The 127975-nt window shown below is 33.9% G+C and overlaps 8 protein-coding genes and 1 pseudogene across 11 annotated transcripts; 6 read left to right on the top strand and 3 right to left on the bottom strand.

Moving 5' to 3' along the window:
* Positions 1–5278: 5278 nt before the first annotated feature.
* On the top strand, positions 5279–17930 carry LOC145325910 (uncharacterized). The gene is made up of 5 exons (XM_080168911.1): positions 5279–5813; positions 6243–6297; positions 15766–15834; positions 16130–16228; positions 16833–17930. The coding sequence occupies exons 1-5, from the start codon at positions 5771–5773 to the stop codon at positions 16900–16902; spliced, it is 336 nt and encodes a 111-aa protein (XP_080025037.1). The 5' UTR covers positions 5279–5770; the 3' UTR covers positions 16903–17930.
* A 2301-nt stretch (positions 17931–20231) lies between these two features.
* LOC145325909 (uncharacterized) lies at positions 20232–39240 on the bottom strand. Its single transcript, XM_080168910.1, has 8 exons — positions 39131–39240; positions 32446–32509; positions 30437–30578; positions 29300–29451; positions 26561–26778; positions 24626–24717; positions 24055–24093; positions 20232–20538 (listed from the first exon to the last, which is right to left on the bottom strand). Exons 1-8 carry the CDS (start codon positions 39172–39174, stop codon positions 20450–20452), a joined length of 840 nt encoding a protein of 279 aa, XP_080025036.1. The 5' UTR covers positions 39175–39240; the 3' UTR covers positions 20232–20449.
* Positions 39241–42952: 3712 nt separating this feature from the next.
* Positions 42953–49583, top strand: LOC145325642 (uncharacterized). The gene is made up of 3 exons (XM_080168601.1): positions 42953–43244; positions 43633–47976; positions 48181–49583. Exons 2-3 carry the CDS (start codon positions 43884–43886, stop codon positions 49581–49583), a joined length of 5496 nt encoding a protein of 1831 aa, XP_080024727.1. The 5' UTR covers positions 42953–43244; positions 43633–43883.
* An 11163-nt stretch (positions 49584–60746) lies between these two features.
* LOC145325641 (SWI/SNF complex subunit SMARCC2 pseudogene) lies at positions 60747–61639 on the bottom strand (annotated as a pseudogene). The gene has a single exon (XR_013881536.1). The product of XR_013881536.1 is annotated as an SWI/SNF complex subunit SMARCC2 pseudogene (transcript).
* An 886-nt stretch (positions 61640–62525) lies between these two features.
* Positions 62526–78940, bottom strand: LOC145325907 (SWI/SNF complex subunit SMARCC2-like). The gene is made up of 20 exons (XM_080168908.1): positions 78834–78940; positions 78387–78497; positions 77770–77962; positions 77201–77281; positions 76697–76810; positions 76363–76465; positions 75870–75983; positions 75408–75524; positions 72564–72635; positions 71906–72013; positions 71256–71316; positions 70235–70379; positions 69577–69694; positions 67450–67794; positions 66790–66946; positions 66278–66381; positions 64710–64809; positions 64446–64543; positions 63976–64086; positions 62526–63370 (listed from the first exon to the last, which is right to left on the bottom strand). The coding sequence occupies exons 1-20, from the start codon at positions 78913–78915 to the stop codon at positions 62999–63001; spliced, it is 2706 nt and encodes a 901-aa protein (XP_080025034.1). The 5' UTR covers positions 78916–78940; the 3' UTR covers positions 62526–62998.
* A 2544-nt stretch (positions 78941–81484) lies between these two features.
* LOC145325903 (H(+)/Cl(-) exchange transporter 7-like) lies at positions 81485–97353 on the top strand. Its single transcript, XM_080168903.1, has 16 exons — positions 81485–81664; positions 82179–82258; positions 82679–82921; positions 83217–83324; positions 83542–83747; positions 83941–84178; positions 84502–84640; positions 85261–85376; positions 87671–87785; positions 88128–88315; positions 88656–88841; positions 89435–89539; positions 90209–90319; positions 91360–91486; positions 94753–94954; positions 95441–97353. Exons 1-16 carry the CDS (start codon positions 81597–81599, stop codon positions 95543–95545), a joined length of 2337 nt encoding a protein of 778 aa, XP_080025029.1. The 5' UTR covers positions 81485–81596; the 3' UTR covers positions 95546–97353.
* mRpL43 (mitochondrial ribosomal protein L43) lies at positions 97350–102482 on the top strand. Of its 3 annotated transcripts, none has more exons than XR_013881657.1 (7): positions 97350–97469; positions 97780–97895; positions 98532–98607; positions 99274–99366; positions 100286–100407; positions 101183–101509; positions 102369–102482. XR_013881657.1 is itself a non-coding variant. In XM_080168906.1 (6 exons), exons 1-6 carry the CDS (start codon positions 97362–97364, stop codon positions 101253–101255), a joined length of 588 nt encoding a protein of 195 aa, XP_080025032.1. In that variant the 5' UTR covers positions 97350–97361; the 3' UTR covers positions 101256–101620. The 3 variants fall into 3 exon arrangements, 1 of the variants encoding a protein (XP_080025032.1); XR_013881656.1 differs by lacking the exon at positions 102369–102482 and adding an exon at positions 102044–102152; XM_080168906.1 differs by lacking the exon at positions 102369–102482 and having other exon boundaries at positions 101183–101620.
* LOC145325906 (ATP synthase F(0) complex subunit g, mitochondrial-like) lies at positions 102465–105015 on the top strand. Its single transcript, XM_080168907.1, has 4 exons — positions 102465–102573; positions 103000–103091; positions 103842–103950; positions 104659–105015. Exons 1-4 carry the CDS (start codon positions 102493–102495, stop codon positions 104662–104664), a joined length of 288 nt encoding a protein of 95 aa, XP_080025033.1. The 5' UTR covers positions 102465–102492; the 3' UTR covers positions 104665–105015.
* A 255-nt stretch (positions 105016–105270) lies between these two features.
* On the top strand, positions 105271–120851 carry Vps36 (vacuolar protein sorting 36). Its single transcript, XM_080168904.1, has 13 exons — positions 105271–105483; positions 108031–108120; positions 108828–108884; positions 110457–110564; positions 112713–112772; positions 115204–115301; positions 116222–116306; positions 117152–117248; positions 117778–117871; positions 119102–119162; positions 119454–119528; positions 120046–120117; positions 120660–120851. The coding sequence occupies exons 1-13, from the start codon at positions 105421–105423 to the stop codon at positions 120792–120794; spliced, it is 1095 nt and encodes a 364-aa protein (XP_080025030.1). The 5' UTR covers positions 105271–105420; the 3' UTR covers positions 120795–120851.
* The last annotated feature ends 7124 nt before the right edge of the window (positions 120852–127975 follow it).

The raw sequence follows: 127975 nt of genomic DNA, 5'->3' as shown, positions 1-127975 counted from the left end.
AAAAGACTAGAGGCTACGCCCCCTAGAGGCCTCTAGTGGCACTTTAAATGTTTTTGAGAAAAATTTCGATTTTGTTGTGATTTCTCTTGGGAGGGTGGTGGTATCCTCCCCCAAAATAGTTATAAACCTTCCCGGGATCTATGAGAAGCTACCCTGTTAAGGAGAACCCGATCGGTTCAGTGGTTAGTGAGATCCTTCGGTACATACACAGAGAGATCCTGTTACTTTATTAAAAAGACTAGAGGCTACGCCCCCTAGAGGCCTCTAGTGGCACTTTAAATGTTTTTGAGAAAAATTTCGATTTTGTTGTGATTTCTCTTAGGAGGGTGGTGGTATCCGCCCCCAAAATAGTTATAAACCTTCCCAGGACCTATGAGTAGCCACCCTGTAAAGAAGAACCATATCAGTTTAAAGATTAGCGAGATCTTTCGGTACACTCACACAGAGATCCTGTTACTTTGTTAAAAAGACTATCGGCTTCGCCCCTAGCCTCTAGGGGCTTTGCCTCAAGAGCTAATTAAAAAAAATTAAGCACTACTGTTTTATGTGAACTTCCCCATAAACAAAAAAATGAGGCAAAAATAGGTACCTAGGCTAAAAAAAAATTTGGGAGGGGGATCTTTTATTTTTTGGGGGGGGGAGGGTTGGGGGTCTCCCACCACCCAAGAAAATAGCCTAAAACCACCACAGGACCAGTAGGTATATTCTCTGAAGAGTAGATTCCGATCGGTTCAGTGGTTACCGAGATCTTAAGGGACAGACGGACGGACAGACAGTCAAACAGACATCGTTCTACTTTGTATTATAGATATTAAAAAATTACAATCAAGTTACTTTAAAAACTAGAAAAAAAATGTAGTATTTTGTTTTAAAAGATATATTATCCTAACTGCGGGATATTGAGTAGTAAAAACTGAAAGAAAAATAGTAAAAACTAAAGAAAAAGAAAAGAATCTATTTCATTTGAAGACTTTTTTTTAGTTTATAGTATTTTTGGAGCGAAGCTACTCTTTTTGTACAGGGGTCTTTTAGTATTTAATAATAAAATGGTTACAGGACATCCAATCTTTTGTTACTTAATGTCTAACCATTGTGGGGCCTATGCCTGCGATGACCTAGCCCTATTGGGCTACCTTGAACCTAATATAACCTAACTTAACCCCTAGTCTAAAGTGAAACATTAATACTCCAAAAACTAACCTGCCTCTTCCCTCGCCTTTTTTTCAATTTTTTCTAAATATTTTGGGTTTTTTCTTGCTTGACGCTTTAAGGGAAACAGCCAAAACGCACATTTTGTTATATATATTGAAAATTCTAAAGATTAAGTGTTTTTTAGAAAAAAATATAAATAATCTTAGTTCTGAATGCTATCATCCTTGTTTTTCTCACTAACAAGGTTATGCTTTAAAAAGTTGTTTATAAAAATAAACAAGTTGCCCACCTAATTTACATATATCAACCAGGGAGTCAGGGAGGGGACAATGGATCGAATATTCAATTTTTAGGAGTCTCAGACTTTGGGTTCTGGCTTAAAGGGAATGTGTAAGAATTTCGCAGGTTCTGACTGACTTTGGGTACTAGCGCATCAAATGTTGCTAACTCGCTGAGTTAGTTTTAAATATAGTAGACAGAAAAATTTGTAACTACCTGTATATCAACACATAGCATACTAGATCATGGTAAATTAGGATAGCAGGAGATATTTATCTTTAACAAGAACGATTATATTCGTTATTAGGAAAGTTCTTAATAGCATTAAATAATACCATAGTGTTTTAGTCCAATTGTATTTAGCATAGAAAGTGTATGGTAAATTTTCTGCAAACAACATTACATGCCTATTAAAAGCAGACAAATTGTGCTATTGGGTATAATAGAATCTTATAAACAATAATCTTCTCACAATTGTTGAGAAAATTCCCCTGACTAATAACATTCTACTATGTATATAATTAATTTGTTGCACTGTTTATATTCTTATGGATGTTATCATAGTTTTGTATTTTATAAAGTACAAAGGCTTTTAATAACACATCACAAACACATTTTATATTTTTCAATTTTATATGGAATAGACATACATTTATGTAAATTCTGTATAAACAAGGATGACAATATCAATAAAGCATAAAAGTTATATATGTTTAAATTTAAATTGAATAATACAAATTAAAGTTAAAGTATAATTTTGATTATAGAAAAGTTTATATCTGGCCAGCTATTTTTTTGGTTTATATCCATTGTTAACCAATCTATTTGATGTAACAAGCCTACAGACGAACAGAAAAACAATAAATAAAGAGTAGATTCGTTCAAAATTAAACAGTACATAGATACAAAATTTAGTGTATATACTTGAAAAATGTTTAAAACATGTTTTTTTTTAAATTGAGAAAAAGTTTGGCCGTTGAAAGTAATTCAAAGTAAACAAGAACAAGGACTACAAATTCCAAAGTAGCGTAGCAAAGAAATAGTAAAAATATCAGAGACGTCTTAGAGAGGCGAGGAGGGGTAATGGAGTGTTTTCCCCTCCCCCTGACGAATCTGGAAATAGATTTTACACCTTCCCTCCCAAAAATAAAAAGCATGGTCGCCCTTGTAACAAATCTGAGACAGCGAAAAATGAAACCAAAAAAATGACGTTGTCCAATGAGAGGCCAGTATACATTCTAATTGCCTCTCATTGGTTTCTTTTATTGTATGACGTCATAGTGTTGGTACCATTTTGTGCTGTCTCAATAAATTCAGACAAAAGCCAGACGGAAAAAATAGTTTTAGAGAAGATTCTCATTGGACAGAGGTATCTTTGCATGAAATTTCATAATTCTGTCTCTAATGACAGCTGAGTAAATAAAAATTCTATATTTAAAATCACATTCCCTGATAGCATTGCCGATGGAATGACAGAAAAAGTAAATTAAGTAATCCAAATAAACATAGACGTCCAAGGGGGGGGGGGGTAATGGGGCGATTACCCCTCCCGAACGATTTTGGGGGTGCCGTAGCCACCCCCAAAATTTTTTTCATTTTACTCCCCCCATTTAAAATTTACCCCTACCCTGGGGGTAAATACCCCCCCCCCAAAAAAATAAAAAATCTCTAATAAAAAAAATTTTTGGGGGAGGTAAACTAAATTTACCCCTGCCAAAAGATTTCAGGGGGGGTAATTACCCCCCCCCCCCCCAAGCAAATTTTACCCCCGGGGTAAAAATTTTGGGGGGGGTAAAAAAAATTTGCGGCGCCATTTTACCCCCCAAAAAAACGAATTACCCCCCCCTTCAAAAATTTTTACCCCCCCCCCAAAAAATAAAAAGCTTGGACGCCCCTGCAAATAAATGATAAAACCAAGGGCGTTTGGGGAGGGGGGTTAAAAATTCGAAATTCAAAATTTTAGAGTTGCCTATGGCACCGCCAAATTCAATATGGGGGGTAATCACTCCTTTACCCCCCACCCCTCTCTCCTCCACTCAAATTGGACGTCCTTGGATAAAGCACATCTCTAGTGAAGACAGATGGAAAGTCATACGGAGTTTAAGAGTAGCTTTGCTACTAAAATAAATATTCATAAAAATGCGCAACTTCAAAAAAATTTATATTCAAAATTTATTAAGCTACTGTACAAGCCTTACATGTTGGTCTGTCTGTAGGTCTACAATGTGTGACAATTTTATTAAATTCAAGATTGCAAATAATTATATAAATATTTTTGTGAATGGCAGAAAAAAAAGTCAAAGGCTACTTTTAGTTACATATAATTCTCTTTCATAATTGGTTAAATGCAATTTTCATACTATGAACTTTCTCTGTGTTTGGAACAGAGGCGTGTAAAAGGGTGGTGAATCAAACCCTTTTCCAAATCAAAGAGGTTTGAATACACCCTCTAATGTGTCTACCCCCCCCCCCCCCTACTCCCCGTTACATCTCCTATTACAAGTGTTCACCCCAAATACAGCAAAGGTGGTGTTAAAATAAGAAAAAATCCCACCACCACCATTAAATTAATAGGGATTTTTATAAAAATTGTTCGCGCTGCGCGCATCAATTCAACAATTTGGAGACACCAAGGGGGATGTCTTTACCCCCCCCCCCTGACACTACAATTACACTTTTCTTGTTATCTGTAATACACCTTTTGGCAAAACCCTGTACACGCCACTGCACTGGTTTGGATAATTTGATAATAAGAATAAATGATTAATCTTTTTTAGGGACAAAGCTAGATATTCAATAGTTTTACATAAATTTTGTAGAGTTAAACTTTCAAATATGTTTCTTCAAATAAAAATTACTATAAGGTTGCAGACTGTTGAATTTGTAATAATTCTTACATAAAAGTAACATGATCTATGTGTGTATGGGTTTGTATGCACCGAAGGGTCTCGCTAACTGCTGGTTCTTCTTTATAATGGAGCTCCTCATAGGTCCTGGGAAGGTATTTTTTTAAATTCTTCTTTTAAATTAGTAAATAAGTAGTAAATACACCAATTCTAAATTTTTAACCAAGAGAATACGTTATTGCAGGATGGGAAAGACAGCTTTATAATTTTCAGAGATGCATTGTTACTAAGAATAGAAGATACAACCCAATCTTTCCCGATTTTGTATAATTTTTACGGAACACGATTCCAGTGACGTCATATTTTTCTTTCCCGAAAAAGGGAAAGGGGGAAGAAAAAAAGATATGGGAGAAAAGGGGGTTTTCCCCATCTCTTTTGAAGAGATTTTCTTCCCCCCTTCCCTTTTTCGGCAAAGAAAAATATGACTTCACTGGAATCGTGTTCCGTAAAATTATACAAAATCGGGAAAGATTGGGTTGTGTCAGAATAGAATCTTCGAAAATCTCTCCCTGACACTTATAATCCATCACTGACATAAATACATCTCACAAGCATAAATCAACTTCAAGATTATTTCACCAAAATTTTCCTCATATTTTATTGTCTTACTAGCGGATTTGCCCCTAGCCTCTAGGGGCTTTGCCCCAAGAATCAATTTAAAAAAAAATTAAATAAAAAATTGGAGTTGCCCCCACTAATTTCAAACTTTTCAACAACAACAAAAATGGGGGGGATTCTTTTACAGTTTTGGGGGGGTTGGGGGTGACTCAACCCCCAAGAAAATAGCCTAAAACCACCACAGGACCAGTAGGTATATTCCCTGAATCAGAGAAATCCTATCGATTCAGTGTTTACCGAGATCTTAAGGGACAGATGGACGGACGGACAGATATACATCAAGCTACTTTGTATTATAGATAGATCTACACTGTTTCTTCTTTGCTTAATTGTAATACCATTCAGTTAATATACAAACAAAAATTCTATTCAGCTTAATCATATTGTTTTTTCCTTGTACAAATTTGAAAAATCAAAAGTTGATTAACCAAAATCAAAGTGCAGACATTGACAACAAAATAACAACAAAACAAAATTCAAATCAAGAAAATCCACCAAATCATTTCTCTTCACTCCCGCCAAAACCATCAGCTGATCCAACACTAAACTTGATCCCGCCAAAAAAGCAAACAGCTGTTGGCGTGCCAAACCAAACAGTAATCAAAAATCAATTTCCCAATATTCCTACAATACAAATAACCGTGCCTAATGAAAATAACACAGAACAAAGTGATAATAATAAGCCTAATATAAAGACTGGTGAAGCTAACAGTGAAAAGCAACAGAATAAAGAGATAGTGATCGGCAAACTTAAAGCGGCCATTTTTGCTGCGGCCGCTCTCGAAAGTGAGAAAAATCGAGTTAATATAAATGGAATGAACTACAATCCACCAAAGTTTGGAGTAAACACAGCGAAAGGTAAAGTTTATTTCTATTTTCTTTCTAAGTATCTATCTACCTATCATCTTATCTTATTTGGCTATTTTTATCTTTATCGTTTTGTTCTACAAGAATCAATGCATAATTATATATCTGACTATCCATCTACACACCTATCTATCCATATATGTATCTATATATGTGATCAACTGAAAATTGGTTGCCTATTTCTTCTCTAATTTCCGAAGTTGTACAGCAAATAGCTCAAATATTGCAAAACCTATTTTCAGCTACTCCGGTCAAAGGGAAAAGCGATATAATGTATAAACGATTTATACATTAAACATTTTAATTTTTCAAATTTAGATTTTTTTAAGTTTGAAGCTTTTTTAGCTAGTAGTAAATATTGAGATAGGATGTATGTACACAATCGGAAACTCAAATTCAGCTGACCATGTATGTATCTAGATAATACAACATCTCCTGGAGGTAAAACAACAAATAAGAATCAGTTACCACCCAGGAAAGCATATCCATATGTCTATATAAATTCCTTTTAAAACAAATTGTTCTGAAAATACCAAATTGATGCAAAATTGTGTCAAAAATCATCCATGTGACGTCAAAAAAATGATGGATTATCCAATTATATCCATCTCTTTTTTATGGGTTTTCCTTCCTTCTTCTCCTCTCATCTCCCTCATTTTTATGACGTCAATTTTGCAACAGTTTGTATTAGTATAGTATAGTATAGTATTAGACCTGCTTTATAATGCAACATTTCATTAGATATAAATGTAATTATGTGCGTTAATAAGAAATAATTAATTTATCCAGCGTTACTCCTCAAAGTGTCTTGTTGAGCAAAAATAACCCTGTAGTAACCTTATTTTTAAATAAGTAATTGGTAGCCCTGCATGGTTGAAGTACCTCAGCTACAAGCCTATGGGGAAAGGCATAATATAAATATCCCCCTCTCTCCTCTCTTAGATTTAAGTTTTTTTTGCATTAATGAATTTAAGAATTGACTACTTTTGTTTCTCAAGAGACTAAACGATGCAAGAATTGTCTTATTCATTTAAAAATCAAATTTATTTTTCTAATTCAAGTTTTTTAAAAACTATTGAACTCTTTTTATTTTTTGTCTTTAGTAGGTCGAAGGTCTACAACGTTTAGCTTTCTTTTATTAATTTGGGTTTGTTAAAATAGTCCTATCCATTTCAAACTTTACATGATGATTCCTATAACAGTTAGGTACGATTTAGAAAGTGTTGCAACTCTATAATCGTTACCAGAATGTCCCTACATTAATTTAAAATATGTTGATTTTTTTTACTTTTTTTGGCAATAACTTTTTATATATATAAATGATTTTTGAAATACTGATTACTAAAACAATAAAGTACAATATTATAAGCGAAGCACCTCTTTATATTTAACAGTCTTGCAACAAATTTACTTATAGTTATGTTAAAACTTATTTATTCATATTCTGCTAATTTAGTTCTAACATTCTATAAGAGGTAATGTTCGTGTGTCCTATTGTTTCAGGTCTTTTATGGATGTTGTAATCCTTGTTTTGTAAATTTCAAGTAGAAAAAAACACACCGAAAACTCAAACGAAAAAAATACCTAGAAAAATGTAGATAAAAACTGAACTTGAATATCACCTGAATCTCACAGAGAGAAAGAAAAAGATTTTCTGTCGTTAGGGGAAATTACACCAATTTTGTATTCGGACATTTTCCCGTAAGATTTATTTGAGCTTACAATCAATATCAGGACAATATATTAAATGAGTTATTTAAGCAAACAAAATTTAGCATAAATGGATATTTAAATCCCAAGGTATTAAACGATCGAGCGACAGCACTGTAGAATAAAAAAAGCAAAATACAAATTTGTAGGTTTAAAAATCTTATTTCTAACTATTATTTCTTTTGCTAACAAAAAATAAAAAGTACAGAAACAAATAAACGCTGTTACATTAATGGGATTAAAAATGGTACATATCATATATAAAAGATTTCTACTTTTTTTTTCTTTAAATTTTGCAGTTAAGTGTGTTGACATCACATGACTTTAAGCAGTGCTTGGCAGCCGCGCTTCAGTCGCGCATAAGCCTCAAATTTAAACCCGCTTGTGTGCATGAAAAAAAAATTCTGAAAAGATGGATTGTCTGTTTAGGAACAGGTTTTGACATCCAACTGATTTTTAAAGTTATAAAATAAGGCTTACACGCTGCTGCCACGCCCTGACTTTAAATTTAAATATTTCACAGGTATTCTCACTTTTACTCAATCAATTAAAAAATTTATCAAAATGTTTGATATTTGATAAATAATTTGTCAGTATTTATATCTGTCTTTCAGTCTCAGTCATATATCTTTAGCTTAAGCAAAATGATAATGAAGACTTTGTTTACAAAGTACATGACTCTCAATGCATTCTATTATTAGCCCGCCCTCTTATATTTATTTTAAAAAATAATTTACCTTCCAGTGATATAATCCAGTATATTTTTAAAAGCAAAGCTTTTCTAGAATTAGGGTCGGTCCGTTCTTCCGTCCGTACGTCTGGAACGGATAGCTTTTTACGTTAATTTGGGCATGTTAAATTATTATATAAATTTCAAACTTTGCTTGGTGATTCCTGTAATAGTTAGGTACGATTTAGAAAGCATAGCAACTCTATAATCGTAACCAGAATGTCCGTACGTCCATTTTAAACATATTGATTTTTAACTTTTTTGACAACAAATTTTTATGTGATACTGATTTCTAGGACAACAAGGTATAATGTTATAAGCGAAGCATCTCTACAGTCAAGTACTAAACAAATTTACTGATAATTTTACTTCGACTGTAAGTGTTAATAATCGTTTGTCCTACCGTTTCAGAGCTTCGCTTTTATGGATGTTGTCATCCTTGTTAATCAAACTTGAATTCAAATTTAACTTATTAATAAATCTTAAGCAAAAGTATCATTAACGGCCAGACCGATTAAATTATTGTTTTAAAGTAAGCTTCTTACCAGTCTTGAGAAAACTATGGGGGGGGGGGGGGGGTTGAGGTGTATAGTCTATTTATTTCCTAATTGATGATTTGTTGGGGGTTAAGCTAGGAATTATATAGACAAAGTCATTCTTAAATTAACATTGATATGTTTTGATAATAGATATGTGCATTTTATCATGTACTTAAAAGCATCGGCGTTCATATTGGGTTTAGAGTGTCTTACCACACCCCCCCCCCCCAAAAAAAAAAAAATCCGCCCCTCCAAAAACATAATTTTGGGGGGTTAGGTTTACATCCCTTAAAGGAAGTTATGCAAGGAAAAATCAGAACCTCTTTGATGACAGGTTTTAAAAATGTATCACATGATATAGTTAAAATTGAGTAATCCTATTATAGAAAGTAGTAAGGATTTTTGTCGGGAGCTTAAGATCTCAAAAACTACTGAACCAATTGAATTCTAAATTTTAAATAAGCTGTGCTGGATTTTATGCTGTTTTATGAGGGCGATTTTAAGCTATTTTTATAGTATTTATTCCTACTGTCCCTTCGAATATAAAGCCTCTAGATGTTAGGGGCGTATCAACTAGTTTTTTTTATATGGGGATAACACCCCACCCAAGTCAAGATCTTATGCACGTCCCTGTGTTAAAGCATTGTTAAATTGTATACATTATAGTTTGTAACCTATTTTAAAATCTAGGTTACCTAGACAGCTAGTTTCTTTCAAGCAGCAAATCTACACTATACTATTTACCCGCGATCGCGGCTCAACAAGCAGCGCACTTGCTCGTCGTGGGGGAGGTGATAGGTTCGAATCTCGGCTTAACACCGCGTCATAACTAAAGACGTTAAAAATGGTTCCTACTGCTACTATGTAAGGTGCGCGACATTAATAGTTAGAGTAGGGGGAATGCCTTGGCCCAAAACAGGCGCAACTCATTACCATGCTCAGTTAGGACTTCTTAGACAAAGGTCTAGCAATCAAAGGGTTGGTTGTCTGATGGGGGAATGGACGCTTTACACTGCAATCATAAGCAAAGTATGTTTCAAGGTGCGTGGAGGGGTCTTGAACCCGAAGCGACACCAAGCCCCCTGAAGTCATCATACTATACTATACATGTCCACACGACTTGAGTATGACTGCCTCATAACAAATTGATTAATGTATGGGAAAGTGTCTTAAATGAAAAATTCTCAACGGCAGAAGAATGAAAGGTTCAATTAGTTCAAATAAGATTTAAAGAGCTTAAATTGTTTATTCATTTCTTTTACAAAACTAAATTATTCAGTAAAATAACTTTTATGTAACGTCATAAAAAATGAGGGAGGTGAGAGGAGAAGTGGGTAAGAAAAACCCTAAAAGAGAGTTGGATAATCTCTCATTTATGACATCACATAGCTTATTTTTGGCACACTTTAGTCTTTTTCTTTAAGGCTAGTAGACTAGATATAACCTACCCTCCCTTTTCATTTACATTAAATTTTCTACAGTTTGTGATGTTGGAGCGGGAGGGGCTTCGAACCCTATAATTCTATATAGTAAATGAAGATAGTTATGAAGCTTTAAAAAATCAGCAGTGTGACGTCATTAAAAAAAGGGATTATCCATCTCTTTTTTAGTAGTTTCTTTTTCCACTTTTCATTTCAGTCCTCATCTTTTTACGTCACACAGCGAAAACAGTAAAAGTGTCTGACTATGACGTCAGAAAAAAAATAACAATTAACCAATGAGAAGCCAGTATTCACAATGGTAAAATATATAGCGGCCTCTCATTGGTTAAAGCTTCACACTTTGTAAAGCTTCATAGTCCAAAGGCACTATGATTAAATTTTTTTGTTATTAAAAAATGCTTCGCTACAATGGCGACTGAATTCCTTGTTTGTAATTGATTGTGTTGTTTTTCTGCTTACAAGGTCTAACCTGTATTTTTAGTAGCGAGGCTACTCTATAATTTAAATGACCGTCCGTCTGTTGGAGACAAAGTGGGGTAAACGTGATTTTATCGCCTCCTATGCCAGATAGAAGGCTGAAACTTTTGGACAACATTCCCATCACTAAGGAGCATAGTTTACTTTAACACATCCTTGGCGGTCAGACTGCTTTTTAGCAGGTTTTAGGCTATTTTGTATTTTTCACATTTTGTCATTTTGTGCATCCTTGTTAAAGTAATATATGATCAATAGTCACGGCTACGAAACAAAAACATGTATTTTTTTCATAAAAAAAATATATATAAATTTAAGGTTTTAGACATATCTCGAAAAATGCTAGAACTTTAATATTGGTCTAGGGAAGGTTTTAGTCTATTTTGCTTGAAGCAACTAGTGAATCAAAAAGTCATAAAATAATAAGTTTGACAAAGCCCATATCGTCCTGTCATAAATTTTGGGATATGAGAAGGGAAGGGGGGAAGAAAATCTCTTCAAAGGAGATGTGAGAAATGGGGTTCTCCTTTCCCTTTTCCTTTTCCTTTCCCGATATTTATGACGTCAAAAGAGGACATTATGGGCTTTGTCATAAGTTTCAGGATTAGAAATATATGTTATTAATACTTTGTTAAGTTCAAACTGCATAAAATACATTATTGATTTAATGAGTATCCCATTTAAAATCTTTTAATAACCACTCTATACAAGTAATGGGATGGCAGTCTGTCTGTATTTCTTTAGCTTAAGATATTTCTAACCACTGCACTGGACAAATGAAGCTTTTACAATGAAGCTTCTTATAGGTCAAGGATAGTTTTACAATTTTTGTGGGAGGATAATTCCACTTTTGCCCCTAAAATTGTAGATTTGGAATGGGGAGGGTCGACTTAACTCCTTCAATAAATTGCCCGTAAGGCCTCTAGAGGCGTAGCCGCTAGTCCTTAATAATTTAATAAGATATTGTTTATATTGCTCCTATCAGGGCAAGTAAAAAAGCTTTCTTTGTATTTAAAGTTTTATTTTATCTTTCAACAGTTTCGTTAATTTAAAATACTTATTTAAAAATTTTTAAAACAAAATTCATAGTAGAGATTCTTTACTATAATTAGGTGTCTATTTACAAAATTACTTTGAAATTGGTGATATTTTATCAAGGATGACAACATCCATAAAATCGAAGCTCTGAAACGATATGACAGACGAACATTAGCTTTTGTTGAGTGTCAGAACTGACTGAATATACAAAATATGAAAATATAAGGTTTGACAAAATTATACGTAAATTTGTTGCAAAACTTCTTAAGTACAGAATTCTTTTTAAGGACATACTGACATTTTTAATACTTGATTATAGAGATGCTTCGCTCATAATATTGTACCTTATTGTAATAGGAATCAGTAATAAAAAAAATCAGATCGATCGGATGATTTTATATAAAAATTTGTTATTAAAAAAGTAAAAAAGTCAACATGTTTAAAATGGACGTACGGACATTCTGGTAACGATTATAGAGTTGCTACGATTTCTAAGTCGTATCTAACTACTACAGGAATCACCATGCAAAGTTTGAAATCGATAGGACAATTCTAACATGTCTAAATTAACGAATAAAAGCTAACTATCTTGGACGGACGGACGGACGTACGGACCGACCCTAATTATAGAAAAGCTTCGCTTTTAAAAATTATTTGGTGTATTTTAATTTTGAATAAATTTTTAACAATTTTAAGTACTGTAGTTAGGGTAATTATGTTCCGTAATATTAAATTTCAAAATTGTTCATAGTTTACAAATATTTTAGGCATACTTTCTTACCTTTGAAAGGACACTATTGATTAGAACTTTTTAGTTTCTAAGCTTTACAGGGAGGGAGGGGACAGTAGACTGTAAATTATACTCACCCCAAAAAGTTTATAAACACGGACTGTCATTCGCTGACTTATAAACTAAAAGACTTGTATAGGTTATTTTATAATTGGTTTCTACAAAGTTAAAGTTTCAAACTTTTCTAAAAATAATTTTAATCTTTAATAGGGTTAGTTTTGTTTATTATAATTAAGGGGTACATTTAGTTATTGTCCATTGTATTGGTCCGGTTGGTCCGGATATCCGACCATTTCAATATACGGATACTTAACTATCTGGATATCGGATATCCGGCTGATTTCTAATGCCAGATATCCGGTTTTCCAGTAATTTACCGGACATCGAACGTTGGCCAGATATCCGGCCGGATACTGGATATCCGGCCGGATACTGGATATCCGGCATAGAAATCAGCTGGATATCCGGTATCCGGCCAAAAAAAGTATCCGGTCCAACCCTAATTTTTACTCAAAATTTCTTTTATAAGTCGATTATGTTCAAATCATTTAATGAAACGTTTAGTATATGTGAACTTACCTTAAATATAATGTTTCTAAAGTACAGAAAAATAAGAGTATCTTTTGGAATAGATTCATTAAAGAAAGTTATAAGCCAAGTTTGTTAAAAATAATTACTCATCTCTCCATTATGTACATTGTGCGTACATTAGAGCGTTTCAAAAAATATTTTATAACCTTTTTAAGAAGGTTAAGATTGCTTAGATTTCATCGAGCCAATTCGCCTGAAAATATGAGTTTTTAATAGCTTGTAAAAATCTTGACTCCTAAAAAATATGCAAATCTAAATGAACATTATATTTTTTTATTGATTTTATGTTTTTTTATTAGATTGTGTATTTTTTTCAATTTTATATCAAGTAAACTTTAATGATAAAAAAGTATGAATATATTGAAATTTCAATTTGAAAATAAATCCGCAATTTTAGATTGCCAAGAAATCCTCTAATATATGTACATAATATATTCATTTAAAAAGATGAATGAAGTTTGCTTTGAATAATATATAGTGTACAAGCGGCTACGCCCCTAGAGGCCACTAAAAAAATTGAGGTGGGTGGGATGGCACGTCAACCCCAAACTATAACAATTTCAATTTTAGTTTTAAAGGAAAGGAAAAAAATTGGGAGGGGGGGGGAGGATTTTTTTTATCTCTTGGTAGGGAGTTAAACAATCAACTAAAATAGTTATAAACCTTCCCCTGTCCTACTGTATAGGAGAACCAAATCGGTTAAGCAGTTATCGAGATCCTTTGATACAGACAGACACAGATATCTTGTTACTTTTATATAAGGATTATTAGAAATTCTCTAATACTAGAAAAAAAAATTAACTCTAATAGCACAAGTATTCTCTGCTTCAAACTTACTTAATACAGGGTGTTTTTTTTTAATGAGTTAAAATTATTGCCTAATTTAACCCACTTGCCATTGACAGAAATTAATAATCTATATCTTAATTTCTTCATTGATGTTGGGCATTTTGTATGAGAAAAAAATATTTGGCAATTTTCAATAATTCTCCCTTAAAAACCAGTTTTTCCAAAGTACCTATTCTTGAAAGATTTTTGGATCATGACTAATTTAAAGAGTATGCAAAAATGCGTACATTTTTAAAAATCAAATAGCGCGGCATGTGTTAATAGTAGAGAAATGTTATGCATATCTTTAGAATCGTCATAAACTCTAGTTTTTAGGTGTTTAAGAATTATTCTTGTGCTACGTATAGTTCAGGAGCTATGTGGTAAAATGTTCCAACTTACTTAAAATTTTCAACATTTCTCATATTTTCCAATGTAGCTTCTATACTACAAATAGCCTGTATGTGTTACATATATTTCCAAAAACTAGAGTTTATGACAATTCTATCGGTGTGCGTAACATTTTTCTACTATTAACACGAGCCGCGCAATTTGATTTTTAAAAAAGTACGCATTTTTGCACACTCTTTAAATTAGTCATGATCCAAAAATCTTCCAAGAATAGGTACTTTGGAAAAACCGGTTTTTAAGGCAGAATTTGTTGAAAATCGCCAAATATTTTTTTCTCATACAAAATGTCCCACATCAATGAAGAAATTAAGATATAGATTATTAATTTCTGTCGAAGGCAAGTGGGTTAAATTAAGCAATACTTTTAACTTATTAAAAAAAAACACCCTGTATTACTATCGGGCAAACAAATCTATAGTATATACAGACAACTGCCTCCCTTTCTTTTCAAAGACCTCTTTCGTCTGCTTTTAAATTATTTTCTTCTATACTTGGCTATGTTAATATAAGCGACACCATTGGTTGATTTTCAATGACCCAATAGAAAGGTTGCACAAGGCGGTTGCGATGGGAAGATACAGTTATTTAACCCTTTCTCCCTCTAGTGTTTTACTATAATATTGGGAACAATAGGTATAGTATAATGAGAGTTGCTACGCTTGTATATCATACCCTATTGTCACATGAATCCCTTTAAAAATTGTTAAAATCGAATAGAGAATTAAAGCTCGAAATAATGAAAGTCAAAAGGTACAAAATAAATTAATTCATGGATTTTTAAAAAAGAATACTGTATATACTCAGAAATGTGTTAGTTTTCAAGGAAAATTATGTTTATGTTTGATGATGTTTACCAGATATATACTTGTCATGTAAGATTGAAAGCTAGATTATTAAATATCCATATATCATACACTAACAAGTTTTTTTTAAATAGAAATTACTTAATTTACTGTATTTCATTAAAGTCAAATCTTTAAATAATTCGTTACTTTTATATGCTTTATTAGAAACAGCTTGACATTAAAAGCGCATTTGATAATTAAGAATATAATTCACATAATGAAGCTTAAGAAACTTGCACTTAAATTTTAAAATTAAAATAAAAAGTGAAAAAATGTTGAAGAGTGAATTTTTCATGGATCATTCAACTTGGGATCTCTTGCAGAGTTAGGCAACCCTCCCTAAAATATGACCAACTCAAAACTTTTTGTGTGAATGTATAAATTTCTGTATGGTCTCCTTGTTTAATAAGGAGATCCGACAATACAACAATAAGAATCTTTTTATTCTAGCTTCACCCCTTCATTTAAAAACCTTTGCTAGGAGGTTCTTTTTTTATAAATCTTAAAACTATTATCATTTTTAATTGATATGCTTTGCCTACCAGTAAACCAGTGGAGAAAAAGCCTGTAATATTTGACTTCTTTGAGGAGAAAGGAAAGAAACGATATTGCAGGTATTGTCTTTAAATCATGTTATTGATTTGGGGGGAGGTGGAGGGTGTGGGTTTTTTCGATCCCCTCTTTTTTATTTTAGTTTCAAAAAGAATTTTTTTCGGGGTAAGGGGTATTTTTCTTTTTTGAGTGGGGGTTGGGGTGAAAATAAATTAGCTTAAAACCATCACAGGACCAGTAGGTAAATTCCCTGAAGAGTAAAGCCCAATCGGTTCAGTGGTTACTTAGATCTTAAGCTTCAGACAGACAGACAGACATCGTTCTACTTAGATGATTAAAATGCTCTTGTTTCTTTAGGACGTGTGGCTATTGTGAGACCAAGAAGACCCACACTGGAAACTTAGTTAGACATCTCTCTCTTGTTCATCAAAGAGAATATAAAATTTATAATATGAGGTAAAAAATATTTATACACGGTTAATCAAATATATTAGTAGCAAAGTCTACGAACAGAAACTACTTGTAATCAGGGCTCGGCATCCGTCTATAAGCCTCAAGTAAGTCAACCTTTTCCAATTTTGAACATCAGTTGAGAGTCTATACCTGATCCAAGTATGTTAATCCTTCCATTCAAAAATATTTTAAGCATGCAAAAGAGTTTAGATTTCATGCTTAGTCTTGGCTGACACACTGCCGCCGAGCACTAGTTTAAATCATTGCAATTTTTTAGTTCCGAAACTCTAGATTTAGATATTTACCTTCAGACTTTCTTTAAGAAATCGTATTTTTTTGTGTTTAGAAGAATTTTTAAAGAAAAAGTATTAAGATGTGTGTGTATGTTTGAAATGATTAAATAACTGGTTATTAATTGATATGCCTTGTCGTTTTATCATTAGGAAATTTTTTTCTTCAATTTTTTTTCCTTTTGCCTTCTCTAATGGGCTACCCTGTACTAAACCTAACTTATAGTAAACAAAAACACACGAAAAGACACAACCCACCCACAAGCAACTTCTAAAATATTTTTGTGCATTTTTTAATAATCCATTTATATTTTTAGGATCAAGAGCAACTGGACTGACTCAATGTTGGAGAAGAACCTGAACATGAGATTACCATCAAACTTCTAAATAATAAAAATAGCCACAAAATTATCAATGATTAGTTAAAACAATTATAATATAGGTATTTCCGGAACCTAGTGATAGTGTCTAACTTTTTATCATTGTGACGTAACAAAAATCGAAGGATGATAGGGGAGGTGGGAAAGGAAACTCCTAAAAAAGAGATGGATTTTTGTTACGTCACAAAGATAAAATGTTGGACACTATTACTAGGTTCTATTTCCGTCCTAAGTTTTATCTATAACAAAGATAAAACTAACCTTCAACCCCTTACTTAAATCTTAATTTTAAATATTAATTTCAAAAATACGAAATAAAAAAAATGATCAACATTAATGAAAATAAGTTAGAATGTCCTGGCAGCCGCGACTAAGCCTCGAATTCAAATCCGTTTGGATGCTTTGACAGGTATTTTGAAAATTTGGATAGTCATAATGGGCCAGTTTTAGACATCCAGCTGATTTTTATAACTGTAATAGGTTGATTTCCTGGAGGCTTAAAAGCATCTGCTAGGCTCTGCTTATTAAGAAGAACATTGTTATATTGGCATAATCCGTAATTTATAAAGAATTTTTAAAAATTTCTTTGTTTAGACCTTTAGTTTAATGCACCAATGTAACTGATTTTAGAAGCGCAACTACTCTATCATGTATCCCTAATATTTTCGTACATCCTGCAGACAATTTAAGCCAGTTATGCAGTTCTGGATCTTTAAATCGTTAAGAGGTGCGCTGAATCGGCTTAAGTAATAAAGTTGTCCCGGCTCGTACGGATATTTTATTGAGTGTCGCCAGCGATCTAGCAACACCGCGCCGAAAACCTTTTAAAGATCCATGTTTTATGGCAGTGGCTGTGGCGCACAATCAGCGCGCCTCCAGTTCACCTCTGAATCACCCCGATTCAGCGCACCCCTAAAACGATTTAAAGATCCAGCTCAGTACACATTTCTTGCAGCTTACAAATACAACAACTGACTAAAATATTCAAAAAACGACAATTTGTTCATTTTTATCAAAAACTTATTCTTATTGTTGCGCTTTTTCAAAAGATTTAGAGAGTTTTATCTATAAATGATTTTAGTTTGTTTTTAGTTATACTAATTGCAAAATAATAGAACTTTCGTTTTAATTAAAAAAAGGGGTATAGTCCCTTTAGTAGCAACGCTCCTTTAGGGGCGATTCTTCGTTTTTTTCACAGTAGCTTTTCTCCTATTTCTAGCTCCTGCGTGGGGCTCTAACCCTTCGGGGCCAATTGCCTTACCCAAAATAACCTATCCTAACCTAACATAACCTATCAAAAGCCATTTTAAAAATACAACGAATCGCCCCTGAAGGGGCGTTGCCACAAAAGGGAATATTCCCAAAAAAGTATTTTTTCTGGGGGATCTCAAGCTGAATATAATGAATAAAAAAAATTTATACATCCCCAATGATGGTAATCAAAATTCACCCTGTAGATTTTGGAAACTTCTAGTTTGGAACCGAATAATCAAAATTCAATCAAAGTACCCAAAGTTTTTAAGCCATTAAATAAGATATTGTTGCTATGGACTTTGGGTTCTAGTGTAATTTACAGTCCAATGTCCCCTCCCTCCCTGTTTATTTTAAAAGCGAAGCTTTTCTATAATTAGGGTCGGTCCGTCCGTCCGTAACGGATAGCTTTTTTCGTTAATTTAGGCATGTTATAATTGTCCTATCGTTTTCAAGTTTTGCATGGTAATTCCTTTAGTAGTTAGGTACGATTTTGAAAGCGTAGCAACTCTATAATCATTAACAAAATGTCCTTACGTCCATTTTTATCATGTTGATTTTTTTACTTTTTAAAAAACAAAATTTTATGTGATCTAATCACCCGATTGATCTAATTTTTGGTATATTGATTCCTGGGACAATACAGTATAATGTTATAAGCGACGCAACTCTATAATCAAGTCCTAAAAATGTAAGTATGTCCATAAACATTATCCTGTTTTTAAACAAATTTACTTACAATTTTGCTACGACTCTTATACATTTCTATTCTTATTATTAGGTTCTGACACTAGATAAGTGTTAATGTCCGTTTGTCCTACCGTTTCAGGGCTTCGTTTTTTTGGATGTTGTCATCTTTGTTCTGTAACAAATGTTGTAATTATTGTTAAAAATTTACGTCAATCATAAAAACACATCTGTGTAATCTGTATTTCTCGTATTCATTCGAATCCGGTGGATAGGAACCGGTTCTCATCCATACGAAAAAACTATGTCTAGCATCGTATTATATCCAGCTTTATATAAAAATATATAATCATGAGATTAAAACTAGATTTTTTAACCGGTGCCTTTGGCACCTCGGGGCTAAAAAAACTAGTTTTAATCTCATAATTGTACATTCTATATACGCGGAAAGCCGTTTATAATACGATGCGAGAAAAAACTATTCTGTCATTCCATTCAAATAAAAATATATGTATTTTGATATAAGTGTGTATTTTAGTAGCAAAGCTGTTCTATAATTCAAAATGTCCGTCCGTCTGTCCGTAAGACAACATATCTATAGTATAGATGTATAAACAGACAACTACCTTTCTTTTTTTTTCAATGAACTTTTTCGTGTTAATTTAAGCGAAACCATTGGTTGATTTTCAATGACCCAATAGAAGGGTTGTACATGGTAAATGCGATGGGGAGATACAGTTATTTAACACTTTGGAGGAATCGTAATTTTCTGGGCTCCTATCCAAGATAGACAGCTGAAACTTCTTGTCAACATTTCCATTATTTTAAAGCATAATTTGCTATAAAACATCCACGGCGGTCGGACAGCTTGTGATGGATGTTATTTTTATTGCATATTGCATTTCGCTGCTACACTACTACAAGGTCTGTCTGCGTACGTCAAGTTTACAGAAATATTATACTAAATAATCAATTTTAAGAGTATTTAAATATTCAATGATTTATTTACAGAACCTCTAAAAATTGGAAAATCTTGAACTTATTTAAAAGAAATAATTGACTGCAAATAAAGGAATATTTTTCATCATAACCCCGCCCCTTCCTTCCCTTTTCAAAAATTAATCTAGTATCGCTTTTTTAAGCAATCCACTTTGTTTCTTCCTTTCTGATGTTTAAAAGTGAACGCTGGAAAATTTCATATGTGACGTCATAAAAATATGTCTATTATCCATCACTTTTTTAGGAGTTTCCTTTAACACTTCTCCTCTCATCTCTCCTTGTTAGACGTGTTTTTATGACGTCACATATGACACTTTCCAGCGCTTCTTTTTAAAAGTTTAAAACAACTATTATCATATTGTAAGTAACATTGTAAATGATTAGTAATTACTAATAAAACATAGTATAAAACAATTTATTTATAAATTACAAAAACAAAATTATGATTTTATTTAATTTTTGTAGATTTTTTATGCGATTTTGGAGGATTTTTCGATTTTAGCAAGCCTCACTAACTTTAGTAAGGCAGCGAGCCAAAAAGTTTTTTTTAAGAATCCACTTCAGTTTAATAATATTTGCCCTTCTAAATTTTAATTACATAACAATTATTGCAAAGTTTAAAATTTAAATTTAAGAAGCCTCTGGAAAAACATGTTTTTCAAGTTTGATGAAGTCTTTGGTTCACGGCTTTCTTGTTCTGATACTTCTGAAATAAAAATATTACATGAAACAGTGGACTTCAGCTGTATATTGATTAAAAGCGTCCGTAAAAATTTTAGCTTGTTGATGAATCTGGATTTTAAATTATTGGTTTTAGGCTGCTGCCTAGCCCATATACCTGAGCAATACCTCCTGGGACATCACAACTATTGCAGACAACCAACCCTTTGATTACACGATCTTTGTCTAGAAGTCCTAACTGCATTTTATTGAGTTCTTTTTCTTATAAACCAATTAATGTAGTGCATCTGACATAGCAGCAGTAAGTACAACTTTTAACGTATTAAGTTATGACGTAGTTTGGGCTGAGATTCGATCCCATCACCCCCACAAACGACAAGTAGTTGCGCTTGTATTCGCGGATAAGTGCCGGGCTTATAGAAAATCGTCATTATGCAAAATTCATTTTAACCTAATTACTAAAGTTTAAATATTTGTTTATATTTGCTCCCACCTGAAGTTATTACGTCAATATCAAACACTGGAAAATATTAAATCTGTTTAAATACTGACATTTTATTATTTTTTAAAGCAATTATTTGCGTTTTATTTGTGTCTGTTTTTTAATTGAAAGAATCGGTCTGTTTGTCTTTCTACCCCTTTGTTTTCTGATTTTAGGCTGTATTTGTCAATGAATTAAATAAAAATCACAGACATATTTAATTATAGTAGCTTTCAAAGTTAGGAAAACCGATCATGTATAAAACACCTCTTGTATGGGTATATAACTGTTTGTCAAATAATATAATCAAGGTCAGAAAATTGTGAATGACAAACATTTTACAATTTATTTAAAACTGATATTGTTAAAATAACAGTTATACAAAAATACAACTTTTTATATTCTATAATTTTTTTTCAGTATTTTCAACTATTGATACCGTTGCATTCAATTTGATATCTATAATACAAAGTAGCTTGATGTCTGTCTGTCCGTCCCTCTGAAGCTTAAGATCTCGGTAACCACTGAACCGATCGGATTCTACTCTTCAGGGAATATACCTACTGGTCCTGTGGTGGTTTTAGGCTATTTTCTTGAGGGGTGGGACACCCCCAACCCCCAAAAAACAAAAAATTCCCCCCCCCCCCATTATTTTTTTGCAGAACATTTCCTTGGTCCTTTTACGAATTTCGCCTTAATTTATTTTATCACCTCTTGTGGCAAAGCCCCCAGAGGCTAAGGGCAAAGTAATAATATAATGTCTCACTGTTTTTGGTACGTAAATGTTTCAATGTTCCAATATCTATACTTCCAGCTGCGCCCCTAGCATCTTAGAGCTCTGTAGAGGAGGAAGCGGAAGAACGAAACCCAACCATTTATAAATAGAATAGCCTAAAACCCAGGAAGTGAGAGGACATTAGGCTAATAATTACACTAGTCCCCCAAGTTTTACAATAACGTTTCATTATTCGTTGGATTAACAACTTTGGGAGCTTTTAATGAATTTTCATTGGTTGGTTCATTAGGTTGATTGTCCAAACGTTTCAACTACTAATTGTAATCTACAGAAGGGGAAATTTTGTGTTTCATCATTTTGGGATGTACATAAATTTTTAAATTGGCTCTATCTTAAAATTATAGATTCTTTTAAAGCTATAGATGATGACACTTGTACAACTCAAAAGTGTCAACACATTTGCACTTTTCCGAGATAAATATTTCTGAATGAAAATTCTTGAAAATTATTTTATCATTGTCATTCCCTTTGTTAGTTCAGAGAAAACACTTGCAAAAATAACAAGAACAACAGCTTTGCTTGTAGCATAGCCAATAGATCTATAGTATAGATGTATATACAGACAACTACCCCACTTTTTTTTTCAAAGACCTCTTTCGTCTGCTTCTAAATTATTTTCTCCTACTTGGCTGTGTTAATATAAGCGACACCATTGGTTGATTTTCAATGACCCAATACAAAGGTTGCAATGGGGAATTACAATTATTTAACCCTTTCTCCCTCTAGTGTTGTACTCTAATGCATAGCCCCATGTGGCATAAAATAATGATTTAGACGCCTATGAGCACAACATCACTTATGATTAGAATTATTATAAGATGATTAAAGTCCTTCCACAGATTATGACGTCATACGATAGAATAACCAATGAGAGGCCAGCATAAATTTTACCATTGGTCAATTACAGTGTATACTGGCCTCTCATTGGCTATTCTATCGTATGACGTCATAAACTCTAACCAACCCCATCAATTAATAGTATTATACTCCTGATTTTCTTTATGTTTAAGAAAGAAATGATTTTTATAGAGTAGTAAATCTACAAACAAAATAAACTAGAAAATTAATAACATGTGAGATTGTATAAGATTTTTCAGCTAGTTATGTAAATGTACTTTTACTTCAAGAAAATTGCAAAAATTAAACACTTGTTTTAAATCTTTTGTTTTAAAATGTAAAAGCAAGAAATTGTTAAATTAAAGTTACAATTCAAAGTATAACGATGTCTGTCTGTCCGTCTAAAGCTTAAGACCAATGAACCGATTGGGGTCTACTCTTCAGAGAATAAACCTACTGGTCCTGTGTTGGTTTTAAGCTACACTCCCAACCCCCCTCCCAAAAAGAAAATGTAAATTTCCCCCCTCCCCAACAAAAAAAAATTGTTTTTAGGCAGTTACTTCAAAAAATGGCAGCACCAGAAATACTTATTTTTTTTTAAAAAGGGGCGATGCCGCTAGTATATAATATAGTAATTAAAGATTTATATAATATTTACACATATATTGTATTATCTTTTTAAGCAACTAATTCTTTTCAATTAAACAACAATTTTGCATCATACAGCTCGACAATCAACACGACCAAAATTTAAATAAATTGCTTGACCTTTGTCTGGACGTCCTTACTGAAGATCATAGTGAGACTTTTGTATAGACAGAGAAGAGAAGATTTAAGTTTTACCACTTTGAGTTGGGATTTTAAATGATTTGCGCTATGAATGATTATCTATAATACAAGGTAGAATGATCTGTCCGTCCGTCCCTTAAGATCTCGGTAACCACTGAACTGGTTTTAGGGTATTTTCTTGGGGGGTGGGACAACCACAACCCCCCCCCCCAAAAAAAAAAATCCCCCCACCATTTTTTTTGAGGCAGTTATTTCAAAATAAATTGCAGTACCAGAACTAGTTAATTTTTTTTAATTACCTCTTGGGACAAAGCCCCTAGAGGCTAGGGGAAAAGCCGCTAGTTAGTTATAAAGTAGTAAGCTTTTTTTGTCTGTAGCGAAGGATATCGCTAACCGCTAAATCAATATGGTTCTCTTTTACAATGAACTTTCTAATATATATTTCAGGGTAGGTTTTTAACTATTTTGCGGAATGGTATCTCCTCCCTCTAAATAAAAAATGACCCCTCCAATTTTTTTTACTTTTAAACTCAAATTGAACATAGGGGTGGGTCGACTTTTCCCCCTGACACCTTAAATGACCCTAGAGGCTTCTAGGGGCGTAACCGCTAGTATTGTAATAATGTAACACAATTCACCTGAAAAGACGCCAGAATCCAAAGTACTGTTTATGTCATCTGCAAAAAAATAGGATGTTGTTATTAATATTTATTCAATAGAAAAATATGTTTATCTCATTCGTTCATTTTTTTGCTGATTGCATTAGTTTTAAAAAAATAATATTAAAGAAAAGCAAATGCTTAGTAGGATATTATAACTAAAGCGAAAAAAAAGTAAAAGCGTAGCTTCTCTGAAACTAGAATATATTTGTAACATTTACTGAATAAATCTTTTTATGATTAATTTTTGCCTAACAAATGTAGAATTTTTGTTGCTGTTCACTTAAGGACATAATTATGAAAGATAACAGTGGTGTTTTTGGAGGGTGGTGTTTGTCCATTTGTCCATAATGGTTAGCTCTTATTATTAAGGCATGACCTATTGATTTCAAACTTGAAATAGGGATTCCTTTAGTATTAAGGTACGATTTAGAAAGCTTAACAACTCTGTAATCGTTACCAGAGTGTCAGTACATCCCTCTAAAACAAGTCGATTTTTTATTAATATAATTGAGCTTCTTCGATTTAAGAAAGGCGTCTGATAGTGTACCTTCTTTAACTTCTTCTTGAATAACAACTTCTTGTGACATTCCAAACTTTCTGCTCCTGCTCTCAATCATAGAGGATCTTCTGTAATCCATCCTGATAAAACAAAATAATTGATTACATTTGTTAACATTCATATGAATCTAATTCTTTTCTATCAGATACTAATCAGCCCTAAGCACCATGTCTCATAATAATGGAAATTTCCAACAAAACTAGAATAAAAGTGTAATTCTTTTTTGTTTGTTCATTAATATTGTGTTCTAACTCAATCCTATTATGGGGGGACTATTTAAGAATCTTATTCTGGGGGGGAAGGCTATTATTCCCTCTCAGAAACTATATGAGAAATCAAGAAAAACTGAAAAGCAAAGTTGTTCAGAGATGGATCTTTAAATGTGTAGCCGTTGGCGTGGCTGTAGCCGTGGCCGTAGTCATGGCAGTAGTTGTAGTTGTAGTCGTAGTCGTATTCGTAGCTGTAGCTGTAGCCGTAGTCGTCGCCACAGTGCTGCTAATAAAACATGGATTTTTAAATGATTTTACAGAAGTGCAATGCCGGCTATCCTAGAATTATGGATATCTAAAATCTTTTATGGCCCACCTAAAAATAAATATTTTTCAACAAAGAAATGAAATTATATTTTATACAAAATTACTATTTTAATAACACATTTTAAATGTTTGTAATATTTACATATTATTAAGGGCATGATCCAATGTAGTTGGTACTACGGCTGGTATGGCCTATATCGTGCCGGGGCACGGCACAGCACGACATTGCACGCCCGGCCAATTGCCCAGCACGGCTGGACAGACAGCCACTACACACAAGACAAAGGGAGAGTCCAATAAATTCAATATAAATAAAAAAATACATTCAATTACTTAAATTTAAAAAATGTAATCATATTCCAACCTTATCAATAATATTGCAGTAATAAATCCCCAAAAGAATTTAATTTAATTTAAGTATATTTATAGTTTTATCATATTAATTTCCTAAAAACTGTCTCTTTATGTAACACAGGCAACATACTTTATTAGTATTACCCAATACCCATACGTGACGGTTCAATATTAACTAATCATTCCATGCCCGTACGTTATTTCATACATCATATAAATAAACTACATCCTAACTTTTATAATTTACTTTTATTTTATTATTTATATAAACCACAATTAAAATATTTTTATGATAGTTTTAAAATAAAATATTCCATGCACGTACAATTATTTATACATTCATTTAACAATTATAATTTACGTTTTCAATGGTTTTACGTTAAAATTATCAAAAGCAGCTGTCTTCGTGGCTTTAGCAACGCTTTAGCCACACTAACGGACTGTGGCTACTTTTAGCGTGACTAACCACGCTATGACTACGACTACGCGTTGCCAATATGATTTAAAGATCGCATTGTTTTTTTGTGGCCACGGCAACGCGTGGTTAAATGATTTAAAGATCGCTATTAGGTTGTTGGCTGTAACTCTGATCACGACTACGGCAACAGCTAAGCTTTTAAAGATCCAGCTCAGAATTAATATCAGCCTATGTCAAAATGAATTGTGATTTCAGTCGAAAATTGGCAAAAAATATATAAAAAAGGTGGATAATTTGATAAAGCTGCTATTGGCATTGATGTACTGTTTGATATAGAATGTCAGTTTGTCTCTTTGTCACATTCAATAGCCACAAATTTTAGGAAGGTTAGCAGGATGCTCCAGGTACCTGATACTACTGATTATTAGTATACCTGTCAATTACCATTGTGTTAAGAATATAGACTTTGTAAGCTTATGGTCAATGATAAATTATGTTGGATTATTAAAGAATATATAAATTATGTTCTATCTTTTTGAACATTCAAATTGTATTTAGATCTTCTTTTGATTATTTATTTTCTTTAAGTATTGTGGAGTAAGAAAATAAACTTACATTGGTCGATCAAATGACCGTTCTCCCTGACACAATGACCGTTCTACATTTCGGTCATTATTTTCCTCCAGACAGAGTGGTGACTGGTACCCAAATTTTCTGTGGACACTTGGCTGATTCTCCACGTTAATTTGTCTGTGTGGATTACTCGTGGACGTCTCGGGAAGAGTAATCCGGCGTTTCACTTGATTATCAAGTATTCTTGATGCATCTTTCTGATAGCAATTTTTATGTCAATATCTCAATGTGATTGTTAGTAATGCAAATAACAACTTATCTAAATAGTTGATTTATATTTCAATCTTACACGTAAGATTAAGTCATAAACTAAAATATTCTTTGTTGTATATAAATAGTTATAAACAGAAGTACGTAAGTTGTCAAAAATGTCCAAATTATGTAATATTTACAAGTCTATCAAACTTTTCTATGCCTTTCATACACAGGGTGTGGAAACAAAATTGTCCCTTTATTAAACTTTATAGGTTATAATATGGAAATGGTTTTATACAGGAGGCTCCAAGGCCTTGAACAATCATTTTAGCCGCATCATTTTATTCATAAATGGAACATAGAAATGTTTGACAGATTTTATTCAAAAACAACTACAATTACACAATCATACAGGTTGAGTCATTAACTTTTCAAAATATGTCAATTTAGATGCCGCTCCCGGTATATTAGATATTTATGATACGTCATCTATCAAATCTTTTGATAAGAAACAAAAATGGTGATTAAAGGATGTAGATTAAATATGTTGTTAAAAATATTATCCTTGTCATAAGAAGCGAAAAATACAGACGGACACGAACTTTAGCATTGCAATTTCAAGTTGTTAACTATTTTTTTGTTCCAGCAACCCTTAATTTTTATGTATCGTAGCTACTGAATGTCTATAAATGTCCGTATGTCTGTCATTATGTATATAAAACACTTTTAGATTAACTGTTATTAGACTCTACTGTTTCACTGTCACTTAATTCTTTTTCATCTCTACTCTTCTTAGTTACTTGGACACTCCAGCATATGACCCAGATATGACAAGTATTACTACTAAATCTCTTTATGTTACTTAATTTAGGTAAGTTATAATAAAACCTGCCCTAAAATTTTCCAAACGTAACCAAGAAGGCAGGCAAGTATACATTAAATTGATTAAAGTTAGGCGAGTATAGCGTCATTTTTCATAGGCGCTATAAAAAGCTTCTATAATGTATAACCAAACATAATTTTGATTTTAGCAATATATCATGAAAAACAGCTTCATTAAAGTTTTTTGTTTATCTGCCGTGCTTTGCTTATGGGCAATTCTTGTTTAATTTGTGTTTATGCATAGTCTTGATGACGTCACAGACCCGGCTTAATAATGTACTCATTTTATCCCAAATTGTTTGGTAATTGCATTACCAACATGCAAACTGACCAAGACACAAAAATCCAAAAATTAAATTCATATTTAAAACACCTTATATTGATTTTGATAAAGTTATTGTACATAAAAGAAAATCAAACACTTGTGTGAAAAAAATGAGAGAAAAATAAAGAAAGATAGGGAGAGAGATAGGGAGAGAGAAAGAGAGAGAGAGAGAGAGAGAGAGAGAGAGAGAGAGAGAGAGAGAGAGAGAGAGAGGAGAGAGAGAGAGAGAGAGAGAGAGAGAGAGAAAGAGAGAATGAGTCACAGGCCTTTAAAATTTAATGATCATTTTAACATATTAATTATCTTGCATGTCATTAAATAAAGCAATTAATATTCACAAATGAAAAGAAATAATAATTGTCAGTTGTTTAGCTGATTTACATACACTGAATAGTTGCTACACCCATAGCAAAAAATCCATTAGAATGAAAAGTAAAAAAAATCAAGAAGGTTTTTAAATTTTTGCACATAAACTTGCAAGTTGCTAAATTTAAGTCATATATTTGCTAAAAAATTTTCATTCAAGCATGTTAACATTATTTTTCATTTTTCTCTTTTTCAGTCCTACATATTACATAATTTTAACAAAACAGCATTGAAAGTTAAATAGTAGTATAGCCTTTAAAGTAGATTGATGACTGTCCGTCCGTCAGTCTGTCCCTTAAAAACTCGGTAACCACTGAACCGATCAGATTCTACTCTTCAGGGAATATACCTACTGGTCCTTTGGTGGTTTTAGGCTATTTAATTGGGGCGTGTGACAACCCCAACCTCCCCAAAATTTAAAAAAATTCCGCCTCATTTTTTAAAATATTTTTATGATGTATATGATGAAGATGAAGATCCTCAATTTTTTTTTATAATGCATATGATGAAGATGAAGATCTACCACATGTACTATATTCTTTTTAATTACCTTTTGGGGCAAAGCCCCTAGAGGCTAGAAACAAAGCCGCTAGTACTTATAATAAAGGAATAGGATGTCTGAGCGTTTGTCTGTAAGTTTGTGTGTTTGTAGTATGGATCTCGCTAACCGCTGAATCGATAGGGTTATCCTTAACAGGGTAGCATCTCATAGGTCTCGGGAAGGTTTATAACTATTTTGGGGGAGGGTACCACCACCCTCCCAAGAGAAATTGAAAAAAATAAAAAAACGTCGCACTGCGGACATTTTTGCAGTTAGCAATAAACATAACCAAAACCCTCTATCAACGAAAAAAATATTTTTGTTAATTTGCTTATTTTAACATAGATTGACAAGAAACAAAACTAGACCTCTAGGGGGGGCATATTAATAAATTAATAATGACATTTTCCTGGGCATATTGAAGTGAAAATCTTCTTGAATGTTGTTCCTTTGTACTGCTTTTTTGTACGGGGTGTTCATTCTGTACATTTGTACGCGACCGTACAATGCTGTCAGCTGTTTGTCTACCATGTGTGTTTGGAGTGTATGGTACATAAAATCTACCTATGATAATAATATTCTTGTTAATTGTTTATGTTGTACAGGGTGTACATTCTGTACATTTGTACGCGACCCTACAATGCTGTCAGCTGTTTGTCTACCATGTGTATGTGGAGTGTATGGTACATAATACATATGGTCTACCTATGATAATGAGAATATTCTTATTATTTGTTTATGTAAATGTTTTAGTACAGGGGCTTCATGCTTAAAGGAAGCATGCAATGTACTGTAGCCAATCAGAAGGCTGAATCAGCTTAACAACCAATCACAGCTAAGCTTGTATTAGTTTACCCCTTTGTTTCCGCTATGATTTTCGTTTAAAAATGCAATTTAAATCGAATTTTTTTCATAGATTTTGACTATGAAATGTGGTGTTTTTATTGTAAAAATGTAATCAGTTACAGGCAATCTAATAATGTAATATTGTTTTTTCTTTTATGAGCATTGGAAATCTTTCAAAAATTTCATTGTACATAAAATGCTATTTTGAAATGCTTAGAACTTTTTAGTTATTGAAGCTGAAGGCTTATAATTTGGGGTATTGGGTCTTCTTGTGGCAGTCTTTCAGCAGTTAAAGCGTGTTATTTCTTGCAGGCGTCCTTTAATCCCCATACATTACAATGAATCAGCTGTGTGTCTACATTGTGTGTGTTTGATATGTATGGAAAATAAGATCTCTTGTAAAAAAGGGCCATACTAACATAATTTATAACACTACAATACTAGTTGAAAACTAGTATATATGCCCTTACATTGGCGCCACTTAGTGGAAATTTTAAAATAGTTTTTGACAATTTCTCTTGAGAGAATGGTGGAACCATCCCCCAAATTAGCTATAAACCTTCCTAGGACCTACAAAAAGCAACACTGTAAAGGAGAACCATATCGGTTCAGCAGTTCAGCGAGATCCTTCCGTACACACAGACAGAGATCCTGTTACTTTTATATGAGGAAACCAAAACTTGCACATTTAACATAAGTTTACCTCTATTGTTTGCACTAATGCTGTGTCTGAGGCCACTGTTGGAATTAAAACTGCTATTGTTGTGATTAAAATGGCCGTGGTTGAAACTGTTGTGTCTATGATTCAGTCCAGATAAAGGTCGTCTTTCTTGCAGATAGTGGGCCTACGAAATTATTGTTTTTTAGTTTTTTTGGAGATTCCTCTCAAATTACCTTGTTATGCAATGAAACTCCCTTTCCCTTGTTTAAAAAAAATCATGCATAGTAGGAAACCAGAGGTGAATTATAAAAAAAAATTTTGCCTCACTAAAATTTTTAGTTGGCCTCACTGATTTTTGTGGGGCAAGCTGATTTTAGTGAGGCAATTTTTTTAAGAATTCACCTCAGGGTTACGGCAACACAGCTATATGCCCCTCAGGGTTAGGGCCACACGTAGGTGTTTTGCAAACAAATAAACTGCGAAACCCCCCCCCCCCCTGCATTTTCATTTTAGTTCAAAAATATTGTTTGGAAGGGGAGGGGTGAATGTTTCAGTGCTTGATATTCACTTTGAGTGAAGCCACTGATTATTTTGCAAAGTAAATTTTCTACTAATTGTATGGAAATATTCACAACCTATTTATTTATCGTATGTTTAAAAAAAGGGAATAGTAGCTTCTGAAATATTGAATAAAATTTTGAGCAAGCTTCCAGTCAAATGCGACTATTAAGTCAAACTGTTCTTAAACGTATTTACAAACAGTTTGACCTAATGAGCGCATTTGACTGGAATCCCTTTATCTATCCTCATAAAAAAAATGAGCTTATTAAAATTTAATTGATCTACAACTCAAACCCAATCCCAATAAACAAGGATGACAACATCCATAAAAGCAAAGCTATGAAATTGAAGGACAAACGAACATTAACACTTGTAGAGTGTCAGATCTGAATAATCAGATTATTATTGCATAAGTATTAACAAAATTGTAAGTAGATTTGTTACAAAACTGCATAAAATCATAATACTATTTAAGGACATACTTACATTTTTAGGACTTGATTATAGAGATGCTTTGCGTATAACATTCTACCATGTTGTAATAGGAAACAGTATTCCAAAAATCATACAAAAATTTGGGTACTTGCTTACATGTGGTAGACTGGAGCACCGAAAACCCCCCCCCCCGCTTAGTTTTGACAAAAATCAAAAATAAGGGGGGGGTAGTTTTTTAGTTTTTTAATGTCTGGAAAACGGCAAGGAGGAAAAAAGCTCAGCAAGGCAAAGACTTAACCCCCCCCTTAATTTTGAAGAAAATCAAAAATAAGGGGGGGGGGTAGTTTTTTCACTGTACAACACGCCAGAAAGTTGAGTGAGGTAAATCAAGAAAATCCAGTATACCAGAGGGGAAACCTTATTACAGGGACATTCATGTTTTGGGGCATAATTTCCTTATTTATTGACTGATTTTAGTAATTGATGTATCCCTGAACAGAAAATGAAAATAAGGAGGAGGGGGGCCAGTAAAAGGTTTTAATTTTGCGCAAAATCAGTCAATAAATAAGGAAATTATGCCCCAAAACATGAATATCCCTGTAATAAGGTTTCCCCTCTGGTATACTGGATTTACTTGATTTACCTCACTCAACTTTCTGGCGTGTTGTACAGTGAAAAAAACTACCCCCCCCCCCTTATTTTTGATTTTCTTCAAAATTAATGGGGGGGGGGTTAAAAACTACCCCCCCCCCTTATTTTTGATTTTTGTCAAAACTAAGCGGGGGGTTAAAAAACTACCCCCCCCCCCCTTATTTTTGATTTTTGTCAAAACTAAGCGGGGGGGGGGGTTTTCGGTGCTCCGGTCTTCACATGTAAGCAAGCACCGTTGCTACGCTTTCTAACTAATACCTAACTACTACAGAAATCACCATGCAAAGTTTGAAATCAATGGGATAATTCTAAAATGCCTAAATTAACGAAAAGAGCTAACCGTGACGGACTGACGGACGGACCGACCCTAATTATAGAAGCTTCACTTTTAAAAATGGTCCTACCTCTAATATTCTATCAACAGTTTGATACAGTACATAATGGGGAAGATTATTTGGTAGCCCCACTCTAAATTAAATAAGCAAAATTATATTCAAATCAATATAAAATAAGAATAGTAATTTCTCGCATCGTATCATAAACAGCTTTCCGCAGATATAAAATGTACAATTATAAGATTAAAACTAGATTTTTTAGTCCCAAGATGCCAAAGTCACGGGCTAAAAAACTGTTATTTTACCTTAAACCCTGGGTGTTTGACAATATACGGAGACTTTGATTGTTGGACCTGACACTATAATGTCAAAGTGTCAAAGACAGCTACCTCGCCTTTAAGAGATAATTTATTTACCAGGTAGAGGTAATTTTATGTTTGAAAGAAATAATGATAGCAACATTCATAATATCGAAACATAAGATTTCAGACAACAAAACAAACAAACATTACAAAACATAAGTTATTGACGTTATTGTAAAGTTATAATAAATCTAATAGAATATTGTCTTATTGTTTTAGGAATTGACATTGAAAATAAAATTTCATTATTTTAAAGCAAAAATATTTATATGTTAACCCTTAACAGTCGGGCCCCTTGCCGCACCTTAATCAGTCGGGGGGGGGGGGGCGTTCAACGCCCCCCCATGTTATCTCAGTTCCTATTAGAGCTAGAGGGCTAAAATTTTTTGTATAAGTCCCCTGTGTTATGATGAATTTCCGACCTTAAGTAAGTCAAGGTCAATTTTCGCTTCCTTCACCCTTTTATTTAACAACCTTTGTTTTTAGGTCCTTTTTTACTTAAAAATTTCAAACGGCTGTAATTTTTTTATTTTTGAAGCTAGAATAAAATTTTTTTTGCAGAAAATGTTAATCTTTATGTAAATTTTATATTTCAAATATCAAAATATGAATTTCAGCGGCCGCAGCTGTACTTGGCAGCTGCCAGCCGCCGCAGTCGGCGGTCGGCGGGAAAACGGCGGCGGATCTTTATGAAATTTGAATACGTTATGTAGACATGTAAGAAAAGCTTAAGTTTAAAATTTGAAGTCTCTAAGTCAAAAATTGCGGCCACAGGAGCCATTTAAAGATTTCTGGAGACCTGGAGGATCAGGACCTGCAGGATCATACCTGGAACCTGAAATTGACTTGAACACCTGTATTTAACCCTTACAGCTCGGGCCCCAATTCCCACCTTAATAGATTGGGGGGGGGCTCAAAGAGCCCCCCCCTCTATCTCGGCTCCTGTTACAGATAAAGACGTAAAATTTTTTTCTGGTGGTTCATGTGTATTTTTAGAGAAAATTACTTTTTCTAGTCATAGCGGCCAGGCCGCTCCTTAGCCGCTTTTTAGCGGCCAGCCGCTAAATTTTAAAACAGCTGTAGAGCGGCCAATTTTGCAGCTAGGATGACCAAATTTTAGGACGAACTTTTATTTTGCATAACAAAAAAATTACTTTTTCTGATCATCGCCAAAAAACGGCAAATAACGGAAACCGCAATTTTCGGCGGTTACGGCGGTAAAACGGCGGTTGGCGGCGCCAATTAATATTTTTATCTGTTTGATGTTGCTCAAGGATTTACCAAAAAAATTTATAGGACTCTAGCTGTAATAGAAGCCACGATATTCATGATATATGTCTGTAGTAAAAGCCGGACAAAAATCGGTCATAAAGTCGGTCAGGGAGCGGTCAAACGGTCATAACACAACTGTTCTCAGATGGTCATTGATATCTAAGTATTCACCAAAAAAAAATTTAGGTTTCTCCTTATACACAAAAGTCATAATGTAGAAATTAAGATTTATTTAGAATTTTTTTCTAATTTTGGTGCTACCCAACCGACTTTGACCGGACACCATGACCGACACAGACCAGATATCCTAATAAAATCAACTCTTGCCGACGTATAATTACTAAACTTAAAAAGTCATGAAGTCACAGCACTCCATCTTACCTACAAAAAAAATGAGATTGAAAAAACTAGAGGGGGGGGCTCTTTGAGCCCCCCCCCCCCCCCCGATCTGTAAGGGTTAATATGAGGATGTACTACTAGAGGATATTTTAGTATTTTGGTAAGATTAAATGCTTTTTTTAAGTCAAAAAATATTTTTGCTCTTTACCTGGATGACCCGTCCAGGTTTGCTAGCATCCTGTGCCCGCCAGGATGGAGATATTCAAAAAATTCCAACTCTCGGTTATGTGTCATCATCAGACGCATCTCTCTTTTTGACTGTGAAGGCCAGAGAATACGGACACCTTGTTCCTCCATGAATTCCTGCTGTCTTTGGCAAGTTTCTCAGCTTCTCCCCATGTTAATTCCAAATTAAAGAGGTCCTTTTCAGTGCTCCGCCTCCAGGTCATTTTTTGTTGTCCCCGATTACGTTTACCAGTGGTGGGGTTCCATTTTAAGCACTTTTTTGGAAACCTATTTTGTTCCATTCTGAGCACATGTCCTAGCCACCTTAGTCTTTTATATTTCACTTCTGCTTCAATACTATTGCACTTGGTCTTAGCATACAGCTCAAGGTTTGATATTTTGTTTGGCCAGAATATTTTGCAAATTCTTCTTAGGCAGCTATTGTGAAATGCATTAAGTTGATTTGTTTCAGTTTTCACAGTTCTCCAGCATTCCGCTCCATAGAGAAGAACTGATTTCACATTACTGTTGTAAAGTCTGATTTTTGTTTTCAGAGTAAGTTTCTTTGAATTCCAAACGTTGTGTAGACTGTTGAAAGCAACCCTAGCCTTATCAATCCTGGTTTTAATATCAGCTTTTGAGCCATTTTCACTGCTGATAACACTCCCCAGATAGGTGAATTTGTTGCTTTGTTTCAATTGTTCACCATTTATTGTTATAGTTTGATCAGGGTTTGTAGGTATATTCATAATTTCAGTCTTCTTGACATTAACAAAGAGCCCGACTTGTCCTGCATATTTGACTAGTCTATCTGTCTTAGCTTGTAGATGTTAAATTGTTTCTGAAATCAGTGCCAGGTCATCAGCAAAGTCCAGATCTTCTAGGTGTCCTAGTATGCCCAGCTGAAGACCACGTTTTTTGTCCTCTGTGGTTTTCTTCATCACCCAGTCAATGACCAATATAAATAGAATAGGTAATAAAATGCATCCCTGTCTAACTCCAGTGCTTATTTTAAAGAAATCAGATGTCTTATTGTTTCCAACTGAAACACAGGCTTGGAAGTTGTCATAAAATTTAGTTATCATAATTATCATCTTTTCTGGTATACCATAACTTCTTAGTATTTTCCAGAGTGTTTGTCTGTGTATGGAGTCAAAGGCCTTAGAGAAATCAACAAAATTTACATGAAGTGGCTTGTTAAATTCAACACATTGTTCAATAACTGTCCTAAGAGTGAAAATTTGGTCAACACAGCCCCTTCCAGCACGGAATCCAGCTTGTTCATCTCTCAGTTTATTGTCAATTTTCTCATCAATTCTGTTTAAAATAACTTTACATAGGACCTTGCTTGGGATAGAAAGCAGCATAATTCCTCTCCAATTATCACAATTGTTCAAATCTCCCTTCTTAGGAAGTTTTATGATTATACCTTTAGACCAGTCCGTTGGTATCTTTTCTTGCCTCCAAATTTTATCAAAAAGATCAGTTAGAGTCCTACCAGAAAGATCTATGTCTGCCTTAAGCATTTCGGCAGTTATCAAGTCAGGTCCTGGTGCTTTGTCATTCTTTAGGCTATGTATAGCAGCTTTAACTTCTTGAATAGTTGGTGGTCTTATATCTATGTCTATTTCATGTCCTGGTTCTGGTTCCGCAGTAATTTCTGGTTCAGGTCTGTTCAACACTTCTTCAAAATGTGATTTCCACCTTTCAGCAATTTCTTTTTCTGTCGTGAGTAATTTACCATCTTTAGCCTTGATAGTTTCACCACTCTTTTTGCTATATTTGCCACTTAATTGCTTGGTTATGTTGTATACTGTTTTCATGTTACCAAAGTCAGCTGCTCTCTGGGCCTTTTCAGCCAGATTGTCAATGTAATCTCTCTTGTCTTTCCTTGTGCACTTTTTGACTTCTTTGTCTTTAGCAGTATATTCAGCTTTTAAATTGCTCATGTCAGCCAAATGTTGAGCATTATGGATTTTGTTTTTGAGCTTCTTTCTCTCTTCTATTTTGATCCATGTTTCTTCAGAGATCCAGTCCTTTTTCTCTGGTTTCTTGTGTCCTAGGATTTCCTTAGCAGTAGATTGAAAGTTTTCTTTAATTGAAGTCCATGTGATCTCAGTCTCGTCATTTAGGTCCTCTAAGACTTGAAATCTATTTCTGAGTTTTAAGACAAATTCATTCTTTATCACAGGGTCCTTTAATCTTGAAGAATCATATTGTCTACCAATCTCACTCTTTTTATCATGGCCAGTACGCTTCAGCTTTAATTTAATCTTACTGACAACTAGTTCATGGTCACTAAATATGTCGGCTCCTCTATAGCTCCTACAGTCTTGCATTGATTTGACCCATTTTCTATTGATCATAATGTGGTCAATCATGTTTCTTGTTTGTCCATCAGGTGTTGTCCAGGTATATTTGTGAATGTTTTTATGTTGGAATAATGTACCTCCTACAACCATATCATTATTTAAACAGAATTCAAGTAAAAGTTCTCCATTTTCATTTCATGTACCTATGCCAAAGTGTCCCATTGCATTCTCCACTCCAGTCCTGTCAGTTCCTACTTTAGCATTCATATCTCCAAGAACTAGGCACATGTCATGTTTGGGTACTGAGTTTCTGATTGATTGCAGCTGATCATAAAACTCTTGTTTTACTTCTCCATCTTTGTCATTTGTTGGGGCATAGCATTGGATAATGGTCAACTTGCAGTGCCTTGATTGGAATCTAGCCTTAATTATTCTGTCTGATATAGGTTTCCAGTCTATTAGTGAATTGACATGTTGTTTTTGAATAATTATAGCAACACCATACATATGTTGGCTTTCATGACCAGAATAAAGTATTAGGTGGCCATCTTTGGTTGTAGTTTGTCCTTGTCCTGTCCATCTACATTCTGCAATCACAAGTATTCCAATATTGTAACTTGTCATTTCTTTAACTACTTGGGCTGTTTTAGTTGACTCATACATTGTTCTAACATTCCAGGTTCCTATCTTACAGCTTTGCTTAGAACTTATTGGTCCTGTCATCAAGTTGATAGCTTCCTTTCGGATTTCACCACCATCTTTCATATTCTCAGTAAACTGAGCATCAGTTCCAACGGTTCTTGTTTCATGCACACCTCTGGCTGTGTGAAAGCCATTAGTGTTTGAGGTTCTGTGGGTGTTTTCTTGAACTTTTTGGTTTTATAGGTAGGATAGTTAGTCCTACGCAAACCTTCCATATCCCTGGAAGGATGGGTGACTGGTAAGGGGAGGGTTATGTGTCATACCCAAACTTTAAAAGTCACGCAGTTTGGGCTCTTTATCTTTCACACACAGAAAATGAGATAGAAAAAACCGCCCCCGACCGTTAAGGGTTAAGATGTATGAACAGACTTTCAGGCAATAATCATTTATATATCTCTAGATATAAATAGAAAGAAAAAAAATTAATTTCTTTTTGATTAGGTGTTGATACAATCTCATAGCACAGACAATCAACTCAAGAACAAATAAATTGTACCAAGGACGTCCAATAGGCGGGGGGGGGGGTATAATAACCAACCCCCCCCCAAAAAAAAAAAAATGAAAAAGCTTGGGTGGTATGCCGTAGAAAACTAAAGAATAACAAATAGACAAAGATGAAGCCCAATCTGTACCACTTTTGCACCACTTTTGATTACCGTGACGTCATATTCTCGATCTCTTTTTTAGGGTTTTTTTTCTTTCCCACTTCTCCTTTCTTCTCCCTCATTTTTATGACGTCACAGGAAATTAAAATGGTGCAAAAGTGGTACAGATTGTGCTTCGTCAAAATCAAATGCTTAAAAATAGATAGAAATGCATAAATAGATTTAATTAATCGACAGACAGACATACAGACAGACAGACATACAGACAGACAGACAGACATACAGACAGACAGACAGACATACAGACATACATGCAGAGGAAATTGTAAATACATCCGAATGATAAGAGATAGTTAATTGTGCAGATATATGTTAAAGAGAACAAGAAAGGTAAATCCATGGAAATAGCTAGATATAAACAAATATTAAACCTCTACTGTAATATCTTTTGTGATAGAATGAATGTGATAATTTGATACATAGGACTCTGACTCATTATGGGCAGTAGGGATAAGACAATAGCCGATACATTGATGTACATCCCCAATAATGATACACAAATTCATCCATTCTGTAGATTACAATTAGTGGTTGTACACTCAACTTGATGAATCAACTAATCAAAATCTAATGAAAGTCACCAAAGATGTCAATCCAACGAATAAGAAAACGTTATTATAAAACTTTGGGGACTAGTGTTATAAACAGCCCAATGTCCCCTCTCTCCCTGCATAATAGGATATTATGAAATAATGCAGTCTGTCTGTCTGTCCATATTGGCTTTACTGCGTTTTAATTAAACCTGACTGATTAATTCAGAAACTAACAAAGATGACAACATCCATAAGAAGCAAAGCACAAAAATATCATGAATAGACTAAAGGTGAGTTAGAAAGCAGATTTTTATATATCATAAATAAGATAATAAGATACTTACTTCAAAATCTGCCTTGAATTAGTAAGACAAACAATTTCAGGCATTATTATTCACTTTCTTTTTAGAGTTTTGTTGAGTTACATTTTTATATACTTTATCTGAAAGTGCATTTTTACACAGAGAATCAAGAAGATTAGCAATAACATTTTTGGATTATTTCGTTTCTGGATTTTTTTCTTCAATGTTTTTCAGTTCGTAGATTCTTTTCGATTTTAATATTTTTGAAAACATTGAAAACACATTGAAAAAATATTGAAAAAACATTTAAAAAAACATTAAAAAAACATTGAAAAAACATTGAAAAAACATTAAAAAAAAAACATTGAAAAAACATTAAAAAAACATTGAAAAAACATTGAAAAAACATTGAAAAAACATTAAAAAAAACATTGAAAAAACATTGAAAAACATTGAAAAAACATTGAAAAAACATTGCAAAACATTGAAAAAACATTAAAAGAACATTCCATTGCAAAAAATGCGATATTGGGTTTGTTTAAATATTCAATTAATTAGGTTTTTTCAAGAATGTCAAGCGTGGGAAAATTTCTAGAATGTGGGAACCATTTAATTTTCATTTAAATGGTACATATGTTTTTCATTTAATTTCATTTTTTGGACCCGTGAGAAAATTTTTTTAACGTGAGAACCATTTAATTTTCATTGAATTTCATTTTTTGGAAGTGTGGGAAAAAACGGGAGAAAAAATATGTTTTAGTAAAAAGAAATGTTCTATCAGTTTCAAACCTTTTTCATTCGATAGATCATACTGACTTTGGAAAAACTATCAGACTGATTTTTGAAATTCAATCTGTAAAAAAAGATATTCAAGTTTAAAATTTTTGTTTTGAAAATATTATTTTACATGTATTGACGCCATCTTGGATTATGATAATTTTTTTTGTTAAAAGATTTTTTTTTCTAAAATATTTTTAAAAAATTAACTTTTTACAATAAAAAAATCTTTGAACTTAAATTGACCAATAATTCAAAGATTTTTTCTCTTTGATTTGGAAGATTTTTTATGATTTTTATTTTTAATGTCAAATAAAAACACAACAGTGAAAAAAATGAAAATTAAATGAAAAAACGCTTTATGATTTTATTCAAGAAATTATTTGCTAACATCACCTTTTTGTTGCAATAGAATGTTATTTAAGCAAACAAAATTTAGCATAAATGGATATTTAAATCCCTCGGTATTAAATGATGAGCTAACGCTCGATCATTTAATACCTTGGGATTTAAATATCCATTTATGCTAAATTTTGTTTGCTTAAATAACTCATTGAAAAAATATTGAAAAAACATTGAAAGACATTGAAAACAATGTTGAAAAAATTGAAAAACGTTGTAAAACCTAATCTTCCTTGGAATCGCCAATACTTTCTGCTGGCTGCAATTTTTTTACCCTTGGGTTTAACATGTTAATGTTAATGTTAATAGTGGAAACATTATCTCAATAAATAGAAATAGTCGGTGTCCCCATGTCTCTCCGAGGCAAAAGATCTCAGCAAGTGCTGAACCAATTGCTTAGACTTTTAAAAGCTACTACAGGTCATGTGAAGATTTTAATTGCTACTTTCTGGGATATGAGAATGTTTTGTCTACAAGTGGTATTAAAAATGTTGTGTTTTTAAGATTGCTTTTAATTAAACCTTTTTAAAGAAATAATGGAACATGCGTACATCAGACAAACATATTAATATTTTTTATTATACAAGCATAAAAGCGGCTACGCATATAGGATCACTTGAAGAAAAAAAGGGGAGGGGTTTGAAGTCGACCCTACAATTTCAATTTTAGTTTTAAACACAATAGGAAATACTATTATTTTGTTGGGGGGAGCGTTTTCGAAATCCTTCGCATCAAACACACAAATAGACGACATCCTCTTACTTTAATATTTAAATCATTATATTGAAACTAATGTACATTTGAATCAAACTGAGAATACAATACTAAAATTGTTTAATAGTTATATCTAGCCATTATTAATGTTTATATAGCTTGATGAAATATGACACTACTCCTAATAAAAATACAGGATTTCAGTTATAAAAGATTTTTAAAAGCGAAGCTTTTCTATAATTAGGGTTGGTTCGTACGTCCGTAACGGTTGGCTCTTTTCGTTAATTTAAACAGGTTAGAATTGTCCTATCGATATCAAACTTTGCATGATGATTCCAATACAGTTAGATATGATTTGGGAAGCGTAGCAGTTCTATAATCTTTACCAGAAAATCCGTACATCCATTTAAAACATGCTGATTTTTTACTTTTTGGAATACAAATTTTTGTATGTTAGAATTATCCGATTCATCAGATTTTTGTATACTGATTCCTATTACAACAAGTTACAATATCATAAGCGAAGCATCTCTATAATCAAGTCCAAATAATATAAGCATGTCCTCAAACAGTGTCATGTATTGAAGCTGTTTTTCGACAAATTTGCTTACAATTTTGTTTAGTTTAATATTCTGCTTATTCAGTTCTGACCCTCTACAAGTCTTAATTTTCGTTTGTCCTTTCATTTCAGAGCTTCGCTTTTATGGACGTTGACATCCTTGTTTTATTGGAAAGAATAGAGGATTTAAACTTATCATTAATCATAAAGTGGTCTGTTTGTATGTTATGTCATTAGAGAGGGGGGGGGGGTGTGTGGATTAAGGAATTTCCGGGAGGAAGGGGATATTGGACTGAAAATTATACTGGTATCCAATGTTTTACTATCAGTTCTTTATTGTTTGATCCAAAACTTTGAGTAATTTTAAAGTACAGAATGGATTATTTTATGCATCATTATTAAGAATGTATAATGTATATGTATATTTATCATCCATTGTCTTATTCCTTAAGTTCCTTAACTGGGAGTTGGTCCTAAACTTTGATTGTCAAGATATACAGCTGCGCTTCTGTGAATGTTGTCATCTTTGATTTCATATTCTAATTACTCAGGATCTAAAGGGATTAGACAATGGCCGATAAAATGATGTACAATGTACATCCCCTATGATGATACACACTATATAGATTACAATTAGTCGTTGAAACGTTTGGACACTCATCTTAATAAACCAACCAATTAAAATTCAATAAAAGTCCTTAAAGTTATTGCGCTAACGAAAAAAAACCGTTCTAATAAAACTTTGGGGACTAGTATAATAAACAGTGCAATGTCCCTTCCCTCCCTGCTAATTACCGCTTGAAATTATTGATTTTATTTCTTTGTTATGTAATACAAAGGATGCTAGACGTTCAAGGTCATCCAGTAGCTTATGCAATGTTTTGGATGCGTAGCAGTCATATATTTGTAGCTGTGTTTAGTGCCCTAGGAAAATGGGGATAGATGTCACACAGCTTTTGGCCTACAAATTCTCTTGACAAAAAGATAAAGAAAAAGGGAAGGGGGACAAAACCCTTAGAAAAGAGATGGGGTATAGGATATTTCCTGACGTAAATAGAATAGGTAGGCCAAAGGCAGTGACATCTATCCCCATTTTGCTAGGACACTAAATATAGACAGCTACGCATAGCAGCCATATATTTTTATACATCAATAAATTACTAGATTATTCTTATGTTGTGTTTTCAAACGTTACATTTTATGTATTCTAGTATTGAAGTTCCTCTATAATTTACTTTTTCTGTAACAATATAAAGTATATATGCTTTTTAAAATCATAATGAAGCTGTTCTTTAAATCATACTTGTCTGTCTATTTGTTTGTCAGTTGTTAACGCTTTGGTGCATTTATACAGTTTATAAAAGAAATGCAATAACAAAAATAATTTAAATTAATAATATTAATGTATCGGAAGTATAATAGTGTGATGCGTTTGTGAACTCGAACCTTTATCCTTTTGTTTTCCTTATCATTAATGTCAGTTTGGAAAGCGGTGAAATTCAAATGTTCATGATTGAACGCGGCATTCAAAACAATGCTTGCGCATGGATAATAAACAAAGCGAGCGTAGCCATCTTTGATCTTTCTTTCAAAATGTGCGGATCATATGCGTGATGAAAAACCATGAATAGTCAGAATTGTGGTGTTGTCCGTACTGAAAAATACCTTTGATTGCTTCCCGGCTTTACAGGAACAAAAACTTCGGTAAGAATTCTTTCTTTAAGCATTTTTAATGGAATGGAATGAATTTTAAAGGACGGCAAATTAATCTTTCATTTTTACTTAAATTAGACCAAGTAATTAATTTATTTTTGTATCAGAATATTTTAATCGTAGTCTATAATGATTTTGTTTATGAATTTCAAACTCGTATTTAATTTTTGATTAGTTTTAAGCATAAAAAGTAACCCTAGTATTTTATATATTTTCAATATAATTTCGAATGCACGCAACCTCTCATAATGAATATTTACTTTAATTAAAAAGACGATTGATCCAAATAAGAAAAGATTTATTCTCTTTACAAGATTTATTTTATCATGTATTTAACATTTTAATATTTGATTATTAATTTTGTTATTTTCTATTTCAGCATGACCGTTTTCATACAATAAATTGTATTAGTAACTATGCTGGTTTTGTCTCTTGTGGGAAGTAGCAGGTTTCGTACGTCTGTACGCAAAGATCTGGTAAACGGCCAGCCAAATGCCGTTGTACCGAAACAATGAAAACGGTAAGAAGTCCAGTCAGCCAGTCAAAGCCAGTGACAGTTACCGTATGTGTTGAATGTGAATAAAATTCTACACGTGACTATAGTTGTAATCAGTGTTAACAAAAGTGAAAATGGCACCTAAAAAGACTAGGTATGAATTATTGTCGGGCAGATTGCCTATGGCAGTTGAAGTGATAACCGCAGAGTTAGCCAGAGTGATGCAGGTAGTTTCAGACACTGCAGACATTAATGTTAATCTCGCCAAGGAATGCATCCTTGTCCATGATGCGAACCTAAATCTGGAACGTACCATGAGCGGTCTTCAACAGCTGGATGTGTTAATCCAAGATGATATTAACCTAAAGGATTTTTATAGTGACGTTATCATGGCACGAAAGAACTATAGCGAGTTAAAACTTACATTAAGTGCCATAGATGAGCTAAGAGCGATAAACAATGAGGTCTTAGTTCTTGGTGATGATCTTGCAGCTCACAAAAACAGTTTGCAGCAACGTTGCAGGCAAATAGTGAAAGTCATTAAAGGTGATTATATACCTCTACCAACTAAAATTATTAGTGATATGACTAAACTGATGGAGACGCTGGCAAAGGCTAAGCAAGAGCCTGTCACGCCAGTCTCAGGTGCCTCGGTAGATCCTATGCTGCCGTCATTTGGCGCCCAATCGTTTGCTGCCAGTCCGATGTTTTCGTCTCATGGGTACATGCCACGCCTAGACGAAAAACTCCTTCCCAGCTTTGATGGGCAAGAATCTTCTTATGCGCAATTTAAGGAGAATTTCCAGAAGCTTACTACTGGATATGAGCCCAGCTACCTGCAGATGGTGTTGAGTTGTGAACGAGTTATGAAGGATAAACCGCTGAGGCTGCAGTTGCAACAGATTGCCACGCACGCAGCGCAGTGGACATATTTGGACCAGTTATTCAAATCCAGAACCAGACAGATGTTGTGTATATTCAACAGCTGGGACAAGAAAGGTAAATTGTCCGAGAGCGGCCAGATTGTTAGCGCTCTTGCTGAGTTCTCAGGTGCCATCAACCAGCTCGAGCAGATGACCAAGGCTGATGGTAAGGATGCAGTTTCTACAAGCCAATGGCTCACAGTTTTATTGTTGGAGATGTTATCCAAGAAACTGCCAAGAGAGTTTCAGGATAAGCTCGACCTTGCACTCGGGTCAATGGACGTTCCCGACGTGCCTAAGCTGCTGGATATACTAGAACAGCAGCGTGGAGCATTATTGATGCGTACCAGTCACGGCTTGGACACGCCGTCCAAGAGGAAAGGTAATCCTGCCGCAGCCGCGGCCGCCGTAGGTAAACCTGGTACACCTAGCAAGTTCAAGAAGAAGCAGTCCTGTCCGTCAGACGGCTGCAGTGGAGATCATTTTTTGTTTAAATGTTCGAAGTTTACAACCATGTCTGTTCCAGAACGGAAAGATTTTGTGATGAAAATCGGCAGGTGCCTTTTATGTCTTAATAAAGGGCACCGCGCCTCAGAGTGTCCGCGTGCTGAGAAGCTTGGAGGCTGCAGGATCAACAATTGTGGACAGAAACATAACTCCCTCCTCCATGAGTCCGTCGCCCAGGTTTCAGCTGTGTATGAAGCGCCGTTTTTGGGTGAGAATAATTACATGTTGATGCTCCAGAAGTTGGATGCCCTGGATGTCTACATGAGGAAGGTGCCTGTGTCTGGGATGTGGGACACAGGTGCCAACCTCACCATGGTTACACAGTCTATTGCCAAGAAGTTGCAGTTGCCTTCTACTGGACGTGTAGCTACCATTTCAATGGCTGATGGCAAAGTTCAGTCATGCCCAACAGTTAAACTCTGCCTGGTTGACCGTAACAAGAACAAGCATGTTATGGAAGCAGCTGTTGTGCACACAATTGGACATACAGATGGGCTGCGCAGCATGGACCCAGCCGCCGCAGCTGCTCTGTTTGATATGAGGCCACAAGATTTTTCATTGGTTAATGGACCACTTGATGTTCTCCTCGGGCATGTTACGCCCACGACGTTCCCAGCGGCGGATAAACTCATCGGCGAGTCAAGATTATACCGCAGCATTTTTGGTACAGGTTTCCTTGTTGTTTCAGCCGATGGAAAACCTGTTAGCAAGCCAGTTGTTTGTAAAGTTACTAAGTTGGAAGTTGCAGCTATGGACTTCCTATCGAGTGAGGCGTTAGGCGTGCAGCCGCCGCGGCTGTGCAGTGGATGCACGGGCTGCAGGCATTGCCTGGCACTTGCCACAGGCAAGTCAGCCGTTGATCAGCGAAAACAGGATCTGATAAAGGAAGGTTTAACATTGGATCTTGTGAAGAAAGAGTGGACGGCAGCTTATCCATATCGGCTGCCAACACATACGCTGCCGAACAATTCGCGGCAGGCGTATAATATAGCGCTTCGTGATCGCCGGCGCATGTTAAAAAACGGCAAATATGACGTGTTCGTGAAGGTGTTCAAGGAGGCGGTGTCCCGTGGGGTGTATGTCAAAGCCACGCCACAAGACTTAGCATATGAAGGGCCAATATACTTTAATTCATTAGTGACGGCCTTCAAGGATAGTATTTCCACCCCCTTGAGAATCTGCGCAAATTCTAGCTTGACCTGCAATGGCACAAGTTTAAACCATATTATGATGGACGGCCCACCACCTACCTACACTTTGTTTCATAATCTTATCCGGTTCAGAAGTTACAAGTGTGCCTGCGTGTGTGATGTCTGTAAATTTTACAATTCTTTGGCGGCCACGTATGAAGATTCGCAGCTGAAGAGAGTGTGGTTTGCAGAGGATGAACATGCCAACCCCGAAGTTTACTTGACCAAAAAAGTTAACTTTGGGGAGAAATTGGCAGGCGATTTTGCCGTCACAGCCCTGAGATTGACAGCACAGATTTTTGGAGGGCGCAGCCGCCAAGATGTTCATGATGTTTATGGATCTGAATACGTTAAGGGAGCAGAGGTAGTTGCGAAGCAGGACCTGTGGAGAAGTGAGCAACAACCTACCGGTTCCAAGTTTGTACTGCATCAGGATGCTCCAGCTATCAAGCTGGAGCAGTGTACCTACATTGATGACCATACTGGCGGTCATAATAGCAAGCCAGAAGCCGTCAAAATGGTCGAAGAGTTGAAGGAAATGATTGAACCTGGCAACTTCAGCTTTAAATCAGTTATTTATTCTGGAGATGATGTTGATCCTGTTAAGGTACTGGGCATACAATGGGCCCCCAGAGAAGATGTTCTTACTTTACCTGCTCGGGTGAATCATGGCGCCAAGATAAAGGGCCGAAAATTGCTTGAGGACCTTGATCTGTTGGATTTATGGAGAGCCATGCCAGAATGTGTAACGAAGAGAGAGATTTGGCGGGTCGTACAGCAGTTATACGACCCCCTTGGCCTCCTATGCCCACTACTCCTGAAGTCCAAGCTTATACTTCGGGAGGTTTGCATTAGTGGCGTATCATGGGATGAACATGTGCCTGCCAAGCTGAGAGATGATTTTGTGGACAGTTTAGCCGACAGGGCTAAGCTTGCAGATGTGCCATTTCAACGTTCTTTAGTTCCTGATGAGCCATTGGGGCTCCCAACCATCATTGGATTTTCTGATGCTTCAAGTTCAGCCTACGCAGCCATCATCTACCTACGTTGGCCAACGGCCAGAGGCTTTGAAGTGATTTTATGTAGTGGCAAGAGTCGTGTGGCTCCTGTTAAGATTGAGTCTATTCCAAGACTTGAGTTATTGTCATGTCTATTAATGGCAAGATTGGCAGATGCAATTGTCCGAGCCCTGCCCTTTGCAGTAGCAGGCAAGATGTTTTTTAGCGACAGCACTTGCGCTATATCGCAAATTGTGTCTGAATCAGTGATGTTAAACATATTTAACAGTCATCGTGTGAGTGAGATCCAACAGCTGACCAGCCCAGAGGATTGGCGCTGGCTTCCAACAGATCAGAACATTGCATATCTTGCCACCAGAGGTGCCTGTACCATTCAAGATGTTTCACCAGGATCCAGGTATCAGGATGGGCCTGAATGGCTGCGCCTGGAGCAGGACCAGTGGCCTGTAAAGACGGCGGGTGAAGTAAATCACCCCATCCCAGAGGCTGAGATGAATCAGCGTATGGTCCGATTGAAATGTATGGCCGTCCAGGTAGTTGATACTGATTTCTGGAGAACTTTAGCACGACGTACCTACAGGCAGGCACGTAAAACTATGCAGGCGGTGATCAGAGCTGCCAACTGTTTTAAGTTGTTGCTTGTTAAGAAACGAGTTCCGGCCAGGCAAGAGCCGATGAATGTTGCGGTTCCAGCTGGACAAGAGCCGACGGGAGTTTCGGTTCCAGCTGGACAAGAGCCGCTAGTTGATTCCAAGTTTTATAGCAATCACACTTTTTCAATTACCTACCTAGATGTGGTGTGTGATTTGTTCCTGGCATCATACAACCAGGAGAAGGAGATGGTTATGGAGGCTGAAGGTAGATATGATAGTCTTCAACCTTATTATCACGAGACTGAGGTGTACTGGCCTATCGTTGGTAATAATGGCTATTATCCTGTTCGTAAATTCAGAGTCCTCAAGATGCGTTCCCGTGGAGATGAGGCCTTGGAGGCAGCAGCCGAGGGGAAGAGAAAGTTGTTTAAGGATTCCCCTGGCCTTATTTTGATTGATCGTCACAATAACTTGGCCAGACTATTCCTACAGCAGGCCTACGATGAACTTGGCCATGCCGGTCATAGAAAGACTTTGGTACAGAGTCGCAGGTATGCTTGGATATCACGTGGCCGCCAGGAAGCTATGAAGGTTGTCAAGTCATGTTCCAGTTGTTGTTTAGAGTATGCACGTCGTTCAGCCCCAACTATGGCAGACGTCCTGCCTGACAGGTTACAATCTTCAGTTCCCTTCTTTCATGTCCATCTGGACCTTGCTGGCCCGATGGAAGTCACAAGGCCTGGGGTCCGCACCAGAAAGAATCCAGCCAAGTACAAGGTTTGGTTGCTAATTGTTTGTTGTCGTTTTACACAAGCAGTGTTTATTGATGTTCTGCTGGATTACAGTACTGAGGCTGTCATTATTGGCCTCAGAAAGCTTCAAGCATTCTACAACATGCCCAGAGTCGTGACTACCGACCACGGCACCAACTTTCTTGGCTCGAAAAGAATACTTGATGAAGTTATGAAGAAATCTGATGTGAGTTTTGAGTGGCACCTTGTACCGACTGGCGCTCATTCGTATGTAGGAAGTGTTGAGCGCCAGGTCGCCATGGTCAAGCGTGTCCTCAATAAGAAGTTGTGTGGAGCTGTTGTCAACCACAACGAGTTGTTGCTGCTGACTGCTGAAACTGCTAGAGTTTTAAACTCTAAACCCTTGAGCTATGCTACACAAGGGAATGATGTTAATACATGGAGAATCATTTCTCCTGCTGATTTGTTGGGTGGCAGAGCTAACGACGGGATTTGCTCGTTCGAGACCGGTTGCAGAGATCGTATTACACGCCGTTTAAGCCATCTGGAGGAGCTGACTAGACAGTTCCATGAAGTCTACAAGCAGCAGCTGCTGCCTGAGATATTGCGCACGGTAAAGTGGAGGCGCAATCAAGTTCCGCTGAGCGTTGGAGATGTCGTTCTTGTCGACGGGTGCACCAACTTGGTTAAGAAGTTTCGCCTCGGCAGAGTTCAAGACGTACGAGGCGGTGGCCGTACAGTTGTAGCCCGTTTCAAATTGTCCGATGATGTTGAAGCCACGGATAACGAGATTTCTTCAAGACGATTGTTGAAAGTAAACCTACCCCAAGATGATTCCCAAGACGATTAAGTATTTTTATTAGTATCGTTCTTATCGCGTATTTTTTAAACTTTCAACAAATTGCATATTTTTTTATTTTATAATTGACGCAGATTTCCTTACAAATTCGTTTAAAATTATAAATGAGCTCAGAATTTTATTTCCAACGCATAAAACTAAAGTTTTCTATTCGAATACATGAGTTTTCTTTACGGATTTATTTGATCGGGACCTGGGATTTTTTCGCGTAAAAAATCTTAGGTACGTATTTTTTTTAATTTTGGATGCGAAGCATTATTGTCGTTTCTTGTTTAACAAACATGAAATATGATACATACAGATAAGAATATAAATGAAACACATTTGATCATTTAAAATATCTTTTTATATTACACGCATTACAAAATAATTTAATATTGACTATATATTAAGATTATTATATTTTAATTTCGTTCTGAAGATTACCTAAAAACAAAAAAAGCAGTAATTTCATGAACATAGCAGATGCACTTTGATTCGTTTGATTAATTCGAAGGATAAAGCCCAATAGTCATGCGATCCAGGGTGTCCCAGCTCTGTTTCCTCGGCCGAACAACCTAGATCGCATGGAAACTAAAGCTTAAAAAATATCTGATGATTTAAAAAGATTCTTTCATAATTTCTTTGATTCCTTCTTTATTTCAGGATTTTAATTTGGAACATTTTTCATTCTATTTTTTCAGAAATGTTCGTGAATTGAGCCCCGCGCCAGGAATCCTGTTCACGGTTACACAAAAAAGAAACAAAACATAACCATTAACAGGACTCGTCGCACGTGGCATTATTATAATTGTAGTGCGTCGGTTTGATCTGCTAGCTTTCGAGGTTCAGGTTAAACTGAGGCCCCAATTGCTCTTAATTTTAAGAAGACTGTATAAATAAGTACACGGAAAAGCTTATTATCTATTCAGCCAAAGAGAAATTGCCAAATAAACACTTTTTGAGACTTTTCTTTTACTTTGAGCTTAATTTAAAATTCGCATATGCAAAAATGCAATTTTACTTTCATTTTTATGTTTTATTGATGAATTAATACAGTTCTTTTATATGTTCTTAGATATAAGGATATTTTATTTTGATGATATGTTTAGATTAAGGATAATTTTACTTTATTTGATTATTCTGTTTATCTAGATTTAAGGATTGTTTCTTGTCTATCTTTTACATAAAGATTTGATCGAAGAAAGATTTACGTATGCATTTTCACTTTTCTCTAGCAAAAAATATTTGTTTGAAAAGAAGTTTTTTAAGTAATTGTTCTTCTTTTATTTAAAAGTTTGAATTAATTATTTGATGATTAATGCAGAATATGTTTAGCATTAAGTTTATTAATATTAAGAATATTATTATTATCATTATTATTGATTAGGTACCTAATTAAAGTTTGGGTACTTATTGAAATTATTATTATGTATTGCATTACATGGTCTAACAATTTCAAATAATCATTTGTTTATTTCGAAAAAATTGTGAGGCCATGAGAATAAGTGTTATGAGTGAGTAGTGAATGTGTAAGCTTTCAATGAAGAATGTTTTATTTCCTATTCCTTTATTCCTACATTTTTGTGGAATTGTGTCATTTTGTGTTAGTGCGAGTATTCGTGAATATTACCACTATCAAACTTGAGGCCATAGGGCCAAAATTTAAAACTCTTGTAATTTATGTGGTTTTGAATTGTGACTTTTGTGGACATTGTCTGCACACAAAGTTGAAAAAATTGAATAGTGTGGTGTTCGATTCCCCACTTTCAGGCGGGTGTGTATCGGAAGTATAATAGTGTGATGCGTTTGTGAACTCGAACCTTTATCCTTTTGTTTTCCTTATCATTAATGTCAGTTTGGAAAGCGGTGAAATTCAAATGTTCATGATTGAACGCGGCATTCAAAACAATGCTTGCGCATGGATAATAAACAAAGCGAGCGTAGCCATCTTTGATCTTTCTTTCAAAATGTGCGGATCATATGCGTGATGAAAAACCATGAATAGTCAGAATTGTGGTGTTGTCCGTACTGAAAAATACCTTTGATTGCTTCCCGGCTTTACAGGAACAAAAACTTCGGTAAGAATTCTTTCTTTAAGCATTTTTAATGGAATGGAATGAATTTTAAAGGACGGCAAATTAATCTTTCATTTTTACTTAAATTAGACCAAGTAATTAATTTATTTTTGTATCAGAATATTTTAATCGTAGTCTATAATGATTTTGTTTATGAATTTCAAACTCGTATTTAATTTTTGATTAGTTTTAAGCATAAAAAGTAACCCTAGTATTTTATATATTTTCAATATAATTTCGAATGCACGCAACCTCTCATAATGAATATTTACTTTATTTAAAAAGACGATTGATCCAAATAAGAAAAGATTTATTCTCTTTACAAGATTTATTTTATCATGTATTTAACATTTTAATATTTGATTATTAATTTTGTTATTTTCTATTTCAGCATGACCGTTTTCATACAATAAATTGTATTAGTAACTATGCTGGTTTTGTCTCTTGTGGGAAGTAGCAGGTTTGGTACGTCTGTACGCAAAGATCTGGTAAACGGCCAGCCAAATGCCGTTGTACCGAAACAATTAAAAAATCATAAAATAGTGAAATACAATATTCCGTTTTATGTACTATTGTTTTAAACTACAAAGTCTTAGATAATAATAAATCTTTTGTTTTAAAAAATCTATTGCGATATTGTCAAACGCATTTCTTATATCAAATTTCAGATGAAAATAATTGATTTAACAAGGATGACAACATCTTAATTTCATAAAAAAAACAATTAGATTTTTAAAAAAGGTTTTAGCAGTTTATACCAACAATGAAATTATTTAGAAAAAATCACGAAACCTATACGTGTTATTAGCTGTCGTTGGGGATCAACACATTAAGTGGACGACCTTTAAATCTGCCCCACTTAATTATATTTTAGATTTATTTCGCCTGTTGATTATTCCTTATTCCTTTTAGGGAGGCGTTGGGTCTCTAGACACACAACTTAAAATTTGAATAGATCAATGTCATAGAAGATCTCTCTAATTCCAATAGATGGACTTTTGAAGGCATTTTGTCCAAATTTTTATTTATTAAAAGAAATAAGTAATGAATTATGTCCTACCAAAATAAACAAATTACTATTTTAGAAACTTTAAACAGAAGCCTAAAGAGGCAAATTTTTTTTAAAAACGTTTTCTTATCTTTTTAACGGATATCAAAATCTTATGAAATGTAATTATTGATTTTATTAACAAAATTTAAGTCTTTGTTTGTAATAAATAATACTAACACTTGTTCAAAAATATAACTTATATTATTTAACGTCAGAAAAAGAACTAAGAATGGTCGTTAGTGGAAAAAAGTGTGCCAAAACACCTGTACGTACAATTAAAAGTATTCTTACAATTCAGCGAATTCTTTATACTTAAGTAGTAGAATATTATTTAAGTAGTCGTATCATTTGCAGGTTTAAAGCTATTTCTATTAGGGCGATAAAAATACCTTATTTATTGGTAAAAAAGGAGGACTCCCCTGTAGGAGCGAAGCTCCAAAAGGCTGTGGACAAAGAATTTTCTCGTATTCATTCGAATCCGGTGGATAGGAACCGGTTCTCATCCATACGAAAAAAAACTATGTCTAGCATCGTATTATATCCAGCTTTCTACAAATATAAAAATGTACAATCAACGAAAGCCGTTTATAATACGATGCGAGAAATAACTATTCTAACATTAAAAATCAGAAAAATATTAGTGTAATATTAAGTAGTCAAGGGTTACATAAAATCGACCTACTATTTTGGAAATAGATAATTGGGGTATAGTCCCTTTCGTGGCAACGTACCTTAAGGGGGCGATTCTTCGTATTTTTCACAGTAGCTTTTCTCCTATTTCTAGCCAATGCGAGGGGCTCTAACCCTGCGGGGCCAATTTCCTAACCCTGTGGGGCAATCACCTAACCCAATATAACTTAACCTACCCCCAAAAAAAACCTATAAAAAGCCATTTTACAAATACGACGAATCACCCCTTAAGGGGCGTTGCCACGAAAGGGACTATTCCCGATAATTGACCAATTTTACGTCGACTACATGTTTATGATAAAAAGTTACCATAGCTGACATAAGATCGACAGTCTAACGATATTATACTTAAGTTGACATAATTCAGGCTGTTCGAGAGTTGTTAACATGGAAAAAAGGCACTTTCGTTTTTTAAAAGCAAAGCTTTTCTATAAATAGGGTCGGTCTGTACGTCCGCCCGTCCGTCTGAAACGGATAGCTTTTTCGTTAATTTAGGCATGTTAGAATTATCCTAGCGATTTCAAACTTTGCATGATGATTCCTGTAGTAGGTAGGTACGATTTAGAAAGCGTAACAACTCTATAATCGTTATCAGAATGTCCGTACGTCCATTTTATTTATGTTGATTTTTAACTTTATTAACAACAAATTTTTGTGTGATAGAATTATCCGATTGATCTGATTTTTGGAATACTGATTCCTTGGACAGTAATGTACATTGTTATTTAAGTAGTTTTCAACAAATTTACTTACAATTTTGATTCAACATTTATACATTTATGTTCTGATTTTCCAGTGTTGACACTCTAGAAGTGTTAATGTTCGTTTGTTCTTTAATTTTAGAGCTTCACTTTTATGGATGTTATCATCCTTGTTTTAATAAAAAAAATATGTTGTTTTATGGAAATGCTCGCACAAAAGTTACGGTGAAATATTGAATCAAATACATATACTGTCAGGGATGGAGGGGAAATTGGGCTGTTTATTACACTAGTCCACAAAGTTGACTTAAAAACTTTGGGGACTTGAATAATGATTTGTTTGTTTATTAATTTGAGTGTCAAACGTTTTAACAAGGTACTAGTTGCAATCTTCAGAAGGGGTAATTTTTGTCTATTAGAACTTTTTTTACAGTATTCCTTCGAAACCGATTGATGTCCGGTGGTTTAGAACCGTTTCTCAGCCATACTGAAAAATCATTTATAGCATCGAATAACAGACAATTTTCCAATGATAAAATAAATATCATAACCAGTTTTATTACCTCGGGCCCTCAGCCCCTTGAGGCAAACAAAACTTGTTTTAATCTTTTTATTTTTCATTTTAATATCTACGAAAAGCTGTATAAATACTTGTTTTTAAACAAGCAAAGCAAATGAGGTGAAAATGTACAAGAGAATAATAATATCTATATAAACAAGGATGAAAACCACCATAAAAGCAAAGCTCGATAAAGAATAAAAATCAACATACAATGTCATTTAAATCATCGACTATCGATTATACCTTAAACATACAGGAATCTTCATACAATGATGATCGAAATTGATGGTGCTGCTAAGATAAATGCTAAATGTTATCAAAAACCCTGTGGAACACCATAAATAAAGAACAGCCTAGCTTTAGAAAATTAACTCCAAAACAACTCACTATCATTATTGAAAAAATGTCATAAGAACGAATGGGTAAAAACAAAAAAAAGGCAGTTTTTAATTGTCTGCTGTTATAAACACAAAAACTAAATGAAAAAAAAAATTAATATGGAATCTATATTTATTTTTAAAATCTTTGTTTTATTAGTGTCTACTACAATGTTTGTTTATCAATTCACAAGAAGTCTGAGCAACCTTTTGAATCCTATGATAGCAGATACAACTGTTGGAATATCCAGAGAGGATCTACCTCTGCCTCTTATCACTATCTGTCCATTAAACCAGATCAATAAAACTAAGATTAAAGATCTTGGCTATGATGCTAATGAATGGGAGAATTTTCTGTATGGAATTAAAGAAATTAACCACAGTCTTGTCATTACGTGGGGCTCTGACTTAAACAAGACATTTGACCAACTACTTTATGATGTTTTGGATGCTAATGACGTTTCAACTGGCGGTTTGCATGTTAGCTTGATTAAGAATGGGAATTTTTACAGTGGCAAGTATATGGCTCACTTGAAAAGAAAATTTTACATTGGATTTTGGGGATACTGCTGGGAATTGGAACAATATGACATTCAGGGAAGCCTGTATATTGTCAACAATCTAAAAACTTTATTTGAAGTTTTTATCACAGAGAAAAGCATGAAATCCTACTATTCTGTCAGTTTTAAATCCCAACTTGGTCAATATTTGACATCAGATGCAACAAAAAGAATTTGGTATGAGATTAACATGCATAAGTATTCCAACAAAGTTACTGGTCGTACAACTAATTGTGCTGATTATGAGAATGCTATGTATGAAGAATGTGTTGAGGAGAAAATTGAGTCTTTAGTGAAAGCAGATATTGGATGTAATCCTCCATGGTTATCGAATAAGACTCAATGTAAAAATGAAATCCTACCCATTACAACAGAAAAGAAAAAGTCATACTCTAGAAAATTGAATCCTTTTGTGTTTAGAGATGATATTCAGGTCATATATTTATAATACAAAGTAGAATCACGTCTGTCCCTTAAGATCTCTGTAACCACTGAACCGATTGGATTTTACTCTTTAGGGAATATACTTACTGGTCCTGTGGTGGTTTTGGCTATTTTCTTAAGAGGTGGGACACTCCAACCCCCCCCCCCTAACAAAAAAAAACAAAAAATCCCCCTCAACTTTTTTTAATTACCTCCTGGGGCGAAACCGCTAGTACCTATTATATACTAAGAGCTATTAGAATAAGCACTAAACTTTATAAAAGCGAAGCTTTTCTATAATTAGGGTCGGTCCGTCCGTGCGTACGTCCGTAACGGATAGCTTTTTTCGTTAATTTAGGCATGTTAGAATTGTTTTGTCGATTTCTAACTTTAGTAGTTAGGTACGATTTAGAAAGCGTAGCAACTCTATAAGCATTACCAAAATGTCCGTACGTCCATTTTAAACATGTTGATTTTTTTACTTTTTTAACAACAAATTTTTATGTGATATAATCATCGGATTGATCAGATTTTTTTTGTATATTGATTCCTGGGACAACAAAGTATAATGTAATAAGAGAAGCAACTCTATAATCAAGTCCTAAAAATGTAAGTATGTCCATAAACATTATCCTGTATCAAGCAGTATTTCAACCAATTTACTTACAATTTTGCTTTGACTCTTATACATTTATATTCTGATTATTCAGTTCTGACACTATACAAGAGTTAATGTCCGTTTGTCTTACCGTTTCAGTGCTTCGCTTTTATGGATGTTTTCATCCTTGTTTTTGAAATAAATTGAATATGATTTTATCTATGCCTATGCGGGGGGCCCTAACCATACAACCTAACATATCCTAAGTAATAAACAAACAAACGAAAAGTTTACCCCACCCCCCCCCCCTCTTATTTGTATTTTTTGCAAAGAAGGGGGGGGGGGAGGGGGCATTTTTAGTTTATCTAAGATGGTTTTCTTTATTTTTAGGTAGAAAAAGAATGTCCACTAGCATGTACTCAAATAGTATTCAATGCTAGAGTCAAGGAAGAGTAACATTGAAAGGGACCAATTTACTTTGTCATATACTAGCGGTACGCACCTGGGCCCCCTAGAGGCCTCTAGGGGCACTTAGGATGGAGGGGGGAGTCGACCCCCCACTTTAAATTTTAGTTTTAAAAAAAAAAATTGGGGGGGGGGTGGCAATTTCTCTTTGGAGGGTAGTGGTACCCTCCTCAAAATAATTTTTAAATCTTCCCAGGATCTATGAGAAGCTACACTGTATTGGAGAAACATATCGGTTAAACGGTCAGCAAGATCCTTCGATATACAGACAGAGATCCTTTTACTTTTATATAAAGATGCAAATTAATGGGGTTTTTTCTCGATAACCACTGAACCGATTTAGTTTTCAATGTTACTCTGATAACAGGCGTATTATACAGATGATGGTCATGGAGTGAAGATCAGTTTTGTTGAAAATATTTCCTACACAAGCAAGTTTCTAACCTACACATTCTCCACCTTTATGATTGATATTGGCAGCTCACTAGGTATATCCTTATACTAAAGTAACAGGATGTCTGTGTATCTGTGTGTCTGTCTGTACCGAAGGATCTCGCTAACCGCTGAACTGATCGGGTTCTCCTTAACAGGGTATATTACCATATATCCCGGGAAGGTTTATAACTATTTTGGGGGAGGGTACCACCACCCTCCCTAGAGAAATTAATTTTTTTTAAATTTATCGATTTTAGAAAGAGAGTTCAACGAAAAATAAACGTCAAGCGTTAAATAGCTATATTTTGAATATAAATAAAAACAATTAAAGTGCCACTAGAGGCCTCTAGGGGCGTAGCCACTAGTTCTATTATATAAAGTAACTAGAGGCTGTGCCCCTAGCATCTAGGCGCTCTATATAATTGAAGAAAGGGCACAAAAATAGCCTAAAACCATACCCAGACTTTTTTTTATAAAAATTTAATAACCTAAAACCTTTCTGCGACCTATAAGAAGCTCCCGTTTAAAGGAGGACCATATCGGTTCAGCGGTTACCGAGATCTTAAGCTAGAGACAAGAAAAATCTTGCTACTTTGTATAATAGGATAAAGTTTTTTTGTCTGTAGCTTAAGATTTCAACAACTACTTTACCGATTGAGTTCTCCATTTAAGGGAAGATTCACGTTCACATACACCCCGGGATAGTTTTGGGCTATTTTATTTTTACATTTGAGTCTTCAGATGGTTTTAGGCTTTTCTTTGCTTTCCCTACCCCAGTTCTGCAGAGCTTCTTATGCTTAGGTTCCGGCCGCTAGTATTTTATGTTGGACTAGCGTCAGCGCCCCATAATTATCTCTAGTGGCCCCTAAGCTGGTGAGGGGTTTAAAATTTTTGGGTAAAAAAAAGTTACACTGGCGGTCTCTAGATGCACGTTTATCTAATTCCAGGTAAATTTCTCTTGGGAGGGTGGTGGTACCCTCCCACAAATAGTTATAATCCTTCCATTGACCTATGAAAAGCTACACTGTAACGGAGAACCATATCGGTTGAGCGGTTAGCGAGCTTCGTCTGTAACAACAGACAAACACTTTTATATAATGATTATGCAACGGTAAATTGTTGTCCCTATATTTGGCAAACCCGACTCTTTCTAGTTCTTATCTATCTACCATTAAGATGCTTTCTTAAAAACGTACTTTTCTATAATTAGGGTCGGTCCGTCCGTCTGTAACGGATAGCTTTTTTCGTTAATTTAGGCATGTTAGAATTGTCCTATCGATTTTAAACTTTGCATGGTGATTCCTGTAGTAGTTAAGTACTATTTAGAAAGCATAGCAACTCTATAACCTTTAACATGTTGATTTTCAACTTTTTTAACAACAAAATTTGTATCAGATAAAATTATCCGATTTTTTTAATACTGATTCCTAGGACAACAAAGTACAATATTATAAGCGAAGCATCTCTATAATCAGGTCCTAAAAATGTAAGTATGTCCATAAACATTATCCTGTATCAAGCAGTTTTCCAACAAATTTACTTATAATTTTGCTTCGACTCTTATACATTTATATTCTGATTATTTAGTTCTGGCACTATACAAGTGTTAATGTCCGTTTGTCCTACCGTTTCAGTGCTTCGTTTTTATGGATGTTGTCATCCTTGTTTTGTTAAGGCCTCTGGTTTGGTTTATCTGTCTTTGGACTCACAGATCTTGCTATTGTTTTGGTTCATCATATCAGAAATTATAAACTGAAAATGAATATTTTTTAACCTAGTTGTTTAAATATTATAAATGAGTAAAAACATATATTTGAGTTATTTATTATAAAATTTTTCTTTTACTAGGTTTTTTATTTAGTGCAATCCTACATTTTAACATCATTTTAAAACAACACCACTGTTTTCAACTTGTAAACAAGATGATCGGTGTTGTTGTAGTTAGACAAAGGGAGAAGTAGCTTGTGCAAAATTGTGAGTAAGCTTTAGTCGAAAGCGATTATTAAGTCTAAGTGTTATTAAATATGCGTTCAATTATACTATGCGTTTGTCAATATTAAGTACAGTAGTCTTAGACTTAATAATCGCTTATGAATCACGATTTTGCGCAATACCAGCACAAGCTACTTCTTCCTTTATATATATTCCGCTTTATATTTGTGCCGTTCTATGATTAATTTTTTTACCAATTTTAATGAATACTAGTAACTACGCCACTAGAGGCCTCTAGTAACATTTCTACGTTAAAGTCTCTACGTAAAAAAAATTAATTTTTTTTGCGATCATTCTTGTTAGGGTGTGGTGGTTGGTACCCTTCCCTAAAATAGTAATAAACCTTCCCGGGACCTATGAGAAGCTACCCTGTTAAGGAGAACCCGATCGGTTCAGCGGTTAGCGAGATCCTTCGGTACAGACAAACAGACAATATATCCTGTTACTTTATTATAAGGATAGATAATCAGCAATTATTTCTCCAGTATATTAATCAAATATTTGTACTTTCTAGCATACCTCAAAATCATTGATATGCCCTGGGTTAAAATCACACTAAATCATTAATTATTTCATAAAGTAGAAAATTAAAGTCCAATTTTTCCGGATTAATCACTTTGATATGGTCCGAGGGTGCAAGCTTTTCCGCAGTGGACCTATCCGGGGAGGAGAAGAAGAAGATGTACACCCCCGGGCAAACCTGCACCAAACCACCTGTTCTGACAGCCATGTCTCTCTCTCATATGGTGCTCTAAAAATTAGGGTTGGCAATCCGTATCCGAAATCCGCCCAATTTTGGAATCCGAATCCGTTTTTAATAGCGGATTCGGATCCTTAATTGGTAGGCTAAAATTTTGCGTCTTGAGTTTTTTCTTTCAACTCCCGCTTTTTGAAGGCAAAGATTATAATCATTATAAAATCTTATAAATTCTGGTTCGATTCTCGGAAGTGAATTATAGAAAACACTAAGAACATTAATTTTTAGGACACATGTACTAATGTAGCACCTAATGTTTTAAATTTAAAAAAAAAATCCTTTTAAAATACTGATAGAATCCGGAATCCGCCAAATAGGAATCCGGAATCCGCCATTTTTTGACGGATTCTTTTAAGAATCCGGAATCCGGCCCAAAAATTTGACGGATTGCCATCACTAAATACATTCCAACAGACTTATCAACTAACAGACAAAACTATTCAAAGAGCAGCTTTGCATAGGTACAAACAAACAAAAAACAACCAATTTGTCTTTTTTTCTTTATTTTGAATAAAGATAGTAGTAAGAGTACATATAAATATTATGAATAGTATACCATACTACAAATACAATATTTTTACATTTTTTGTATTTTTTTTACAATTATTAGGTTCAATTACTTAAAAGTTAAACTCAAAAAAATAAAAATGCGACGAACTATTTTCTTTCATGCCATTTTACAATCATACAAAAGCATATAAAAAAAATGGTAATAGCAATGTTTCATATTTGTTACCAGGTATTTTTAATACTATTTATGAAGCATAAACTTTTGAGTGGCCTATGCAAAACATGATTCTGCAAAAAAAGGGAGAGGGGAATTTTTCACAATAGCATGACAAAAATAGATCTGTGAAGAATTGGAATTAATCCTTTGGTATTTGGGGTAGATTCGAGTAATAATTTGGTACACTTTTGTGAAAAATTCCCCACAAGGGCGCATAATAACATTAATTTAACTAGGATGAGGGAGCACCGGCGGCGGCTGGCGTACCAGCAGCGCCCGGTACCGCCGGCTTGTCCCCATTATTGAGCTGTGTCTGGGCCGCCGTTCTGGCGCGGAATTCAGCCGCGCGCAGCTGCTCCAAATGGAACTGTTGTCGTTCTTGTATCAACTGCTGGCGTTGGTATTCCAGCGCTTCGCGCTCTCTGTCCATAATGGTTTCAAGCTCCTCGAAATGGCGCAGCTTAATTTCAAGCTTTTTCATTTGGGTTTCTACAAGTAGCGCCACCAGGGATTTGATTTTTCTCTCCTCAACAGCTGCCAAATGTTTGGCCTTGACGGCTGCGCTGGCCAGGGCTGAGGAGGCAGCACTTTGCAGCTGTCCATCCTGAAAAAAAGTAAAAACTTGTAGAAAATCAATAATACAGTAACACATCTTTTAAAAGAAATGTACTATATTTTTACTTGTTCGGTTTAAAAAATGGGATATACATTATACATAGATGAGTATTTTAATTAACAGGATTAATGGATATGAATTTATAATCAGCAATTATTTCTCCAGTATATTAATCAAATATTTGTACTTTTTAGCATACCTCAAAATCATTGATATGCCCTGGGTTAAAATCACACTAAATCATTAATTATTTCATAAAGTATAAAATTAAAGTCCAATTTTTCCGGATTAATCACTTTGATATGGTCCAAGGGTGCAAGCTTTTCTGCAGTGGACCTATCCGGGGAGGAGAAGAAGAAGATGTACACCCCCGGGCAAACCTGCACCAAACCACCTGTTCTGACAGCCATGTCTCTCTCTCATATGGTGCTCTAAAAATTAGGGTTGGCAATCCGTATCCGAAATCCGCCCAATTTTGGAATCCGAATCCGTTTTTAATAGCGGATTCGGATCCTTAATTGGTAGGCTAAAATTTTGCGTCTTGAGTTTTTTCTTTCAACTCCCGCTTTTTGAAGGCAAAGATTATAATCATTATAAAATCTTATAAATTCTGGTTCGATTCTCGGAAGTGAATTATAGAAAACACTAAGAACATTAATTTTTAGGACACATGTACTAATGTAGCACCTAATGTTTTAAATTAAAAAAAAAATCCTTTTAAAATACTGATAGAATCCGGAATCCGCCAAATAGGAATCCGGAATCCGCCATTTTTTGACGGATTCTTTTAAGAATCCGGAATCCGGCCCAAAAATTTGACGGATTGCCATCACTAAATACATTCCAACAGACTTATCAACTAACAGACAAAACTATTCAAAGAGCAGCTTTGCATAGGTACAAACAAACAAAAAACAACCAATTTGTCTTTTTTTCTTTATTTTGAATAAAGATAGTAGTAAGAGTACATATAAATATTATGAATAGTATACCATACTACAAATACAATATTTTTACATTTTTTGTATTTTTTTTACAATTATTAGGTTCAATTACTTAAAAGTTAAACTCAAAAAAATAAAAATGCGACGAACTATTTTCTTTCATGCCATTTTACAATCATACAAAAGCATATAAAAAAAATGGTAATAGCAATGTTTCATATTTGTTACCAGGTATTTTTAATACTATTTATGAAGCATAAACTTTTGAGTGGCCTATGCAAAACATGATTCTGCAAAAAAAGGGAGAGGGGAATTTTTCACAATAGCATGACAAAAATAGATCTGTGAAGAATTAGAATTAATCCTTTGGTATTTGGGGTAGATTCGAGTAATAATTTGGTACACTTTTGTGAAAAATTCCCCACAAGGGCGCATAATAACATTAATTTAACTAGGATGAGGGAGCACCGGCGGCGGCTGGCGTACCAGCAGCGCCCGGTACCGCCGGCTTGTCCCCATTATTGAGCTGTGTCTGGGCCGCCGTTCTGGCGCGGAATTCAGCCGCGCGCAGCTGCTCCAAATGGAACTGTTGTCGTTCTTGTATCAACTGCTGGCGTTGGTATTCCAGCGCTTCGCGCTCTCTGTCCATAATGGTTTCAAGCTCCTCGAAATGGCGCAGCTTAATTTCAAGCTTTTTCATTTGGGTTTCTACAAGTAGCGCCACCAGGGATTTGATTTTTCTCTCCTCAACAGCTGCCAAATGTTTGGCCTTGACGGCTGCGCTGGCCAGGGCTGAGGAGGCAGCACTTTGCAGCTGTCCATCCTGAAAAAAAGTAAAAACTTGTAGAAAATCAATAATACAGTAACACATCTTTTAAAAGAAATGTACTATATTTTTACTTGTTCGGTTTAAAAAATGGGATATACATTATACATAGATGAGTATTTTAATTAACAGGATTAATGGATATGAATTTTTGAAAATAGAAACCCAAATAATAACATATGAAATACTTTAGGTATCTTGTTAATTTTTGGAAGTAAGGGTTGTTGATCAATTTAATAGTTAGGTATTGTTCCATACCATTTATAGGTATATAGACAACGAACTGAATCAATTCGAAAAAAATTCCAGTATGGCTTCAAAACCGATTATTATCAGCTTGATTAGAATCTGTTTTCAGCCATACTGAAAAATTATGTATGGCATAGTATTACAATTTTCCACGATTATTAAAATAAAAATATAAGATTATAACCAGTTGTTTTAGACCCAAGGGGCTAAAGGCCCTGGCTAGCATTTTATCCGCGGATAACTGTCTATAATAAGATACGATACATAACTATTCTTGATTCCAACTGTTTTTAGAATGTTTTAGAGATGGATCATTAGCTTTTAAAACTCAAAATAATGTTTAAAATGAATACCTTAACCAGCCTGTCCTGAGCTGTTTCTGGTTTCTTCTCTTTCTCTGCATCTTTCTTATCATCTTTGCCATCTTTATCGTCCTTTTTATCATCATCTTCCTTCTTGATTTCCTATAGGTAATAATGATGTTAGTTTTATAGATTTTTTTGCGTAGATAACTACTCGTAATCCTTATAATAAAGTAGCAGGATGTTTGTTTGTCTGTTTATACCGAAGGATCTCGCTAACCACTGAACCGATCGGGTTCTCCTTAACAGGGTAGCTTCTCATAGGTCCCGGAAAGGTTTATAACTATTTTCATGGGGGGAGGGTGAGACACGTCCAACCCCCTAAAATTTAAAAAAAATCCCACTCCCCAAAAAAATTCACTCCACAAGAAATTTTTTTTTCAATTTTTCTTTAAATCTACGAAAAACTTATTCAAGAATTTTTTTATTAAAGCAAAGACTCGTATCTAAAAATCAAATACCTTATCATCGCTGGTATCCATCTTTTCATCCTTGTCCTTTGACTTATCCTTATCTTCCTGAGAACTTTCTGTAACATCTTTTTCTGTGCCAGCAATACCTGAAAAAATACATCAAAATACAAATTAAATCTTTGGATAAATGGCCGGACATCTTAATATTTATGTATAGCATCGCATTACAGTCAGCTTTTGTTGAATTTTAAAAAAATATATAAGATTTAAAGAGGACATCATTATTTGTCTTGTGTAATGAATTATTTTTACCTGACTTATCAAGACCAGCTGTGTCAATAGTTTCTCCGTTAGCCAGGGCTTCCTTGGCGTTTTTCATATGTGAGTCCAGAAGAGCTTGTGGTACCTCATCCTAATACAAATTAGTGTTGGGCCGGATATCCGGTTCGGCGGCCGGATATCCGGCCATTTTCGATATCCGGTTCAGCCGGATATCCGACCATTTTTTATATCCGGCCGGTTACCGGATATTAAAACTATCCGGATAACGGATATCCGGCTGATTTTTACTGCCGAATATAAGGTTATCCGGTCGGATATCCGGTAATTTGCCGGATATCGAGCGTTCGCCAGATATCTGGCCGGATACCGGATATTGAAACTATCCGGATATCCGGAATCCGGCCAAAAAAGTATCCGGCCCAACCCTATTAGAAATTCTACATTAAGATATCTGGAATGGCTCTGGGATCTATAGGGATAAGACACTGGCCAATCCCAAGCCCAATTGATAATACACAAAATTAACCCTTCAATGGATTACAATTAGTGGTTGAAACGTTTGGACACTCAACTCAATAATCCAACCATTTAAAATCAATAAACGTCGCCAAAGTTGTTAGGTCAACGAATAAAAATAACGTTATTATAAAACTTTGGGGACAGATGTAATTAACAGCCAAATGTCCCCTCCCTCCCTGTAAATGACTAATATATAAAAAGAATTATAATTTAGACAGAAAATGTTTCAAATAATAGAATGTTTAAATAAAATCCTTGCCAGAAACGTATATAGAGAACCCAATCGGACGACCAGTATACGAGATAGGTATTACGACACAAATATCGACATTTCATATATGGATTGATAAATATATCGCATGTTTCTTATTATATAAAGTAGTAAGGTTTCTTTTTGTCTGAAGTTTAAGATAATCCATAGCATCGTAACTGATTAGTTCTCCTTTTTAAGGAAGGTTTACGAAGGTCCAGAGATGTTTTAATCCTTGGGATGGTTTTAGGCTATTTTTCTGCCCCTATCTACCACTTTGAATACATTGCCCCCTAGATTATTATTAAATAAAAAGAAAATTAAAAACATTTGCTATATGAATCTATTTTGAAAATACACGTTTCAACTTGTATAACATTAATATTACCTAAGATGTTAACACTACGACGCAAAAATATGAAAAAAAAGTAATTATGACTTGTGTCAAAATCTTAGACATTTTTAATTTGAGCAGAAACTATAATTACATTTAGTACAACTGGCGTCAAAAGATTTGGGTAAAAATTATTATTTTACGAAAGTTAATGAGATTATTTATTATTACCAACTTTATTGTAATTTACTGTTAAATAAATAAGGATAATTGTATTTTTAGATCATGTAAAGAAAACGAAGTAACGAGTTTCGTAGTATTTTCACAATAGGTTAAGATAGGTTACTTTGGGTTAATGTTAATGATTGCCTCGAAGGATTAAGAAATTAGCCCCCCGCAGGTGCTAGAAAAAAATAAATAAGCTACTGTGAAAATACGACGAAACCCGCTACTTGGTTTTCTTTCCATGATCAGTAGTCTTAAAAAAATATTTACCTTAATTTTGGCAAATTCTTCCATAGCGGCTTTAGCAGCTGAAGCCGCTACCCGGGGGTCCACAACACTAGCAAGGAAGGCTACAGTTGACATGATAGGGTTGCCTACAGAAATATTACATTATAAATATTTGTAAAACTGACAATTAGGGTTTGAGTAAATTTGAAAACCCACCCTCCAAAGATAAATAGCAGAGAACCTTCTCGATCCAGTGGTTAGCTAGATCTTTTATTAAACCCCCACACACAACCTATATTTCTATATAAAAGGAATGTCCATTCATGTAGAAATGTTTCGCTAATCGCAGGTCCGATATGGTTCTCCTTTACAGTGAAGCTTCTTAAAGATCCAGGGAAGTATATAAATATATTGGGATAGGGTACCTCTGAACCTTAAAAGAGAAATAGACTTGGAAACCAAAATTTTAACTAAATTGTCGACTAATCCCCCCTCCCCTAAATTTCCCATAAAGTCAATATTCCTCTTTTTTTTATTTACTCAGAAATGTGTACCTGATGCGCTGAAAGGAATAGGTTGATAAGCCAGAGGTCCCAGAGCTCCTGTACCACTGCCAGCTTCTGGATCCTCCAGGTAGGGATCTTCAATTGGCAGGCGCAGGAAGTGGAGGATACATTCATCCTGGGTCCTGCTACCAACATGCTCACACACCTATAAAAGAAGGGATAAGATAATGGAAGATAAATTGATGTACTGTACATCCCCAATGATGATTCACAAAATTACTCCTTCTGTAGATTGAAATTAGTGGTTAAAACGTTTGGAAACTAAACTTAATGAACCAACCCATCAAAATTCAATTAAAGTCTCAAAGGTTGTTAGGCCAACGAATAAGAAAACGTTATTATAAGACTTAGGGGACTAGTGTTTTAAACAGCCCAATGTCTCCTCCATCCCAGTATAAAAGAGACATGATTTTGTTTATTTACAATGACAGAATTAGTTACCTTTAGATAAAACTTAGCCAAATTTCAGAAAAAAAAACTTTATGGGAAAGGGGGCGTAATTTTTTCTATTACTTTTTAAGATACCCTCCCTCAAAACAGTTATAAACATTCCCTGGAACTATGGTTCAGCGGTTACCGAGGTCCTTCAGTACACACAGACAGACATTTTGTTACACAAATAGGGAAAATAAAAAAAAATTCACAAACCTTATTCCAATCGTCCTTGTACATTTCCAGAGCCTCTAGGAGCAGCAGAGTTTCCTGCTGTGTCCAATCCCTGCTGGCTGACGCGGCATTTGCCCGTTTCATCATGGCGTTCCTCTTGTCATAAATGTCGGTTTTTAGGCCGAAATCGCCGCCGATATCCGGCTTCCTGTCCGGATCCGGTTTGTCGACCCGTTTGCCGTCTAGGTCGAGCATTGTGCGGGCGGCCGACGGCTGTGGGGTACGTGGTGGGTTGACGGGCGCCAAGCCGGCGGGTGTGTCCGCCAGAATGTGGAAATGGGAGGTGGGTGGCGGTCCCATGGCGGTTGGGCGCGCGTCTATATCAACCTTAAATCAATAATAATCATGATTATAAATAAAAAATCATTACAGAAGAGTAAAAAAAGAAAACTTATGCATGCGAAATATCTGCTATTAACTTATATTCTTATCTTTTTATCGAAACAAATTGACATTATACAAAAACACTCAAAGGTACAATTCAAAGTCTTCGTTAATTTCCGTTTATCTGTGCATGTAATTAAAAATGTAAATTAGACGTTGATCATTAAAAGATTCATTCCATTGCAAAAAACGCGATCTTTGGTTTGTTTAAATGTCCATTTATTTAGCATTTTTCAAGAATGTCAAGCGTGGGAAAATTTTTAGAATGTGGGAACGATTTATTTTGATTTAAATGGTACATATGATTTTCATTTAAATTCATTTTTTGGACCCGTGAGAAAATTTAATACCTTGGGATTTAAATATCCATTTATGCTAAATTTTGTTTGCTTAAATAGGGTGAGGCGGGGCATTACCGGTAATTTTTTCGGTTTTTTGAAAAAAAAATGGGGTAAATATTAATATTTTAAAATGGGACCAAGACCATTAGAAAGCTTACGGAAAGGACTATCAGGTCCTAATAGGACGTTATCCTAGGACTTTTAGAAGTTTGTCATAATTGGACTCAAAGAAATTACCGATAAATGCCCCACGGTGGGGCATTGTGGGTAACGTCTTTTCAACCTAAAAAAAATCGATGAAAAACGGCCAAACGGCCAGTCAAACATAAATAATCATAATCAGTATAGGTTATAGGGATTATCCACAAAAATTTTCATTAAGATCGGACTATTCCTTCTATGTCAAAAATCATTTTTTTTAAAAGACGAGAAATTTCGATTTTTTTTTCACAAAAATTTTCTTAAAAAATAAAATTTAATTTTTTTTATATAAAAAAACCTGCTCTATTCACTTTTTGGCCTAATTCTTAAAAAGCCCATATTGAATTTTAGATTTTACCAAAGAAAACCTGAAAATTGATCTTAAAAATCGAATTTAAATTTTTTTTTCGACGTTACCGAAAAATACCCCGCGCGAACTTTGGTCATTTTTGAAAAAAATATTAACTCTACATTTAAGCTCTCAACGGATTTAGAAAGAGTGGGCAATTCTTAGTTCAAAAGGTTTTTACGGATCAGTTCTAGGTCTTACCAATTTTTGTGTAGGTCGATCTTTATACACCTAGGTGAAAAAATTTTTGGAAAAAAAAAATTTTGTCCGACTTTGAGACCCAAAAAGTACCCTTAAAATTCATCTCACAAAAAATTTCATTTTATACTTTTTTGTAGGCAATTTAATAAGGAACAAATTTGATTTTGTGTTTTTTTCTGTCAGTCGATTAGAACATGGAGAAAAATGTCATTTTCTGAAGGTGGGTAAAAAATTACCGGTAATGCCCCTTACCGGTTAATTCATAATTTCCGGTTCTTATCTTTAAAAAACATTTTAAAAACCTAAAATGTTTCTTTTATTTGTTAACTAATGAAGGGCAATTTAAATAACAATTTTGATTTTTTTAGACTCTATCAACAGCTGACTTTATGACTTGACTAGATATCTTATTGTATCTATTCTTTATTACCTCATCCCCGCCGGGAATGGCAAGTGTCCCCAATCAAGTCACCGTAATGAATGACGCTCTCCGCAAAGAGCGTGGAGCTTAAGCTGATCCTTGAAAACTATACAAAATTGTCACGTTTTACTCAATGACTACTTAGGTCCTAATACTGAGAAACTATGGCTACACACAGACACACACACACACACACACACAGCTTAATTTACCTGGTAGTTGATAAGCCCCCACTGCTCCAGAAAAGCATGGACTCTGATAATTGCACAAACGTCACCAGCAAGATTACGCCTACAGGCTGTAGAGGTCAGGTATTCTGTTGGATTCAACCTAGGATAAAACAAAAATTTACTAGGTATATCTTATGTGTAGAAATAAAAAGTCCAGAAAATGACCACAACAAACTCTTTTCTAAAAAGTCTTGAAAATCTTATGCAAATTTTATTCTTTTATAATGTTTGAAATTAGGTAGGTATTGTCTTAAACTTTCCTTACGCCAAGGACATTAAAAATCCAATAATAGTTATTTCTCGCATCGTACTATAAACAGCTTTCCGCGGATATAGAATGTAGAATAATAAGATTAAAACCAGTTTTTTTAGACCCAAGGTGCCAAAGGCCAGTCTAAAAAACTAGTTTAATCATATGATTATACATTTTTATATTCGTTGAAAGCTGGATATGATACGATGCTAATCATAGTTTTTAAATTCAACAAAAATTTTAGAGTTTGTTAGACAACAAACTTTTTTCCATAGACAACTATACTGTTTAATTTAGAAGAGTTTTGGTTTTACAAATGACAGGAAAGAAGTTTTATTGGATATGAGTTAACTTTTAATATTATTTCTAAAAGAGAAAAATACTTGCCTATAGGTATCAATCATAAAGTTTCTGTAGGACAAATATATTTCTGGAGTTTTGGACATATTTCTGCCATTGAAGAACTCTGGCAGGTTTCTCTTCTCAATACTGTGGATACTGTTGTAATCAAACCAGGCAGAATAACTTGGCACTGAAACAAAACAAGGACGTTTATCTAAAACTTTAGAAATTGGCGAAAACTGACTTGGTAACTATCCCAAGGCGGGAAAGGGGGTTCTGTTTGAATAATTAACTAGTGGCTACGCCCCTAGAGGCCTCTAGTGGCACTTATGTTTTTGTTTGTTAAAGTCTCTACGATAATTCTTTATGTTACGGATACCTCTTTATGTTACATTGAAGTCTCCCAGATATTAAGAAAATTTTGAATTTTTTTGTCATTTCTCTTGGGAGTGTGGTGGTACCGTCCCCCAAAATAGTTAAAACCTTCCCGGGACATATAAGAATCTACCCTGTTAAGGAGAACCAGATCGGTTCAACGGTTAGAGAGATCCTTTGGTACACACAGACACACAGACAAACATCCTGTTACTTTAGTATAAGGATACATTTAAAGTATGTATGTATAACCAATGCAACTACCCAGATCCAGTGTAAGGACCTTTTTCGTCTGCTAGCAAATTTATTTCTGTTTTTTTTTGTAGTGACTGCTGTGTTAATATTCACGCCGCTATTGGCCGATATTTAAAGACCCAATTGAAAGTCAGCACAGGGTTGGGGACATACAGTTATTCAACGCCTTCCCCCTCTATTGTTTTACTCTGATGTTCTGTACTAAACAAGGCACTTTGAATGAAAGTACTATATTAATCTATAAATAGTTTTTTTTCTTAAAGAAAGAAACTACCTCAACAAAATGTCAGAAAATTCTCATTCCTTTAATTTTATATCTAACCAAGCAAGAATTTCGCAATATTTTTAAAAAGAGTAGGTAAAACAAAACTTTTTTCCCCATTGAACTATATCTACATATTATACTTTTCAACTTAACAATTAAAACTTATCTTACCAATAATGTGGTGGGTTTGTTCTGTCACATTGTCTTCGTTCTTTTCTTTCTCCTCTTCCTCCTTAAAATAAAGATTTTAATTTCAACGATTATTTTAAGAGTTAAGATTTGTTTATTTTTATTTTTTGTTTCTAAATACTATTCCCCCCCATCCCCCTCTTTTTATCTAAATATAAATACTTAATAAAATCTTAACATACCTATATTTACCCTATTTTTAATTTTAATTTATCCAAGATAATTATGAACAAAAAAAACAAACAAAAAAGTTTTAAGCAAAAACGTTAAAAGTTGTTCCCACTGCTTCTATGTCAGGTGCGCGACAAAAATAGTTAAAATAAATAGTCAAAATAAATAGTTAAATGTCTTGACCTAAAGCAGGCGCAACTCACTACCATGCACAGTTAGTACTTCTCAGACAAAGGTCGTGCAATCAAAGGGCTGGTTGTAGGGCGCTTGACCATAAAATCATGTACAGCAATTAAGCAAGATTTGGTTGAGAGGTGCACTAAAAATTAATAAGATCTTCTTGTGTGTAGGTATCCCTCCTCTTAGGCTATCACAAGTCTTGGTATCTTTATGTACGACTACGTCCTTGTTAATTCATCTATTTTTTACAACCTCTCAATTTATCTATCTAACTAATTTACCTCTCCCTCTTGTGGTTCTCCCTCATCCATATCCATGTAGGTTGACCCTTTGGCTGGCTGCGCGTCAGTTTTCACCTCTGTGATCTGATTTTCTGCGGGGGGATCCTCCTAGATTTAATAATTCATCAACAAAAATAATAGTTATTTCTCGCATCGTACTATAAACGGCTTTCCGCGGATATAGAATGTACAATTATAAGATTAAAAACAGTTTTTTAGCCCCGAGGTGCCGAAGGGACGGGCTAAAAAAAACTGGTTTTAATCTTATGATTGTACATTTTTATATTCGTATCATATGTATGAGAACCGGTTCCTATCCACCGGATTCGAATGAATACGAGAAATAATATTATAAATCTAAAATATTGCCTGACTGATCGTTCCACATATGAAATGAGGTTTAAAAATGGATATTGAATACCTACACGTGGAAGTTATGATATTGGAAAAATTAACGTCAATTTAGGTTGCTAACACGGACATCATTTATAGGTCAGTTCGTTCATCCAGAAGAAGGGAAGGGGATGAAAACAGGTTTCATTTTCTAGAGTACGTGATAAGCTGGTGTAAGATCAAAGTAGTAATAAATTCATTGGTTTAGATTTGATTTATGGAAGGTTTTGGGCTATAAGGCGAGCGTAGCTACTAAACAACTCACCATGTCCGCAGTAAGGTCTTCATCTTCATCTCCTTCGTTCTTGCTCTTCTTTCCCTTTCTACCCTTCTTACCCTAAAAATATAATAATATTCAGGGGTCTAAAGGGATAAGACAATCTGGATAATAAGTTGATGTACATCACTAATGAATTAATGATGATAATAGTTATTTCTTTCATCGCATTATAAACAGCTTTCCGCGGATATAGAATGTACAATTATAAGATTAAAACCAGTTTTTTTAGGCCCTAGGTGCCGAAGGCACGGACTAAAAAAACTGGTTTTAATCTTATAATTGTACATTTTTATATTCGTAGAAAGCTGGATATAATACGATGCTAGACATAGTTTTTTCGTATGAATGAGAACCGGTTTCTATCCAACGGATTCGAATGAATACGAGAAACAAAATTATTCTTTCTGAAGATAAAAATCATTGGTTGAAAAAATTTGACACTACCAACCAATAAAAATCTAGTAAAAGCCGACGAATAAGAGAACGTGTTAACAAAACTTGGGTTCAAGTATAATTGGTAAAAACAAAGAAATTCAAGCAAAAAAAATATTTTATTGGAAACTTAAATAAGTACTAAGTAGGTACCTACCTCAAAAATAATTCTCTTGTTAGTGTTAATCAATTTAATCTTTATCATTTTGTTGAAAATAAATAAAAATAGTTTATTAAAAGATTGTTTAATAAAAGGATCACCACAATATCATAACAATAGAAATACTAAAGAGGAGACTGAGAGAGAGAGATGATAATATTTGAAAATATTTTTCATTATTTTTATCAATTTAGACAAGTTTTATTGAATTAAAATTAGAAAAATATGAAACATAAAGATTGAAGTTTACACGAGGACGATTAATAAAAGTTAACCGCTGATTATAACCACACCACAGGTATAAAGTCTATATGTCTGTCCATTTTTAACTTTTTTTTTGAAACGATGTATTGCACCATCCTATCTACTTGATTTTTGTTTTTGTTATATGGATTCCTAGTACCATTAGGTACAATGTTATAAGTGAAGCAACTCTATAATGAAATATTTAAATGCAAGTATTTCCATTGCATATTAAGCATCCTGTATTTAAGTTATTTCCAGATAGATTGATATATGGAATACTAGTTCAAACTAGCGGCGGCGCCCCTAGCATTTAGGGACTCTGTATTCGAAGAAGAAGCCATGGAAAGAAAAAATACCATAAAACAAGCCTAAGGCTTAAAACTACATGATAAGATAGCCTAAAAGCATCCCAGGACCTTTCCCTAAAAGGAGAACTCAATCAGTTCATAAGTTGTTGAGATCTTAAGCTTTAGACAAAAATAAACCTTGCTACTTTGTATGATGGGATATCTTATGTGTATTGTTACTCTATCTGTCTGACTTTCTGATTTGGTATACTTTGCTACTCTGGTATTTGTCTTTATTGTCTAACCGCTGAACCGATCGGGTTCTCCTTTACAGGGTAGCTTCTCATAGGTCCCGGGAAGGTTTATAACTATTTTCTTGGGGGGTGGGACACCCACAACCCACCCAAAAATGAAAAATATCCCCCCCCCAAAAAAAATGAAAAATACCACCACTCAAAAAAAAATTAAAATAATGGGGTCGACTACCCCCCCCCCAAAAAAAAAATTCTCCCCCCAATTTTTTTATTTATTTTTCTTTAAATCTAAAATACGAAAAATTGGTTTGATCAAACCTCTTAGGGCAAAGCCCCTAGAGGCTAGGGGCGAAGCCGCTAGTACACAATAAAATAACAACTGAATATGTTTGCTTATTAATATAGTCTTTTTGCTAACATTAAAACTTTCACATCGAGTTATTGTTTTTCAGAAGAATGGTCCCTATTATTGTTTTTTTTTTCTTCTCTTTACTTGCTCTCTTTAGACAATAATTCAAGCTGAATCAACAATAAAAGCTGAATTTTTAAAGAATTCGTAAAATTATCCCATTTGTACCTAAAGGAAAGTCTGGTTTTAGGCTATTTTTCCACTCCCTTTCAGGTACAGAGCCACTAAACCCTAGGGGCACATCAGCTGATTAATCGGTCTAATAGAAGATATCTTATGGGATAAGACAATAGACAATAATTTTTTGTATGAATGCGCAAAAAATCCCTTTCTGATGCTTAAAATTATTGTTTGAAAGTTGAAACAATGTTAGTTTGTACCTAACAATCGAGATTTAATACTTCATTTAGTTTTTGTGCCAAGAAATGAGAATTTTTTAATAAAACATTGGGTATCCGTTTAATTTACATTCCAATGTCCCCTCCCTCCAGGCAAATATATAACATCTTGGGTTCTAACCTAACCTCAACAAACTCTGCCTAGTGTCTAGGGTTGGCAAACCACCGAATTTTTGGGTCGGATTCGGATTCTTACGAAAATCCGCAAAAAAAAATAAAGATTGCGGATTCTTGTTTTTTTGCCGATTACGGATTCTAGCAATATTTTAGAAGGTCTTTTTAAAAATAAAAGAAATTCTAGCCCCTAGTGCAGTCATTTTACAAACCTAACTTAACCTAACCTCACCTAAACTAAGCATGAAAAGCTACTGTAAAAATAAAATACACAAAAAAAACTTGGGATGACACCATTATACTTGTATTTAAGAAACAATAAAATACTTAGGTATTGTGTTTTTTGTCTGCCATATTTTTTAAAAAATTCTTAAGTGCTTAAAAGGTCTTAGAAATTAACAATACGAATCCGTTCTTAAAATTGCGGACTCGGATTAAAAAAATTGTCTAAAAATTCGACGGATTGTGGATTTTGGATTGCCAACTCTACTAGTGTTACTGTCCAATCAATCAATCAATCAAAATATACCTTAGGTGCCGGGCTGGGGCTACGTTTTCTCTTGGAGTTTCCTTTCTTCTTCTTATCCGGCTTCTCTTCACTTGCGATAAATTCATCATAGGTCATGGCTGTTTCAGATACTTTAACCTACAATAAAGAATCATGAATTGGCTATATCAAAAAATGTAGGTATAATAGATTAAAATTAACCAAGAAAATAGAAATAATCAAATGGTAGTAATAGTTCATTATATGTATTGCTTAGAAGTTGGCTCAAATTATTATTTACTTAATTTTTAAGTTTTAACCTTATAATAAAACTCCATTATCAAAAACTTTTTTTTGCTTCTCCAATATTCGGTTTTCAGCCGGATACCGGATATCTGCTTCCGATTAAATATGAATATACGGCCTAACCTTGCCCATATTATCTTTTTAAAATCTACTGGTTTTTTTAAATCGGATTTTCCCAAACCAAGTGCAAGTGCATACCTTTCCATTTTCTTCTAGCTGATAATCCTCTTCGTTGAGCCACTCGTTGTATGGGGCAGACTCGAGCAACCAATCTACAGACACATGGTATAACTCCTCTCTTTCCTCGGGGTCCTAGGACAATGTATATTTTTGTACTTGTTCAAGGAATATCAAAATTGTCACAACTTTACTCATTGTGCTTTGAATCAGAGATTTAAAGGGATAAGACAATGGCCGATAAATTGATGAACATTCCCAATGATGATACACAAAATTATCCCTTCTGTTTGTTAAAACTAGTGGTTGAAACATTTTGACACTCAACTTCATGAACCAAACAATCAAAATTCAATAAAAGACCCCAAAGTTTTTAAGCAAATGGATAAGAAAACGTTATTCATATTCTAAATGTTAAGTAGCTGAGCTACTTATATTGCAAGTTAAAGGACAAAAATGTAAACTTTTATTGCATATTTTTGTTTCAGGTTGAGTTAAAACTATGTAAACTTACTTCTGATGGTTCATTTTCCGGGTAGCATGTACCCCAATTGTCCTGGGAATCAGGCATCATCAAAAAGTGCACCAAACACTTGTCACCTCGCTTGAAAACTGGCCTAAAAAGTTCAATCATTCTTATAAAAATACAAAATATTTTTTTTATATATGTATTCTTATTCTAAAGCTTGGTATAGGTTCCGGGAATATTCAAAACTATTAGGGAATGAGAATTACCCATGAGAAATTGCCCCTAGACATTAAATGACCACCCTAACCAAAGTTTCTTGAAGGTCGACTTATACACCACTTCCACTATTTCCCCTGAAAGCCTCGAGGGGCGTAATTACCTGGCATAAAGATCCATGTTGAGTTCAACTTTAGGATGAATAATATGAGTAGCATCCTCCTCACTATCTGCAACAGTACCACCTTTCTTCTTCAAAAGTTCTTTGCACTTCTCTCTATAAAAGTTTTATTTAGATTTTAAGTGGTGGACTTCATAATACCTAAACGTCCACTAATTTGAGGTTATCGACTCAATTTTAGTTTTAATAAATAAAATGAAATAAATTATGAAATAGGATTATTAATCCTACGTCAATTGTATTTCATCATCATACAGTTTAGGTATTTTGTTTCTTTATTAATGACCTCTTCAGAAGGCCCTAGCCTTGGTGGGCTACCCTGTACTCATAATAAAACCTAACCTAAAGTAAACACAAACTCATTCAAAGCTAACACCCTTCTATTTTAAATTAATTTTTAAATGAATTGGAGTAAAGATGGGGGGGGGGGGGGGGGTTCTGGCTCGACTAGGCATGTTGACGGAAATCACTGACTTTTCTACTTACTTGTCCGCGTCTTTGACATTTTTCTTGAAGAAACAACTTGGGGGAACGAACAGCTTTTGAGTTTTCAGAAATTCCTCAACCCTGAAAAAAATAAAGAATTCATTTTAAAAATTCCTTGTGTGGAAGTTTAAACTTGCTTTGCCTTTTTGTGTAGACAATAGTTATTTCTCGCATAGTATTATAAACAGCTTTCCGCGGATATAAAATGTACAATTATAAAATTAAAATAAGTTTTTCTAGCCCCGAGATGCCGAAGGCACAGGCTAAAAAAATGGTTTAAATCTTATGAATGTACATTTTTATATTCATAGATAACTGGATAATACGATACTAGACAAAGTTTTTTGATGGATGAAAACCGGTTCTAATCCACTGGATATAATCGGTTTCGAATGAATACGAGAAAATTGTATAAAATTTCATCTCAAGTAAAAAATTATAAAAGGGCTAAGTAGGTAATATCATTCAGTAAAGTAAAAACTTTTTAGGCAGAATCAACATTTTTTCGCTTTCGTTTTCTTTTTATCATGTTTTTTATTTAGTGAAACAAAATATTTATTTAAGCTTACTTTTGACACATTTGCAGGTTAGCATCTTTGCGGCTGGGTGACTGCAGATCAAACCTCCTCCATCCCTGTTCACTCTTATATTTGTACATGCCAGAAAATATGTGGGCCAGGGTACCACCAGGACTCAGATCATAGAACAGGTACAGGGGGAGACGAGTGAAAGGCGGGTTTTTGGCGCCTTTTCCAAGAAAATCTTCCTGCAAATCAAAGTTTAAATTAGTTTTCATTTTAATGGCAGTGAAGCTACTCGTTTGGTTTGTCCGTCCGAGTGAGTTAACGAAATTGACTATATATCTTTCACGTCAACAGTCTATTTCTTTTAGCTTTTGGTTATATATATCAAACATACAGACTAGTGACACAAGCGACTGCACGCCCAGATTTGATTTGTGCAACTCCCAAATGATGACACACAAAATTATCCCGACTGTAGATTACAATTAGTGGTTGAAACGTTAAGACACTCAACTTAATGAACCAACCAATTAAAATTCAAGAAAAGTACCCAAAGTTGAAAAAATAAGGTAACGAGTAAGAACGAATTAAAATTTAACCTTGGGGACTAGTGTAATAAACAGCCCAATATCACTTCCCTCCCTAGTTAAAACAAGAACAACTTGCCTGCATCTGAAGAAACTGTTGGATAAGTTGGGACAATGATTTAGCTGTTGGGGGGTCAGCTGAGACATGCTTCTTAGCATTCTTCATCAACCAGGTTTTAATGGTTTCTAAACAAATAAAAAACTTAAAAGAGTGGAAAAAATAACATTATCTACGCTAGAGGCTTAGGCACTGGAGCTGTATTTCCTTAAAATATCATCTGATGGATTTTAGGATTATTCTTTGAAATTAAAAGGAAATTGACCGTTTCGGTGATCAATACAAAAAATAGTTTTTGAAATTAAGTATGGAAACACGAAGGTTATTATATAAACTTTGTTTGAACAGTCCTATTTACTCTATTTAATTCCTGTGTAAGTTTTTTTTATAGAGGAAGTATGAAATGGAACAAAAATAATAAACAGCAAAGGGTAACAGACTTATAAATGCAGAAATATATTTACCAAGCTGAGAAATGGCGCTGTTGTCCTCCCAGAATTTCTGGATGGGTCCCCCCTTCTCTCGCGGCTCCAGTGTCCCTGACATTTTATTTCTTCACTGCTCAAATATCTGAAAATTAAACAATTTTTTATTAGATTAGTAATAACCAAGACTACAACAATAATCCTTGTACTAAAGTAACAGGATGTTTGTCTGTACCGAAGGATCTCGCTAACCGCTGAACCGATCGGGTTCTCCTTAACAAGGTAACTTCTCACAGGTCCCGAGAAGGTTTATAACTATTTTCTTGGGAGATGGGACATTCCCCCAACCCACCCAAAAACAAAAATAAAAAATACCCCCCTCCCCCCCAAAAAAAAATTACCACCCCCCAAAATATTTTTTATTACTTTTTCTTTTAAAATATAAAATAAGAAAATGGGTTATCAAATTCGACTCCCCCCCTCTCAAGTGCCCCTAGAGGCCTCTAGGGGCGTATTGATAAAAATTTCAAGAGAAACAAGTGTCTTCACTAGAAAGAATTCTAAAAACGAAAAACAAACAAATACATCAAAACATTCAGTTTATATTTTTGAAATCCATCAATAAACAATGAAGACAATTACAACTAAATAACAACAATATCAAGATAGAAATTAAATTATTCTAAAATTATCGATAAACTTCGCTTGAATTAAGGTGTCTAAATGAAAAGACACAATTACACCTGAAATTTACTTTTGAAACTAGGCCATTGAACAAAGAAATAACATCAAATTTTCTATTTAATATAAATAAAGATCACAAATGTATGAATAATATAAATGATTAATTAAGTAACTATTTAGGGAGAATTAGATAGACAGACGGACGGTCGATCACAAGAGTATATAATATGAAAATAATGATACTCAATAATCTGCATACGAATAGCAGGAAATTAGGAATCTACTATCTTGTATGGCATATGAGAAATTACGTTTATTACTTGACGTAGTTAATAGACAGACGGACATTTCGAATCATAGAGTAAATTCACTTCTAAAAGAAGACTAAATATTATTGAATTATAACAAGATCCTAATTTTCTATATTTTAAAACAAATAATCGAATAAAAAAGGTATAAAACATGTAACTAATAAAATTAGGCATCTTTAATTCATTTTGGAGTTTCAGTTTGCTATAAATCACTTTAAATTAACCAGAAATATAACTTAAACATTTTTTTGTTGTTATTCCATCGTAGGGCAGCCGGGATTTGTTTGTTGTTTTCACCGGCTAGCCCAGTCTCGAGCCAAGCTGAGGAGCTCAACCATAGACTAATAACTTTTATAATCTTAGATTAATTCTAACTTTAAATAAAACTTTTTAATTTTAAAAAAGAATTGAAAATATTTAATTATTTCAAATAAAAAATCTTCGAAAAATTAATAATTTTTAAAAAATCTTCTAAAATTTTGTTTGTCTATGAGAAAATAAAAATCTTCCAACAGAAACGACGACATTTAATAAACATAGATGAATAAAATACTAAAATAAATTACTTTAAATATCTTAAATAAAAAAAATATTGAAGTTTTTATTCAAAATATAGAAAAATGTCCAGGGTTTTAGGTTTTGGCACTACTTAGGGGTTAGGATAGGTAGGGTAAGGTTAGGTTTTTTTGGGTTAGTTTAGGTATAATTGGGTAAAGGGTAGCCCCGCTTCAGGATAGGGTATTGGAAAAATACCCCCTCCCACCGTCGTAGGATTTAATTAACCTCAAGATTTGGACAGTGACACGCATCTCAAGTTGGGATTTTGATATTTTTTTTTTAAAGGATAAGTTAATATTATTTATTTGTCTATGAAAAACAAGTAAAATCTGGCACTAATTTTCTCCCTTTAAAATTTTTTGTTTTAAATATCAATAAAATAGGACAAAAAATAGTTTATACTACTATTTGAAAATAATTGAATTTTAGAATTTGTTATTATACTAGAAGGAAATTCTTATATCAATCATATTTTTCAATTGGATACAATTTTTTAAAAATGTAGTTTTAAAGGGAAAATTAGAAAGAGAGATTTTGTCCAAATATTGAGTTTTCTGCTTCTTCGGCCATATTCAAGTTGCTGGAAGGAAAATCTTTCTTCTCACATGAGTTTATATTTGCATTTCAATTGGGTTAATTATTAAATAGGTCATATTTATAGGTAAATATTAGAATTATAAATACGTTTTAGTGATTTCATAGTTAAGAATATGAAATAAAATAAACACTTAAAAGTGAATACAATTAAATGAGTGAGACTTATATACGCGTTGTATATATACTTGGAAATCAGAGCTATTTTATTTTGTAAGTTCTTTTGTCGTCTGTAAGGGTGAGGACTGTAAATTACACTGGTACCCAAAGTTTTACAGCCCCTTTACCTTATTCGTTATTACTTATGTTAAATCATATTAATTAAATCTTGGTATATTGCCCCCATGGATTAATAATCTGCAGAAAAGGGATAATTTAGTTTATCATCATTAGGGATATATACTAATTTATCATAATATTTAATCCCAGTGGTGTCTTATTTAGATTGTACATAAGATAAGAAAATATTTTAATCTTAATAACTTTATGGAAATTTCCAAAATCAACAGTAATTTTGAAACAGGGCCTTTCAATCAATATTAATAACATTCACTATTTCAGAAATAATCATAATGTAGCTGCTTCCAACCCTTAAACAAAAACAATTATTAAACACAGTGAAAAATTATAGACAAATATAGAAGTATAAAGGAAAATGCCGTGCTGTGGAAAAAATCGTGGAGAAGATGGAAACCAAAGCGAGGATGAAAGAGATATAACTAGGTTTGGTTCAGTGATGTTAACAATTGTAAAATAAATAGGTTATATCAATCTCCCTTATAATAAAGGTTACATCATACATGAATGCAGGAATATTCTACAGGAATAAGACAATAGAAAGATTCATAGATGTACATTCCAATGATGAAAAACAAAAGAAACCCCTTTTGTAGATTAAAAATATTGGCTGAAATGTTTCGAACCTAAACTTTATGTACCGACCAATAAAAAATTACCTATCCAAAATTTTTATGCCAACTAATAAGAAAACTTTGTTATACAACTTTGGGTACTAGTGTAATTAACAGTTTAATTGCAGGAATTGGACATTGAGGATAAATCAATCTTCTCCCAAACTTTCTAGTACGTAAAATTCCGGCTTTGGATTCTTGTAAATATTCAGGGAAGTTCTGGGTTTAGATAGTTCCCTGTTTATTAGATATTGTTATCTACCTTTCTGAAAATGTAAAAGGGATATTTGTGTTTATAATCATTAATTACTGAACCCGTTTACAAGTCGTTTGGAGGACCAACAGCAGCTGATAAATAATAGTAGCGGCGATGCAGAAGTCTCGGAAGATGGACTTATTAACACAGGTATTTTTAATATTCTGAATTGTATACCTATGGAACAAAATATTTTTCTTTATGGATATAAACCAATGTGAACTCCATAAAAGGCATTTATAGGTATACAAAAATCTCCTTAATAAAGAAGATACTATCCTAAAAAAGCAAAAATTACCCTATTTTTTGTTTCATTCATTTTCTACTTCTTAATTCCTGATATTGAAAATAAATCTGTGTATCAAGTTTTTCACGAGGGAAATACTAGGTATATGCCTTTCTCTCGAAAAGGCATATACCTAGTTTTTACTTTTTCACCCGATTTAAATTATTTTAATGCTTTCTCGTCATTATATTATGGCCCTATGGACCTCAAAAATAGTGGTCTCCTTAAAAGTAGTTTTTTCTTATAATACCCTGCTCATGTTGTTTAAAAGTTATTATATTTAGGCATGCTTGACACCATCTCACAGAAGTATGAATCCCTCGACTATGACACAAACTTCAACAGTCTTCTCCTGGACGAGGTCAGGAGTCGTGGATACAAGTTTGTTGTCCGCAAGGACGTTCTACGCTGGGTTGTCATGTTCTTTGTCGGAATCTTGACAGCTTTGGTGGCGTGCTGCATTGATATCTCTGTCGAGGAGGGGTCCAAAATCAAATATGGATTCCTAAGTTGGTTAACAGAAAAGGAAAGATGATGTGATAAATAAGTACAAACATTATAAAAGTAATGCTTTACACATACACTAGAGGCTACGCCCCTAGAGGCCTTTAGGGAACTTGGTGTTACCCTCCCCCAAAATAGCTATAAACCTTCCCAGGACCTATGAGAAGGTACACTGTAAAAGAGAACCTTATCGGTTCAGTGGTTAGTAAGATCCTTCCGTACAGACAAAAAAACCTTACTACTTTATATTATAGGATAGTTTTTTTTTTATTCCTTTTACAATATAAATTGATTACATTATTCTCCAACACAAATAGGGAGTTACAGACAACGCATTATGGATGCCCTACCTCTCCTGGGTTGGTTTAAATGTGGTACCAATCATGTTTGGTAGCTTTCTTATCTCATACATCGAACCTGTCGCAGGTAACATTTGAATTATTTGCTGGTTTACAAATCTGTTTTTTTTTATTTCCATTATGATGTTTGGGGCTAAGCATAGGTTGAAAAGGTGTGATATAAATTGTTCAAATCTTTTCACAATGTTTTGTTTTAGTGTAAACTTAAATCTTTATCTTGGTTACCTACCCATAAAAAAGCGCTCCAGAAGATTGCATAATTTAATGCTATTCTATCACCTTAGGTGGTAGTGGAATCCCGCAGGTAAAATGTTACCTCAACGGTGTCAAAGTTCCCCGAGTTGTCCGAATCAAAACCTTGGTCTGCAAAGCTGTCGGCGTGACGCTGTCCGTCCTGGGTGGGCTGGCCGTCGGCAAGGAAGGGCCGATGATCCACAGCGGGGCTGTGATTGCGGCTGGCATTTCTCAGGGAAAAGCTACTTCTATCAAGGTATGTACATTGGTTGTTCTTAGTTTAGCTACATTATGATCAAAATTTTGAATTTTGTGCTGCGATTCTCATTTGCAATATAAATCAAAAACGTTTTGCTTTAAAAAGTCATTATTATCTTGCTTATATTAATTTGGTTTCCTATTTCATTTATTAAAATAAGGAAATATCCTAACTAATATTTAATTCTCAGGTGGACACAAAAACACTGCCATTTTTCCGACAAGACCACGAAAAGCGTGACTTTGTGAGTGGCGGTGCGGCGGCAGGTGTTGCCGCCGCTTTTGGAGCTCCTGTTGGCGGGGTTCTGTTCAGCCTGGAGGAGGGTGCCTCCTTCTGGAACCAGGCTCTTACCTGGCGGATTTTGTTTGGATCCATGACTAGCTATTTCACGTTGAATATGGTGCTTTCTACCTACAGGGGTTATACAGGTTAGTAACCTTCTTTGTTTCTTTTTATAAAAAAAATGCCTACTTATTTATTAAGAGTCGGCAGAATTTTGAATCTTTGATAGTTGATAAAAAGCATTTCTTTAAATTAGCGCCACTTTTTATAATTTACTAGCGGCTTCGCCCCTATAGATCTCTTCTAGCGCTGTTAAACATTTCATTTTTAGTTTTAAGACACACGGGCATCCAATAGCTTTTATATACCTAATGATTTATATAATACTTAACATGTTTTTCTCCTTTAATGTTAGATTTATATATTTAAAATTTTCTTCTTGCTAATAGATGTTCTCATTCTTTTTTAGGTCAACTAAGCAATGGAGGACTGCTAAATTTTGGGTCATTTGAGAATGCTACCTACGATTATTATGAAATCCCATTGTTTCTGATAATGGGGGCTTTCGGAGGCCTTCTGGGAGCCATCTACAATCATATTAATTACAGGTAAACATCACAGGGATAGAAAAAAAAATTGAAAAACTCTCCCACCCCCCCCCTTACATTCTTGTATACTTACCTATTAAAATTTTGTCATCATTATTTTTCAGGGAGGGAATAAATCAAACTAGTACCCAAAGTTTTATAACCTAGTTATTTATTTATATACACATTTATTCAAAAAATTTTCAACCTATCATTATAATAAAACTGGTATTAATATTATGATTTTACGTTTTATTATTCGTAGAAAATTGTCCATAATACGATGCTGAACATGATTTTCAGTATGGTTGAGAACCGGTTCTATTACAGCAGATTTAAATCGGTTTGTACTCCAAACTGGAATAGTTTTTCTCGCATCGTATTTTAAACAGCGTTTCGCGGATGTAGAATGTACAATTAAAAAATGGGTTTAATCTTATGGATGTACATTTTTATATTAGTAGAAAGCTGGATATAATACGATGCTAGACATAGTTTTTTCGTATGGATGAGAACCGGTTCCTATCCACCGGATTCGAATGAATACCGTACGAGAAAAACAATTCTTGATGATTAAGGCCTTGTATTGTATAACTTTACACGGCATCAGTTTTCATGACACCAATCTTGTTTTAACTCAGGTTGACAGTCTTCCGTATGAGGTACATAACAAAGCCATGGTTGAAGATGCTTGAGGCAATGATGGTGGCAGCTGTCACGGCTACGGCGGGTTTCCTCATGATCTATCTCATATCAGGAATGTAATATAACAATATTTTTCATATCTTCAATAATGAGGTCCATTATTTTGAATCCTAATTTTAATATATAGGTAAAGAAGTAAGTTTTTTTTGTCTGAAACTTAAGACCTCGATAACTGCTTAAACAATTGAGATTTTATATCAGGGAAGCAAAGCTTGATATAGGCCCCCGGATGGTTTTAGGCTATTGCATTTTTAGAGTAGATTATTTTTAGTTTTTAGTCTAGTTTTTGCCTCTCTTTAACACTTTAGACCTGTAAATTGATGCCATTAATAGTCAAGAAAATCTTATGATATACTTCCTAAATTTCATGATTTAGTTACTATTGATAAATTAATAGCTCTATAAATATAACATTTTTGCTTTAAGTGTGCTTTAGATATTGTAACTTAAGAAATGAACGGTTATTGTAACTCCATTGTAGAAAAGCTTCGCTTTCAAAATGTTTCTCTTATGCTATGCAAAAAAAAATCAAAATCAATTTTTATATGATTGGACGATGATATTATGCCTTTATTGCAATAATAAAGCTTTCTTAAAATAAATACAATGTTGTAATGTTGAAAATTACATTATTAATGTCCTGTCACTCTTTCACCGTCTACTTAAATTGTTTGTGTTTTTGTATGTGTGAAAAAGATAATACTTGTCTATTAACAACGGTCCTAAAGTTAATGTGTTACTCAAGCTTCTGCAAAAGTGACAATAGGATATCGCTAACCGCTGAACCGATATCGGTCCAGGAAAGCTCTTTAACTATATAAGGGAAGTTTAACTCTTCGCTTCTAACTCTCCAAAGAGAAATTCCCCACCCCCCCCTCCAAAAAAAAGAAAAATTAAACGTAAAGGATTTCTCTTCTCCCTGTCCGACCTTAAGTGCCCCAAGAGGATTTTTGGAGCGTAGCAAGTGTAAAGGAGTGTCTATGCATACCTTACCTTTTTCTGCAACCCCTTAAAGGTTACAGCCCCCTGGCCAAACCCTGTGAACGCTTCACATTGCACATAGTTTAGTCATTGGTAAAGTTTCTTTTACCAGTTCAAACCTGGGATAGAATAATAGTTATTTCTTGCATCGCCCAATATAAGGTTCTTTTGGGCAGTTTTGGGCACGCCGCTTTTAGGGGGAGAGAAAAAGGGGAGGGGGTTAAAAAAGTGGGGGGGCGGGCCTATTTTTTGGGTGATATCCTTATACTAAAGTAACAGGATGTTTGTCTGTGTGTCTGTACCGAAGGATCTCGGACACCCCCAACCCCCCAAAAAATGTTTTACGTTTTTTAACTAAAATTAAAATCGGGGGGGGGGGGAGGGCACCCCCCAAAAACAAAAAAATTCCACCCCCTAAATATTTTTAAATCTTTTTTTTTAAATCTAAAATAAGAAATTGGGTTATCTAATTCGACCCCCTCCTCCTCAAGTGCCCCTAGAGGCCTCTAGGGGGCGTAGCCGCTAGTCCTTATACTAAAGTAACAGGATGTGTGTCTGTTTGTGTGTCTGTGTGTTTGTACCGAAGGATCTCGCTAACCGCTGAACCGATCGGGTTCTTAACAGGGTAGCTTCTCATAGGTTTTGGGAAGGTTTATAACTATTTTGGGGGAGGGTACCACCACCCTCCTAAGAGGAATCGCCCCTAGAAAAAAATTACACTCCCCCCAAAACTTTTTAAAAAATTTTTTTTAAACTAAAAATAAAAATGGAGGGAGGAAACCCACCCACCCCCCAAAAAAAAATTATTCTCCCCCCCCCCCAAATTTTTTTTACTTTTTCTTTTTAAATCTAATATAATAATTTGATTATCAAATTTGACTCTCCCCCCCTCAAGTGCCCCTAGGGCCGTAGCAGCTAGTTAACTATATAAATTAGTAAGCTTTTTTGTATCTAGAGAAGGATTTCGCTAACTGCTGAACCGATATGGTTCTCCTTTCCAGTGGTGGAGCCTTTTTAGGTCCTGAGATGGTTTTAGGCTATTTTATTTCTAATAATAAGTCTAGGTATGGTTTTAGGCTATTTTATATCCTTTTTATATGCTTTTTACGACATTTGCCCAAAAAGGGTGCCCAAAACCACTTTTGGGCGCCCAAAACCCGCCTAAAACTCTTTTGGGCAATTGGGCCGCCCAATATAAAAAAAAGTGCCCAATTCGACAACCCTGTATAATACGATGCTAGACATAGTTTTTTCGTATAGATGAGAATCGGTTCCTATCAACCGGATTCGAATGAATACGAGAAAAATTGATTTTCCCTTATAACATTTATCGATTGTGTTTCCATTACATATTTAATCAAATAGATTGTAAATCAATTGGAAATGATCCTACAGAGAACCCTATACAGATGTACTGCAACGATGGCGAGTACAATGTTATTGGTGCCATTTGGTTCCAGACTCCTGAACAGTCAGTAAGGTATGTTCCAACAGATCATAGATATAGAGTAGAATCGCTTCTTTATAATGCTGTATAGGAGTAGTGCCGGGATTTATTTTTTTATTTTTAAAATTAAAACTTAAAACTTCTTAATATTCTTTAATTTTTTTTAACAACTAAATCTACACTAAAGTATGTGAACATCTTAGTGATGTAAATGAAAATAATCTTTATTCGTTTAAAAAAAATTGTTGGGGGGAGGGGGGGGGCGTGGGAGGAGAATCCAAAATCTTTAGTATAAGTTTAAATTTTGGCAAATCCGTTTAGTATGGAGTTTTAAACAATATGGTCCATACATGCAACTAAACCTTTTTCTTTTAGATCCCTTTTCCACGATCCCCCTGGCTCCCACAAGATGCTAACCCTCGGTCTTTTCTCTGTTGTCTACTTCCTGCTGAACTGTTGGACCTACGGGCTCAGCATCTCAGCTGGTGTCTTCATACCCACTCTGTTAACTGGCGCTGCTTTTGGAAGATTTTTTGGCACAGTCTTGGCGACTTTGCTTCCAGGAATGTTAATATTTTTGTTAAAAAATACTTTATTGTTATATTGAAATTCATAGGTAATTAAAAAAGAATTGAAGTACTACAGAAAAAAAGTTTTAAAGAAATGGCAGAATATACCGGTTATCGTCAGCATTGGCGGTTTAGCCGCCGTTTCTTCACAGTTCTATTCTAAAATTTGATATTTACTTACTACCTAAGTATTTTTTTTACAATTTTTAGTATAATCATATCTAGGTAATTTTCGTTAAAACTGAACATTTCCCCTACAAATGTACTGTTGAAAAACGTAGGTACCTATTAAAGTTAAAAAAAAAAAAAAAATTAATATAAAAAATCTGAATAGAATATTTCGGAACACAACATGGGAAATATGCGCTGCTTGGCGCCGCGGCTATGCTTGGTGGGGTAGTCCGGATGACCATCTCCCTCACCATTATCCTGATCGAGGCCACTGGCAACCTCACCTATGGTTTCCCAATTATGGTCGTCCTCATGGTGGCTAAATGGGTTGGTGACTTCTTTAACGAAGGTGAGTTGTCTAATTGCTACGATGTTATTTACATAAAATCATGTCTAGCTGAAGATCCCTCTTTTTATTGTGTTTTAATTAAACCTTCAATATGATTTTTTTTTCTTTTTTATCTTTCATCTTTTTATGAAAATAAAACTATCTCTCTATGTAAATAGAATTAATCTTCTGAAATAGAAATTATTTTTTTTAGTAGTGAAGCTACTCTACAATTCCGTCTGTCCGTCGCGTCGGTTGTAATTAATGAATTGGTCGAAACGTGATTTTCTCGGCTCCTATTCAAGATAGACAGCTGAAATTTTTAGGAAAGATTTCCATGACATATGTCCATCTAATCTATACAATGATTTACCCATCTGTCTGTTATTTGGGGTGCTAGATCGATTAATAGATTTTTAATTTTTCGTAATTTTCCCTATTTAATCAAGTTTAATGTTTCTTGTATGACACTGCTCTATAGTAAATTTTTATTCATTCATAATTTTTGAACTTCACTTGGTACTTACGGATGTTTTCATCCTTGTTTACTTTTTATTACATACACTAAAGTTTTCTCTGTAAATTCGCAACTAAAAACGTAAATATTAATTCAGGTTTGTACGACATCCATATACAACTGGCTGGAGTTCCTCTGCTGGGGTGGGAGCCCCCTCCACTTTCAGCTACTACATACGCCAGCGGCATCATGTCATATCCAGGCAAACACATTAGTTTAATAATCTTATAATGGCAGGTGTGGTATAGAGATTTGCATGAGATGCGTGACTTAAGGTTAAAAGGGGCAAATGTAGCTTAACTTAAGATTCCTTTAAAAATAATGAAATTGTTTTATTTTAAGTGTTTGGCGCAGCTTTGAATATTTTTTGTTTTGGAAATCACATTTAGATTTTAAATTTTTATTTCTTATAAAAAAAAACACCTAGATGGTTGAAAGAAGACCTAGTTTTAATATCTTTCACACAGATTTAGAAAACAGAGAAATTAGTAACCAATGAGGGTTTCAGGGGTTTATATTCTGCAAATATGACCCTGCTAAAGTAAAATATTTGTGGTTGGGGTGATAAAGGAAAAAATTAAAAAAACTGAGAGCATTTGTTTTTCAATTTTTCTCCCCTCTTTGGTAAAAAAAAATAATAAAAGAATACCTAGCTGGGAGGGGTAATAATATGAATAAAATAAAGAGTCCTGAAAATATTTTTCCATTTTATCTCATTCCTTGCTGGAAAAAATATAGAAAAAAATTCACACAGGGAAAAGAAATAAATCTTGTGCAGAATATACACCCCTGGAAGGTTTTTAACTTTGTGTATTGCTATAAATAACCTTATGTTCACAAAATAAATAAAACATTGTGTTAAATTATCAAGTGGTGGTCCTTAACACCAAACAGAAAGTTGGCGAAGTCATGGAGATCTTGAAGAGCACCACACACAATGGTTTTCCCGTTGTTGATAATCCAATGACGTCGTCTATTACAGGTAAATATATCACAATTAATGGTAATTTCTTAGTTTGCCATGCCAACGGGGACTAGGAAAAGAATAGTTGCCTGAAGTGCATTTCAGAAAAAAAAATTTTCAAGCAAAAGTTAGAAATATTATAGGTATACCATCAAACATTTTTAATTTTGTATTGCAATAAATAACAAGCAATTAATTAGACATCACTAAATTAGTTGTCATGCTGTTTTTGTGAAAATAAGCTAGCTATATAGATTGAATATATCACAAAAATAGGATTTTCAAGTCTTGATATTTTAATAACTGGTAGAAAATTGAAATTCTTTTAAATATAAATGTAGGTTAAACCATTGACCAGGGAAAAATATGCGGTTCACTAAATTAAGTTCAAATGCATTTCGTGCAACTACTCCTTTCAAATTGTTAAAATCACCTTTGAAGAATGTTAAATATTATTCTTACACTTCTTATTGAATAAAGTCCGGGCTTTCTCTTAAAGTGCTTGTTTTTTTTATTTTGATCAGTAAGATTCAACGGAAAAGTAGGTTGCAGGTAAAATCCGCAAAGGTGTGTGTTTTAAGGCTTTAAAACAGTAGTAGAACGATAATATTCACCAAATATGTGTATTCTTTAATTAAAAGAACTATAGACAAAAAAAATTTTTAAGTTAACAATACCTGAAAATTGTTAATAAAACCTGAAAAAATTACTGAACGCTTTGCTAATGTCAAGCTGACAAAAATTAATTCTTAACATGTTATACATAGAATTACCATGGACAATCAAATAATGTTTTTAACAAGGATGACAACATCCATAAGTAGCGAAGCACAAAAAATCGTCGATGGGAATACGTACAGGTAGATTTAAAAGGTTTTTACTAAAATCAAGAATAGATTTATTGGATAAAATAGACATGTCTATTGAATATTATCGTTCTACTACTGTTTTTAAGCCTTAAAACACAAACCTTTACGGATTTTACCCGCAACCTACTTTTCCCTTTATAGATTTTTGTTACTTTTAAATTAAGACTAAATAAATCCTTTAATTTTCAGGAAAGCCATCACTTGGTAAGCTGCGAGGCATTATCCTTAGATCAGAACTGATAATTATGATACAACACAAGATCTACAGTGAGCTGTACCATGAGTGGGAAGGGAAGCTTAATATTGGTCTTTTCAGGTATGTTTTACCTTTTTTTTTATCCACCCTAATTTGGATAAGATAATACTAAGGGGGGGGGGGGAAGTTTGTACAGTTATAGGAAATGAAATTCAGTGTAAAAGTTTGGGAGGGCCGTATGGGCTTGTTTTTATAGTTATCAACCTAATTCTTTTTGTAAAGTCTCTTATATGACTGGATGTACACATAAAACTTTGAAAATTGAATTTCGGCGCTTTCCTTCTTGGGGCTTGTGGAGCACAAAAACCCCCCAAACGCTAAAAATATGAGTTCTGAGCTTATTTTTAAAGATATCAACCTGATTTTAAAAAAAATAATACTCTTTTAACATAACTGAATCATCAAACCATTACAGATTTCCTTTTGGGACTTTCCTTCTTGGGGCTTGTGGAGCACAAAAAAAACCCCAAACACTAAAAATATGAGTTCTGAGCTTATTTTTAAAGATATCAACCTGATTTTTTTAAAAATAATCAACGAACTGTTACAGATTTCATTTTGGGACTTTCCTTCTTGGGGCTTGTGGAGCACAAAAACCCCCCAAACACTAAAAATATGAGTTCTGGGCTTATTTTAAAAGATACCAACCTGATTTTTAAAAAATAATACTTTTTAACATAACTGAATCATCAAACCATTACAGATTTCCTTTTGGGACTTTCCTTCTTGGGGCTTGTGGAGCACAAAAAAAAACCCAAACACTAAAAATATGAGTTCTGAGCTTATTTTTAAAGATATCAACCTGATTTTTTTTTAAATAATACTTTTTTAACATAACCGAATCAACGAACCATTACAGATTTCATATTTGGACCTTCCTTTTAGGGGCTTGTGGAGCAAAAGATCCCCCCAAAAAACTAAAAATATGAGTTCTAAGCTTATTTTAAAATATATCAACCTGACTTTTTTTAAATAATACTTTTTAACATAACCTAATCAACGAACCATTACAGATTTCATTTGGGACTTACCTTCTAGGGGCTTGTGGAGCAAAAGACCCCCAAAACACTAATAATAAGAGTTCTAAGCTTATTCTTAAAGATATCAACCTGATTTTTTTAATAATACTTTTCAACAAACCATTACAGATTTCATTTTGGGACTTTCCTTCTAGGGGCTTGTGGAGCAAAAGATCCCATAACCACTAAAAATATGAGTTCTGAGCTTATTTTGAAGATGCCAACCTGATTTTTTTTAAAGAAAACTTTCTTAACATAACTGAATTAAGGAACCATTACAGATTTCATTTTGGGACTTTCCTTTTAGGGTCTAGTGGAGCAAAATACCCCCGAAAACACTAAAAATATGAGTTCTGAGCTTATTTTTAAAGATATCAACCTGATTTTTTTTAACATAACCGAATCAACAAACCATTACAGATTTCATTTTGGGACTTTCATTCTTGTGATTTGTGGAGCAAAAGACCCCCAAAAACACTAAAAGTATGAGTTCTGAGCTTATGTTTAAATACATCAACCGGATTTTTTAAAAATAATACTTTTTGGGGGTCTTTTGCCCCACTAGCTTCTAGAAGGATAGTCCCTAAATGAAATCTGTAAAAGTTACCAAGTTCGGTTATGTTAAAAAAGTGTTCTTAAAAAAAATCAGGTTGATATCTTTAAAAATAAGGTCAGAACTAATAATTTTAGTGTTTTGTGGTTCTTTTGCTCCAGAAGCCCCTAGAAGGAAAGTCCCATTTTTAGTGTTTTGTGGTTCTTTTGCTCCAGTAGACCCTAGAAGGTAAGTCCGAAAATGAAATCTGTAATGGTTTCTTAGTTTGGTTATGTTAAAGAAGTATTATTTTAAAAAATCAGGTTGATGTCTTTAAAAATAAGCTCAGAACTATTTTTAGGGTTTTGTGGTTCTTTTGCTCCAAAAGCCCCTAGAAGGAAAGTCCCAAAATGAAATCTGTAATGGTTCTCTAGTTTGGTTTATGTTCAAAAAGATTTCTTTAAAAATCAGGTTGATATCTTTAAAAATAAGCTCAGAACTCATATTTTTAGTGTTTTGGGGGGTCTTTTGCTCCACAAGCCCCTAGAAGGAAAGTCCCAAAATGAAATCTATAATGGTTCGTTGATTCAGTTATGTTAAAAAAGTATTATTTAAAAAAATCAGGTTTGTATCTTTAAAAATAAGCTCAGAACTCACATTTTTAGTGTTTGGGGGGTTTTTGTGCTCCACAAGCCCTAAGAAGGTAAGTCCCAAAATGAAATTTGTAATGGTTCGTTGATTCAGTTATGTTAAAAAGTATTATTTGAAAAAAATCAGGTTGATATCTTTAAAAATAAGCTCAGAACGCATATTTTTAGTTTTTTGGGGGGTCTTTTGCTCCACAAGCTCCTAGAAGTAAAGTCCCAAAATGAGATCTGTAATGGTTCGTTGATTCAGTTATGTTAAAAAAGTATTATTTTTTTTAAAATCAGGTTGATATCTTTAAAAATAAGCTCAGAACTCATATTTTTAGCGTTTGGGGTTTTTTTGTGCTCCACAAGCCCCAAGAAGGAAAGTGCCGAAATTCAATTTTCAAAGTTTTATGTGTACATCCAGTCAAATAAGAGAGCCTACAAAAAGAATTAGGTTGATAACTATAAAAACAAGCCCACACGGCCCTCCCAAACTTTTATACTGAATTTCATTTCCTATAACTGTACAAACTCCCCCCCCCCCCTTAAAATCGTAGAAATAAAAGCTAAAACTATTGATATTGCCTCATCTCATTTTTCTCTAATAACAACTCTACAATATTTCTTGTATTGCCTTAGATCTGGTTGTTAGGTTAGTTATTATTGTGTGCTGCGTAGCCCCGTAGGGTTAGGAGCTATGCATAAAAAAATAATTTTTTTAAGTTTATTTCAATTAATGCTTAATTTACACTATTTAACCTTTCTTTTTTTTTCAGCGATAATAAAACAAGGATGACAACATCCATAACTAGCGAAGCTCAAAATTTATGAAAGGATATCCGTGAAAAAATTAATAAAGAGCAGTGTCATACATTAAACATGTTTAAACGTAAAAATCTAGAAATCTATCTAGCACCCCAAGTTATAGACAGATAAACAAAATAATGTATATATTAGTTGGGCATATTTAGTGGGAATCTTCACTAAAAAATTCAGCTATCTATCTTTAATAGGAGCCGAGAAAATCACGTTTCCCCCATAGCGTTATGGACGGACTGACGGACAGGCAGACAGACAAAGTTAATTATAGAGTAAATTCGCTAATAAAAATCTTATGTGGGGAATTAATCTTTGTTTGTAAAGGTATGCCTACCCGCGTTACCCCGACATAGATCAAATTCAAGACCAAGTCACGCCCGAGGAGCGGCAGTACACCCTGGACCTGCGCCCCGTGATGAACCCGACACCTCCAACTATAGTGCATGCTACGCCGCTGCCCCAGGTGTTCAGGCTGTTCAGGGCTATTGGATTGAGACATTTGATTGTTACCAACGATGAATCTGAGGCAAGAGTTAGTTACGTGTTTTATATGAATGGTCGAAGCTTCCTTGAAAAATCCTTTCATTTTTTTAGTTAGGTATTCTAAAGATTTTTATTTTTTTTATCCCCCACCCCCTTAAAAAAAACCGCCTATTTTTTTAGGAATTATGAATACATTTTTGTGGATCCTGGGTTTAAGTTTGTCAAAGAGTAAATTAAAGTGGATTTTTTATATTATTACCATATTGGGGGGTTTCTGTGTTCGACTAGGCACTATTATGGAAAACGCAAAATGCCCTCTTTTCCAGGAATAAGGCATAACCAACAAGCAAAATAAATCTGGAATAATATTTGGAGGGCGAATGGAGAGGACGTCAATTTTGCGATGTGTTGCCCCAAACGGCAGCTGAAAAACATGTAGGTTTCGTTTTCCCGAATTTATTACGTTGTTGTTATAAGCTGGCTCTTTTCTGCAAAACATTGTAAACTGACTCTATAATTGGCAATGCAGGTTGTGGGCATGGTGACCAGAAAAGACCTGGCCAGGTACAAGGTAGAGCTGCAGGATGGCAGAGTTGAAAGGACCACAATGCACATTACGGAACAAGTGGAATAGAATGGTCGTGAGGTTGAATAACTACCAGCACAGAATAATATTAAAATAAAACCACCACGCACAAGGTAGAAGCGATTTTCACACTTTTAAGTGTTTATTTACTTATGTTACGAAAATTTGCATTTTAGATTTTAACTTTATTTTTAAAAGTCTTCCATAAAAGAAATAAGAAAGTGTCATATTATTAAAAAAAGATCTTAGATTATAAAGTTACAAAGAGTCTCAATAAGCTTAGATTTAACTTTTTTTTTCATTTTCAAAGATTTTTTTTGATTGTTTTTTTAGCTAGGTTGATGGTACATTATCATTAATGCAAAAAAATATATATTACTTAATTTTGAAATGTAAGTTTGATTTTTCTATGATTTTGTCAGATTTTAGCTTTTAAGTTAGTGCCAAAATAATGATAATGCTTAAGTGCTTTTAGCCAAAAATAATGCGTATAGTCCCTTTCGTGACAACGCCCCTTAAGGGGCGATTCTTTGTATTTTCACAGTATCTTTTCTCCTATTTCTAGCCCCTGCTGAGGGCTCTAACCCTGCAGGGCCAATTATCTAATCCTGCGGCGGGGCAATCACCTAACCTAATATAACCTAACCTATTAAAATCCATTTTAAAAATACGACGAATCGCCCCTTAAAGGGCGTTGTCACGTAAGGGACTATACCCAAAATATTTATTACTCGATTGATTTTAATCTCATTATATATTTCATAGTATTCATTTGTAAAAAGACCTATAAATATTCATTGATCATCTAAATTTATTTTAAAGTATATTTATAGCGGTGTGCGATCCCATTCGCCCAATTACACCAGAGCTGGATCTTTAAATGTGTAGCCGAAGTCGTAGCCATGGCTGTCGCCACTGCCTTTGCTGCCAACAAAATATGGATTTTTAAATGTTATAAGTATTATTATTTTTCTCTTCAAATTTTTACTGAAAATTCAAAATGTGGTTGTGATTTAAAGATCGCATATAGCCGTGGCCACGCGTAGCCAATTTGATTTAAAGATTGCTATTAGGTCAGTGGCTGTACCTCTGGCAGCGACAACGGCTACACATTTAAAGATCCAGCTTAGCACAAAATTATTTTTTTTCTTTCAATTCTGTTGCGGATGTGATAACACATCATCTATAGTCATTAAAGGGGTAATTTCATGAGAGGTTTAATTTATATTTGTAAATTAAACTTTTTAAAACAAAGTAACTATCAAAGTAAATACGTCTCATAAAATTACCCATAAAGTTAAAAGTGTCAAGAAATAAATGATAATTCATACCCATATGTACAAAAAGTATTATATACATACATACATTAATTAGTTATATTTTTATACTATATGATTAAAAATATGATTCTGCACGTGAAACTGATCTGATATGTGATAATCCATGATTGAATATAAACCATTGCATATGTGGCATAGCTACTCTACAACTAGAACTTTTTTGTACGTTTCTTATCACCTTAGATAAATAAAAGAATTCTAAAACTTTTTATAGACAGCATTTCGAGAACATTAAAATAAAAATTATAAGATTAAAATCAGTTTTATGAGCTCTTATAGGCCGAAGCCTCTGGGTAACAAAACTTTAACTTTTATGATTTTATTTTTAATATTCGTAGAAAATTGTTTGTCATACGATGCTGTACATGATTTTTTTGCATGGCTGATAACCGGTTCTAATTCAGCTGTTATTAATCGGTTTCGAAGCCATGTTGGAAATATTATTTCTCTAGCTGTGCTATTTATGAAATGAATATGTCCATGTATAATGTAAAATGATTTATTTATAAATTTCAGCATTAAAAATGACGTCCCTCGGGTTGATGTTAAAGAACACATTTATAAATAAGAATGCTTTGATAAATAATGGTGTTGGCAGATATGTTCCACAACTTGCTAGGGTTACTTTAAAGGTAACCTTTTTTTGTAGCGAAGCTACTCTGTAACCATCACCGTCCGTCAGTCCGTCCGTCCGTAACGATAGCTTTACTAGCTGCGCCCCTAGCATCTAGAGGCTCAATATTCGAAGAGGAAGGGCAGAAAAATAGCCTTAAACCATACGCAGATTTATTAAAACAAAAAAAGAGAATTAGCCTAAAACCATCTACCTATAAGAAGCTTAACTGTCTAGGAGAACCTGATCGGTTCAGCGGTTTGCGAGATCCTTCTTCGGTACAAACAAACACACATCCTGTTACTTTATTATAAGGATTATTTGTTCAGTTCTGTAAATCCAACGGAGCTAGCCAGGGTATGAGAAATTATATTGAGCAGTATATTGTGGATTTTGCAAAGAAAAATCCGGCAACTGTTGTTTATCTGAAACCTCGAAGACACAGGTATATCTGTTTCCACCAGCATGGCTTCGAAACCGGTTTATATCCCCTGGATTAGAACCGGTTGTGAGCCATACTGAAAATCATGTATCGTATCGTATTACAGACAATTTTCTACTAATAATAAAGTAATAATAACAATAAGGTATTAAAACAAGTTTTGTTAGCTAATAAAACTGGTATATTCTCATTTTTCATTTCACTATCTTCGGAAAGATGTCTATAATAAGATACGATAAAAAGCTATTAATTTAATTACTTTCTTGCTTTCGTAAATTGTCATGTTCGATTATCAACCCCAAACAACAACTAAATTAATTTGGAGAAAGTACAAATGTTTTAGCTGTTTTCATATCACGACAATATTTCTTTCCTCCTATTACATAAAGTATAATGGTTTTTTGTATGTAGTTTAAGATTTTGATAACCACTGAACCGAATGAGTTCTCCATTTTATGGAAGCTTCTTAAAGTTCCCTGGATGGTTTTAGGCCATTTGATTCATATATCTAAGTTCCGTTTTAAACTATTTTGATACTTTCCTTACTCCTTCGAATATATAGCTCCCAGAAGCAAGGATGTAGCCGCTAGGAATGAAGATAGAAATATGATTTTTTATATCATTTTTATTTTTATTCAGGTCACCTGTTTTGGTTGCTGAATTTCTGAATGGAGAAAAATATACTCAATCCTGTCATAACTATACAGTGGAAGAGGTAGGGTTAATAATACTAGAAGTGAGGCTACCTTGCACATCTTTGTGTTGGTCTGTCTGTAATGCTCCCATCAATAGAGAACTTTACTTTTGTACTTTGGAGACAACAATTAAGGTTTTCATGATTGAAAATCATAAAACCATAGATAGTACCTATTAGGAAACATGAATCAAATAAAATGGGATACCCTTCTTATGTGGGGGGGGGGGTGACAATATGTGGGGGTGGGAAAAAAATGAAAAAATAAAGAGCAAATTGAGCCAAAGGGAGGAGTAGGTTGCGCTAAAAATCCGTAAAGGTTGTGAGTTTTAAGTTAATTAAGTTAAATTAAGTTAAAAAATTTGTCTAGTAGTTTTTTTCTTTTTAATAAGAAATACACATATTATTACCGTTCTACTAGGTATTATTTTTAAGCCTTAAAACTCACACCTTTACGGATTTTTAGCGCAACCAACTCCTCCTTTTCATGTATTTCATAAAATTAAGAAGAAAACTAACTGAATGCATTTAGAGGATTTAAGGGCTACTTAATTTATTTTTTTTTCTCCTCCTTGGAGGAAAAATCTCGAGGGGGAAAATGAGATATTTTTTAACTGGGGAAAAAATGAATCTTGTGCAGAATATATACCCCTGCATATAATCCTGTTTTAGTATCAATATTTTTAGATAATTGGTTATATGGAAATGTATAGAGGACATTCTGGTGTTGTATATTCTGAACAAGTAAAACATACTTATTCTGATCATCCTTCTATACAAGTAAGTAATTCTTTTGTATATTCTGAACAAGTAAAAAATACTTAAGAAACTTTTGAGTTTTAGATTAGTTTATCTTTAGGGTAAGGGGGGGGGGGAATTTCGGTATTTTTTCGTTTTTTTTATACTAATATTTTCAAATGAAACCAAGACAATTAGAAAGCTTACGGAAGGGACTATCAGGTCCTAAAAGGACGTTATCCTAGGACGTAATACCGAAAATTACCCGGTAGGAGGGCAATTCTGGGTAATCATTTTCAGCCTAAAAAAAATCGATGAAAAACGACCAAACGGCCAGTCAAGCATAAATAATCATAATTAGTATAGGTTTTATCCACAAAAATTTTCATAAGGATCGGACTCATAGACGTCCAAGGGGGGGGGTAATGCCTGGGGCGATTACCCCCCCCCAAAAAAAAAAAAAAAAAAAACGATTTTGGGGGTGCCGTAGGCACCCCGGAACCGGATCCTTGGACTCAAAAAAATGCGGAAAAAATGGAAAAATCTACCTAAATGTATATAAAATAGTCACCTACAAAGACATTCTCGTGATGAGAGCCAATCTTTAAGGTTTAGGTTCAGACTTAAAAATTAAAAGTATTTTTGACTTCGAGATTAAGGAACAAATATTTTTTGAAAAATTTGGTGATTTTATTTTTATTGTTAAGGATCCGGAGTCGGATCCGGATCCGCACTGACCAAATATGGAGGATCCGGATCCGCATACAATCAATGCGGATCCACAACACTGGTTCAAAACCATCCCCATACATTTGTAAAGGTTCTCTGAATAGTAAAACCAGCATTTTCCGAGAATTTCAGCTTAAGACAAAAAAATATACTATATATTATAGGATATTATTTTTTAAATTTTTTCTTTATTCTGCCTTTTCTAAAATAATCATATGATCTTTGTTATCAGGGCTTTTGGAACTCGACTACCCAAAAGGACCCCAGTGAGGCTTTTATGAAGTTCCCTATTGATAAACCTTCAATGGCTTCTGAAGAAACTGCTACAGAAATTTTACAACAGATTTTCAAAAGGAAAGAATATTGTTGAATCAAATTTATTTAATCAAAGCTTTAGTAAAAAATGCGCAAATTGTCTAATAGTTGTATTTTTAACTTCGGATCAAAACTCTGTCATAATAAATAAATGCAGCTAAACTTATTTGGAATGCATTGGCCCTCTCACAGACACGGCGTGTTGCCCTAAACATTTAGGAATCCAGTGATTATTGAAGTAGGAGGTAGGCTTGTGTTTTGGAATCGTTCCATCAATTTCTAATCTTTTATTGGCAATCTTATAGCAATAAGGAATAAGGGAAAAGTAGGTTGCGGGTAAAATCCGTAAAGGTTGTGTGTTTCAAGTTAAAAACAGTAGTATAACGATAAAAATTTGCGTTAACTTTTTAAAAAAAATTGTAGTCTATAGTTTTTTTCAATAAGAAATACACATATTTAGTGAATATTACCTATCGTTCTAATACTATTTTTAAGCCTTAAAACACACACTTTTACGGATTTTACCTGCAACCTTCTTTTCCCTTTCTAAAGCTTATCAACTTGGATGTCACTAAGTATGTTTGTTTTGTCATCAAATGCTGTGAACTTTATTGTTAAAATGAAGATTAAAAGATCCTTTCATGATATTTAGTCTTTGTTTGGCTTCGCTTTAAGAATGATGTTGTCTTTGCTTTTAATTTAAGTTTACTCATTCCTTGAAAGTATTTCTCTATGATTAATGAAAGTCAATCGCAGATCCACCATTTTTATTTCGAACAAAATTGAACGATATTTTTCCTTTCCCCCTGTGCAGTCAACAAAGTGGAAAGGAGGCATTTACCGCGGGGGAGGAGGAGAAGCTAGCTTACAAGAAACAGGGGGAGTAAATGGGGGATAACTCCTCAGGGGGCGTGGGAGAGGTGAAGATTCGTGTCAACAGGGGGCGGAGGAAAGGGGTCAGCAGGAAATGTGGAGATGACGAAATCAAATGTGCTTGCAAAACAACCAATATTGATTTACATGTTTTAGCACAAAAAAAATTCTACTAAAATTAAAAGTTTCGTGTACTTCATGTATTAGTAATTTAAAAACACCGGAAAAAATATTCTTTTAAGTTCCTAATTGTTTATATTTTTACTAGGTATTTGTTTTCTTGATTCTTGTTCTCTTTCTTATTGTACAGAACAAAGATATGAGTCACCAATTTTCCTTCAACTTTTTAGCCAGTCAAAAACTTTTTTCTGAAACTTATTATAAAAAATATTACTGGAAAGACGATTAATTAAAAGCAAACTTCACGAGTAGTAAAGTAAAAAAATCATTTTCCATTATCTTATCTTTCCAAAATTTTTGCGGTTAAATATGTACACCAATAGGAAAAATCGGGGAAATGCAAAAGTCAAGTTTTGCCAGGAAAGACAGAAAGTTTGTAGATAACCCCACACACGACACTAGTATCTAGTAACAAGTAGCAGACAAGAAAAGGTTAACTGAATGTGTGTGTTATACTAATGATTTAAAGTATTTAAGCTAATTTGCTTATATGCAAAAAGTTAAAGGGTTTACTTGTCTATCTGTCAAACTTTCCTTTTGTGTGTATGTCCTAACTTGAAGTTGTGTCAAAGTCAAGAATCACGTTAACTTGAAGTGACTTAAAACATGTGGTTTAATTAAGGGTTTTACCTAAATTGTTATAAATAACACTTATTGGCATTACTTAATAATGCAATTTTATTATGGCCATGAAATATCCCACTATAAATTGGGGGTAAATCCCCCCCCCCCTCATTTTAATTGTTTTAAGAGAAAAAAAAATCTTTTGTGGTTGAGATAGAGCTGTACTACTCTCCTAACACTTATTTTTGTTAGTAAAAAAAGATGATATTTATTTTCACAAGGTGATTTTTTTCTCGGGGCAATATTTTTAAGGAGGGGGAGGGGTGTAATACCCCTCAAATTAAGAAGTTTAAAAATCAAAGAAAAATGAAATATATTATTAGAAACTTTTCCTTTATGAGTACTCGACTTTTGCTTCTATTGTCATGAATCTAAAAGTATATTATTTTGTACCTAATAATAATTAAAATTATTTACATAAAATTATGAAAATCTTTCAGATTTAAAATGGCCCAGCTCGTCAAGAAACTGCCCGCCCTCATGGAGTTTGCTAAGCCCAAGCTTAACACATTTGTCAGATATGCTAAGGTTGGATTTTTTATAACACACAGCTAGCACATTTGCTCGTCATATGGAAAGGTTGTGGGTTCGAATCTCATCCAAAATCGCGACATATCTAACATTGTTTAAAATACAAAATACAATGATAGTAGGAGATGGGATCTTGGTATGAATGTCTTGGTTTCAAAAAGGCGGAACTAATAATCATCATGTCTTTCAGACAAATGTAGTGAAAACAAAGTGTTGGTTGGTTATTTGCAATAATTGGAATGCAAATATCAACTTACACTACAAGATCAGTTTAAACAAGGGACTTCAAAGGATAAAAATGGAAGGGGGGGGGGGGAGGGGGTTTTATTTGATTATGTGAAAATACTATCAAAAACAGATATAGATGATTTTTTAAAATCTTTTAAACTAAATGTTTACAAAATTTAATGACTTTATTTTTAGGTTGAATTGGTCCCCCCTACCCCCGCTGAGATCCCCAAGGCTATCTCTGACCTGAGTGTTAAGATTGCCAACTTGCAGAAACAGACCTTCAGGTAGACTAACCTACAAGGGTGTACTGTATATAATATATTATCCTTAAAAATTTAATTTCTCTCCCACTTTCTATTATATAAAGTAGCAAGAGTTTTTGTCTGTAACCTAAGATCTAGCTAACCACTGAACAAATTGAGGTCTTCATTTTAAATCTATTACGAGGAAACAACAAAATTTAAATATATAACCTCTCGGCCTCCTTTCCTTACTCTTTTTTCATTGTCATTTTTATATGTTCTATATAATAAATTAAATATACATCTACGCAAATATGACCGTTATTGGTCTTGTTTTAATTGTTAAGGGTTGGCAATCCGTCAAATTTTTGGACCGGGTTTGGTTTCTTACATAAATCCGTCCAAAAATAAAACGGATTCTCCGCTGATTCCGGATTCTTATTTTTTTTTGACGGATTCTAGATTTTAGCAATATTTTAAGATGCCTTTTAAAAAATATAAAGATATTAAATTATACCGGGTACTGGGAAGAACCTAAAGCTGCGTTTTTCATATTTTCTGATACCTCCACTTGGTGGTCTAGGTGGGGGAGGGGGGGGGTGATCTTTGCCTTCAAAGAGGGGAGGGGGGTTGAAAGAAAAAGCTCAAGACGTTTTTTTAGCCTTACAATTAAGAATCAGAATCCGCTATAAAAAAAATGGATTCCTAATCCGGGATTCCAAAATTGGCCAAAATTTGGGCGGTTTCGGATTGCCAACCCTAGTTTAACCCATTAATTATGATGTATCTTAGGGATTGGACCGTGAAGGAAGCCACCATTAACACTGTAATCGGTCTGGAGGTTCTCTGCTGGTTCTTTATCGGAGAGTGCATCGGAAAGGGAAGCATAATCGGTTACCAGGTATAATTTATATTCCATTTACACATCCCTGTATCGAGATTGTATTTACTTCCAGCATTGATCCATAGTATTTGTTTAGTGCATATTATATACTAGGTTTTTATTTAATATTTAGTTTCTCGACTAATAAGTATATGAAAAATAAAACTTTGAAATGTTAAGCATTTTTTGGTGCAATATCATCAAATGTTTTGATGAGTTTAAACTGTTGTTTAAAGGCTTTGACACCAAAGTACATTATTCTAAAAGGGTTGGTAACTTGTAATATTGTAAACAGTTTAATTAATGTACTTTTGCAATTTACAGCATTTGATGCTTTTCTGCTGTGTTATTTATTTTGTCCTTTGAACTCAACAAAACATTTGATTATATTGCATTAAAAATTACTTTACATTTCAATGTTTTTTTTATATAAAACCATGGTGAAACCTAACTTTCTAGTCGATAAACTAAATATTTGAAATAAACCTAGTATATTCACTAAAAAAATACTATGGCTCAATGCTGAGGACTATGGCTTAGGATCACTTGCCCTCGTTCGTGCATAGTCCCCTTTTCTTAATTTCAAATGTTGAAAAATTTAAATTTTTCCAAAAACGAATCCTTCCTTAGGGGGAAAATTATTTATATTAAAGGCTTTAATTAAGTCTAAAATACACAAATTAAAACCATACAATTATGAAATTCCCATATATTTTTTTTTTTCAGGTTTAAACTTTGGGATGATGTTCTATTTTATTGATCAGCTACTACCTGACCTGTATTGTGTATTGTTTAATCCTCACTTAACCTCTTGTCCTATTCCTCCATGACATCAAATAATCTAAAGAAGATTTTTTTATCTGCACATTGGAAGATTTTCTTAAACAAATTGAAAGATTTTTCTTTTTAATTAGTAGATTTTTAGATCTACTACGACCAATATTATGATAAGTTTTCTTGTTTTAAAGACTGAATTTTAAACTTTTTTATGATGTCATTTTCCTCCCTTAATTATTACTGTGTAGTCATTTGTAATCCATGAAATCTCTTGTCGAAGAATTAAATAAATATTTGCTAAATATGTATTTATTGTTGTTATAGACGTAGACTTTGTAGTTTTTTAATGCTCAGATTTTGATCAATAGCAGTTTTACCACCATTATTTACTGCCTTTAATCAAATCATATTCTTAATGATTCTTTTAAAATGACTAAATAAAGAAAAGGTTTACTTGTTTATCTTTATTTATGTCAATTTTAACATCATATAAAAGAATTCTTATTTTAATCAGCATCTTTAGATTTCATTAGTAGACAATTTTTCAGATATTTAAAAATGTAAAAAATGTTATATTAAAAATTATCGAAAGAAAAAAGAAACCCCTATCTACAAATAATATCACCAAATAGATTAAACTCTCCAATTGGAGGGAAACAATTTTGAAAATCACCCCCCCTCCCCCTCCCCCTGATCTGAGTAGCATTGAAGATGGAAACCTGGAGAAATACCCCAGATGTACTGTTGGACAATGAGATAAAAATCACCCAACTTGTAAGATTTAAAATAGTTATTTATCGCATCGTAATGTAATCAGGTTTTCGTAGATATTAAAATGTATGTATGCATTAATATTCTGCTTTTTTAGTTCTGACACTCTACTCTACAAGTAGTAATGTTCGTTTGTCCTACCGTTTCAGGGCTTCGCTTTTATGGATGTTGTCATCCTTGTTAAAAGCTATTTTACATTACCATCAAGACATTATGTCTATGAGTGGACATTTGGATAGCTAGAATATCAACATGACATAGATTATATTATAACTTTCTTTGTTTAGAAGTTCTATTTTAATCAAATATTACATGTAACAAAATAACACAGATATAATAATAATGCTAATGCAATTTCTTTATTTATATCCTTACTAGCGGCTGCGTCCCTAGTATCTAGGGATATTAGAAGGGACATGAAAGTGCAGAAAAATAACTTAAAACCTTACAACGACTTTTTTATAAAAATAAATAGCCTAAAACCACCGTGGGACCTATAAGAAGCTTCACTCCAAAGGAGAACCATATCGGTTCATCGGCTAGCGAGATCCTTCGCTACAGACAAAAAAAAAGCTTACTACTTTATATAATAGGATATAAAAGTAACAGGTTCTGTATCAATCTTTCTGCAAAGAAGGATATTGTTAACCACTGAACTGATATGGTTCTCCTTTATCGTTTTTATCTATTTCTTAGGGGGAAATTGAATCCTTCGCAAATAGCCTAAGACCTATCCTAGATCAATAATAAACTTCTTTGAAAATTTTGAAGTTATTTTTTTTAAGCTTCTCGAATTGTTTATGAATTTCTAATTGTTGTTTTTTAGTAGGTAAATGCTATTATGGTAACTTATTAGTAATCAATTTCTTTTTTGGTTTCTGCTAATAGCTATATTATAATTTCAAATTTGTTGGTTCGACTTGATATCTTAATATTGATATTGAGATATCTCTTGAAACAATTTGGACATCTCTTTATATCTGTTAATAAATATTCTCGTATGCATTCAAAACCGAATAATATCCGGTAGATTAGAACCGTTTCTCATTCATACAAAAAATAGTTACTATGTCTAGCATCATATTATATCCAGCTATCTACGAATATAAAGATGTACAATCATAAGATTAAAACCAGTTTTTATATCCGCGGAAACCTGTTCATAATACGATGAGAGAAATAAATATTCCTATTTTCAATAAAATTTTGATTTTAGAATGTTTTAATGAACCTACTTCTTAAACGCTAGCCTTCTCTCTAATAAGGGTCTGTACGTCCTTACGTCACATTTAGCTCTTTTATTATTCAATGTTAAAAATGTCCTGTAGATTTCAAACATAAAAGTCCTATTTCCTTAGTGTAGCAACTTTATAATAAATCAGAAAGTCCGTACGTCCATTTAAACATCACAATTTTTACTTTTATACAACTATTTTGTTTGATATGATTATCCTATTTATCTGAATTTTAGAAATGAAAATTCTTAGGACAACAATATACCAATAAAAAAGGAGGAGGTAGGTTGTGCTAAAATTCCGTTAAGGTGTGAGTTTTAAGCAGTGTGCCGGAGCCGTATTTTTAGTTAAAAACGGCTCCGGCTCTAGATTAGCTAAAAATGATTTTTTAAAGTAATATTATAATTTGGCAACCGTCTATTTCCATATAATGAACTGAAAAACTATTGTTACTTAACAAATAGACATACATCCTTCTACTTTTATATAGCTTTTATCAAATAAAAGCAAAATATTTTATGTTATTTTTTTTATTTTATCAAATTCAATAATGAACAAAAATTGATATATTAATTTTAAGGTAGGAGCCGGAGCTGAAGCCGGAGCCGTATTTCCAGATTAGGCTTAAAAACAGTAGTAGAACGATAATATTCACTATATATGTGTATTTCTTATTGAAAAGAACTACCTATAGACAAAAAAGTTTAAAGTTAACATAAATTTTATCGTTCAACTCACAACGAAATTTTCGCACAACCTACCTCCCCCTGAATAAATCTGTTTGTCGATCGTGCTACAAAAGAAATAATTCTAAAGTTTTATATGTAAAGGTTTCGTCATTTACTACCTTTATTTTTACGTATTATATTTTCTCTCTCTTTTTATGATCACTTAACATCTGCTTTATATCTTATTTTGTCTTTTTGTCAGTACATTATTTTTGTTTTTCTCTACTTATGGATGTTGTCATCCTTGCTCTTGTTAGGCCGGATACCGTATATCTGGCTGATTTATAATGCCAGATATCCGGTATACGGCCAGATATTGAAATTGGCCCGTTATACGGCAAATTACTGGATATTCGGTATCCGGACGGATATTGAATATGGCCCGATAAATCGGCAAATTACCGTATATTCGGCCTGATATCCGGCATTAGAAATCAGCCGGATATCCGACATCTGGATAGTTTTTATGTCAGGTATCCGGTCGAAAATTGAAAATGGCCGGATATCCGGCCAAACCGGATATCAGGCCCAACCCTATTGTTTATTTCATTTATATTTAGCGAATAAGAATATATCTAAAAATTTAGGATAAAGCCAAGCTTTACGATGGAGATGGTAAAACCCTACACGAAGATGGAAGTATAGAGCTTACTACGCATAGATTAATCTATAACAAGGTACATACCTGGCCGTTTCTTAAGGGGTAAGACAATGCACTATAAATTGATGAAAATGACACCCTCTGAAGATTAAGATAATTGTTTAAAAAGCTTTGAACTAACCAATTACAATCCTATTATATAAAGTAGTAAGCGTTTTTTGTCTGTCCCGAAGGATCTCGATAACCGCTGAACTGATATTGTTCTCCTTTACAGTGAAACTTCCTATAGGTCCTAGGAAGGTATTAAACTATTTTTGGGGAGGGTGTCTTCACCCCCCTCCCCCCCCCCAAAAAAAAAATATTTTTTTTACTCATTTGAAACTCAAATTTAAAATGGGACGAGGTCGACTATTCCCCTTCCTACATTGAGTGCCCCTAGAGGCTTCAAGGGGCGTAGCCGCTAGTTCATTATAAAGTACCCAAAGTTTTTGATCCAACTAGAACTAGAACTTCAGTAACCAGTGTAATTTACACTCCATTGTTCCCTCCCTTCCTGTACTATACCTCACTTCTTTAAACATTAATATGAGATCTTGAGGGGGGGGGGGGCCCGGGGGGGAGGGTGAAGACGCGTTTAGTTATGAGCCAAGACCTTAAAAATATACCTACTTTTCGAAATTAAAACTAATATATGCACACATTTTTATTTTATTTCACTTTGTGGAAAATCGTCCAATTTTTAGTTGTTTTAACATTTAAACTTCTTCAATTTAATATTTTTAGAATAGTCGTCAATTATCTTTGCTACTTTCTTCAATCAAGACTGCCAACTACGAGGAAATAAATCAATCAATAATAAAATCATTAATATGATTATTCAAAAAGTGTTTTGGGACTATTTAAGAACTTCTCTTATTCATTCGAATCTGGTGGATTAGAACCGGTTCTTATCCATACGAAAAAACTATGTCTACGAAAAATGTACAATTATAAGATTCAAACCTAGGCACAGACAAAAAAAAACTGGTTTTTATCTTATTATTGTACATTCTATATCCGCGGAAAGGTGTTTATAATACGATGCGAGAAATATCTTTTTGTCATCAAATACTTTGTTGTAGTCATAGTGACAATAATATCAGTTTAACTAGTAAGGAATAGTTTTAGTGTAACAGCATTAAACTTTCTTAATTGTTTCTTAGTGACCAAGAGTCAAAACCTTTCAAACATGAGGAATATTATTTTATTTACAACTCTGATGTGAAATAACGTGCAAATAACAAAAGGTTTGACTCGCGACAGTCAACACGTAGTGCATCCTCTCGTTGTCGGGAAGGTGATAGGTTCGAATCTTGGCCCAACACCGCGTCTTAACTAAAGAAGTTAAATATGGTTCTTATTGCTGTTATGTTAGGAGCGTGACATGAATAGTTAGACTAGGGGTATGCCTTGGCAAAAAACAGGCGCAACTCAATATCATGCACAGTGAGGACTTCTTCACAAAGGTGGTGCAATCAAAGGGTTGGTTGTCAATTTGATGTTACCTTACTTTGTTTGTGTAGCCATTGTTTGTTTGTGTAGCCATTGTTTCTTAGTGTTTGGACCTAAGTAGTCATGGAGAAGGACGAAACACTTTTGTATAGCCACTATGGCTATCGAGCTCCACGCTCAAGTACATTATGCCTTGACCCACTGTCTTAAGGGAGCTACTCTACATTACCTCACCCTCGCCGAGTATGGCAGGTGTCCCAAATTAAGACACCGTAATGAATGACGCTCTCTGCAGAGGAGCTTGGGATAAGGGTATTACAGATATTATGTACGTGACTATTAAGTATCCAAACCACTTAACAATCTCCCTTCTTACACAACCAGGGGAAGTTGTGTGAATGTATTCAACTGAGAAATTCGAGTTGCAACATGGGGACTAGAACTCGAACCCTCATCACCGCAACTCAGTGCGTTACCACTGAGCTACGACGCCCCTCTGTTACCTTACTAAATACCCTAGGCGATTAAGCGCGTTACACTACAATTAAAAAGCAGAGTATGTTCAAAATTGCTTGGAGAAGACTTGTACCCGAAGCGTCACCGAGCCCCAAAGGATCAAATAACAAAACTTTATGTAGGTATCCTATTATATAAAGTAGTAAGCGTTTTTTAGTTTGTCCCGAAGGATCTCGCTAACCGCTGAACCGATATTATTCTCCTTTACAGTGGAGCTGCTCATAGGTCCTGGAAAGGTTTTAAACTATTTTTGGGGAGGGTGTCTTCAACTAACACCACCCCCCCCCCCTAAAAAATATTTTTTATCTTTTGAAACTCAAATTTAAAATGGGATGAGGTCGACTTTAGTCGCTAGTACCTAATATTGTATTATTATTGATTGATGAAATTATATGAAAATAGGAAGGAGGTTTTCTACGAAGCAATAAAATCTATCTAAATTTAACCAACGGCGGTGCCACAAGAATTGGCGGGAAAAACGGAGTTGAAGAGCTGAACCAGCAGATTATTCAGGTTGGATCAGGGATCTTAAGGGATAAGACAATGCATGATTAATTGATGAATGTTCCCAAAGATGAAAAACAAAATTACCCCTTCTGTTGATTATTATTGGTTTAAACGTTTGGACACTGCAAAGGGGGGGGGGGGCGAAAGTGACACTTTTTGAAACCAAAACTAAAAGTTAAAGGAACTCAACTAAAAAAAGAGTTACAGGTCTGACATTTTGCATGGCAGTTGCTTTATAAGGGTACAATATGGAACTGTGAAGAAACGGCGTCGCAACCGCCGAAAACCGCCGAGAAAAGGCAAAAAAAAAAATTCGGCGGGAAACGGCGGTTTTCGGCGGTTGCGCCGCCGTTTCTTCACAGTTCCATATTGTACCCCTATAAAGCAACTGCCATGCAAAATCTCAGACCTGTAACTCTTTTTTAGTTGAGTTCCTTTGTTGACTTTTAGTTTTGGTTTCAAAAAGTGTCACTTTCGCCCCCCCCCCCCCCCCCCTTTGAACCAATGCATTTGATAAAAGCATCCAAAGTTTTCAGTCAACCAATGAAGGATTGTGTATCTGAAACTATTTGCCCCTTCTTAAAATTTTAATTTTTACAATCAGTTTATCGAATGAAACGTTTCAGTTTCACCAAAAAGGCAGGGTTGTCATTTTGGGCGGGCGCTTTTGGGCGGGCAGTTTTGGGCGGGCGGTTTTGGGCCGCCCAATATAAGGTCCTTTTGGGCAGTTTTGGGCCCCCCCCCCTTTAGGGGGAGAGAAAAAGGGAAGGGGGTTAAAAAGAGGGGGGGGCGGGCCTATTTTTTGGGTGATATCCTTATACTAAAGTAACAGGATGTGTGTCTGTGTGTTTGTACCGAAGGATCTCGCTAACCGTTGAACCGATCGGGTTCTCCTTAACAGGGTAGCTTCTCATAGGTTCTGGAAAGGTTTATAACTATTTTGGGGGAGGGTACCACCACCCTCCTAAGAGAAATCGCCCCTAGAAAAAATTACACTCCCTCAAAAACTTTTTTTAAAATTTTTTTAAACTAAAAATAAAATCGGGGGGAGGAAACCCACCCACCCCCTCAAAAAAAAAAATTATTCTCACCCCCCCCCCCAAATTTTTTTTACTTTTTCTTTTTAAATCTAATATAATAATTGGATTATAATATTTGACTCTCCCCTCCTCAAGTGCCCCTAGAGGCCTCTAGGGCCGTAGCCGCTAGTTAACTATATAAATTAGTATGCTTTTTTGTATCTAGAGAAGGATTTCGCTAACTGCTGAACCGATATGGTTCTCCTTTCCAGTGCAGTGGAGCCTTTATAGGTCCTGAGATGGTTTTAGGCTATTTTATTTCTAATAATAAGTCTAGGTATGGTTTTAGGCTATTTTATATCCTTTTTATATGCTTTTTATGACATTTGCCCAAAAAGGGTGCCCAAAACCACTTTTGGGCGCCCAAAACCCGCCTAAAACCCTTTTGGGCAATTGGGCCGCCCAATATCAAAAAAAGTGCCCAATTCGACAACCCTGCTGAAAAAGGGGTAGTTTCACGAAAGGCATTTGAACTCAATTTAGTGAACCGCATATATTTTTTCCTAGTTAATGGGTTAACCTACATTTATATAGCATATATTTGAAATAAATTCAATTTTCTACCACATAGTTTTTAGAATATCAAGACTTGAAAATTGTCTTTTTGTAATATATGCATTTTAAAAAGACGATTTTCAAGTCTTGATATTTTAAAAACTACGTGGTAGAAAATTGAAATTCTTTCAAATATATGCCATATAAATGTAGTTTAACCATTTAACCAGGATAAAATATGCGGTTCGCTATATTGTTCAAATGCATTTCGTGAAACTACCCCTTTTATTTTCTTTAGGAAGGTCGAATCAAAGTATCACAATACCCCCACCAAATATTCTACCATATTTTTTTTTATCCATCTAAATTCTGAATCATATCATTTAAGATTTTTGTTTGTTTGTCCTTAAAAATCCGCTAACTGAATGAGTTCTTATCAGGGAAGCTTTACAAAACTGAAAGGATGGTTTGGTTATTATCAATTTTATTTTTACATCTTAGGTTTGTTTTAATCCATTTTTCTGCCCTCTACCTCTACGCAGCCTCTATTTGTTTAAAAACTCACTGTTTTTTTTGTTAGGCTATCAGAGACGAGAAATGGATTGTTAAACAAACAGTTCGTCCTACACCTGCCAGAAAGGTAAAATATATGAGATAATAATAAGGGGGGGGGGGGGGTAAAGGAAATGAATTTGGGGTAAATAGCTTTGATAAGGTGCCTGTGAAATAGACCCATTCTTTATGTTAAAAAAACTTATATGTATGGTTCTATTAGCATCTATTTTGTTCATTTCTTAAAGGTGGTCAACACCCACCCCACCCCCCCCCATACACCGTGTTCCAGAAAAGCCAAAAAATGACAAAAAATCATAGAGAGTGTATATTTTAAAATTTTGATGAAATTTTATTCAAATAGCAATAAGTATCCATATATCTTTCAATATAATGGCGAAATTTTAAATATCTCCATCCTGGCTGGCACAGGATGCCAACAAACCTGGCAGGGTCATACAGGTAAAGAGCAAAAATATTTAGTTTGTCTTAAACTAAGCATTTTAAGTTACCAAATACTAAAATATCCTATACCAGTACATACCAATATCAAATTTAAGTGTTTAAGTCAATTTCAGGGTCCAGGTATGATCCTGCAGGTCCTGATCCCTCAGAAATCTTTAAACAGCTCTTGAGACCGCAATTTTTTACCTATAGACTTCAAATTTTAAACATTAGCTTTTCTAACAAGTATGTATGACCTACTGAAATCATATGAAAATCTGCCGCCGTTTTCCCGCCGACCGCCGCCGCCGAAATTTATATTTTGAGATTTCTAATCTAAAGTTGACATAGAGATGAGCCTATTTCTTATTGCTTTTCTGTGTGTATATGTAGGGAGGGAGGGGAAAATGGGCTGTTTATTATAATAGTCCCCAAATTCACCAAATAGCGTTTTCTTATTTGTAGGCATAACAATTTGTGGGACTTTTATTGAATTTTGATTGGTTGGTTTATTAGTTGAGTGTCCAAACATTTCAATCACTAATTGTAATTTATAGAAGGGGCAATTTTGTGTATTTGCATTGGGAATGTACATTAATTTCTCGGCCATTGTCTAATCCCTATAAATCTCTCACTAGCGGCTACGCCCCTAGAAGCCTCTAGTGGCACTTTAGAATTTAAAAAAAAATACGTTACTTATCTTCCCAAAATAGTAATAAACCTTCCCGGGACCTATGAGAAGCTATCCTGTTAAGGAGAACCCGATCGGTTCAGCGGTTAGCGAGATCCTTTGGTACAGACAGATACACATCCTGTTACTTTATTATAAGGATATGTAAGACTTGCATTTTATTTTCAATTTACTTGAAAGGAAGCATTTTCTATCTTAAAAAATTATACTTGTCTTTTTTTAAAAAGTATGAAAGCACCTTTGGAAAAAGGTTGCTTAATAAAATGGTGAAAGGAGTAAATAATGCTAAAGAATTAAATAAGAATGTATATTTGAACTAGGAAACGACATAAATTTTTTTAAACTTTTAGCTTTAATGGGTTCAGATGTGGATATAAGTGGGGCATTCCCCCCCCCCCCCCCCCTCCAATAAAAAAGGTAAAATGGTTCAGATAAGAGCCTTGACATTTAGGGATAATCTTTATTTAAAACTTTTCTTTACTTTTAGTTTAAATGAATATGTGTTTAAAATAAGTAGAAAATAAATTACTTTTATATCTTAAAAAATTGTTATTTTTTTATAGACCCAGTATCTTTAGGGCTTAAAAAAACAAACTTCGCATAGCTTCGCATACACAGGGTAAGTTCTCTGATATTATACATACATCTAATATCACCATGTAAGAGGATTTGCTTGCGCTCTTTTGCGCTTAAGATATCTGGAACCAAACGTAAAATTTTCATTACAAGAAAATTGTCTATTTTACAGAAATCAGGTATGCTTAGAAAACCATCTACAATTACAACAAAAAATGGAGATTTGACTTCTTTTAAAGGCTTAACGTTTAAATTATTACATACTGATTCCAAAAATATATAATACTTAAAAATAGCTTTAAAAATAAAGGGTCCACACTGATTTGAAATGTAGTTTAGTTGACCTTAAAAATAGTTGTTAACAATGATGAAAAGGAACTTAATTCCATACCTCTGGTATAATTACACATAAAATTTTTATTTTTCATAGTAAAGAGCTAATTATTTCGGCTTTATTTCCAAAAACTTGTGTATATTACTAAACAATAGTTTAAAAGTGTATTTTCTAAAATGTAAAAAACGATTTTTTGTCAATCGCTGGAACATAGTGCCATAATAATTGATAACCACAGAAAATTTGTTTGTTCTAGCTTCTGCAATACGAAACATGAGTGTTGCACTCCCCAAAAATTGTTATAAACCTTCCCAGGACCTAAGAGAAGCTACATTGTAAGAAAAAAACCATATCGGTTCACCGGTTAGAGAGATCCTTCAGTACAGAGACACACTCAAAGACATCCTTTTACTTTTACATTGAGATATAGCGACGTCACATAGAAAAAAAGACTTTAATAATTTAATTTTTCAGCAAATAAGATCTGGGATAGCTGGTATAGAGAAAAAGTTACAACAGAAAGCAGCGTCAGACTCTAGCAATATTTCTAAAGCTTTTCAAGATTTAGATAGGTAGGTTATTTCAAATGGTATTTTTTATCATTTTTGGTTACATGCTATTTAGGTATGAAAGCCACGTCATAAAATATTGAAATATTTCTTTTTTTTGCATGTAAATAAAGATATTATATCTTTCGAAGATGTATCTTGTTTTCTTTAAAAGCAAAAACTTTTAAACAAAGTTAGTTATTATTATTGTCTCTACACTATATGAGATGCGTTGATGAACCAAAATTTTAATTTTACAAGAATTGCCATGCTGGTCAGCTTGTAACGTAGCTGTGCGTAAGGCTTGCCAGTCTAAGATTAGCCAAAGGACTATTGCTTCCAATTTTTCGTGTGAATCTTAATCCTAACTTCTAAGAATTAGGGCAACATACATTCACATACACATTACACACATCCTATTACATAAAGTAGTAAGTTTTGTTTTGCCTGTAGCTTAAGATCTCAACTACTGAACTGACTGAAGTTTTCTTTTTAGGGTTTTTTCACATAGGTCCTGGGGTGGTTTTAGACTATTTCATTTTTAATTTAAGCCTTGGGATGGTTTTAGGCTGTTTTCAACCCATTGAAATACTGATCCCAGGGATGATATATACATTACACTGCTGCTAGCAATCTCAAAAATTCACCGAACTGGGGTGTATATTTTTCACAATTGACCCTGCTGAAAAGGGGGGGGGGGGAATATGTGGTTGAGTGGAGAAAAAAATTAAAAATCAAGAGAACTAAAAACACTTTTTTTCCATTTGTTCCCCTCCCTTACTGGAAAAAACTAGGAAGGGAAAAATTTAAAAATTTTATCAGCAGGGGAAAAAATGAATCTTGTGCAGAATATACACCCCTGCCGAACTACTATAACCTGAACAAGATCGACTTATAGCTTAGTGATCCAGTCAGTCGCAGTCACATGTATAAACTTAATTTAGGTTGATAGGAATGGCCAAGCCAATGGTGTCTCTGGCCAAATCAATATCCACAAAAATTCGGGACAAGCAAGGAGACATTACTGAGGTAGGACCAGGGAGGGAGGGAGGGGACATTGGAGCGTAAATTGATCTGCTACCCAAAGTCTTTTCCTGGGCTCAAAACTTTGGGTACTGGTATTAAATCTTGGTTGTTTTGTTGTAGGAATGTCAAAACTTTTCAACCATTTATTTAAAATCTTCAGAAAGGCAGACTTAAAATCATTTGGGATGTACATCAATTTTATCGTCTACTGTCTTATCCCTTGAGATCCCTGGGTAGTAAGACGTTGATTTTGTTACAATTTAAGATCTCAATTTGAATGTTTAAAGTTGGTAAATCTGTAAAATATAATAATTGAACATAGGTATCTTCTGCTTTTTACAATGGTGTGTATATTCTGCACAAGATTTATTTTTTCCCCTGCTGCAAATTATTATTTTTCTATTTTTTTTTCAGCAAGGAAGGGGAAAATGGAAAAATATTTTCAAAACTCTTTATTTTATTCATATTATCCCCCTTTCCCACATATTCTTTTAGTTTTTTTTCACAAAGGAAAAAAAATGGAGAAAAAAGGTTTTCAGTTCTCTTAATTTTTTCCCCCCAACAACATATTTTTTTATTTCCCCCCTCCCCCTTTAGCAGGGTTAAATTTGCAGAATATACACCCCTTTTATTAGCTGTAAACATTTTTTCCATTTTTGTTTCATAAAAGGGGTAAAAAGATGAATAAAATTATCATTGTTGAAAACATTTATCCAGTTTTTCCCCTTCCTTGGGGAAAAATACTAGAGTGGGGGCGGGGGGAGAGGAATGAAATATTTTTTAGCAAGGAATAAAATTAATCTTGTGCAGAATATGCACCTCTGTTACATTTTTGTTTTCTTTTTTAGGATGAAACAATCCAATTTAAATCCTACCTGCTAAGCCTGGGTGTAGATGATCCAGTAACTAAAGATTCTGCAGGTTCAGATAAAAAATATTATCAAGGTAATCCTATTACTCAGTACTCACATCTGATATATTAATCGCTAAACCTATACGTGATTTTCAGCTGTCGTGGGGGGGGGGGGGGGGCAAAACTTGGCATTATTTACGACATTTTTATCTGCCTCCCAAATATTATTTTAGATTTATTCGCTTGTTAGTTATACCTTATTCCTGTAAAAAAGAAGTGTCTAAACTTCCAACTAATATTTTATTCTTCAGAAGAGGCAATTTATTAAAGATCATTTTATTTATATTGTTGATTGTCTTATCCCTTAAGATCCCTGAGTTTTAGTGTGACTAACTAGTACTTTTACATATCATATATGTGTAGCAAAGTTACTCTTCAATCACGTGCTCTGGACAAATGCTCTCCATTTAGCCCTGCCTTTTTTTCATATTGATGTTAAATTAGCTACCTATCCTACCAAAATGTTATATTCATTGTTTTCAGCTAAATTTTTTGGAAATATACCTAGTAGACTGTCATCGTAATCTTCCATGTTTCAATAACACATCATGTATAATTAAGGTCTTGCTAAAGAGATGTTTCTTGTGTTAGACCAGCCCATTCAGGAGGCGGGGGGAATGATGACCCTCACAGATGCCTACGTGCGTGTCAACAGGTACGTATTGTCGCTTTTCGTCTGTTGTTGTTCAAGTGATTGGTTCGATTCTCGTCCAAAATCACGTATGATAAATAGGGTGGGTCGATTTTGGAATTTCATATTACTACACATTGGCAAGGGTTACTGGGCCAATATAAAGCCCTGTGAAACTTGAAAGGGGTTTTGTAATCTAATAACAACGGGCGCGCGGGGGGTAAAAAATTTGCCCGCCCCTTTATAAAACCAAAAATTATAATTCCTTCAAACACAGGCATGTTGCATATCAAAATGACCACATTAAAATGCTGATTACGAATCTTAAAACTATTTTGAAAAATATTGATCCTAGTTCAAATAAGATCGAATTAAGTACCTAAAACAGTTGATTTAGTCAAAACTGTTTATTTTGGTAGGTTTTTTGAAGGTAGATTACAAAACCCCATTCAAGTTTCACAGGGTTTTATATTGGCCCAGTAACCCTTGCCAATGTGTAGAAATGTGAAAATCCAAAAAAGCATGCAAATCGACCCACCCTAATAATAAAGATGTTTAAAATAATCAAACAAAACATCAACATCAAATATTTATTTCAGTCGACATATTAAAATACAGTGATAATGACAGATTATAAATATTTACATACAGCCTAAGTTTATATACATCATTGATACTAAATAATAAATAATAAACACAATAATAATCTCTATTCATGTGGTTGACAAATAACAATATCTTCTTTTGAAAAATGCGGGTAAATGTGTAAGGACTTGATGAATAAAAGTTTTCATCTACTATGGTTCTTTTTTTTTTACTATTAAATTCTTTGGGTATTAAGTAAAATATATCTGAAACCAATGGACCGCCGTTATCTGTTAAAAATTCTTTATTAACTAATTGCTCAACTTATCAATTTTTTGTCAGTTTAAGAGGCCTCTGGGGGCACTTGAGTTGAGGGGAAGGGGGAAATAAAATTATATAAAAATAAAAAGTGTCAAAACATTTTGGGACTTAGTCATTTTTTGTAACCCACCTGGGTATTTTTTGATCAAAAATTTGACTAAGTCCCAGAGGCGATATTCTTTGGAGGGTGGTGGTACCCTCACCTTAAATAGCTATACACCTTCCCAGGACCTATAAGAAGTTATACTGTAAAGGAGAACCATATCGGTTTAGTGGTTAGTAAGATCATTCGGTACATACAGACACAGATCCTATTACTTTTAAGGATTAATTTACCTTATCTTGTAGAGCTCGAGGATTAGCTTTGGTTTCGCCAGAAGATTTAATTCAAGCCTGTAAAATGTTAAAGGTAGGTATTTTTTTAAAAGATCAAAACTACTCTACAATTCATTTTTTTTCACTGGTCGTGTTAAGGGATGGCAATCCGAATCCGTTCTGGATCAATCCAACAATATTTTGACAATTCGTTGAGAATTCTGAAAATGTGAAAATAGCCTGAAATTCCTTGTCGTACTAGCGGAATTTTGAAGGTTTTTGACTGTATATCAGTATGTTGTTATATTTTATTGAAATACCCTTTCTTAGATGCAAAAATGCTAGATAGGTATTGTTTTGTTTTATTACATTTTTTTTGTATCAGGACCTGAACCTACCTCTTACTATGCAGAGATTTGATAGCGGAGTTATTGTTCTCAAGTCTAGTAATATTACTGAAGTAAGTTTTGTTTTTTTTTGGGGGGGGGGGGGGTTCTAGGAGTGATTACTCTTGGGAGTAAATAGTTATACACCTTTCTAGGACCTATGAGAAGCTACCCTGTAAAGGAGAACCTGATTGGTTCAGCGGTTAGCGAAATCCTTCGGTACAAACATACAAACAGACATACTGTTACTTTATTATAAGGATATTCATTATATAAGAGTAACAGAATGTGTATGTGCGTGTATCTCGCTAACTACTGAACCGATATGGTCCTTTTATGCAATGAAGATTCTTTCATGTCCAAGACAGGTTTATTAACATTTTTGGGGAGGGAAACTCCAACCTTTCATGATAAATCGCCCATAGGTAAAAAATACTCTCTCCACTTCTTGTTGAAAGCCAAAAATAGACTAAAACTTGTCAATGTTTAATACTAAGATTCCCCTCCATTTTAATTTGGCTTCTGGTACACGAAATTAAGACAATTTTATTTATACTTTAAGTGATTTTTGTTTAATTTTTTTTATTTTAGGAGGAATATCTAAAGAAAATAGTATATCTCGTGGAAGCATTTGAAAGATTAACTGCCGACCAACTTGCAAAAGTAAGTTTCTTTATATTTAGATGCGCAGCTACTCTCATGACAACTGCAAGATCTTACACTCTCCTCTAATAAAATATCTTTATTTTGAAAAAATTGTAAAATTATGTTTTTCGTTACTGCAAAGTAAAAATATTAAATATATAGATATTTGAAACTGTTTAGTTTTTCGTATTCGGAACATATAAATGATTTTTCTTGATTAAGTAAGTACTAATTTTGTTCCCGAAAGAGTACTTTTTTTGGCATATCTTTAATCTAAATTCGATTTTATAATAAGAATGTGACTTCTGTCTGATAATTATGATCTCGTAAACTGCTAAAGCGCGATATGGTTCTCCTTTACAATATAGCTTCGCATAGGTCCTGTGAAGGTTTATAACTAATTTGGGGGAGGGTACCTCCTCTTTCCCTAGAGAAATCACAAAAAAATATTAAAGTATGACCTAATGGACTTTTCTCCTACAATAGCCACTAGTGTTAAGATAATTTAGCAAGAGCTGGTTAGATATTTTAGATACAAGATAAAGTTTGTTTGATTTAAGGAGTTGAAGCTGTCTGTGCTGCTGGCTGGTGAGCGTCTTCACTCCGCTGCTGTGGACGGTCATGTTCTTGTGGACCAGAGCATTCACGGGGTTGTCTACTATCCTAATAAATTTAACGATCTTGTATTAGCTTAATTATATGTGTTTCTTACGATATTTAGAATGGCTGCTTAATAAAAGGAACTTCTGCAATTGTTATTAAACTTTTTTTTGCCATTTTTGGTGGGCATCTTGATGGAGTGGACAATAGACTGTTAAATACTCTTGTAACCAAATTTTTAAAACAACGTTTTCTTATTCGTTGGTTCAAAAATTTTGGGTACTGTATTGAATTCTGATTGGTCTTTTCAAGACTAGTAGTGTATAAATTTTTAACTAAAAAGGGGGGGGGGGGCGAAAGTGACACTTTTTGAAACCAAAACTAAAAGTCAAAGGAACTCAACTAAAAAAAGAGTTACAGGTCTGAGATTTTGCATGGCAGTTGCTTTATAGGGGTACAATATGGAACTGTGAAGAAACGGCGGCGCAACCGCCGAAAACCGCCGAGAAAAGGCAAAAAAAATTCGGCGGGAAAAGGCGGTTTTCGGCGGTTGCGCCGCCGTTTCTTCACAGTTCCATATTGTACCCCTCTAAAGCAACTGCCATGCAAAATCTCAGACCTGTAACTCTTTTTTTTAGTTGAGTTCCTTTGTTAACTTTTAGTTTTGGTTTCAAAAAGTGTCACTTTCGCCCCCCCCCCCCCCCCTTTACTACAGCTTGTCTATTTTCATTGGGATTTTACATCAAATCTAAATTTCTAAATAAATTATAAAGAAAATGACTTTAGTTTCACTCCAGTGAATTTATCACATTAGTAAGGGGGGGGGGGAAGTTCTGACACATTTGCGTAAACCTGGTGTATAGGCTTCATCTTTAGACTGAGAGGATAGGTTATTAGGGATAAAATCATTCTTATATGATGAATTTCCCCCAGATTTAAGATTTTTTTGATAGGCCTCCAGGTGGTCTCTCTACAGGTAAAAATGAAAAAAAAAATTTTTTTTAAGAGTTAGATGTCAGCTTATGAGACAAAATATGTATGTTTTTTCTTCAAATATGTGAATAACAATCAAAAAGAAGCATATTTTGTTTTATAAGTTAACCTCTAACTCTTCAAAAAAAATATCTTATTTTTAATTTTTACCTGTACAGAGACCACCTGGAGGCCTGGAGCTCCGGAACCTGGAGGCCTATCCAAAAAAGCTTAAATCTGGGGGAAATTTATCATATAAGAATGATTTTATCCCTAATAACCTATCCTCTCAGTCCAAAGATAAAGCCTATACACCAGGTTTACGCAAATGTGTCAGAACTTCCCCCCCCCCCCTTAATCGAAATTGTATTAAATGGTGAAAGCAAAGAAAGGAGTAGTTTGCGGTTTTGAGGATGTGATACGACTGCTAAAGTGTTTGCACACCTATTATTTGTATATTAACAAGGATGACAACATCCATAAAGGCTAAGCTCTAAAATGGTAGGACAAACGGACATAAACAATTGTAGATTGCCAGAACTGAATATAAAAATTATAAATATATAAGTGTTGAAAAAATTATACGTATATTTGTTGCAAAACTTCTTAAATACTGAATTCTGTTTAAGGACATACTTACATTTTAAGGAGTTGATTATAGAGATGCTTTTTTATACCATTGTACATTGTTGTCCTAGGAATCAGTCCTCCAAAAATCAGACCAATCGGATGATTTAATCACACAAAAATTTGATGTTAAAAAAAGTTAAAAAGCAACATGTTTGAAATGGACGTACAGACTTTCTGGTAATGATTATAGAGTTGGATCGCTTTCTAACACGTATCTAACTCCTATAGGAATCATCATGCAAAGTTTGAGATCGACAACAGGACAATTCTAACTTGCCTAAATTAACGAAAAGGGCTATCTGTTACGTACGTACCGACCCTAATTATAGAAAAGCTTCGCTTTTAATAAGATAGTTTTCATTCATCTACATTCAAAGATAAGAAAGAGGCAGAGAAGATTAACTGCAAGGGTTTAAATATTTTCAATAATAAGTGAAACGATTAATACCTACAAATGTATAGTTTCTATATTTATTATGTTTTGTGATATTTCTTTATGCTATTTATTGTGATCCTTTATAAATATATTTAAATATACTTCCTAATTGATATTTTTTAGATCATTACTTATAATGTTTGTATTTATTTGCCATTACCTCAAGTGGGGTTAGGATATTAAAATTATAAGGTTAGATTAGGTTAGGTTAACTTTAATGAAGTAAAAAGAGCCCCCCCCCCCCCCCTCAAGATTATAATTGCGGGCAAGGGAAAGAAAAATGCATATTTTTTAAAATCCATAAAGAGCCAGAAAAGCAAATACATAAGATTAGGCGCAGTTTTTGTCGCAATTCTGTGTGTTAATTTTATTTATATGCGGTAGTTGATGCACACCACAATTGCCATTTATTATGATAGTCGCCATACACATATCATTTTTGGAAAGTAAATACTTTTCGGAAGCCAATCTTTATGAGGAAGGTATTAATAGAAAGGGGAAAATGTGTAGAAAACACCCATGTAAATTAGAAAATCCGCAGAAATCATTTTTAAAAGTTATTGGCAAACATTTGCAATGTTAATTTGCAAAATTTATTTTATGCCCTAAATGACATATTCTGAAATAAATCTTTTATGAAAGTTTATTATCTATGAGTTTATGACATGCTTAAGACATAAAAAAATATATCAGTGTTACTTTTTTTGCCCTACATGTGAAAAAAGGCATTTCTCACATTTTATTATAGAAAATTGCATATAAACAAAATAATTTTTTTTTTCTACAGTCAACATAATAATTGTGATAAAATCTTTCATTTTAAATGTAGAAGTCAGATAAAGAATCCTTTTTAGAGCAAATATAGTGCAAAAAGTAACCAAGACGTTTTAGCAAAGTATGAATATCTAATGAAATAGATACTTTTAAATTTTGATATACATATCAGATAAAAATATATAAAAAAAGAGATCAAAAACTATAAAACAAGGTATATATTTTTTTCACTCTGTCACTGAATAAAGAGCACTTTTAGGTTTGATTTTAACCAATGCAGCACTTAAACACTCATTTTTCAAGGTAAATAAACAAAATGAATGCAATTATACAATAAGGTCAGTTTAATAATACAGTAAGCCTTTTTGTAGCAATTTTTTTTTGTTGAAATTATTCTTTATTTCTATAATAAACTGTATTAAAATCTAATGATTTGAAAATTCGTAATTAAGAACTTCATTTTTACACTGTTTAGACATATAAATTACAAAAAAAAGATTAAATCCTTTAAGTTTGAATAATACTTTATATATTTACATAATAAAAACATTAAAATTGTTAAAGATTAAAAAAAAAGATAAAAATAAGTAATTTTTAAAATCATTTTGTGTCGTCTTCATAAACTATTTCCCCTTTTATATTTTAGTCTGGTAGAATTCATAATTATAAATAACCTTTCTTGAGCATATATATGTTTTATTAAAATTAATTATAAGAATGTAAAACATTTTTTGATTGATTTAATATTAACAATTCACCTAACATTTTGTTATTTTACTAATTTTTGAAACTCTTTTATTCTTATTAATAATTTTATTTAACACAAAAAGCTCATAGGGAGTTGATAACCTTTATTTCTTGCTTTGTATTCTAATCAGGTATTTTATTTGACTAAATTTTTTAAAACTATACAGCATGCATGTTTGTGTCAATAATGAAGACATTACGGGTTTTTATGTACAAAAAGTTGTTTTAAAGCAAGAAATTTTTTTTTATCTTTCTAGTAACTAATATACAATTTCGTAGTTTTAAATATGTCTGTATTTTGGTTTCTAAAAGAAGTACTATACCAACAAACATGCATGCCTGAAAATTAGTTTCAATATTCGAATTAAACAGGAAAAAGAAACTAAGTCGTCGTTATAATTATTGTTTGTTATTTTTGGTGTAAGGTTTTTTTTAATGAAACTTTTTTAGATCTCGTTAATTCGATTTCTGCGGATTTTCTGGTTGCCAGAAATGAAATCTACGCATCTTTTTTAGCTAGATGGCATTTGTCTGGTTAAGATTGGATAAAAAATTCTTTGGTTGGTTAAATTGAATAAGTGTGCATAGAGGGGAGGGGGAGGAGTTGCGTCCTCTAGGAAAATGGCTTCACACCAATCTGTGCAGGGACTAGCCACTTTTCAAGTTTTTATGGAAGCACAGAAAAATTGTTTCTTATAACATATATTTTTCAAAAATTTAATATTTGTCCTACTTTGAAAAATTGCTATAATAATGGATGTATAATGTGGATATTATAATAGGGGGGAAATTGTCGTCAATTTACATTGCTAACATGGAGCTTGCTTATTGGTCAGTTCATGGGAAAGGAGGGGGTTGAGGGGTATCGCTATTTTAGCCCGCTTCGTGTTTTACTTATTAAGAGATCATGAGAAACTGGTATAAGATCCAAGTTATAATATATCCATTGCTTTAAAGGGAGTGTGAACGTAAATATTTCTCATCTGATTATCAAATCTTAACATTTTCTAAGCACATTTCACTACACTGATCAACCAAAAACGTCCTATTAACAAAAATATCCAGGAATAATGTCTTGATTTTATGGTATTTTGGGAGGGAAAAAGGAAAAAACAGGGAAAATCTGAACGATTTTGTTTCTTATAATGTTTGTAGGGATATTTAACTTGTCATATATAGTTGAAACAATTTACTTACTGTTAAGGATTTATTTTATGATATAAAATTGCCAATTAGATTTTTTATAACGTAGTTATTAGGTAATAAAGACCTATTTTAAATTCGTATTATTGACAAAAAAATACCTCACTGTCTACAAAGGGTTGAATCTCATAGGTTATTTAAAATAATAATATACTTTTTTATTGTGATGGACAATAAATAACCCACTTTCGAGAATTAGTTTACACTTTTATCAGACTGTTTATAAAGAAATATTGTGTCTTTATTATTTACAAATTTGTAATTAAAGGTGGGCGAGAGATGGGCCATCTAAAGTTAATTGGATAATAATAAAATAACCTGTTTCTAGCTTTGTTATTGTATTTGGTTTTCAATAAACAATATTGCTTATTTTATCAATTTCTAAGTAACTGTAACAAAATTATATTTGTTTAATATAATAATTCATTATAATGTTATTCCAACACAAAAGACGACATTTGACTTTATATTTATGTACACGTACCATGTTTTTCCATCAGCTGATCTTTGTTCACATTTACATACATTCAATTTGTCATCTGAGTTCTAATGTGAAAGGTCTATAGCTGAATTGTAATGATTATAAATATGTTCTTATTGTGATTAGTAATTTACTTTGTGATCTTTATGCTTTTAAGGATTGTATAATATTTAATTATTACTGATTTATTATACTTTCAGACTCCTTAAAGCATTCTTTTAGAACAATCTTAATGTCTAATTAGCTAAAGTTAATGTAAAATTAATGTTACTTAATGTTTATTAAAACGTAACTAAATTAACAAATAAAACGTATCTAAATAATCAAAATCGTGGTCTCTTTAATATTTTCTATTCTAAAGGTAAGAATCCTTTTTCAGTTCTAAAAGATTTTATTAGCGATTTTCATTAAAAAACGTGTGCGTGTTTTTTTACGTTAATTCAATTCTTTCTTTCAAAGGCAAGGCATTTAATTTCAACTAAATTTTTTCAACAAGTGAAATAAAATGTACTGCTAATTGGTGTCGTTATACAGTGGTGAGTTCTTATGTCACTTGTTACATAACATATCAGGTTAGTATTGATAGTACATATCAGTACATATATATCCATTGTTAATGAAACCACCAAACTTTCAAAGCTCATTAGAGTACCTCTAATCCTTACTACAGTTATTATAGTGTAGTAACTAAGGGATTAAAATTCAAAGAAAAGGGTTAGTCTAAATCCATTTCTCCTCTTCCCCCTCCTTCTCAGGGTGGAAGTTAAGTCCTTTTGGAAAGGGGTTTTATTACAACCCATTCCTGCCTCCCTTTCATCCCCTTTTTGTGTCATAGAAAAGGGATAATCTATTGAAAGGCTTTGTACACTTTAAATATGTACTGTTTATCTTTGTAAATCTCTCTACCATAAAGTGTAAAATACAACCCTCTTCCTTTTTCTTCTCAAAAGGTAGACCATTTGTGATTTCACAGTATATTATGGTTGAGTATTTATCAGGGCTCTTGTGTCCTCATTTATGAAACTTTTATCTTTCATAGATAAGAATTCTTTCAAAGGTACAAATATAAAGTAAGAACAGTTATATTTAAGGAAACTACATTCCTATTATTAATATATTCTTGTGTAATTGTACTTTCACATATTACTGTATGTTTCTTTGATTCTTATAATATTAAAGGAGACATTACACCCGTAATATTTTTAAACTTCTAAGAAGTTATCATTTAAAATTATTTAGACCTCTTGTATGAAAGGGTTTTTAAGTAATTTCAATCAAGTTTAATCTTAATTGTTGGTAATGGTAAGGAATATTAGTTATCAATACTATGTTCTTGGCTTATCATTAGACCATTGTAAGAATAATTTATCATACTTTCTTTCTAATCTTTACCTTAGTGTTTCATGTACGCTCGTACAGCACTATGTGTATATTGTTTTGAGTTGGGCAATATTTAATATAGTAATCAAAATTTTATATTAGAGTGATCTAAATAAATTTCTCAACTCTTCTATGTTCCTCCCTGTTCAATTGTTCATAACAGGTTAACAAGGTAGAGGTTAGTTTACTCAATCTTGTACTTCAGGCACAGTTATAATACCCTTGTTGCTATCTGGTTCTGTGTGCTCATCTTGTTACATCGTTACTTAGTAACATACTCAAAGGGTTTTACTACTCCTCCCCTTTTATTAAAAAAAGGTATTTCATTAGAAAGGGTTTGTAACCCCTTTTCACATTCTCCTACCCTCTTCATAGGCGGAGCTAATTGTGGTAACACATTTCTCTTTATTTCCCCTCCCCTCTTCACTTATAGGTGGAGTCAGCGAAATATTATATTATAGTTTATAGTTAATGATTTATCTTAAACATAGTTTTCAGTGTTGAATATATAATAAGGGAATATTTCTTTCCCAATTATTATTCATAATTCTACCCTTTAAATGATTTAATGGTTTTTATGAACTAGTTTGAAATCATTATTGTTATTATCTTCTACTTCAGTGGAAAATACATGGTTTAAAGTACCTCCCAAA

The sequence above is a fragment of the Acartia tonsa genome, chromosome 8 (genome assembly GCF_053477335.1).
Source record: "Acartia tonsa isolate MP-2025a chromosome 8, ASM5347733v1, whole genome shotgun sequence".
Lineage (NCBI taxonomy): Eukaryota > Metazoa > Arthropoda > Copepoda > Calanoida > Acartiidae > Acartia > Acartia tonsa.
This window is presented reverse-complemented; position numbering and strand designations above follow the sequence as displayed.

Coding starts and splice junctions, on each gene's coding strand:
- LOC145325910 (XM_080168911.1), top strand. CDS start 5,771: ATGAACTACAATCCACCAAAGTTTGGAGTAAACACAGCGAAAG. Junction 5,814..6,242: donor TGGAGTAAACACAGCGAAAG/GTAAAGTTTATT, acceptor GTATGTATCTAG/ATAATACAACATCTCCTGGA. Junction 15,835..16,129: donor GGAAAGAAACGATATTGCAG/GTATTGTCTTTA, acceptor TTGTTTCTTTAG/GACGTGTGGCTATTGTGAGA.
- LOC145325906 (XM_080168907.1), top strand. CDS start 102,493: ATGGCCCAGCTCGTCAAGAAACTGCCCGCCCTCATGGAGTTTGCTAAG. Junction 102,574..102,999: donor CATTTGTCAGATATGCTAAG/GTTGGATTTTTT, acceptor CTTTATTTTTAG/GTTGAATTGGTCCCCCCTAC. Junction 103,092..103,841: donor TTGCAGAAACAGACCTTCAG/GTAGACTAACCT, acceptor GATGTATCTTAG/GGATTGGACCGTGAAGGAAG.
- LOC145325907 (XM_080168908.1), bottom strand. CDS start 78,915: ATGTCAGGGACACTGGAGCCGCGAGAGAAGGGGGGACCCATCCAGAAA. Junction 76,811..77,200: donor AATGTCAAAGACGCGGACAA/GTAAGTAGAAAA, acceptor AAACTTTTATAG/AGAGAAGTGCAAAGAACTTT. Junction 64,810..66,277: donor AAGAATTTGCCAAAATTAAG/GTAAATATTTTT, acceptor AATTTGTATTAG/GATGAGGTACCACAAGCTCT.
- LOC145325642 (XM_080168601.1), top strand. CDS start 43,884: ATGGCACCTAAAAAGACTAGGTATGAATTATTGTCGGGCAGATTGCCT. Junction 47,977..48,180: donor ACGTACCTACAGGCAGGCAC/GTAAAACTATGC, acceptor TTACCTACCTAG/ATGTGGTGTGTGATTTGTTC.
- LOC145325903 (XM_080168903.1), top strand. CDS start 81,597: ATGCCGTGCTGTGGAAAAAATCGTGGAGAAGATGGAAACCAAAGCGAG. Junction 82,922..83,216: donor AAGTTGGTTAACAGAAAAGG/AAAGATGATGTG, acceptor AACACAAATAGG/GAGTTACAGACAACGCATTA. Junction 83,748..83,940: donor GAAAAGCTACTTCTATCAAG/GTATGTACATTG, acceptor TTTAATTCTCAG/GTGGACACAAAAACACTGCC.
- Vps36 (XM_080168904.1), top strand. CDS start 105,421: ATGGAAACCTGGAGAAATACCCCAGATGTACTGTTGGACAATGAGATA. Junction 110,565..112,712: donor TGAACCAGCAGATTATTCAG/GTTGGATCAGGG, acceptor TTTTTTTGTTAG/GCTATCAGAGACGAGAAATG. Junction 119,163..119,453: donor AAGCCTGTAAAATGTTAAAG/GTAGGTATTTTT, acceptor TTTTTGTATCAG/GACCTGAACCTACCTCTTAC.
- LOC145325909 (XM_080168910.1), bottom strand. CDS start 39,174: ATGCCTGAAATTGTTTGTCTTACTAATTCAAGGCAGATTTTGAA. Junction 30,579..32,445: donor CTGTTGATAGAATATTAGAG/GTAGGACCATTT, acceptor ATAATTTCGTAG/GCCCACTATCTGCAAGAAAG. Junction 29,452..30,436: donor CATTAGTGCAAACAATAGAG/GTAAACTTATGT, acceptor TTATTATCATAG/GTAGATTTTATGTACCATAC.
- mRpL43 (XM_080168906.1), top strand. CDS start 97,362: ATGACGTCCCTCGGGTTGATGTTAAAGAACACATTTATAAATAAGAAT. Junction 97,470..97,779: donor TTGCTAGGGTTACTTTAAAG/GTAACCTTTTTT, acceptor TTATTTGTTCAG/TTCTGTAAATCCAACGGAGC. Junction 97,896..98,531: donor CTGAAACCTCGAAGACACAG/GTATATCTGTTT, acceptor ATTTTTATTCAG/GTCACCTGTTTTGGTTGCTG.